This window comes from Paramisgurnus dabryanus, chromosome 9, assembly GCF_030506205.2.
Source record: "Paramisgurnus dabryanus chromosome 9, PD_genome_1.1, whole genome shotgun sequence".
In the NCBI taxonomy this organism is placed as follows: domain Eukaryota; kingdom Metazoa; phylum Chordata; class Actinopteri; order Cypriniformes; family Cobitidae; genus Paramisgurnus; species Paramisgurnus dabryanus.
In genome coordinates, this window is record NC_133345.1 from 34,054,912 (window position 1) to 34,199,090 (window position 144,179).

Sequence of the window (144,179 nt, forward strand, 5' to 3'; positions counted from 1 at the left end):
GCAGAAATGACTTGCACTGTACTCATCTGAAACTCAAATTTACCCGGCACAAATGATTTGGATTGCAAATTCTCTATTTATTTTATTATTCACAGTGTATAATATATGTGCCGCTTTCAGCTAATACAAAAGCATTAATCGTCTACAAGCAGAAGTTTTAGTCCTGTGCCCGTGAGCTTGTGCTAGTATTAGCATTTCAAATTGAATTTTGGTTAAATAAGAAGTGGAGTTTTCTTTTTGCTTCTACAAGAAAGCGCTATTATGTGTACACTCTAAAAAATGCTGGGTTATTTTTAACCCAGCGTTGAGTCAAAAAGGGACAAGCCCAGCCCCTTGGGTTGTCATTTAACATATACTGGGTTGTTGGGTCAAATATGAACACTTTATGGGTTCATTTAATCCAACGGCTGGGCCCATCCCATTTTGGCCCAATGCTGGGTTGAAAATAACCTAGCAAAAAGTCCATTGTTATATTGACTCTCACAGACTTGATTTCAACACTTTTCAGAGTTTATATAGCTCTACACTTTTAAGAGTTAAATGAACACTTTCAAATTGATATCCACCGAGCGTCATCAAAAACTGGTTGAGTAAGGGAGACGGAGACGAGACTACATCAGCCATCTCCCTGATGCCTGTCTGGGCTTCATACTACTCCCTTACTCGACGCCCTCCTCCTCAAAAACCTCAGGAGGAGGGCCGAGCAAGTGATAACATTATGCAGTACTTATAGCTTTAATCTCTCTGGTTTAGGAATTAATAGCCCAATTTGGAGTTTTATTAGTCTTGTTTTTTTTTTTTACAGGTAATGTGGTGGACTTTCTTTGACTCACAAAAGTATTAAAGGGGTCATATTATGGTATTTTTTTTAAGATTTTTAAGTTTTTGGTGTCCCCAAAGTGCATATGTCAAGTTTTCAGACTGTCCTCTATAAATTACGACCTAATAGTTCGTTTGTGCAAGCACCATAATACGACAGATAGGGATGCAGCCCCCTGAAGCGGCCAAAGCTTATACGACCTGTGTTTATGTTTTAACGTCACATTAGATGCATTTCATTTTGTACATTTGTAAATGTAGAAATGGTTTTATAAACATCTAAACACAGCATCTAAACCCACCCTTTCCCTAAACCCAACCAGTTCTTAAACATATAAAACACAAAACATGAGTAAAAGTACTGTCACAGGTGTTTATTGCATAAATTGACCAAAAAACAGCAGTATAAAAGTATTACAAACTATTTGCGTTTTACAATCTAGGATGACGTATAATCTCTTCCCCTGGCGGCAGTTTTGAATCAGAATAAACAGGATCTGATATATACGGTGGATGTGATCAGTTTCACGTATAAATCGATCGTTTGGCCTCGAGTGGTTTCCCAGACAAGGCTTAGTTTAAGCCACGTCATCACCCCCAACCCAGCCAAGCCCCTCCATCATTATAGGGTCGCTGTGATTTCACAAAGTAAAATGTGATCCTGGTTTAAGTTTCTTCTTGGTCCAGATCAATGTTTTAATCAAAGAAACCAAAATTTCCCTTAACTCAAACCCTACCAATTTTTACCCCTTAAATTAGTGTGGAATAATAGTTTGAGAAGAAATTCTTAAAAGCCCCTAACCCAATTCTGGAGTCACTTCCTCCAGAAAACAGCGTGAGGCGCTCTTGAGAGTTTACATTTATTTCAGACAAAAATCTTTTGGATTTATTTATTGCGAAATTGGGACAAATAATGGACATTATCACTTTGTGGCTGAGCAGCACAGGAATTTTAAATTCATGTAATATTTTAACTCTTTCGCCGCCATTGATGAGATATCTCGTCAATCAAGAAAAAACACTTCCCTGCCAATGAAGAGTATTTCCGGCTTTCCGCAATACCGCTGTTTTCCACCTGGTGTCGCCCTATGGCAAGCGGCTGCATGTCCGTGTCTGTTTTAAAGATCGCTCTGAATGGGATCTCTATGAAAAGTCCGTCACAAAAATGGAATTATCTCTGCTTTTTGCTCAAAATGTGGTGTTTTTGCAGAAACCTACCCATATTCAAAAACTGATTACAAAAGAACCACTGAAGGTAAGATGAAATGTTTTTTTTTTTTTTTTTTTTGAAAGCAGAGGGTCTGTTCTTTCATTTGGTATATTATATGTTTATATATTTAAAGAAGAACATTTTCTGGAAGGCATTAAACTTTTGTGAAAATCATGAAAAACGCTGGCGCTGGCTGGCAACTATTTTTAAAAACGCTGGCGACGAAAGACTTAATAAAAACAAGGTTACCCCCCAATATATTTTTGTGTTTTATATGGGGTCCCTCAATGCTTATAGAAGGTCTGGGACCCCCCAGCCCCCCTGAATTCAAACACTGCTGACAAATCTTAAAATATGCCAGTGCCATTTTGCCAGTAATGTCTTTTCTAAGGCATGTTTATAAAAGATGCTTAAACATCTTAAATCAACCAAGGTCTGGTCCTGACTTCAGCTTAGCCTTGTCTGTGAATTGTAAAAACTTTTATGAGTGCACAAGCATAAATATGCCCTCAAAGTGAACAGAAATGGACTTAAAAGAGTCTTTAAAACTCATAGTCTCCAAGGACACCCCTTCCAAAAGTGGTTAAAATAAAATTTTATGTCCTGAAAGATTAATAAACATTAGGGTGGTCTCTTCTGTCTGCTGCCTCACGATCATCCAGACTGCCAAAACATTAATGAGGCATCAATGATGATGCTTTAATGCTCATATCCTTTACATCCACACTGCACACACAGATAAGATGCTGGTGTTGTTGTTTTTATTAAGCGGTTTTATCTGCTGTGAAGCAGAGGGAAAAATACCTTAATTGAATTCCCATTTAGGTCAGAAGTGCAAAGCTGCTGGAGCTAAGATGTATACAGACTCCTTCACACATATTTCTATGTGATCAAACAATGGAAGCACACACACATATATACATTAACTTATTTGCACAAAAATGTAATAAACACAAGAATTGTTTTATAGTAGATAAAAGACTAGAAAAAGAGCCAATGTAGTGAAAAAGGAAAGGTGCATTGTTTAACTTCTTGAAGGATCTCTTGATAGAAATGCAATATAATCTACATAACTATACTATCAGTGGTGTATAAAGACCTTACATAATGAACTGTATTGTTTTTATTACTTTTGAATGAGACGTTTATATCCACCACGCATCCCCCCAACAGTAGCCCTAAACGGTGTGTGTTTTGTCACTACGTTGTCTCAGGTGACCACATGTTTGTCTGTGGTGGAAACTGTACTGTAGCTTCTCTATGTGTTTCAAAAGGGAGGGGTGAGCAGTGGACTGAGCCATTGGTTGCAATTCACAATTTCACCTCTAGATGGACCTTTAAGAGTTCAGTGTTGGGTTGCCCCTGTCCATGGTGCTGGTGTTGTTATAACGAGAATTTTATACAGAGACCTCTGTTTCTGCTGTTTTATATCAGACGAGAGTCCTGATCACTATCACAGATCTGCATAATGGACCTAACAAGAAATACACTTAAAGAAATGTAACTATAATGCACACACAAGGATATAAACTGATCAGACAGCAGTGAAATAAAAAATACACCACCTAATTTGAACAACAAGCAACTTTAACACTCAAAGAGCACAGTCTTGTTAATAATATGTAAGCTTCTGTCATAAATGTTCACCTTTATGTTGTTTTATTTATATGCGCTCTTATCTTACCCTGGCTAACACCATACCATAGAGAATGAGACTTGGTCTGGGAACCCTATGCTCATTTTCTTGTATTTGAGGCGTAGAGGATGTAAGCGGGTCGTCCAAAAAATATAGGCAACAAATTGGAATTGGGCATCCAAATTTGCAGTGTGAATCCAGCCTTGGCCTGGACAACACTGCTCAGGTATTCATTAAGGAGAAAGTCATTAGTAGTGCTTTACTGATTCACAGTGGTTTTATGAGCTGTCTTCATTGCCAGTATATGTAACCTTTTCTGCTCAGCACTTGTTAAATGTTAAGAGTTATTATTGTGGCATTCATACAATGGTCTGCTCAAATCTCTACCAATTAAGGGTGAGACTGAACTTTATTTGTGAGTGGGTGCCTGAAATCCTTTTCTCTCATGCATTAAGACCTTTCACTATCAATAATGTCTGCTTTACATTGCAGCTTTTGGACAAAAATGAACTACTCAAATACTTCAATACTCATGTGCATGTTTTTGAAGGTCTTTCAATTGTGAAATTGGTGATATAACTATGACTGAAAACACTGACAATAAGCAACAATTTGTGTCGACACTGTGACTAGAGTTTCTGACAAAGCAATACAAATGTTGTAAAAGTATTGTTAGTTGATGTTAGCTCATGCAAGGCTAACAAATGCAACTTGTATTGTAAAGGTTTACTGATTTTATCACATAACAAAGAAATAATCCCATGTCCATATAAAAAAACATCAGTAAAATTGTTTAAGAACTTAAAAAGGTCAACTACCCAAGTCCATTGCTTTCTATGATTTATATTTTCACAGGATAGGATCCGTAGGTGTCCTGTGTGGTTTCGTTGCAGAATTGTTAAACTGTCGGCCTATGGAGCAAAGCCCAACGATTGAAGAGAAACAAGAAAGGAAAGAGTCCATTAGTAAGACGTCAGGAGATATATATTTCTCATGTCTGTCTTTCCCACTTCAGTGCAGAGGTAATGAGATCTGAAACTACATTTCCTCTTCTGACTCTCTTTCTCTTAAAGCATGCTTTTTTAGTCTGTTTCTTTGTTCAGATAAGAGCTGGGTTTCCCTGCGTGTCGAATGGTGGCTGATCGGGGAAATAAACAGACTGAGAGCAAAAAGAAACTAAGGGAACTCGTTCAGGATGCTTTTGTGTACCAGTGCATATGGGAGGAGGTGCCAAAAATGCCTCTTCATGACTCAGTGTCAAGCAATGGAGTTGAAAGTGTGCCAAGGAGTAAACCAAAAAAGGCTCAAGACCACTTGAGACTTGTTTATAATTTATTCAGAAAGATTAAAGATTTGAATGAGTTCATAATACCAATATCACCATTTATTTTATATATATGTATGTATATGTATATGTGTATGTGTATGTGTATGTGTATGTGTATGTGTATGTGTATGTGTATGTGTATGTGTATGTGTATGTGTATGTGTATATATATATATATATATATATATATATATAGTGCAAACACAGAAAGTGACTCTATTTACATGTGGTAAATAACAATGAATAGAACAAAACAAAACAGAAAACATATAAGACAAACAAACAATAAATATAGCCATTGTAAGAATGAGGGGTTATTTAAAGTAATGCATACATGTTTAGCAGTAGGTAATCCAATTAATAGATACATATAGATAAATTCATTCGGTTAGATTTTTATATATTATATTATATTATATTATATTATATTATATTATATTATATTATCACTCAAAAAAAATGAACTTTCACTTTTGCCAATTTTACTTAACTCTTTCATGTTGTGATAACTTAAAAAAAAAAAAAATTAACAATGTGAACTTAATTTAATCTAGTTCATTCAACAAAAAAGTATGTCTTGTCAGCTTTACTGAAAACTTATTTGTTCAGCCAACATAAAATTGTTGCATAAAAGTAACAGATCAATAAAACCAGAACAGACTTGCATCTCATTGGCTGAGGATTTTGCAGTGTATTATGGGTAATTGTTTTTCTGGCAGAATTGTTGTACCCTCTTGCAGAAGTGTAGCATAATTACATAGGTACCCAATTAATAAGTGGCCAAGTATGAGTAAATTAACTTGTTCTGATCTATTTTAGAACAAAAGAAAAAGACGGTTTGGAATGCAACATTGTGTTTGTGCAAATGTGTTAGTGATATGTTTGATTAACTGTATTAAAAAAAAGGTTTATTTGATAAGTTGTACTGAGCTGCACTTTGATTGATTCAGTGTTATGGACTTATTAAATCCTAATTAAAGGGGGTGGAGTTTATAAAATGGCATTTTTCAAAATCTTTGTCATCATTAATTACATTTTTTTATGTACAATTGACTCAATTTTTCTTTGTTGACTCTACTAAGGTTTGTTAAGTTTACTTAAACTTCTTTTGTAAAATGAACTAAATTATTGTTTGTTGAGATTACTTCAACAAATTACGTGGAACCTGTTGACATAATATTTTTAATTAAACATAACACTTCATTTTTTTGAGTGTATATTATTATATATTATGTTATATATTTAATCATTTTGTGTTTTCTTTTACTTCTTTTTACCTTATATCTATGTCTTCTTTCTGTTTGTTCTAAAATGATTATGTTTACATTAGAGCTGGGCATAGATTAATCTAGATTAATCTCATACAAAATAAAAGGAATTTTTTGCATAACATATGTGTTTGTGCTGTGTGTAATTATGTATAAATAAATACACACACAATCATGTATGTATTTAAGAAACATTTACATTTGTATATATGTTTATTAATATTTTTATATATTTTAAATTATATATAAATAAAAAAACGATATTTAAATAAAACATTTCTTAAATAAATATATATGTATTTGTGTGTGTTTAAATATACATAATATTTACACCCATTACAAACTCATATATTATGCAAAAAATTACTTTTATTTTGTATGAGATTAATCTAGATTAATCTATGCCCAGCCCAGTTTGTCTTTCTGACCTCACTGCCAGTAATAATGTGCATGCGTGCGTGTGCATGCGCGTGTGTGTGTGTGTGTGTGTGTGTGTGTGTGTGTGTGTGTGTGTGTGCATGCATGTATGCAGCAGTAGTACATCTGAACCCTGCATGCAGAACTAAGACACAAGCTCATTAGAGTCTCATCTTTTCAACTGACTGAATGCTTTCTCCCCTTTCTCTCTCTCTCTCTCTCTCTCTCTCTCTCTCTCTCTACTAAGGGAATTTGCACATAATGATGTGATTCCTCCGCTCTGATTCCTGACTCTCATTACCACACATTGTTCAGACTGTCTCATGACCACACAAGTCCACTTACATACATATACTTCAGTGTCAAAACCTTCATACTGATGTAGATATGAAATATTCATTATGAACCTGAAATGTTCTTGAAGAATGACAAATTATCAAACTAATATTTCAGTTCAGTAATCTTAAATTGAAGGAGGTGACTTTGAAGATAAGTCCCAGAAGTTGACCCGCCTTGTGATAGATAAGATAATCTCACTTGTTTTTTTCCTGTATTAGATTTTTCAAGATCTCAACCATACAATTTAAACTAAGATTTGTCAAGATACCATAGTATATAACAAATCAATATGTCCTTGCAGGTTTCCTATCAAATTCTTTCAAGATCAAAATATCTGCTATGAGGATTTGATCACTAGTACTGTATAGCAACAGTTGGCAGTTTCATTTCGTAAACATCGTAAACAGTTGTTGGGCAAATCTCACAATGATTTAAAGTAGACCCTCCCCCAAAAATACAAAAAGAAAGATCACATTTTTATCTTGAGGTCCCCATATGGCAAACAAATTTTTTTAAAATATATTTTTTAAAATGGCCAAAAAATATATGTACTAAAATATATTTACAATTATTTATTTTTCACCAATATATATATATATATTTGTATATTTTGAAATATATTTTAAAAATAAAAATGTTTTAAAGCATTTTTGTTCACTTCGCATTGGCAGCAAAACTTTTTATGTTACAAACCTGTAAACATAACATGTTTAAAAGATTAAAATATAGGTAAAACTTTACAATAAGGGTCATTGCTTAACATTATGTATTAAATAACATGAATAATCAGTGAGGAATACATTTGTTACAGTATTTATTAATCTTTGTTAATGTAAGTTAATAGAAATAAAGCTTTTAATTGTTTGTTCATGTTAGTTCATAGTGCATTAACTAATGTTAACAAGATTTTAACAAAGTAAGTGTTACCAAAATATAAAATATTTTCAACTGCAAAAGTATATGTACACTGAAAAAATTATTCATTCAATTTACACATTTTTTTAAGGTAAGTGGTTGCAATCAATTTATTTAGGCTACAAATAAACAAAAAAAACTTGTTTTGGTTGGTTTTTCAAAAACATTTTTGTTTAAATGTAACTTAAATAAATTGATTGTGACCACTTACCTTAAAAAAATTTGTAAATGGAATGAATCATTTTTTTCAGTGTATAATTTTATGTTTTATACAAACTTTTATATTTTGGCCCGAAAAATATATTTATTTTTGCGATATGGGTTGTAAAATTAAAAATGTCTTTGTTGCTTAAATACATTTTAAAATATAAATTAATGAAGGTTAACACTGAAAAAAATTATTCATTCAATTTACTTAATTTTTTTAAGGTAAGTGGTCGCAATCAATTTATTTAAGCTACATTTACTATATATATATACATTTACTAAATTTTTTAAGGTAAGTGGTTGCAATCAATTTATTTAGGCTACATTTAAACAAAAAAAAATTGTTTTGGTTGGTTTTTCGGAAAACATTTTTGTTTAAATGTAGCTTAAATAAATTTATTGTGACCACTTACCTTAAAAAAAATTTGTAAATTGAATGAATCATTTTTTTTCAGTGTATAATTTTATATTTTATACAAACTTTTATATTTTGGCTCGAAAAATATATTTATTTTGGCCCGAAAAATATATTTATTTTTGCAATATGGGTTGTAAAATTAAAAATGTATTTGTTGCTGATATAGATTTTAAAATATATATTAATATATGAAGGTTAACACTGAAAAAAATTATTCATTTAATTTACTAAATTTTTTAAGGTAAGTGGTCGCAAACAATTTATTTAAGCTACATTTAAACAAAAATGTTTTTGAAAAATCAACCACGTTTAAACAAAAGTTTTTTTGGTTTGTTTTGTATTCCTATTTTTTTTTTTTTTTTTAAATGTAGCTTAAATAAATTTATTGCAACCACTTACCTTAAAAAAATGGATTAATAATTTTTTTGTGTAAATACATTCAACATATATTTAATTAAGCTTTACTTTCTACAAAATGTATTTTGTAACACGTTTTTAAACACCCCAAAACTATATGTGTCAAATATTTGAAACTCCATTAAATCTTCTGAGCTATGAAAGAGCATTAAAAGATTCTTCTGGGCTTAGTCATTCGTGTTTGACCTGTGCGTTTTTATATCTAGATCTTTTCGTGTAGCTAATGACGTAAAGCCGCGTGTCAGAAAGCCCTGTCTTGCATATCCAATCTTTCTTTGACTGATTTCATCTGCTATCTCTCCCTCTCTCTGTCTGTCTCTCTCTCTCGCTCATCCTTTCTTCCTCAGACATGCAGAGTGTAGCTCGCCGCTCATCTCGACAGCTGTCCATCAGACCTTCACTGGGGTTAATGAGGAGGGGAATAAAGGCACGCACACATTTTCCTCAGCTATCCTTCGACTGCGGACAGTTTCATCATCCTGACGTGATCATGAAGCCATTAAGAAAGTGACAGATGATTATGTCGACCAATCCTGAATTCAGATTGATAGATGTGTGTGTGTGTGTGTGTGTGTGTGTATGTGTGTGTGTGTGTGTGTGTGTGTGTGTACATTCATAAGATGCAGTCAACTTCAAGGTCGTTGATTTTTTTCATCTTCTGCTAAGGCAGATCTACACATCAGTATTCAGTGTTGATGACACTTAAATTCTCATTTTGTTCAATTAAATTACTCAAGCACTAAGCACAGATGGGTCAGTTATTATCAACAGGTCCACGAAACATATACTGTAAATACCCCAGAAAATCCAGATCAAAAATAGTTTCCAATTTTCAGGATCAACATTTTGCATGTATCTCTCATTCCACCGTACAGATTGTAGCCGACTGGTTCGGATGTCACGAGAGTGAGATGCATTAGTGCCAGGATATTACTCTGTGGGTGCTGTGTCATTTCTCTGTGTTAAATCATTCAGGAGGGCTATGGCTTTTACCTCCTCAGCCAAAAAAATACCCAGAATGCAGTGTGACAGCGCAGCCCCCGAGCCACATCCACAGATATAACTTCAGTTCTAATATCTCGCCTTGTCCAATTTCGGTGTGCGCGGGGCAGAGGAGCATGAGAGGGGTTATGCATACAGAACGTTCCATCTCTTCTCTGGTCCCCGGTGCCATCGGAGACCCTGGAGAGCTATAGACACCCACCTCAAAATAATGAACTCTCACACAAATAGGGCGCTGCTAGCAAGTTGTCTCATTTGAAATGAGTGGGCTCGGTCGCTCTCAGAATCGAGAACTGTATCTTGTTCTAAACTCATTTTGTTATTCAGAAACATTTCAGAATTGATTGACAATGTTTGTTATGACAATCTGAGCGTGCATTGTGTTAAAAAAGCAATATGCAGTCAAAGTATATTCTGCATTTCTCACAATTCGCAGATGAATCATATTGGGGCGGACAGGGACAGGGTTTAGATTAATTCAAGGCTGGCCCTTAGTTATATTAGGACATTAAAGTAGTTTTTACAAACGCACCGTACAAAAAAACTACACTTGTATGCATCTTAAAGGGGCCATGGCACGAAAATCTGACTTTTTCCATGTTTAAGTGCTATGATTGAGTTCCCAGTGCTTCTATCAACCTAGAAAATGTGAAAAAGATCAACCCAGTAACTTAGTTTTGGTAAACCATTCTCTACAAGCACATGAAAAAATAGGTTGTTGAAATTTGGCTCTCCTTATGATGTCATAAGGAGCTCTTATTATAATAATGCCACTCCTTAATCTGCACTATCCAACCACAGCACTGCCATTTAGTGCAGAGAAAAAGAGAGAGATAAAGAATAATTCACAACACAATTGAGTTAAAAAAGTCTTGTGACATGGCCCCCTTTAAGACAAAACAATGGCACTGATATATATTAAGATAGGTCCGTGCGGGATGTTTTTAAACTTAGGGCAGCTCAAACATGCATTTTATTCTGGGATTACGATAAACCTTGTCCAGGAAACCACCCAATTAAGATTTTTGGGTGAATATAAAACAAAATCGTTCGAGTCCTGTTTTAGACGTTCTCATAGTTCATAAGTTTTTACAACTCACCTGTAGTCAAGAAAAATAACAGTAAGTTGAAATGACTTGTAAATCTGGGTTGAATAAACAAAATTGCAGCAAAGAATTTTCACAGTGTGATGGAAAAAAGATATATGGAAAATTCATTTCCAAATTATAGCGGTAATCACAACTATAAACTAGCCTCAGAGGAAATAAATAGAAGTACAGACAAATAAAATAAATGTATGCATCTTTATTGAATGCATATTTATATGTATGCAATGCTCATGCCAAGATGCATATTATAGGAATGAAAATAATAACAGTTTGTTTTGTTATTTGTGATGGTTAGGCTACACTAATAAAAATTGTTTTATTTTCATTTTGCTTCTTTGAAAGTCTGTTTTGTTTATTGTGTAGAAAGTTTTTATTTTTGTTTTGAATTGGTAGGATTTTTTATAAGCTGTGTATTTACAGAGTTTATTTTTGTCCTGTATTACGTCTGCACGATATATCATTCATATTAATTAACAGAGTGAACTTAAGTAATTGATTATTAAAAGAACTATAAGCTTGAGAGAGATTTGGGTCTTATTTTCATCTGTATTTTGTTGAATGAATGAATATTTAATTTAAGTGTCATGCACTCGTAGGTGCCCAGCCAGCAAGGGCTTATTATGACACTATCCAGTCATTATGAAAGATGTCCATCAAAAAAGAAAACAAACAACTAAATCACCTAATCTCAGAAAGTCTTGTGTTTTAATGTCCATGCCTTCTCAACAAAGGTTGTCATTCAAAAAATTTCATTTTCAAATAACCAAAACATAATTTCACCTTCAGACATCCAAAACAGATCCGGGTTTTTCTGTTGCATAATATTATACAAAACATTTCTTAAATTATTATACAGTACAATATTGTTATTATTTTTACTCTTAGTTGTGCCACGGTCATAACTGCAGCATAAATTCATAATAATGATTTTTCTTTTTTCTTTTATTTGACAATATCTGAGTTTGGTTTATTTATTTAGTTATCTAAATTGTTGTACACCCTTTTAAAAGTGTAATGGTTTCGGCCATTTAGTGGGAAGGCATAAACCTGTGCCCTATTATGTTATTGGTTTTGATAGATCCTGGAGAAAGCATGAAAGACCAGGGTCTAATTAGTGGCATTTATTTCCCTGTTTCGATTGTGGGAATTATTAAACCTAAAAATACTTTATAATAAAATGCAATCCGAAAGGACAGTTAACCCCAGCATTGGCTCCTGTTCTTCTTATTGGCAAGAATCTTCACACTGATACAGAAAAAACATTCATATAAACAGACATCAAGACTTCAGACAGTCAAACGGTTAAAGACCGAAGCTGTGAGTATAAAAAAATCAGTGGCTGAGTCTTCCAACATCTGATCTACAGCTGACTTACAAATGGTCTCTTTCAGGCAGTTTAAGAAAATGTGGAAGATAACATTTATGAAGTCTTTTCTATCTTACATCAGTGAAGAAGAAAGTGCGAGTCTGTATAAACCTCACCAGTGCCAAGGTAAGATTGTCTCACAACTTCTGAAAGTCATATTTGACTGTCTGCTGGAGTCGATCTGTGGTTAGACTATGGCCACCTGCTCTCTCTCTCTCTCTCTCTCTCTCTCTCTCTCTCTCTCTCTCTCTCTCTCTCTCTCTCTCTCTCTCTCTCTCTCTCTCTCTCTCTCTCTCTTTCTCTCTCATGATATCCAAAATTAGAAAGTGGAGGGAAAGCGAGAGAAAGATATGATAATGCACTTGTCCTTGTTAATCAGATCATCTTTTGGCCTTTTGTGTGTTCGGGCATGAAATTAAAAATGCATCGGTTGAAGTTCAGCCTGGGTGTTAAGGTAAAATACAGCGATGATAGAGATAGATGTGCTTTACACTGCTGTACAGAGCTTTAGATGTTTAAGATGCACCAAGGCAGAACGACACGACTCAAATATTCTTCTGAGATGGTTTAATATTGAAATCATTTAAAGGGCAGAGGATGGGACATGCGTGTTGAATGTCACACAAAGCATTTTGGGGTTTGTTATTTATCCAGTGCGTGGATTGATTTGTGCCTAATTAAATCTCAATAACACATCAGAGGAGGGCTAAGCTAATGTTTCCACTGTCTTACTCTAGAGGTAAGACACGGCGGTAATTCATAATGAGGGAATTAAAAGATTATCCTACGAAGATTACAATAATGCATTGTATATCCAAAGTTATATTACACATTATAAATATTATAAGCCATTTATATGGATTGATGATCAGCACTTGGATGCTTGTTGGCGTATTGGGTGTAGGATCAAGGGGGACTTTTGTCATTGTTTAAACAATCTTTTTTTTATATTACCCTACATGAAAGCAACACTGTCCAACAAAGACAAAGAGATTCACGATGACTGAAATGTAAATAATATGATGTAATAAAACCCAGTCTCAAATTCTAACTTCAAAAAAATGGGTTGGGTAAAATATGGACACACCCAATTTTTGGGATTAAATTAGGTTACACTTTATTTTGATAGTCCACTTTGGACATTCTACTAACTATGAGTAACTTTATAACTACATGTCAACTAACTTTCATTAATTTCCCACTATATGTCAACTAACTGTCATTAGAGACTGTAGGGTTATTGTTAACTAACTTTCATGTCAACTAACTTTCATTAATTTCCTACTGTATGTCAACTTACTTTCTGGAGACTGTAAGACTAGGGTAAACTAACTTTCATGTCAACTAACTTTTATTAATTTCCCACTAAATGTCAACTAACTGTCATTAGAGACTGAAATAGTTACGGTTAACTAACTTTCATGTCAACTAACTTTCATTAAATTCCCACTAGGTGTCAACTAACTTTCATTAGAGACTGTAAGGGTTAGGGTTAACTAACTTTCATGTAAACTAACTTTTATTAATTTCCCACTATAACTAACTGTCATTAGAGACTGTAATGGTTACGGTAAACTAACTTTCATGTCAACTAACTCTTAAATAATTTCCCACTATATGTCAAATTACTGTCATTAGTGACTTTAAGGGTTAGGGTTAACTAACTTTCATGTCAACTAACTTTCATTAGAGATTTTAAGGGTTAGGGTAAACTAACTTTCATGTCAACTAACTTTCATCAATTTCCCACTATATGACAAACAACTGTCATTAGTGACTGGAAGGGTTAGGTTTTTCAGAAAGTTACAACATCTCCCCCAGGGAAGAGGTTATGGTTAGTGGAATAAGTTGACATGCACCTGTAAAGATACTTATATAGAGTTGGATCATCACAATAAAATTTTAATAGATATTAATCAGACAGTCTAGTAATATTGTAAAGATTGGTAGTTAATAAGTAGTTGCAAAGTTACTTATATTAAGTAAAATGTCTAAATTGAACTATTGAAATAACGTGTTAACCTAAATGAACTATGGGTTAGAGTTATGGGTAACAATTTGTCCATATTTGACCTTTTCATGAGTTAAAACAAATTCAGCATTTTCAGTGTTTTGTTAAACTTTAGATTGATAGTGGAATTAAAGAGACAGTCCACCACAAATCTTAACAGTTTTGTGATTCCTCATGTATTTCCAAACTCCTATGTATTTCTTCAAGAGGAGACATTTTTGACGATTTTAAAGCTGCTTTACAATGCCTGTATACCGTGGTAACATGGCGGTTTAGCATTTCATCTACCTTAAAGTCTATCAGCACCTGTGCGTATGAAAATGTGTCATGATGGGCGTTTTGGGGAGATGTCCACGGCTGCTGGTTGGATTGGAAATGTGTCTTATCACCCTACAGCAGAGGCCGTCACACTTATCTCTTCATGCTGTCCTCAACGTGTTTAGATCAAACCTCAGGTGAGACATCACCCTGCTGGCCCAAAAACCTTAAGATCAAACACATGGTAATCTCTTCTGACATATAAATGAGGAGCTGCCTCAATGTTTGTGATCCATTTGGGCTGAAAAACTGCCAAAACGGACAATAAACGTGATTTCTGAGATCCGGAGAAGTCTGTGATTGAATAGTGTAAACATTGACCTCTAGATGGCAGTGTGACTATAAAAACATTTTAAGTGAGAGTAGATTTTGGGGTTATACTGTATAACATTTCTTGATAACCTGAATGCTCCACATGCAACCCAAATAGGTTCAACGAGCAAGAAACACAGGAGAAAGGAAGGTTAAGTAAGGTCAAGCTGTGTTGTTTTCATTGATTATAAAATGCACCATGAGAGAAAGTTCAAAAGGAAAAAGGCCATGGCAGAATGCTTTCATCCAGGGCTGTCTTATGATTTACTTCCTCAGATGCAAAGCGGCACCTGAAACCCACCAGAGGTAAAATAGAGCCATCGTAAATTTTTATGAACATCATAACGAAGCCATTTGGTCACGCCCTAAAAAAGATTATACCGCATTGTAATGGGCGCTGTCTGGCGCAGATATGTGTCCTCAGAGTCCTGGGGCTGTGGTGAGGGGTGCGTTGGGCCACAAGATTTAAAGGACAGTAAAGTCCTGACAGATTTGTCAGATTTCATCATCAGACTCTGTGTGACACATGCACCTTTTCTGTCTATATCTCATCTTCAGTTACTACATCACTCTTTCACATTGTCTTTAGACCACATATAACTTTAACTTGTAGCATTTGCAACCTAGTTGACCTGAGGTCTATTGGGGTTTTATTACTGTATCTATCTACTACTAAATGTAAGTTTGCAGTGGATTGGGAATGATTCTAGACACCTCCTTTTAATGCATCTTGCAGACTTTTATCAAAAGCAACTTAAGCCCGGCACACACCAAAAGATAATTGGGCTGAATTTTGGGCCGATTAACCCCCTTACAACAATCCTAGGTAAAGTCCTGATCATCTCTTAGTGTTTCCCAATCCTGGTCCTTGAGGACCCCTTCCCAGAATGTTTTAGATGTCACTTTATTTAACACACCTGATTTAACTCATCAGCTTGTTAGGGAGACAAGTTTACCATTTTGGAAGGAGGCTGATAAGTTGAATCAGGTGTTATCAATAAGGAGACATCTAGAACTTTCCATGAAGGGGTCCTCGAGGACCAGGATTGGGAAGCACTGATCTATGTGGTTGAACTGACTATTTTCCTGTGGTGCACAGTGTGTTAAGAGCGTCTATATCTGCTCCCAAATCTTAAATATTGAACATGCTGAATATTTACAACCAAAAATCCTATTGTGTGAGGGAAACCCTGAGGACAAACACACACACAGGTTGTAGATTGTCACGCAAAACGAAACGATACCCAATCAGATGCAAAAAGCAGTCCACACAGTGTATAAAATTGTTAGATCAACTTAAGTATTCTCAACTTGATATTATTTATCTTGACAAGACACGAGTTGCTTCAACTTATAAAATAAAGTTGACTTATTTCAACTATGTTTTGTAAGTTATATCAACTTATTTCTAGTCAAGATAAATAATAGTAAATTGAAATTACTTGTAAATCTGAGTTGATTTAACAAAAATTAAGGCAGCAATTTTTTACAGTGCAGTATTAATGACATTTTATGCCCGGCGTCGTCCGTCATGTTTGTTTACTGAACGTTTGACCATGAGAGACATTTCTAGTTTCCTTTTGAGGGAACTCATGCTACGTCACCGTAATGACGCTTTGGGAATGCCTCCAGGTGTGAGTGCGTCTATGTGAAATTCAACCAATGGTGGAGTTAAGTCACCGTCAGGGTGACACGGGAGCCAGGAAGTATAAAAGGCGACCTGAAAAATTGAGAAAATGGCGTAACAGGTACGCAGGAAGTATGGCAAGGGAGATGCAGCGTCTCATTCCCTTCCCAAAAACAAGGGTTACATACACAACCCAAAATGATTTCCTGTGTTTTCCACAGAGACTCGGGTTGTTTATGATCTTATGTAAAGGGAATTTGTCCACACACTCCCTGCTGAAAAAACAGCATACCAGCAAGACCAGCATATGTTGTGTTTTGGTGCTGGTTTCGCTAGTGAACACCAGCGAAACCAGCATCAGCACCAGCTTTAGCACCAGCTAAACCAGCACCAAACCAGCATAAGCACCAGCATCCCATGCTGGTCATACCAGCAAGACCAGCATATGATGTGTTTTGGTGCTGGTTTCGCTAGTGAACACCAGCGAAACCAGCATCAGCACCAGCTTTAGCACCAGCTAAACCAGCACCAAACCAGCATTAGCACCAGCATCCCATGCTGGTCATACCAGCAAGACCAGCATATGATGTGTTTTGGTGCTGGTTTCGCTAGTGAACACCAGCGAAACCAGCATCAGCACCAGCTTTAGCACCAGCTAAACCAGCACCAAACCAGCATAAGCACCAGCATCCCATGCTGGTCATACCAGCAAGACCAGCATATGATGTGTTTTGGTGCTGGTTTCGCTAGTGAACACCAGCGAAACCAGCATCAGCACCAGCTTTAGCACCAGCTAAACCAGCACCAAACCAGCATTAGCACCAGCATCCCATGCTGGTCATACCAGCAAGACCAGCATATGATGTGTTTTGGTGCTGGTTTCGCTAGTGAACACCAGCGAAACCAGCATCAGCACCAGCTTTAGCACCAGCTAAACCAGCACCAAACCAGCATAAGCACCAGCATCCCATGCTGGTCATACCAGCAAGACCAGCATATGATGTGTTTTGGTGCTGGTTTCGCTAGTGAACACCAGCGAAACCAGCATCAGCACCAGCTTTAGCACCAGCTAAACCAGCACCAAACCAGCATTAGCACCAGCATCCCATGCTGGTCATACCAGCAAGACCAGCATATGATGTGTTTTGGTGCTGGTTTCGCAAGTGAACACCAGCGAAACCAGCATCAGCACCAGCTTTAGCACCAGCTAAACCAGCACCAAACCAGCATAAGCACCAGCATCCCATGCTGGTCATACCAGCAAGACCAGCATATGATGTGTTTTGGTGCTGGTTTCGCTAGTGAACACCAGCGAAACCAGCATCAGCACCAGCTTTAGCACCAGCTAAACCAGCACCAAACCAGCATTAGCACCAGCATCCCATGCTGGTCATACCAGCAAGACCAGCATATGATGTGTTTTGGTGCTGGTTTCGCTAGTGAACACCAGCGAAACCAGCATCAGCACCAGCTTTAGCACCAGCTAAACCAGCACCAAACCAGCATTAGCACCAGCATCCCATGCTGGTCATACCAGCAAGACCAGCATATGATGTGTTTTGGTGCTGGTATGCTGGTGATCTAAACCAGCATCAAACCAGCATAGACCAGCATAATTCCCATACTGGTCCATGCTGGTTTTTCAGCAGGGCTAGGAACAAAATCGTAGAATTTTTTTCATTGTGTTTGTGGTGTCTTTTTGAAAATCTGATAAGAATCAAAAATCTTCTGGTGTGGCCCTAGCTTTACATTGCATTCAAGGTATTGAATTGTTTTGTATGCATGTGCATTATAGGATTCGAACAAATGACCTTTGTGCTTTAAACAAAATCCTTCACTAGCTAAGCAAATGTGACCGCATTTTGTTGTTATTGCTGTAACTTTAAATAGTAACTAAACCCTAAACCAACTTTTTTTAGTTAATGATCTGTAAGAATGATACTTTATTAGTGCTGTTCATTGATTTTAGTAAGTTTTTTGATTATTGGATATAAAGTGTTTCAATACTATAATGTAAAAACGTCTGAGTGCTGCCCTCTTCAGGTTAAACGGTGGCTACTGCAGTTAATTTTTCCTATTGGATGTTGGGTCCAAAAAATAACTTGTGACGTAAGCAGGTTCAAGCTCACCACGCCCTTGTTCCGATCTCACCACACACTTGGTACGAGCTTAGTTCGTCCTCTATCTCCGTTGGGATCTGCCCACTTTTCTTGCATTTTTCAAATATTGCCAGTGGATGGAGTCAGGCTCTGACCAGGGGTTTAGTTACGCTTTAAATACTGTAAAAGAGTAAATTCCTTAATAAGATTTTAGCACTCTAAAACAAAACTTAAACAGCTTTTCCCCACTGATGTCAACCAAGAAGATCAATTCAGAGTTTTTTTTTTTTTGATGAAACCTATAAAAACAGTTCTTGTTTTGGGAATTACATGCACAGATGAATCATGCTCAATAGGGACTCGAAAGGTCAATTTTGATTCTAAACATTTCCTCCGCCATTTCTGTTTACAGGTTGCAGGTCAGCGGAGACATTGAGATCTGCCAAGAGAGGAACTTGTGTTAATTAAGTCAGGATTGAAGAGTCTCACGACATTAGAAGATCAGAGCCGGTGATGGATTTATCAAAACGAAAGCCTCTCTGAAGCGGGTTTGGTTTGGCTCAAGCCTGCGGCTTTGTGGAGTCCAGCCGGCCGTAGGCTGCCAGGTCCTGATCAGAGAAACTTTCACGCTTGTCTGATTTTCATCAGCTTCGTATTCCTCAACATAATCTCTCAGTCTGCCATAGTCAGTCCCTCATAGCATGCTTATCTCTCTAAGCCCATACTGTTCACTCTCTCTCGCTTCGACAATGGTGAGTTTTGGAAATCCTGCTGTCGTAAAGTATGTCTGCTCTGCAAGTGAAAAGGTCACTTGTTCCGTTTTCATCCCTTCCCTAAAGCGAAGCGGTCAACGCTACGTGTTTTTTTGACCTTATGTCATATAAATCTCTGACTGTTCCAGGATTGACGCATCTAACAATCTGATCTTTGCCCTTAGATGTTGTGACCTTGTGACTTCTCATTGCTGGTGGTGTGATAGTAACTGGTAAGTTGTAAAAAAATAAACCATTGAGCATGAAGTTAAATCAATTTGATTTTGCAAGTCAATTCATCCTATTATTTTAAGTTTTGACTTGTAATAAGTTGACATCCCATACGGCAAAAAATATATGTTTAAATATATTTTAATGGACAAAAAATATATATTTGCAGAAATATATTTTGGAATGTTTACAAAAATATATTTTTCACTGATATATATTTTTTGTCCCTTTTTTGTATATTTTGAAATATATTTTAAAGGTAAATACTTTTTAAAGCATTAAAAATATATTTAGCCCTTCATATATTTGAATTCAAGGAAATGTATTAACGTCGCATTGGAAGAAAAACTTTGTTTATGTTACAAACCTGTAAACCTTTTAAAAAAGGTTACATTTAAAAGTAGTTTTAACTTCAAATAAATTAAATTTATTTACCATATATTTACAATATTTAGGCAAAAAATATTTTTTTGCCATATGGGATGTAAAATTAGAAATGTATTTGCTTCCCCTTGAAATACATTTTGAAATAAATGTTGAAATATGGTTCAAACTAAATATATTTATAAATTCAAAAATATATTAAATCGAGTGTAAAATTTAAAAAAATTATTTAGCATATATATAAAATATATTTATGGCCAGAGAAATTTATTTATTTTTGCCGTATGGCATAACTTATAAAAACAAGTTGAAATTGTTTTACTTAATTGTTAAGTTAAAGTTAAATAAAAATAAATGTTGATTTGATATATTGTGATGAAAAATATTTATTGCAGTGTTTCGAAACGTTGCAATACATATTTTTCATCTTTTGCAAGTTAATAGTGTGCGGGATACCCTTTTTTTATTTGGACTTTATTGTCTCTTTATTGTCCAACGCACCTATCCAGAACTAACAGGTGTGCGACATTGTTCTTCTTATGATTTGACAAAAAATTACAGTGAACTTCAGGTTTCCCAAGTTGTATTAGTTTGCCTTTTTCATGAACATTTTGCTGCCTTAAATTTTAACTGTAAGTATAATCAAAGTCATTTCAACTTTATATTTTCAAATCTTGACAAATGATAACTTGAGGTAACTTGTTGAAATTGCTTGTTTTGACGAAATAACATATTGAAAAAAAACATTTATTATTCACATAATAGCTTTATGTTATGAGCAATTCAACGTTATGGATGTGATATTTGCAGTCAATTTGCAGTTTAGACTTTATTACCAATATATTGAACTATTTGTTTATATTTTCCTAAACCCCCTATAGAGTCCAGGCATCAGAAAGTTTTGGGGTGACAACATTTGTAGAATTTCACATTTTTTTTATTTCATTGCTAAAAACAATGTTTTGTGTATTTGGTATAATACAATGTGTCTGCGTGGGTTATGGTTAAAAAACATTATTTTCCACATACCGTACATTTTTGTAGCTCCAGATATCCCTGTCTTCCTCAAACGCTTTGGTTTTGTACAAAACGTATCGATCTGAAAAACTCTGTGTCCTGATTGGCCAGCTAATCTGTACATGGTGATTGGTCTGAATACCTCTGACGTCAGACGGAAATGTGATGCTCCTTACCATGTTTGAAAAATTCACCCACAATGCAAGGCTAACAATAAATAAGTCTGAAGAGGAAGGAATTATGATAATGTCAGTCTTGTCTACATCCCCAATCCCAGGAAGTAAACTGTTGCCTACAATCCATATGTTTGTTGTAGTCCAAAAAAAGAGATTTACGTTGGAGACGATAACTCGCGTCATTGTTTTCTTCGGGGTTTGTACCCTATGCTTATCGTTAACATAAACTAAACACACTTACACACCAAAGGAAATGTAAAATCGTGAATCAGACCATAGTTGCTCTTAAACTTTTGTGTGTGCATTTATGAGAAAGAAACAATGTTATGGATGTGACATTTCTCCGTTATAGACATAACAATTCTAAAATTTGCACTTAACTTTGGAAAATAATGGAAAAAATGCTTTAAAAACTTCAACAGACACTTTGCATGGATCTTTAAACTGGAACTAAAAGCTAAATGCATTTTTGAAACTGTGAAGACATTTCGCATTGTTTCAGAGCAGTCGACCTTGGCCTCATGCTCTTTTTAAGTTTTTTAGGAGTTTGTAACATTTGGAGAATGATGTCTACAGAAATAGAAAGAATTGGTAAAATTGCTGCAAAGTCAGACTAATGATTTTAAATTGTTAAACGCCCTCTGGTCGACGCACGGAGGATTTCACAATATTTTAGAGTCAGTCGTCTGATATGAAAGCCAGTGTTAACTAATGACATTTGAATCAGCCGCTGTGATCGAGCAACATAATGGATTAAATGGCCCTGACATTTCAACACATGCAGCATATTTTACCCCTCATCTGTCACTGTTACACCACATGACCTCTGTGCTTTTAATCTGTCTCTCTCTTTCGGTGATAGTGATGTCCGGCTCATTTGTATGCTGTCTTTGGTCTGACTGTCTTGCTGGTGGCTAGAGCCAAAGTTGTGGGATGGGAGAGATGTAATAGATTTTAACGAAAACATGCCTGGGTCACATTTCAACCCGTTTTATACATCATTTCTCATTTTAAGCCTTTCATAATACAGTAGGTTGACTATGAAAAGCGTAAAAAATGTGGCACTATCAAAGCATTGCTCTGTTTGTTTGAAGTTTGGCATTCAATTTTATGCTTCTCTTTAAATTGTACTGTATGTACACAATACAACCTGATTTAGTAGATGACCTTCAATTCTTAATGATTTCAAATTAAATGATAACCATTGCATTAGAAAGATTTTTACTGTATCACATTAATATGCAAAAAAGTGAAAGATCTACATGCGTTATGCTAATGAGAATTTGAATGTACTGAATGCGTCATGAAGACTATTTATAGAGATGATTTTAATCATATTTTTTATGCTAAATATGTTTTTATGCAAAAATGTCTTTCGAGGTGAAATATGACCTTGGTATGTTTTGGGAGAATTCTTTAAATACATACGGCCTGTACATGTTATAAAGCACGGGTCACGGTGTATTTTGTCCTTGTGTGGGGTCAGTCATGTGTCAGATGGGGAGAACAGAATCTGAATCCAGCTTTCATCTGTGGAGGCCAGTGGTCCCCTTCCCACCGACTATAGTCTGGGTACAGAGAGAGGCTGCGAAACAGAAGAGGCAAAGATCTGAAAGTTTAAACTCAAGTTGAATACTGATGAGTCCTGGCTGTGTTGTAATGGGAGGCACAGACTGAGTGTCTTCATAGGGACACATGCATTAGTATGTAAAGCTTTTCGTCCTTACGTTTCTGTTTTATTTGCACAACTGGACATTATGTTACATAAAAAAACAAATATTGATTATAGAAAGACAGTGATACAAAAGACTGCATTTACATTCATGCATTTGGCAAACTCTTTTATCCAAAGTGACGTAAAGTGCAGTGCAAGGTATACATTTTTATCAGTATGTGTGTTTCCTGGTTTCAGCTATACAGCTCAGGGTCTTATTTTGTAATGCTGCGTACACACCAAACGCGAAACTTGCTCTAGATTACTCACAGAATTTTACTTCATATCATGCAAATTTTTCATTTAAGTAGAATATTTTTAACTTGCACAAAGATGTGTTTGAGCCAAAAAGCGCATGTTTTTGTGGCAATCACCCTGCCCAATTCGTGTCATTTGCATTGACCAACACGAGTTTGCGTCTATTTATATCTTTACATTGACTTTGTTTATTATATATTCTTGCAAATCATTGAATTTGATGTTTGGTGTGTATGCCCATAATGGTGCATACACACCAAACGTGAAGTATTGCATTCCTCGCTCTAGATTACTTGCGGGATTTAACTTTATGTCATGCACATTTTTCGCTTGAGATGAATATTTTCAATTGCGCAAAGATGTGTTTGAGGCGAATAGCACATGTGTTTGTGGCAATCGTGCTGCCCGATTCGTGTCATTCGCATTGCCCAACGTTGCATCTATTGGCGTCTTTACTTTGACTTTGTTTGTAACATATTCTTGCAAATGGTTGAATTTGGTGTTTGGTGTGTATGCCTCATAATGCTGCATACACACCAAACGTGAAGCATCGCGTTCCTTGCTCTAGATTACTAGTGGGATTTAACTTTATGTTATGCACATTTTTCACTTGAGATGAATATTTTCAACTTGCGCAAAAATGTGTTTGAGGCGAATAGCACATGTTTTTGTGGCAATCGCGCCACCTAATTCGCGCCTTTGGCATCGTCTAGCCCGTGTTCACATCTATTCCTGTCTTTACATTGACTTTGTATGTAATTTATTCCCGCAAATCGTTGAATTTGTGTTTGGTGTGTATGCCCCATCATGCTGCGTACAAACCAAATGTAAAGCATTATGTTCCTCGCTCCAGATTACTTTCGGGTTTTAACTTTATGTCATGCAAATTTATCGCTTGAGATTAATATTTTGCAATATTTGCAAAGATGTGTTTGAGGCGAATAGTACATGTTTTTGTAGCAATCGCGCCGCCCAGTTCGCGTATATTTGCATCTTTACATTGACTTTGTATGTAATTTATTCTTGCAAATCATTGAATTTGATGTTTGGTGTGTATGCCCATAATGGTGCATACACACCAAACGTGAAGTATTGCATTCCTCGCTCTAGATTACTTGCGGGATTTAACTTTATGTCATGCACATTTTTCGCTTGAGATTAATATTTTCAATTGCGCAAAGATGTGTTTGAGGCGAATAGCACATGTGTTTGTGGCAATCGTGCTGCCCGATTCGTGTCATTCGCATTGCCCAACGCGAGTTTGCATCTATTGGCGTCTTTACTTTGACTTTGTTTGTAACATATTCTTGCAAATCATTGAATTTGGTGTTTGGTGTGTATGCCCCATATTACAGCATACACACCAAACGTGAAGCATCACGTTCCTTGCTCTAGATTACTTGCGAGATTTGACTTCATGTCGTGAAATTTTTTCGCTTCAGTGGAATATTTTTAACTTGCGCAAAGATGTGTTTGAGGCGAATAGCACATGTTTTTGTGGCAATTGCACCGCCCAATTTGCGTATTTGGCATCGCCCCGCGCGAGTTTGTGTCTATTTGCGTCTTTACATTGACTTTGTATGTAATTTACTCTCGCAAATCATTGAATTTGTGTTTGGTGTGTATGCCCCATAATGCTGCATCCACACCAAACGTGAAGCATTGCGTTCCTCGCTCTAGATTACTTGCGGGATTAAACTTTATGTCATGCAAATTTTTCACTTGAGATGAGTATTTTCAACTTGCGCAAAGATGTGTTTGTGGCGAATAGCACATGTTTTTGTGGCAATCGAGCCACCCAGTTTGTGCCTTTGGCATCTCCTCGCCCGAGTTCGCGTCTATTTGCATCTTTACATTGACTTTGTATGTAATTTACTCTCGCAAAACGTTGAATTTGTGTTTGGTGTGTACGCCCCATAATTCTGCGTATACCAAACACAAAGCATCACGTTCCTCATTCTAGATTGCTTGCGGGATTTAACTTGAATTTTTAGCTTACTTAATTTAGTTAAATATTTTCAACTTGCTTGAAGATGCGTTTGAGGCAAATAGGGCTTGTTTCAATCGTCCCATTAGCGTCACTCGCATTACCTCGTGCCAGTTCTCGTCTTTGCATTGACTCGTGCAAATCGTTGAATTTGCATTTGGTGTGTAGGCCCCAATAAACTGCATATTCTTTACATATATCACAATACCATGGTGCTACACTGATTCCATCACTGTATGTTAAAATCACACCATGGTTATGTAAATATAAGGTACAGGCTTTATTTTGTTATACAAAGTATACTGTGCAAGCAAGCTAACACAGAAACCCAAGGATGCAGAAATTTTTAATAATAAGATGTGAATATCTTAAAAATTCGTCTTGACGAGACATACGCCAAGGAAAAGTACATGTAAAACCCTGAAATTGCTGTGAAAACAGAGCGGCAGTCTAATTTCTGTCGACTAATTGAGACATACGGTGTTGATGCTTTAATGAAGGTTCTTATGAGTGCAATCAAAACATCCACATGAAATGTGATTTTGGTACTGAACTGATTTTAATTAGGGAAATCAAGCTGTCCATAATTACAGGAGCAACAGAGTCCTCACTCCTGTGTGTCAGGAAACCGCAGGACACTTGATGTACGTCAGGACTTCATTAGCACAGACATGAGCCACTAAAACACAAAGAAAACAGGAAAACTCTGCAATTTATTTTCCCTAAAGAAACTTTTTAACAACCCTTCACACCACGTGAGCTCACACTGTCAGCTAAATAGACTTGAACTGTGTTATATTCAATTAGGTAAGTATGGATAGTAAGCTACTGTAAATAAAAAAATTGCGTTGGGGAAATGAAAGTGGGCCTTAATAAAAGAAATGTAATTTCATACAGTAGCAGCACAAGATGCCGCTTTAAAAAAAAAAGGTCCCTAGCTGTCACTGTAGGGCAGTACCCAAAAGCACATCTTTGTACTTACAGAGGTTATATTAGTACATTAAATGTACATATTGGTACAGATATCTGTATCTAAATGGTATTAATTATGATCTTTTCAAAGAGTATCTGTATGTACAGTAAATAGTACAGTATGTATGTATGTATGTACTGTATGTACAGTAAATAGTATGTATGTATGTACTGTATGTACAGTAAAATCTATGTACTGTATGCACACTAAATAGTATGTATGTATGTACTGTATGCAGTAAAATGTATGTATGTATGTATGTATGTATGTATGTATGTATCTACTGTAAGTATTACTAATTATTTATGTAGGTGTGTATATATGTATTTACTGTATGCATGTATGTATGTAAGTGTTTGTGTATGTATGCATGTATGTATGTATGTACACTAAATAGTATGTATGTTTGTTATTTTTATTTTACATTTTTCAAATGGATGATTTGGACTGAATAATAAATCAGCAAATAAGAGCTCAGAAAAGATGTAAACCTTTTAAATACTATTTAAAAATCATCTCAGAGTAAAAGTTTGCTTGATAAAATGACAGGAAAGGCTGACTACAGGTGATGTAAATTACAAAATAGTTTTATTTTTGATAAGTCATAGTATAATTTCTATAGTTAGATTTGTGTTATTTTATCATTTAAACGGGTTTATTATTATTGTAAAATATGGGAAAAATATAAACAAAAACGAACTCGTCTCCAACAGCAACACACCAACTGTCGCGAGATGACGCGTTGCTATGCGACAGCCGTACACAGTTTCCACAAGCGGAGCTTCAGGAAGACAAACGCGTTAAAGTAAGTGACAACTCAGTGCTTTTAAACGCAGTCTCACACTTAAATACAGCATTGCTATTTAACTTTAATCGTTTGCATGTTAACACGTTTATTAAACTACAGAAAGTCCGTTTTTAAAGCTCAGCACCCTTGTTTGGTTTTGCTTTGCTCTGCTCTCAGGATAACCATGCTAACATCTGAACGCGGTGGCTGCCAAACTAATGGGAATAACGTTATATTTAAACGCTTTCTCTCAGTTTTGATAAATATTTAGTACTGTAGTATATAACATGTGTAATAAAGGTGTGCTTTTTGCACTTTACAAAAGCTACGGTGATTTCAACCTGCGCGAAAGTAGGCGTGTATAATAAATTAAAATATTTAAAATTGCATTGCAGCACACAAGATGCTACTTTGTGGTATTTACATACTCAGTAGGGTGCATTCACCTGAATATAATTTTGCATTACTTTATGAACCATAAATTAAATACATTACATTTACATTACATTAAATACCATGTGTTTTTATATCATACTGCAGTAAATATGGTAAACTTTTTGTACTATGGTATATAAGATAAGTTTGCTTCATTGCATATGCACTATTTGACTTGTGTTCACTTCATTGGTCTCTTGAATTTAGTTATTTTGTGCTACTTTTTGCTGTGTTTTTGTCACTCAAAACTCTTTTCCTTTCAGGACACTTGAGTGGAAATTGCAGCCTGTGAAGCTTACAGTCTGATCGCAGAGCACCATGAATTTAAACAACTTTGTGGTTCTTCCCAGCAAGCCGAAGTCAATGAAGTTAAATGTCAGGTTTGCACAGTTGCTTCCTTTCAGTTTATTTTCACGCTTCAGATTTTTCACATTAGCAAGTTAGATGTGGTCTTTGCAAATGGAGGAACTCCTTTCCTGGCTTATGTACACCAGTCAACATTTGAAGTGGATCAAAAAGTTAAAGGATTACTCCACTTTCATAAAAAAGAAATCCTGATAATTTACTCACCCCCATTTCATACACAAGTCTTTTTTGTTCAGTCGAGAAGAAATTAGTTTTTTTAAGGAAAGCATTGGATTTTTCTCAATTTAGTAGACTTTATTGGACCTCAACAGTTTACAGTTTCAATTGCAGTTTAAAATTGCAGTATCACGGAGCTTCAAATGGCTATAAACAATGTCAAACAAGGCATAAGGGTCTTATCTATTATTGTTTAAAATTGTCCGCAAGTGTGCGTTTCACATATGTGACGCATGACCTTTCGATGTGCTTACGTAATACATAAGCTCACGTTGGTGCTTCACACAGCTATTGCAAGACGAGAAATTGTGGTTACGCATGGTGATTTGGTTAGTTGTACCAAAGATATAAATATTTTTCTTATATTATATTAAAATATTACAAAAGTATGTGGTCAACTCTCTTATAATTAATAGGTTTGGCTATTTCAGCTAAATCCATTACATCAAATGAAGCATACTGCCCAGCTTTTATATGGAAGCTCCCGTTCCACCACATCCCAAAGATGCTCTATTGGGTTGAAATTTGGTGACTGTGGGGGTCATTTTAGTACAGTGAACTCATTGTCATATTCAAAAAACCAATTTCAAATGATTCGAGCTTTGTGACATGGTGCATTATCCTGCTGCAAGTAGCCATCAGAGAATGGGTACATGGTGGTCATAAAGGGGTGAACATGGTCAGAAACAATGCTCAGGCAGTTTGTGGCATTTAAACAATGCCCAATTGGCACTAAGAAGCTAAAATGTGCCAAGAAAACATCCCCAATATCATTACACCACCACCTCCAGCCTGCACAGTGGTAACAAGGTATGATGGATCCATGTTCTCATTCCGTTTACACCAAATTCAGACTCTACCATCTGAATGTCTCAACAGAAATCAAGACTCATCAGACCAGGCAACATTTTTCCAGTCTTCAACTGTCCAATTTTGGTGAGCTGGTGCAAATTGTAGCCTCTTTTCCTATTTGTAGTGGAGATGAGTGGTACCCGGTGGGGTCTTCTGCTGCTGTAGCCCATCCGCCTCAAGGTTGTGCGTGTTGTGGCTTCACAAATGCTTTGCTGCATACCTCGGTTGTAACGAGTGGTTATTTCAGTCAAAGTTGCTCTTGCTCTTTCTGACCTTTAGCATCAACAAGGCATTTTCACCCACAGGATTGCCGCATACTGGATGTTTCTCCCTTTTCACACCATTCTTTGTAAACCCTAGAAGTGGTTGTGTGTAAAAATCCCAGTAACTGAGCAGATTGTGAAATACTCAGACCGGCCCGTCTTGCACCAACAACCATGCCAAAATCACCTTTCTTTCCCATTCCGACATTCAGTTTGGAGTTCAGGAGATTGTCTTGGCCAGGATCACAACCCTAAATCCATTGAAGCAACTGCCATGTGATTGGTTGATTAGATAATTGCATTAATGAGAAATTGAACAGGTGTTCCTAATAATCCTTTAGGTGAGTGTATTTATCAGATGTGTGTGTATCTTTTTACCAGGAATCTTCGGGAGCTTCGTATGGAAAAGTTGCAGCTGGATCAGCAGACCAAAGACATGGAGAGCAAGCTGGAGGAGCTGAGAGAGCGTATGAGTCAAGAGAAAGAGGAGAGAGAGTGAGTAAAACAATAGTAAAATTCATGAATGGGTGAGATATGTAAACAATGATACATAAAAAGAGAGCAGTTGAAAACTAGAGATTTGTTGAAGTTAAAGTTTAGAGGCTGGTGTGTGCAAACTAGAACTAGAAGATGTTTAAAGCGACAGTTCACCTGAACATACAATGTCATTATTTACTTATTTACCAATTGTGGGTTATGTTTCTTTACGATAAAGATGCAGCAGTCATAAAGACACTTAAGAGGCTGGAATCTTGCATGCATATTTAGCCAAGGTAGCAAAAGCAGGCAGGAATTTGAGAGAAATAGTGAGGGAGACACAATCAGCTTTACAAACCTGAATGTCACACAATGTTCCTGGACTGCTCTGGAGGTGATCTGGAGAGAAGGTTTGGTTTCTGAACGCTCTGCTGATGGAATCGGCGTAGCCGTCGAGTCGAGGGAAATTGAGTCATCGGCTCCAGTCTCTCTGCACCGCCATGCCTGTCTTCCAATTTCTCCCAAACAAATTAAGATTAAGTGGGACCCAACGCCAAAATGAGGAAGGCATGAAATTAGTTTCCTGTCAAAATTAAAGAATAGGAGAAAAATAACATCAGTAGTTAATATTTTGATATTGCTCTCTCCTCTCAGCCTGGCCTCTTCTTTCTACTTCATTAATAACACTAAAATATGACCCATGGAGGTCCACCTCATGAATTTATAGTGGCATCTGTTTTATGGGTTTGTATCGGCTCATAACTCATAACAGGGATGGAAACACCGTGGTATTAGGGTAGATACAGTGAATAGATGATTACATTCCAACACGCTTTCATGTGTATGCATGCAATTGAATAAAATTGCATGCAATTGAATTTAAAAAAATATCAGCGACTTTGAAGAATGTTTCGGCTTAATATAAGTGGGGTCAATCGACTGCATTTGTGGCATTTATGTTGATTACTAAAGAAAGTAAAGTCTTTATTCCTAAGTTTTAAATAGAGGAAACATTGGTTGCTATAGGCAGGGTTCCCACGGGTCCTTGAGATCCTTGAAAGTTTGTGAATCTAGGGGAAAAAATTGAAGGACCTGGGAAGTTTTTGAAAACATACAAACAAAGATACAGGCCATTGACAGTGCTTGAATCTATTTTATGCAAGAAGTTTTCTGAAAAAAAAAATTCATATTTTCCCCTGTGTAGTGTAGGATAATATCATAAAAATTCTAGACTTTGTAAGCACACGTGCTAAACTGTTCGCTTTAAATGCTTATATCTTCTGCATGTGAATGTTGATTCATACCAAAATGCTTTTTTGCATAGTTGTGTTTGACACATGAAAACGTCTTGGGTTACGTATGTGACTGTTGTTCTATGAGTAAGGGATAATGTAGAGGCAGCCGGTAGTTATCGGGAAATAAGCCCCGACAGTGTGATCAGGACCCGACGCGAAGCGGAGGGTCTTGTATCACACTGAAGGGGCTTATTTCCCGATAACTACCGGCTGACTCTACATTATCCCGCTTATTACACGGCTACTTGTCACATAAGAAAAAAAACTGGACATGAATATGAATTTGAAACATTTTATTGGCATATTTGTTTTAAATTAACATTTTTATCCTTCCGCGAAACTTTGCACAGATGCATAAAATGATCGTAATACCTTATTAAGATCCTCTGCTTCATACTTGTCTGTCTCCATTTTTTTCTCTTTTAGCCAGTCTTTGAGAAGTTTTAATGCCCATTCTGTATTTTTTTGTGTGTTGGCTTCGTAGCTGTCATGCTCTATTTTGTCAAGTTCAGTCTCAGTAAGCTCTCTGTGTCTTGTCGTGGTTGTCCAGTGTTTGTCACAAGATGGCGCCAAACAGACAGTAATCTTTATTGATCTTTATTGGCGCGGAGCGATCTTTCTCGTAAAAGTAGTACCGGCTATGCGTTATTATTTTGGAGCGGTTATTATTCGAAAAGAACGAACCTGCAAATGTCTCAACTGACCAATCAGAATCAAGCATTCCAGAGAGCCGTGTAATAAGAAGGGAACAAGACGCTGAGTCTCCCTTGCTATACTTCCTGCGTCCCTGTAACGCCGTCTTTGGCAATATTTCATATAGCGATATACTTCCTGGCTCTTGCGTCACCCTGTCTTTGTCATTAAGCCTCACCATTGGTTGAACTTGATATACACATTTACACGCACTTACCCCTAGAGGTGTCCCCAAAGTGTCACCGCAGTGACTCAGCATGAGTTCCCTAGAAAGGAAACTGTAACAATGTATCTTAAAAGGTAACACGATGTAACCTTGCTCTCACTTAATGTGTCCCCACATTTAGTCCTTTAATTTGAGGGTGTTGGACCTGGAAGGGTCCTTGAATTTGAAGTTGACTAAGGTGTGGGAACCCTGTATAGGGCACTTATAGTAAATACAGGCTGGTCAATAAACATTATATTGTACAGCAGTGTTTTTAAGGCCCACCCACAGATATAATGGCAGTAATGCCAAACCAGTCCATCCAGCTAGAAAACTTTACAGCTCTTATATTAAACCAATTTTTACTGAATAATTCAAACATTTCTGCTTTTCAAGCTCTGTACTTTGATCGTAAGTGCATTACAGGTACCGTGATATTTGCTTTTTGTAGATACTGAGGGTTGAGTTGAAAACATGATAATCAACATCATACATCAAATGCTGCTGGTTCAGCTTAGCTTGTATGAAACCCAGCGGAAAAGCGGAAAGCCAGCTGGAGACGATACAATAAAGCCATTGTTGTGAGTTCTTCTCAGGAACTGACACCGTCAATTATAACCCCATATATCAATAACACACAGGAGCCCTTCGCCATAATCCGATGAATACAGCGGGGATGCAGCTTGCCTCAATGCCCCTGAGATCTGAACCCGCAGGCTCATTTCTTCTGCCGTGTACCGGAACTGTCATATTAGGAGATGTTAGCGGTACTATATCTAAATTACGAATGCCTCCGTACGGAAGTTTTTAAACAAAACCGTTTTAGATTAGCTTTTATCCGAGGTCATTAATCAAAGCAGAAGTTCTGTTGCGGGAGCTGTGCTGGGAATGGTTGATGTTATCTCGCCGCATGCTGAACCGCCTCTGTTTATCACAGCGCAGGCGGAGCACTAAAGGGCCACAGGTGAATTTATACCAGCAGATGAGAGCTGATAGACTCCGGCCTTCAGCGTGCTCAGTGGGCGTCTGAGATGTGTTCACAAACTAGGCTGCTTGCACAAACTTGCCGTGTACTGTAGTGTTTTTTTGTAATGTTTTATTCTGTAGTTATCTGTTCTGCTGTGTTCTTAAACCTATTCAACAAGCAAAAGCTCACTACTGTCTTCTAAAGCACAGAGTATGTTTTTGTTTTATACGTGTACGTGAACATATGCGCACGGTCGAATGCATGGCCTTGCAAAGTTTATTTGACCCGTACCGTACGTGTACACAGATGTAAGATACATGCGCATTACGACAAATTGCAATGCATTTCCTGGGCTACATACTACACTCTCCTGTAGGCGCATGCATGACCTACGCGTACAATGCACGGGGGATTCATGACGAAAAAAAGATACAGACCATATCTTTTGACAGAAATGCAATATAATATACATAACTATATTGTCAGAGGTGTGTAAAGACCTTACACAATGAACTGTAATTTGGATTATCTTAGAATGAGTCTTTTTTTTATATACATTCACTTACATGGAAGTCGCTGACATGTTTCTACAGTAGCCCTAAACGGACAAACTGTTTAAAGAGTGCGTTTCATCACTACATTGGCCCTGTCCCAAATGGCGCACTTCATGTGGACTTTCGGTCTCGTGGCCTTAAATTGCGCATTCTCGCTTAGTCTACGAGTCCGTAGGGTGTCCCATCTGTCATTTTTACGCTTTGAAGTGTGCTCATCAGCGCCTCCTTTGCCCCTGTTGATGCTGTCTTCGGCAAAGCCCATACTGCAGCAGGCTTCGTGCACTTTACCAACCCAGAAGTCCTTGCGAAAGGGCAATCAGACCAATCAGACGACGGAAGGGAGGAGTTCACACTGACGGGCAACTTCTCTACCTATTTCCGGTGTGATGCTCAAGTCTGTCCCAAAATTCGACTCCGGTGCACCCACGTGGACTCGCATCAAGAGTCCCTAAAGTCTGCACTACGTGATGCCATCAAAGTGTGGACTCTGAGGAGGACCACAAGTCCGGAGTGTGCCATTTGGGACAGGGCCATTGTCTCAGACTATGGCATGTTTGTCCTGTGGCGTCCACCATATGCGTTTTGAAATTGAGGGTGTAATCTGTTGGTTGCAATTCGCAATCTCACCACTAGATGCCGCTAAAATTTACACACAGGCTCTAACTAAGGTGTGGGAACCCTGTACTATGCTATGGTATAATACAACATTTGCAACTCGTAAAAATAAAATTTGGCATCAGAAAACTATTTTTCGTGTCTACTTTTTTGGGTGTCCATGCAGAAGCATGCGTTTGTCCCCCTTAATGAAAATGTTTACGATGAAACGGCCAAAGCTAAACATCACCAGCACCAAATCACCACTAACCAGCCTGAAGCTACTTGGAAATTCATACTGGTTTGTCTTTCAGCAGGAGCATCTGTGCTTTTCAAGATGTTTCTTTCATCAGAGAAATCTGAAAGTACAAAGACTGGCAACCGGTCTTACTTACTGGACTTATGTAGTTTTTATCACTCTAAAATCTGATTGAACACAAGGTTAAGTGTGCAGTCATGTAAGCTCTTACCAGTCCTGTTGTCATCACACACTGGACATCCTGACAGGTGATAAGTGTTTGTCTTGTTGGTTGGCACTCAGAGTGTGCACTTGACTGCCACGTCCGCTTGTGCGTTTTCCCAAGCGCTGACAGGCAGACTCGTACGCGGTTAATCCCTATCCCGAACGCCCGTCTCTATCAGACTGATAAAGGCCAGCACATAAACAGCTCCTAATGAGAGTGGACAGCATGCAGAGGGAACGTCTTGTAGTCCTGCAGGCTCTTTCCCAATAATGTCCCTGCATAATAGAAGATGGGTTTTAGTGAAGCTGGTGAGCTGTGCAGTATGTGTGGTTTTAATTATTAGTGGTGCTTACTAAGGCAAACGTCACTGTTTATATTGCTCATACTTAAGATTGAGGATTTAAACTAAATGCTTCCATACAGTACAGTATATGGACTGCTCTGTGACATTCAGTTTGATTAACAGACAGAAAAAGTGGGAGCTCTGATTAGCTTATCAATAATCTGACTGAGAAGTTTTATTCATATAATGTTTAAAAGGAAATGTATTTGGCACTTTTGCACTTTTCTGTTTGGTCAAATGTTAGTGGTCCAATTTAACTATGATTTACTTTTAATGATGACAACTCCATTAAGCCATGCAATGGTTGATCTATTATGTAACTATCACCAGCGTTCCCTTGAGAAGACACAGGTTCCTGTCAAGTCACTGTCTATAAAATCAACAGCTAAATGATAAATTAGTTGACTATTAATTCATACAGTTAAATAGCTCACACAAGAATGCAAATCTTGCTTTTGTCTGAGCACATATACATTAATTTTAAATAGGGTTGCAATGTTCTGGGAATTTTCAAGGCTGGAAAATTTCCATGGGATTAACAGGAATATATGGAAATAAACGGGAATATATGGGAATTAACAGGAAAATATGGGAATTAACGGGAATATATGGGAATTAATGGGAATATATAGGAATAAACTAGGAATTTGAAAAGTATCAGGATTCTTCAAAATTTGTATTTCCTTTGATTCCTAAAATGTTAATTTATGTTTGTATGTGATATAGTTTATATACATTTACCAAAATTTCCAAATAATTCCCATAAATTCTTGTAAATTCCCGTTAAATTTCCACAAATTAGATTCTGATGGAAAGTTTCTTGAAATTTACTGGAAACTTTTCGACCCTTTGCAACCCTTATTTTAACTCTTTCCCCACCAGCGTTTTAAAAAAAAGTTGACAGCCAGCGCCAGCATTTTTCATGATTTTCACAAAAGTTTAATGCTTTCCAGAAAATGTTCTTCTTTAAATATGTAAACAAACAATAAAAAACATTTCATCCTACCTTCATTAGTTCTTATTTTATTACATCTCAACTATGGGTAGGGTTCTTCAAAAACACAAATTTTGAGCAAAAAGCTGAGATAATTCCATTTTTGTGAAGGACTTTTGATCGAGATCAGATGCAGAGCGATCTTTAAAACATACACAGAGTTCTTTCTCTTTCACGTAAGGCGCTACTTCTGGGTTGTATAAGTTGCAGAAGTAAGCGGTATTGCGGATAGCTGGAAATTCTCGTCATTGATAGGGATGCGTTGTCTCTTAATTGACGAGTTATCTCGTCAATGGCGGCGAAAGAGTTAACAGAGGTACTGTACTGTAGTTCTGCCAAAAACGGTGTTAAATGTCACAAAGACCCCCGGTCATGCAACAATCGCACGTTCTATAAAAAAGTCTAATTTAGATGATGGAAACAACCCAAAAGTGGCACTAACCTGCAGGAAAGAAACATTTGAAGTGCCTAGTTGCTGCTTCAAAACAAAAAACCTATTATTTTGGCAGAGACATATAATATATGTTTCTGTTCTTTGAACATACTGAGGCCTGCGGCTCCATTGCATCATGACAACCCATCCTAAACAAACAGCCTCCTCCACAATCATGATGTGAATTATTTAGGGTGTTGATTTCATGTGGCAACCAAAACAACACATCAGAAAACAGACTTCCATCTCTGTATGTGTATGAATTATGCAGGAAAAATGCTGTAATGTACTGTTTGTGTTTGTTTTCTATACTATGATATGTGCATAATTAAAGGTTATCAATCAGGTTAAAGAGTTAATAGGACACTTCAACAAGCCACAGTATAATTATTATCCAGCATTCCAGTTCTTTGTCGATCAGCCGTCTTTGAAATTCCCACACAGGAAAACAGGCGCATCCCGCTGGCGTTCCGCTCAGCCCAAAGTTCTGGCCCCAGCGTTCCACAACGCCAAGACTAACAAGGAGAATGCAACTCAAAGAGTAAGACATCACCTTTTCTTCTTGAGGACAGATCGGGTCTCAAATATTGGACATGGCAAAAATGATTCCCTGCTGGATTTGGTGATAATGTGGTGTTTGAAATATGTTGTTTTGGCCAGCTCTCTCCAGGCAAGATGAAGATTAGAGTGCTGAAGGATGAGCCTTTGCCAGGTGGGTGGACTTGAATCTGAGATCTGCTTTGCTCAGCTCTACTTGAAGCTTTTGTTTTGTTTCCAAATGTATTACTTTAACACTGCACATCCTATTTTCTGGCAGAAAACGTGCTTCTGGATGTTTTGCTACTAAGTAAAAGTCATTTATAACTTTGTTTTTAACTTCAGTGATCTGCCTAGAGTCAGACATCGTAATTTTGCTTCCTTTTAATACCAAAAATGAAGATACTTGAATGCATTGAAATAAGCTTATGGTGCATTCACATAAGACGCGAATGAAGCATTAAGCGGAAGTGATTTACATGTTAAAGGAATATTCCATTTTCTTAAAAGAAAAATCTAGATAATTTACTCACCACCAAGTCATCCAAAATGTTGATGTCTTTCTTTGTTCAGTTGAGAAGAAATTATGATTTTTGAGGAAAACATTGCCGGATTTTTCTCATTTTAATGGACTTTAATAGACACCAACAAATAACACTTAAATCAACACGTAACAGTTTTTTTCAACGGAGTTTCAAAGGACTATAAACGATCCCAAACGAGGCATAAGGGTCTTATCTAGCAAAACGATTGTCATTTTTGACAATAAAAATAACAAATATACACTTTTAAAGCACAACTTCTCGTTTAAATCCGGTTGTGATGCACGAACGTGACCCCACGCAATACGTCATGACGTCAAGAGGTCACAGAGGACGAACGCGAAACTCCGCCCCAGTGTTTACAAGTGTTGAGAACGAGGACCGTTCCTACGTTGTTGTATGTCAACTGACACTAATTAATGTCTTTGTGTCAGTTTATTGTTTACAATGGTCCGCAAATGTGCGTTTCATATATGTTACACGTGACCTTTCTACGTCACTACGCATTTAGGTTAGGTCGCACTGTACCGGAAATAGATGAGAAGTTGTGCTTTAAAAGTGTATATTTGTTATTTTTATTGTCAAAAATGACAATCGTTTTGCTAGATAAGACCCTTATGCCTCGTTTGGGATCGTTTATAGACCTTTGAAACTCTGTTGAAAAAAACTGTTAAGTGTTGAATTAAGTGTTAATTGTTGGTGTCTATTAAAGTCCATTAAAATGAGAAAAATCCTGCAATGTTTTCCTCAAAAAACATAATTTCCTCTCGACTGAACAAAGAAAGACATCAACATTTTGGATGACATGGTGGTGAGTAAATTATCTGGATTTTTCTTTTAGGAAAATGGAATATTCCTTTAAGTCAATGCAAAGATGCGAGAGACATCCTGCAGCGCGATTTGAGACTGCATGCATGACGAGGCTTGAATTGAGCGTTTCGGACGTTTGACGCATGTAACGTGTGATTTTCACACATCAAGCAAATAACGCAAGCTGAAAAATCTGGTAAGTTAAAAAAAAAGTTCATTTCTCAATTTGAGCTATATGTTTATACATATTGAGACGTCAAGCTAGCTAAAGCGGGCAAATTGAGCATATTCGAGTTTGAATTTCACACGCAAATTATGCACATTTCACGTGCAAATGAAGTTAACTCAAGCGTCCAACTATGCGCAAATAGCGCAATTTATTTGCGTCTGGTGTGAATGCACAGTTCGTAGTAAAATGAATACACAATTCTACTGGAGTGGCATGGGGTGGCCACCCTAAAAAAACATTGCCATCCCATATGCCACCCCAGAACTTGTATGCCAATGAATACAATATAAAATTGAAACTTTGACTGATTTAACGCTACATGGCTTCAGTGTGATGAAATAAAAAGACCTTTCTATTACAGTAATGTCCAAACAAATGACTCTTATGAACTGCTTCGTTTTAGTGAATTAGACACATTCAATGCAACCAACATGATCACTGATCACGGACACATGACTTCTTACGGCTCTTTAGCGAATCAAAGCATTTGTTTCAGCTTGCATCTTAAGGATTGTCCAAACTTTTGACAAGTGACGTCACAAGACAACGATGCATTTTGCGCTGACCGTCGATTAAGTTGCACATCAAGATATGGTGGGCAAATAAATTGAAATGTCTGTTTTAAGAATATCATTGTGTGTGGTGTCTTAATTGTTTGTGTTTGTGTAAACTCAGTTGTACAAAAGCAGGTGGTGGGACAACCGGCTGTCAAAACACAGGGTGCAGACAGAAAACTCAGACTGAAGGGTAAAGTCTGTGGACAGTGTGAAGTTCAGCTGGCCGGACTGGTGAGTTTACATCTATTCTGATATACAAGCCGTTATGTAGTTATAACTCAAGCTATCATGCTGTCTTCCATTATGCAGCTATCTAGACAGCAACTCCGACAGTAAGCCAACAGACCACGATGCATATTGCACACAAATATGTCAAGAGCTGGTTCCAATCTGGCTGGCTGGATTTCAGAAAGTCAAAGTGCACAGGTTTTTATCAAAGTTTTCAGACTGCTGCTTTGAGCACTTTGGAGGAAGTACTGATATCTCGATTTGCAAAAGTGGCATCAAACCTTTGGAAGATATTTAGTGCGGACTTAGTAGTAGTTAATATAGATGTCAACGAGCATTTATTACATAACCACATAGTCTTTGTGCTTCCTCAGAACCAAAGCAGGCATTTATAACCGGGTTCATATTCAGACATACATTCTAGGTGATTACATTTCAGGCATTTTTAAATGATATATACAGTATAAAGATTTAAAAGTTAAAAGTGTCTGAATTGAAGTGTTTGTATGATGCGGTATTTCAAATCATGGTAATCTGCATAATGCTTCAGAATCTAGCACTCAGAACTGGACTGCAAGATTGCACTGCGATTGCATGCTGCAAATTGCGTTCATCACTAATGTACTTGTTGGTGAATTTTACTGTTATGTGATTTGCATAATACTTTCATGAATTGGTGCGTAAACTAACTGCTTTCAATGGGCACAATTTAATCTTAGTGAATTTCCTCTCAGTCATGTTGTTTTGTAATATTATTGTGGAAGATCAGAACATCTTTGCCACTGTCCCAAAACTAATTTTTCTGGTTGCATAAATTGCATCCTACAAAATGTTTTTAGGAAAAAGAAAGATAGAGAAAGATGCACTAAAAGTGTCATTGTTTTAGCTATTAACCTTCAAACTTGGTGATTCATGACAGGAAGCAGTAGACTAAGTTCCCAGCCAGCAATAACCGAGATAATTATAGATCAAATATAGTCCAGCTTTGAGTAACCCACCCTAAATAACATTTAACATTTATAACATAATAACATTTGGTTACATGCCATTTTTGCCAAAATAACCCATAAGGCAAAAAATATATATTTTCAAATATAATGGTAAATATATATTACAAAATATACAAAAAATTGACATATGTTTACATTTTGTATCAATATATTTTTTGACAATTTTTTAAAATATATTGAAAAAATAAATGTATTTTAAAGCATTCATATTCACGTTGCATTGGAAGAAAAACTTTGTTTGTTATAAACCTGTAAACATAACATTAAAATTAAATATATTTTAAACAGCAAAAATATAAATATAATTTTATGTTTTATACATACTTATACATTTCATGCTTATACTTTATACATTTTAATCAAACTTTTTTAAATATATATTTTTTGCCATATGGGTTGTAAAATTAGAAATGTATTTGTTGCTTCTGAAATGCATTTTGAAATATATGTTGATTTATACAGGTTAAAACTAAATGTATTTTCAAATTCAAAAATTTATTTAATTAAGCTTCACTTTCTACAAAATGTATTTAGCATATATTTAAAACATATTTTGGCCAAAGAAATGTATTTTTTTGTGTATGCATGATATTCTATCCAGTAAGCAAAGTCAAAGGGGGTCAAGGTGTTTGTTTTCATTTCTTTTACATTTTCTAAGCATATTTGCTTCGTGGCTGGTTAGACGTCTATTATGGGGCGTACACACAAAATGAGAAATCAACAATTTGCGCAAGTAAATCACAAAGTCATTGTAAAGGCGAGAAAAGATGTGAACTCACAATTTAAATGACGCAATGGTGCGGCACGTTTGCCCTGAAAACCAAATGCTATTTGCCTCAAACGCGTTTTCCCCCACGTTAAAAATATTAAACTCAGGCAAAAATTAGCATGACACAAAGTTTAATCCCGTGAGCACTCTAAATGAGGAACGTGATGCTTTGTGTTTGGTGTGAACGCAGACTTTTCTTTGTTTTAGTTAAAATTGTGGCTGGGTTGGCAGCAGTGATCCCAAATACAATGTTTCTAGATGTAGCACGAAAGTTCTCTTAAAAAAAACAGTTTATAGAGAATGTCTTAGTAAAGCTGTGCTCATGTCCACCGATGTGCTAGTGTAATTTATTTCAACGGTGGTGTTCTGAAATGAGACCTTTTTTATGTGGCCATTAAAGGTGCCAGTAATGGACACAGCTGTAGATTCACAGAGCAGCACTGTATTTTCCTTTTCTTCCTTCACTGTGTGTGTGTGTGGCCGTATTAAAGGGAACCCTGTCGCCCTGGGGAGATTTGGGGCTTTTTTGCACTCTTCGGGTGGGTGTGTGAGGAGGGAAAACTCTTTGGGAATCTAAAGTCTCGAGGGAAAATGTACCTGTGGAATTTGCACTGTGGCATTTGGCCGTCAAGGACAGAGAGAGTGTGTTAAAGTCTGTTTCAGTGGATTTATGCGTAGAACTGAGAGTTCCTAGGGGTTCTCTTCATACTCGCACACACACAACCCTAAAGGTACATTAGAGCTACCTGCAGGAACAAATCTAAAAACTTTGGCTAGCTGTGTTTAGAATGGAAAATAGTACTGCATACTGAGTCAGTATTACTGACTTCAAATATTATGCAAACTTTCACTCACTGATCTACACTCACCTAAAGGATTATTAGGAACATCTGTTCAATTTCTCATTAATGCAATTATCTAATCAACAAATCACATGGCAGTTGCTTCAATGCATTTAGGGGTGTGGTCCTGGTCAAGAAAATCTCCTGAACTCCAAACTGAATGTCAGAATGGGAAAGAAAAGTGATTAGAGCAATTTTGAGCGTGGAATTGTTGTTGGTACCAGACGGGGCGGTCTGAGTATTTCACAATCTGCTCAGTTACTGGGATTTTCATGCACAACCATTTCTAGGGTTTACAAAGAATGGTGTGAAAAGGGAAAAACATCCAGTATGCGGCAATCCTGTGGGTGAAAATGCCTTGTTGATGCTAAAGGTCAGAGGAGAATGGGCCGACTGATTCAAGCTGATAGAAGAACAACTTTGACTGAAACAACCGAGGTATGCAGCAAAGCATTTGTGAAGCACAACCTTGAGGAGGATGGGCTACAACAGCAGAAGACCCCACCGGGTACCACACATCTTCACTACAAATTGGAAAAAGAGGCTACAATTTGCATGAGCTCACCAAAATTGGACAGTTGAAGACTAGAAAAATGTTGCCTGGTCTGATGAGTCTCGATTTCTGTTGAGACATTCAGATGGTAGAGTCAGAATTTGGCGTAAACAGAATGAGAACATGGATCCATCATGCCTTGTTACCTCTGTGCAGGCTGGTGGTGGTGGTATAATGGTGTGGGGGATGTTTTCTTGGCACACTTTAGGCCCCCTTAGTGCCAATTGGGCATCATTTAAATGCCACAGCCTACCTGAACATTGTTTCTGACCATGTCCATCCCTTTATGACCACCATGTACCCATCCTCTGATGGCTACTTCCAGCAGGATAATGCACCCTGTCACAAAGCTTGAATCATTTCAAATTGGTTTCTTGAACATGACAATGAGTTCACTGTACTAAAATGGCCCCCACAGTCACTGAATTTCAACCCAATAGAGCATCTTTGGGATGTGGTGGAACGGGAGCTTTGTGCCGTGGATTTGCATCCCACAAATCTCCATCAACTGCAAGATGTTATCCTATCAATATGGGCCAACATTTCTAAAGAATGCTTTCAGCACCTTGTTGAATCAATGCCACGTACAATTTAGGCAGTTCTGAAGGCGAAAGGGTGTCAAACACAGTATTATTATGGTGTTCCTAATAATCCTTTAGGTGAATGTATATAAATGACTGGATTGGGCATGACATCACAATTGTGAAGCCCCCGGACCGCCATATTGGTATTTACGTTATAGTACGTTTGAGTAAACAAAATCTGTCTCCATCTAGATTATTACCACACAAATGTCCTAAGCATGTACATAGATATATTTTTTAAAGTTTTTCATTTAACTTTTTTAAACCGTGAGTTGCTATACATTCATCTTCATTACATTATCAGATCAAATACAAAAAATTATTTTTTTAGATTAAAAAAAATATTCTTCTCATTATTGTATTTGCAAACTTTTTGGCAATTATACTTGTCATTTGGGTGTTTTAAACATGGAGAACTTTCAAGAAAGTTTGGTTTAAATATATCACAAAGGGTTTGTAACCATCAAATCGTCCTTCACACGCATTTATAATCAGTAACAAAGTAATAAGATCCCTTAAGATCAGGGCAACCACATCTCCTGTTTTAATATGTGTCGTGCATGTTTAAAAAGCAGAAAAAGTGCAATATATTTAAATAAATGTAAAAGTTATTGTTAAAGTACTTTGCCTGCAGTATTCTGAGTTTAATTGTTTATGTCTGTTTTAGATGTGCTCAGAATGTGGAGAGGATTACTGCGTAGGCTGTTTCGTCAGATTCCACCAGAGGGGGGCACTGCAGCGCCATCGAATGATACCCATACAGGTGAGTAGGTGTTTTATAAACCCCCGTCCATCCCACACAAACATACATAACCACACACACACAACTGCAACCCAGAGCGAACGTCAGCACACACCAGATTTTGTTTCTCAGATTGCCGAATGGTTGGTCACCATTAGCGGACAATCTGCTCACTGTAACCCAACTCTGATTATACGCACCTGTTCCAGGGTTAGAGAGCAGCTACACAAACACAAAACGCACACATCCGGAGGACAACAGATGTGTGTTTACACTCACAGAGTCGCACATATCATCTGGAGTTTGTTTTAGAAACTTGAGTGGCCCCATGGTGAGGTGTTTGATTGAAGTTCTTATCAACTGGTCAATACATCCATCATCTCACCGGATCAGACCATTAAAGCAGGAGGACGGGGTGATGTTGGGATCGCTCCTGTTCTGTTGAAGCAGATGCAGGCTTCTTAATGTTTCTGAGCAGTATAAAAGTCCTTTTTAAGAAATCAATTTACAGACATTTGAAGCACCTTTCCTGCAAATAATATTATGGAACTAATAATAAGTGAGTTTTACACATTTTCAGGCTACCATCTTGATGTTTTGCCAAAAATTGATACATTCAAAAAGTAAAAAAAAAAAAATAAAGTCATCTTAGTAAGCAAGATGTTGCATAAATATTAAAGTAAGATGTTTAGTGTTCAGTTCTAGTGTCTTACTCTGTATTCAACCTGAAGGTTTTTTAATACATTAAATCAAAATCCAGTGCATCCAAGGGGACTAGTATAGCAATAAAACACACCAGCTCATGACTGCCAACATTTAAAGGTTAAAGGCCACTAAAACACTAAAGTAACGTCCATCTAGATTTTACCTCTCCTTTAACACTTTATAAGCTAGAAATCTATTACACTTGCAAAACTCACCACTTCACCGTGATGCCATTGTGGGTGGTTGCTAGGGAATTAGGAGGATGCTCTGGATGGTTGCTAGGTGATTGCTTAGTGGTCCAGGTCTCCATCACAATCTGGACTCTAAATTTGGCATGGAAAGAAATATCATTGATATCATTCATGTTTGTAGCACAAATGCAGCTCAACACTGATGTGTAAGACTCTACATAGTAAACAACAGTAATAGCCATAGAAAATACTTTTAATACGCTGCATATTAATATATTTCTACTATTACACAGATGTGTGCTCATTAAATTAGCTTTATGCTCTGTGTGATTTTAATGTTATAGTTTCACTCTGAACTACAGTTTCACAATGAGCAAATTAAAGTATAAGGTTCATGTCATTTATTTGCAGTTCTATGCTTGTAATTGATATAACACAGGCCACCAAGATAATAAAAATGCTATATAAAACATCCATAAACATTAATATATAGCTCTCTGCTGTTAAGCTGTGCATATGCGTGGTAAAAACTGTTATCAGTCGGTGTTACCTTGTTAACTTTGTGTTAAATGAGAATGTGAACATGTAGAAATTAATTCTGTAGAACCTACATTGCAAGCTCACACTTCTGATAATTTACTTACGCCCATGTCATCCAATATATTTATGTCTTACTTTGTTCAGTCGAGAAAAAATACATTTATTTACAAACAGGATTTTTCTCCATATATTGGACCTCAACAGTAGGGATGCAGCGAAAGGAAAATTTTGGTCCGAAGCTGAACAAAAATGAAAAACTCAGATGAAGGCCCTAATACTAAACAACCAAACATGTTTTGTTTATTTTCATTAATTCATTAATTTTTTTGCCAATTTTCTTACCATTTTCTCACACAAGTTACATTTTCAGAATGCATTTTTTACTATATTTATTTCACAATATTTAACAATGAATTTTTTTATTCCACCTTTTAACATTATATGGCCTTTATACCTGGTCACTTCTCTGATCAGATAGCGATAAACTTGTTAAAACTCCTCCATTTAAATTCAGCCAACTAAATGAGTCTTGGCTAAATGGATATTAATCTGATCTTTGATTCCCTCACAAAATGCAAATATCCTATTCATTACTCTGCCTTAAACCTGCAACGGCGCTTTTACGCAGCACTGTATCAACATAAGTCTGCGAGTGTCTGCATGCACGGTCAAGCACAGGGAGAGAAAGAGACGGCGGCAAGTTTGAAAGGAGCATGACAGTGGAAAAAGCGCTTAAAGGCAGGATAGGCAGGAATTATCTAAAAAAAACTTTTTTACAAATTTGTTTAAACTGTCTTTATATACCAATACATAATTAAAATGTAAGTACTCTGAAAAAGAGAGTATAAAACTCGAGTGTCTTTAGACCTCTCACGACTGTTTTAAACACAGCTCATTTTTCCATTCACTCCACCCCCTCCCTTCTGGGTTTCTTCTAAAGCCACGCCCCCAAAACACATGAACGCGCGACGCCGACCGGCTCTGCTGGGAGAAGCATTTACCTCAGACGAGCGGAGAGGAAGGAGCGCGGTGCATGTAGTAACATCATATCACAATCACATGTAATGATACACCTAACTTTATCACTATGAATATAAACAAATAGGATGGCTTCTAGTACTCACTATTAAGCTAGCATATCGAAATGGTAAAGTTTAAAATATATTTTGTTTGATTCGGTAACGAACGAGCTAGTTATATTTACAGTATAAGACAAAGCTAAAAACAGATTGCATTGATACAAGTTTTTTCATTACTATCAGTTACACTGTGATGAAGGTGAATTTCGTGGAAGATTTATAACATATACAGTGTTTTGCATGGAAGAGTTTCCGTGATGAAAGCATTGTTGACTCTGATGAGGACTACACTCCGGAGACAATACGGCTACCGCATCGTCGACTCAAGGAAAAGCCACACAATATTTACTCTCGTTTGATTTCTTCGTTTATTCCTTTTTTTGCCTCGTTTGCCTTCGCTGACTGCACATGCAGGTACTGTAAGTTCCGAATGCTCTTTCTCTGCCGTACTTTTGCTCTTCCTAGAGTGCCTCGTGCACGTTCAAATCAATCGGGTGTGCACATGTGTGGGCAGATCCCATAGCAACAGGGGTGGTGCCATGGTTGCGAGAGAGAGTGATAGTCGCGCAAGCCAATCATTTGTTTCGTCTCGAATGGAAATAATTAGCTGTTTAAAACAGTCGTGAGAGGTCTAAAGACACTCGAGTTTTATACTCTCTTTTTCAGAGTACTTACATTTTAATTATGTATTGGTATATAAAGACAATTTAAACAAATTTGTAAAAAAGTTTTTTTAGATAATTCCTGCCTATCCTGCCTTTAAGAAAGTGATCTAACAAAAAGCTTTTGTGAATGAACGTTTAATTTCTGGTTGAATATAAGCGTGTTTGTCATTGTGAACTTTACTGGTTCCAGAAAGTTTTTATTTCATGCTGCAGTTACTCTCCGTCATTCCTCTTCTCATCTATGAAATGAAATGAAGAGCAAAAGTCTCTCATTCTCTGTGTTTGTGCGTTCAGCGGACAAATACCCAAGATTGCTGCTGCCGTGTCTTTCTCATACGCTGCATTGTGTTCAGGGTGTCTTGATTTTAAATAATAAATAAAACTTGTAGTGCTGTATATTTTTTGTCTTTCTCAGACACTTTAAATGCTTTCACCAACGTGTTTGCCGTATTTGCACACCTCTCAATGTATTTCCGGTCTTTTCACTTGTTTGGCTGAACACTGAATTTTTTGCTATTTTCAGGCCGAATAATTTCGGTTGCCGAACATTCGGTGCATCCCTACTCAACAGTTTACAGTTTCAATGCAGCTTCAAAAGGCTCTTAACAATCCCAATCTAGACAATCTTACCTAGCAAAACGATCGTCATTTTCGGCAAAAAATATAAAAGAAGTACTATTTTCCAACCGCTTCTCGTCTAGTACTAGCCGTGTGACACACCAGCGTGACCTTACATATTACGTAATCATGTCGATAGGTCATGCATGACGTATGCAAAACTACAGCTCCAGTGTTTACAAGTGTGGGACAAAGGAGCGTTCAGACGTTGTTGTATGTGGAATGATACTAGTTAATGTTTTTGTGTCAGTTCATTGTTTAAAATGGACCACACCCACTGCGCAAAGTGACGTCGAAATTACGTCTTTTTCATGTAATTTTTGGACGTCCGAATCCGGTCCATAAAAGGGGTTGTTTTGTAACGCCTGGTGACGTCTTTTTTTCGACGTGTTCTGCACGTCTAAAAATGTTGACAACCGTAGGACCGCCGTGTAAGGAAAAGAGACATGAAAAAAGCGAAAAGACATGATTGCCTCTGCACTTCATCCACACCCATCCACCGCACCGAAACCTTTCAGACATTTCCTGCCAGCTGTGGGATTCGAACCCCCGATCTCCATGTTACAAAGAAGTCTCTCTAACCACTCGGCCACATGGCCATACTTTCAGGTTGTATATAAGGCATTCTTATTGCATTCATATCATGAACAATGTAATATGACAATATTTTCATGTTAAATTGTTAGTATGGTCATATACTTTTAATATAACGAACTACACATTTAATTACATATTTTTAATGGTACATTTAGATGAATTTTGTACGTAATTCAAGAAAGCAGAAAAAACAGTACTGTAATAATAATATAGACTATTCATATGTATTAATCATGTTGGTACAATAATGCTGATATTTGTAAATAAACACATTTTTATAGGCCTAATCATGTAATATAGACATAGACCTGTCATAGACGTCCTAATGACGTCCAAAAATTACCCAGTTTAAACGTCAAATGTTGCCCGTAAATATGACGTCCAAATGACGTCCAAAAAATAACCCAGTTTAAACGTCAAATGTTGCCCGTCAATATGACGTCCAAATAGGGTCATGGTGGGACGTCCAAATAGTGGACCTAGTTTGGACGTCGAATACATGTCCAGAATTGGTCATGGACCGACGGACCCAATATAGACATGATCTGCACGTCTATCCGACGTCCTGTGTTTAGTGGGCAAGTGTGCGTTTCACATATGTAACTGACTTTTCGACGTGATTACATAATACGTAAGGTTGCGCTTACGCATCACACAGCTGTAGTGCAAGATGAGAAGTTGTGATTTAAAAGTCCTTTTTTTGTGAAAATGACTATTGTTTCACTAGATAAGACGCTTATGCCTCAGTTGGGATAGTTTAGAGCCTTTTGAAGATGCATTGAAACTGCAAACCATAGAGGTCCACTGAAGTCCACTATATGGAGAAAAATCCTGAAATGTTTTCCTAAAAAAAAGACAAGTAAACTCTTTTCGACTGAACAAAGAAAAACATAAACATCTTGAATGACATAATCAAATGTCAAAAAGTAAATATCAGGATTTTTTTTATGAAAGTGAAATAATCCTTTAACTCTGGTGCATACACACACTGTTAACAATTTCCCTGTATTTTTACAGTACGGTACTGGCAGCACGGTTGCCAGTAAGTTACTGTATTTTGGTTTTACAGTACTGTACTGTAATACCCTTTTACAGTACACAAACTAGTACTGTATAGTTACAAAGCAGTACTGTACTGTAATTTTACAATATTTTATTACAGTAGTCTATTTTTACAGTAATTTACTGTAATGTCTATATTGACCCATAAATAATATTTATTACTTATTACAGTTAATACAATAATATTATATAAAATAGCTAGAGATTTAGGTTTAAATCTATAGTTATTAATATGGTAAAAATGCTAAATTAAAACATAATGAATTAAAAGGCAATCCAAGCAATGTATGTATCAAAATTTTATTTAAAAAAACATTTAATTGAAACAAACATATTTAAAACAAGATTTTAAACAATAATAAACATATAATCAAGTAACATAAAATAAAATCAACAAGTATAAACAAGTTTGGAGACCCCTGCTGTAACATATTTAACTCTGGCAAATAGAACACTGTTCCATAGTTTGAAGTTTTCAGTTTAAAGTCCATCATCGACTAAAAGGTAACATTTCACTGTGGTAAAAAGAACACTGGCCCATAGTTTTAAATATTCTACTTAAATTTCATTTAACACTAAAAATAAATGCATTAAACTGTGGCAGACAGACCACAGTGGCCTTTACTTTGAAGTCGTCCATTCGAACTCAATCAGGGACTGCATGAAGCTGTTCACATGGGGGTTAATGGCCACAGCTTTTCTCTGCACCAAGTTCCTTGTCTTTTTGCTTGCTCCTTGTCTGGATGTGCACTTTTCCCATCTTTGGAATTAATTCTATCCAGAAACCTGTTAGAAATATCATAAACATTAAGTCAACAAATATAAGATAGAAAAAGATTCTTAAAAAATTAAACTCAGCCTTGAATTTACTCCTATTCTGAAACCTTTTGCTCTTATTCTACTGTTCCACACCTAATTTCACTAAAATACAGAAGATTCACTTACCGCTGAACAAACTCTTTCCTCAATGGACAGCATCCACATGGATCATGTCATGATTGAATGTCCTGAACAGAAAGTACAATTGTTACTGATTTGGACACAACTTTTTATTCTGAAAACAAAATCTTTTGTCAATAAAGTCCAGGGACACCTCTGCTAAATAAATACAATTATTAAATTAAATTTCTTATAACCAAAGTCTGAATATTTCTGTTTGTATATTTCTAGATGGCAAACTAAGACAATTGTGTACATGTTGTATATGGTCGTGTTACAGTGTTGTGTGTGAATGAGTGAATGAGTGTATACATGGGTATTTAAAGAAACTGTAGTGGTAAAGTGCAAACTTACCGAACATAATGTGCTTGGTGTGTGTCTGGTATCACACGTTGTGCCTCCACATCTGCCTTAACTCCTGAAAAGTGCAATGACACTCAGGTAAACTACAAATAAAAAGTCAGCCACATTCCTGTGTAATTTTGCATGTGACGTGAAAGCATTTAATATTGCAGTCGAAAAAATACATGACTTGTAACTGTACATCATGTACTTGCCTGGTGCCTTTAAAGATGATCCATCTTACCCAATCCAGCTTACAAGCAATGGTAAGACTGTAAAAAAGACAAATGTTACAAAATCTGTTAGCCATAGAAATAAGTAGACATTGTGAAGGAAATGGTAAAAGAAAATTTAGTAACACTTTACTATAAGAGTTTATTCCTTAACATTTGGTAATGCCTTAGCTAATATGAACTAACAATGAACAATATATTTTACAACATTAATAATATTTGATAATGTTCATTGTGCAGAGACAAAGTGATTGATTTAAAAATGTATTAAGTGTTTAAATCTAATATCATGCTATGCTAACAAATAAAACATTACTGTAAGTGTTAAGTCAGTTGTAAAACAAATATATAAATATATATATATATATATATATATATATATATATATATATATATATATATATATATATATATATATATATATATATATATATATATATATATACGGTATATCAGCAAATTAGTTGTTGTTATATTAGTTACATTAGTTGTTATATTATATATTATATCTAAATATCTAAATAAGTCTTTTTTTAATTATAACATCTGGTCTACAGAAAATCTCTGAAAATGTCTCGTTTAGTGCAGAAAATAGCGATTTATAGTGACAAGGTAAAAAGACTGTCCCTTTAATGTTTTACCCGGACCGGCTGCGGTGTAACACGCTATTTCACGCAAAGTTTTTTAACAAGTTAGTAGCTAGCTGCTCACTTTAAAGATAAACATGATCGCCTAAATCTGAGCAATCCTGGTGATGCCAGTTTCCTACACGATGTTATAATGGACTATTTTACATCCAGAGATGAAGGATCAGATGACAGAGACGAGAAGACAAAGGTACGTAAATGCGGAGCCCATTCTCTTTTCGTGCATTGATTTGATGTGTTTTGGAAACTTATATACAGCGTGTAATGCATCTGAAGTGGTGGAAACAATATGCCATAAAAATGTATTGGACAACTTACTGGACGTGTAAAACGCTTTAGAGAAGATATTCTCTGCTTTTGCTGATATACCGTATATAATAACAACAACAATACGCGCGGCAATCCCTTTCGTTCATCTGATATTAAGATGGTCTGAATGATATTTGGTCGAAGTTAAAGCTGCGATGAGTTCGATGCATGTATCCAGTTAAATATGAGGTTTCTTGTTTTCACTTCTGTGGAGGAGTTCGGTATGCTGTGTACGGCGTGTCAATTCCTGTCTGTTTACAACCACAGCCTTACCAAACAGTCGAACTTAATACTTTTCTCTGACGCTAACTGAACGGATGAAACGCCGAGATAAACGACCGTTATGCTGGGACCGCAAGACCGCGCTGGCGGGTTGTCTTTGTCCATTTCGTTAAAAATAGTTTCATTGTCACCACACTTTCATCACAATATAAACTCACCAAAACCCTCATAATTTAGTTAAAACAACCCTATATTCATTAAAAAAGGTGTAAAGCGAGTAAAAGCAGCGGTAGACATCTGTGTGTAACGTTAGCTTACTTTCTGAGGGAGATTGAAACTTTGTTGGCGACCGTTTTTTTCTCTCATTGCACGTTTAAAACAATATTGTGACAAACTATTGACAACATTCTTAAACTAAAAATTAAGTTTTCATGAAACAGAAATATTTCAAACTTACCGAACTGCCAGAAATCAATCGTCCTCCTCAGCTGCAGCCAGGAGTTGTGCTCTCTCTCCCTCTGTGTGATTTGACTCTGGCGCACTTTCTCTGATTATTGCAAGTCCACCTGGCACATTACAGCAATGGCTACAGCAAGGTTACATCAAGACCAAAATATACTGTAAAATTTTCCCGCTCAAACAAATTTACCCAGAATGCATTATGAACTGCAGTACTGTACTGTAATGTATACATACAGTATAGTACTGTGGATTTTTACAGTAATGTACTGCTAAATCTACAGTGACATCTAACAGTGCATGCATGAGTATGTTTGTGCATTGAAGTGGTTTCAAGGTTCATTAATTGTACATTTGAAGGTTTAATACACAGTACAGGTTTGATGTCTGTCCTCCTCTTTCTCAGTGAGGATGACCTTGCATGTGCCCCGTATAAATGCTGTCCTCATGTTAACATCCCACCACGCTCTATCAGTCAGCACACGTGCATCACAAAACTTCTTTGTCTGTGTCACGAGAAGCTCACCCTGCTCAGCCAGCCGCATACTGAAAAACATTAAAGTAGTTGGGCAAATGCAAGCAAACAAGCCCAGATGGAAGAGAAACAGAAAAAGGCTCTGATCCAAAACTTTCTGATCTGCCTGTCTGCTGATGCCTGCGTAGCCGGCTGCATGCTAACTGATGGATCTTCTCCTCCAACTAGACTGACAAATGAGTTTAATAGTGTTTATATAGCTCAACTAGAGATGTAACGATTACCGGTTTAATGGTTAACCACAATAAAAATGTCCAACAGTTAGTATTACAGCATCATTTTTTAATTATGTTTAACTGCGGCAGTGTCACGACTCAAAAAACCCTGTCCAGCATCAACCAATATAACCAATGACATGAGACAAACACATTCATTCACATCTGCTCCCATGTGTTTGTGATGCCAGTGCCTCACAAAACTCACATTTAGGGATATCTAGTTGTACTGACACATGTTTAATTAATACTTCTTTAGACAGATCCATCTTTTCGATTCTTTTTTTTATTAAATGATGTGAGTTTAAAGCTCTGTTTGTTTCTTCAGTGATTAATGTGAGCGCAGGTGTTGTGTAGTTTACTCCTGGGTCATAAAGTTCAACTTATTTCTCACAACATATGCAGACAAATGACTTGCTTATTTGTCTTGTGTTAATATAAAAAATCTGATTTACTCACTTGTGTTTTTTCTGAACTATATGAACATTTATCTCACCACCCCAAATGTGCCATGATTAATGTTAATGTTATTTATTTGATGTTTATGCAAAATTGCACTTGTAAAATCAATTTTTAATTTGGTTTGCATCAGTACTTTTTTACATTTTTAGAAATTGTTTACAAAACCATGATAATATTGGTAACCGTGATATAAAATGTTCATACTGTTTCATCTCTAAGCTCAACTGTAAGTTCTCAGTGTTAGCAGAGCAAAAGTCATGGAGTCGATTCCCCTTGGAAAACACACAGTGATACAATGTGTATACCTTGTAATCCACTGTAAGCTGCTTTTATCCAAAGTGACTTAGTGTGCATTTAAGCAAATGATCTTGAACAGGGTTCCATCGGGTCCTTGAAACTCTTGAAAGTTTGTGAATCTGGGGGAAAAAATTCAAGGTCCTGGGAAGTTTTTGAAAATATACATGGATAGATACAGGTCATTGAAAGTGCTTGAATCTATTTTATGCAATAAGTTTTCTGGGAAAAAATCCATATTATTCCCTGTGGAGTTGTATGATAATATCATAAAAATTCTAGACTTTTTAATAGGGCTGGGTATCGATTCAGATGTTCTGGATCGATTCGATTTCGATTAACAAGCTATCAAATCGATTCGATTCCAATTCTCGATTAAATGTTCGATTCCGGTTCTCATACTCGATTCTCGATTCAACTCAATGAATTTAATACACATACTATATTAATAAAAAAGAACAGTGAACAGCAGTTTACAAGTGGATAATTAATAAAATTTAAATTTAAAAAATTAAAAGCCACAACACGTCTTGCTTGCAAAATCTAAAATGCTTCCATTCCTCCGTTCAATGTTTGCGGAAATAAATATGAAAAAAAAAAATCGAATCTGTTCTTTGAGAATCGATTTTTAATCGACCACGTTTAAAAAAAACGATTAATCGAAAAATCTATTTTTTTGCCCAGCCCTACTTTTTAAGCACATGTGCTAAACTGTTTAAATGCTTATATCTTCTGTATGCGAATGTTGATTCATACAGAAATGCTTTTTTGCATAGTTGTGTTTGACACATGAAAACGTCTCAGGTTACGTATGTAACTGTTGTTCCCTGAGAAGGGAACGAGACGTTGCGTATCCCTTCCTGGCTCTCACGTCACCCTGTCCTTGTCGTTAAGCCTCACCATTGGTTAAACTTGATTTACACATTCAGACCCACTTACCCCTGAAAGTGTCCCCAACATGTCACCGCAGTGACGCAGCGCATGTTCCCTCAAAAAGGGAACTGTAACAATATATCTTAAAAGGTAACACGATGTAACCTTGCTCTCACTTGAAATGTGTCCCCAAATTTAGTCCTTGATTTTGAGGGTATTGGACCTGGAAAGTCCTTGAAAGGTCCTTGAATTTGGTGTGGGAACCCTGCTGAAGTTTGCAATAAAGACTAATGTACACTGTTTGCGCAAATACTGGGTTAATGTTGTATTTATATTCATAAAGCATAGATGCTTTTCGGTATAAAATCTATTTGCAATCTGTTTTTCACTCATATTGTCCAACATTTTTTGTTCTTTTTTCCTTCCCTACATCCCTGTCACCTTTCATGGCACCCATTTAGTTTTAAATGACATAAAATGCAGTTCACAGGGCATGTTGTTGGTTGGCTAAGGAGAGAAATCAAAGAGTAAATCAAAGCAAAGAGTATGCAGCATTGGCAGACTACAACAATCACTTTTAAAGGGGACATATCATGAAAATCATTGGGTCCCCAATGATTGTATCAACCTAAAAACATGAAAAAGAACAACCCAGTAACTTAGTTTTGGTATACCATTCTCTGCATGCATGTGAAAAATAGTTCATTGAAATTTGGCTCCCCTTGTGATGTCAGAAGGGGATGATACCGCCCCTTAATCAGCACTATCCAACCATGGCACTGCCATTTAGTGCAGAGATCAGCTCATTTGCATTTTAAAGGACACACCCAAAACAAGCACATTTTTGCTCACATCTACAAAGTGACAATTTTAACGTTATAATAAATTATCTGTGGGTTTTTTTTGAGCTAAAACTTCACATACGTACTCTAGGGAGACCAAGGATTTATTTGAAAAAGTCTTGTGAAATGTCTTCTTTAAAACACACTTGGCTCAGATGCTGGTCTATACATCCTACTCCTGTTTAATTTGCCTCTATAGGGGGAAAAAGGGAACAAATAATATTATACATTTTTAAAATCCATGACACTCTTAAATAATTTTCTTTTGTTTTTATTGTCTTCAAACGTACACCGACGATAAGCAGCGATAAGTGAATGAATTGCACTGATGTGGGGTCTGGCTGTAGCATGTGATGAAAGTGTTTTCACGAGATTGTCTTATCTGCTGCGGTAAGAGAGAGAAGACATTGAAAGCATCTCATGTTATTCAGCAGGCATCACCACTGTAATGGCCAATAACAATGTTATCCTAAGTACACGATGACATAGAGAGGAATTAGTCGGATGGCTACCGGTTATTGGCTAAATTATGTGATTTAATCACTCTTTTCTCCGGGGCTGTCATTCATGTTCATTTTTATGTAGAGCTTTGATAATGTTATGAAAATATATATGATTTTGTCTCGGATGTTTGTCCTAACATTTCTCTGGAAAAATATCAATTGTTGATATTCAGTATTGAGTTATATACACTAGTCAACATTCAAAACTTTTCCAAAAAGTTGTCTTGAACCCCCCCCAAAAAATTATTGTCTTAAGACAACTTTAATGAACCTTTTTGATCCACTTCAAATGGAAGTAGTATATTTATTTTTAATTGGTCATTAAAAACTTTGCTGAGAAACAAAGTTCATATTGAAATGACTAACCCAAACTTTGGTGCTTTGAAAAATCAGTGTGAGAAATATTCTAAAACCTAGAAGAGAAACTTTACGTTTCTATAGTAAATGTATATCTAGTTGCTAATTGCTAACTAATCAGAAGCCATATACTAACATTTTTCAAAATATCTTCTTTCGTGATCATTAGAACAATTAAATTTATACAGGTTTGTAACAATGTAAGAGTGAGCAAATGATGACAGAATTTGGGTGAACTTTTAAACATATTAACAGCATGATACAGAAGATGTTAATGGAATTGAACTGGTTTGAACCCAAAACATTAGGAATATTTTATTGTATCCTGTGTGAAATTTGATTATTAACATGATGAGCAAATAAAACTCTATATTTTGCATGCTGGCACAACCAGGCACAGCTCCAGACCCCTGTCACCACTCGGGATGTTTTGGATCGTGTCCATCAGCAGGCATCACGTGAGCAGAACGGAACTATTCCCAAATTTGCTGATGAGAGAGAGACACCAGTGACCAAGAACATACAGCCCGTGTCTGATGTCCAAACCCAACAGGTTAGTTACTGTTCAATGGCTGGACTGTAGATCAAAGTCAGGTGTAAATTATACAAAATGTGTGCTTCTACCTTAAGCTTTCTTTGAGTAAATTGTAAAAATGATGTGTTTGATTTACTTAAAATAAATATGCACCATTTTTGAATCATGCTTTTTAACTCTTTTTCCCACCAGCATTTAAAAAAAGTTTCCAGCTAACACCAGCTACTTTTTATGATTTTCACAAAAGTGTAATGCCTTCCAGAAAATGTTCTTCTTTAATAAACATAAAATATATCAAATGAAAGAATAGACGCCCTGCTTTAAAAAAAGTTTCATTCTACCCTCATTTGTTCCCTTTATCACCTCACAAATATGGGTAGATAAAAAAAAAAAAAGTTTTGAGCAAAAAACTGAGAAATTTGCATTTTTGTGAAGGACTTTTGATAGAGATCAAATTCAGAGCAACGATCAAAACATATATGGAGTTTGAACTTTTTTGCCTTAGCGGTTGCTTCTGGGTTTTATAAATTGGGTAAGAGCGCCACCTGATGGATAATATTGAAAATACACATTGACGGAAAAACTCGTCATTGGCAGGGAAGCGTTTTCTCTTAATTGACGAGTTAAATTGTCAATGGCAGGGAAAGAGTTAAGTAAATTCAACTTGAGCAGATTTTAAAGGGGGCATCATGAAAATCAGACTTTTTCCATGTTTAAGTGCTATAATTGTGAAAAAAGAGCTCATTGAAATTTGGCTCCCTTTGTGATGTCAGAAGGGGATCTTATAATAATAATACCGACCCTTAATCTGCAACTGTCCAACCACGGCACTGCCATTTAGTGCAGAAAGAAAGAGCGAGAAATAATTGACAGAACAATTAAGTTTCAGTTTCAACAAACCGCCATTATGGCGATCAGTGTTTGCATTTCATCAGCTCATTTACATTTAAAGGGACAGACCAATGTACGGCACATTTTTGCTCGGACCTGCAAAGTGGCAATTTTAACATGCTTTAATAAACTGTATATATGGTATTTTGAACTAAAACTTCACATACGTACTTTTTTACATCTTAAAAAAGTCCACTTAAATGTGAAATGTCCCTTTTAAGTAAAAGAAAAAAAACAAGTTTTTTGTATTTACACCAAAACTTGCTTATACTCAACCTTTTACTGAAAATATGCAGCACCAGCTCACTTAACTCTGTACTAAAATTGTTAAATGCTTTTAATTTGGTGTTCATATAGGATACTAATGCATATTATAAGAGAATATTAATAAGCAAACCACTCCAATTTTTTTGTTTACTTTATGCATACTCTTGAGTATAAACAATGCATTGTTTTTAAGTAATAGCTACTTAAAATAATTAAACAATAGTTGTTGAAACAATAAATCAATTTGTACAGTGTATATATAGTCCTGTTTGAGGTTTTTAATGGGTGGAAGGAAGTAGGGTTGCAAATATTCATGACATATGACTTTCTGCACTGTGTGCCTGCCAAACTGTGAGATCTTGCAGCTAGTATTTTCATTTAGTATGTCACTCTCTCTCACTCTCATACAGTTTTCTGTATCATCGCCTCAGGTGTTGTTTGTGAATGACGGAGTTGACGTTGACAATGAGGAGGGCGGTGAGGAGGACGACAGCTCTCTGTTGAAAGGATACTTTGATGAAGAAGAGTCAGCCAGGTCTTTCCAGGAAGCTCTGAATGAGTGGAGAGAGAAAGGGCAGACAGGAGACACATTCAGACCCAGACCAGGTAACGCACACCTCAGTCGAGTGTGTGCGAATGTGTTACATTGCAAAATAATGGCATACTGTCAGATGCATGTGAGCTGTCACACTTATTTTTTTGGCAAGCTGTCAGAACCCATGCATAGTCTCTCTCAAAAAGCACAAGGCATTGACTGAAATAACACATACTGAGACTTGCTGATTGGTTGCCAGGTAACTACATGCATGCATTACTAACATGCGATCAACAGGGGCTTATACGTGTTTCCAGCTGCGCACAGTTTGCAGAAATGCCTGTGTGATTTGACAACATGTGACACAATGAAAATGATTCATGATTTACTGTGTCACAAGAGTTCAGTCAATGAGGGATTTTAATAAAGAATATATGGATGCATTTGAAGGATTTGAAGGTCTGTAAGTAAGAGGATGTCACGTTTACTCACGCTTGGCACTACATGTGCCAACGCATCTGTCACATTTCAGCCCAAATTTAAACAAAAATGATATTTTATCATGCATAATGAAAATAAAGCCTCTTGTATGATATTTGTGCATTGCACCCTCCCCTATCGAAAGACCTGCTGTGTATAAAAATGACACCCAAAACACTGTGCGCTGCCATAAATAGATACTTTCACACATTTGGCAGATGCTTTTATCCAAAGTGACTTACAGTGCATTTAAGCTATACTGTAGGTTTGTTCCCTGGGGATTGAACCAATGAAGTTTGTGTTCCTATACCTGAGCTATGGAAACACCTAAAATGTATGCATTAACTGCATCGGTCACAACAAGAGATTCATTTGTGAAATACGCCTGTACTACTGCAGCCACATCATTATTAAATAATTTATTTACTAGAAGCAGAATAATACAAGCGTTCATATCTACCTTATTTACCAAGCGGAATTAATGCTGTGACGTATATTCCCTTGCGAGACGTACGTTTCAATAGCCAGCTGGTAGAAAACACCTGCCATGTATGAACCAGTGTGAGGATGAAATGGCCTGATATATCATATGAAGATATGAAGAGTTTGGTTCCAAAACCCGATAAACAGCATTTAAAAAAAAATAGTTACAGCCAAAATCAGTATTGTATCAGGTCAGTATTAATAAGTAAAGTCTTCATTTTATGCAAAATCCGAAATCCACTGTGTTAACACTTTTTTCCAAAACGCGATAAATGCCAGTCCTCCTCAGCCGAATGCAATGAGTAAGGAATAATTGATGACGGGCCATTGAATTATAATAAAATAATGCATTTTTTTCTAATAATTCGAAGGACCGGAGTCAATTATTCCGCTTATACCACGGTTACCAAAAACATTGCTCTGGTGCCTATTTTTAAGACATTTAACAAGTTAGGTGTGTGGTTTACAGAAAGATTATCAACACCCATGTAATAAATCAGAATAAAGTGTTCAACAGCCCTGTGGTATAATCCTCTTAACCAATAACAGTGCACCATTCCATGCATTGTAAAAAATGGCGGCGCTTTTTATACACACAGAATCCTAGTTTTCCTCATCTACATTGTACTTTGTGATCAACAAACAAACAAAATCTAAATAGTAATTTTTATGGCTTTTTATGGGGTGGTTTTCTCTGGCAAAGAAGAAACGTAAGCCATCAAAATGTAATTATTTATGTGAGAGGCACTCAGGCGAAGGAAAATGCCGGCTGTTGCTTGTTCTTACACAACAGCATCAAGCTTCTATCATGCTAACACATTGACCCCAGGGGATCTTATGAAAAACTTTACATTATTTTACTTGAAGTCAACAGGATCAAAACATTTTACAGCTGATCTCTGTCAAAAAAGTTCAGCGACGACGTCCCAAGGATGACAGAAGCAATGAATAATGTAATATAAGAAAGTGTTTTGATTAATGCCATTTTTTGTGATCAATTCTTTATTTATTTTCTAACTATCATTATTGAAATATAGGAGGTGAAACACTAGCCTGGTAGAACCATCCTCTGCTATTTTGCTTCGCTTCATAGACAGAGTCTGGCTGGGCATAATTGACAATCGTTTTCCTTCTCATGGGAGGGGCTTGTCTGAAGTTTAAAATCATTGGTCTAAACGTAAGCCAATCACATAACGTTTGGATATGATGTGCGTTATGCGCCAGCTCAGCCGCATCAAATTTCTGCTGTAAAACACACGCATGATGTGAAAACAAACCCATCGAGCGAAATACCGAAGTTAACATGGCTATGAACGACTTCTGCAGATTATGTAAAGTAAATCGGGCCAAAGCTAGTTGAACACTATCCTTACGGTGTCTTTCCACTCACGTCTAAGTGGAGGAACGCCCCTCTCTCCTCTCAAACTCTTCCACCAGACAGCCATAACCATATGTAAATTAAATCTTCCTACCTTTTTTTCTGGTTAATCAGGAACGTCACCAAAGAATGTTTGCCCACGCGTCCTCCACCATTAACTGTGAACAATGAAATTTCCTTCCATGATATCTCGATTGTTGTGCACGTCAAGCTGTGCTGCACACAGTTTCTCGCTGACGATCGATAATAGTTGATAAATTAAACTTTTCCCAAAACCTGTCGGGAGTAGGGCAACAACATAATCTCCATTCAAAATGTTTAACAAACACTTTTCTTGTTCGGGATTAAGTTGGCAAGTGCCGGTTCTCCACAACAGAGCAAATAGCTTTCTGTGCCTCCATGTCCACTACAAACTACAACCGTACATTCGGCGCTTAGCGTCTACGTCACGGCTCTCAGCCCGCCCTCTGTTCATTGATTCGCCGGTTGTTTTGAGACCTGAGGAAAACGGTTTGAATGGGAGGTATCTCAGACTGAGTACAGAAGCGTAATGAAATTTAGCGGAAGTACAAAGTCTGACGTAGTCAGGCTAGTGAAACACCACCTTTACAAAAAAATAATAATGCCATTTAATGTTTATTTTTTTAAATCAGTGTATACCACTACACTGTAAAAAATAAATTGTTGGCACAATGAATTATTTTTTAGTAACTAGTTCCACAGAAATTTTACGTTCACTCAATTTCTGACTCCAAAGTGTTACCTGGATTGATGTTTTTTAGTTGGCCCAAACTTGACTCAAATATAAAAAAGTATGTTTGCTCAACTAGCTTTATAGCTCATTCAACTAAAATGTTTTAATCAGTTGAATCTTTAAAAACTTACAGTAAAGACTCTGTCAATTAAAATGTAAGTGTTTACTCAATGTTTTATGTGTTACTTCAATTAATATTTATTATTTGGAAATTTTTAATAAACTTTATTTATCAAATAATTTATGCTGGTGTTGTTAACAAATAATTAACTACAGTCACATAAAAACAAAAGCTTTATTCACTTATCATACAGACTGAACATACAGAATTAAGTCTTCTCTTAATAGAGGGCATAAAACAGTCCAAAAGCACTCCAAAGTCAATCAGAACATCTCCAGGGCAATTTAACTTTTTTCGCCATGCATCCCTCTGGTCTGCCTCTCCACATCATCACCGCTCTGGTTTGATAAACAGAGGAATATAAATACATACAAACATACATAGATGTTTAATATAATAAAGCTTGACGGTGAAAGACTTTATACCCTAAAATTGCCAAATTTCCTTCAGACATCACACGTAATTGAATTAAACACTATTGGGCGGTTTTCTTGGACAGGACTTATCACTGACTAAAATACTGACATCTCTTAACATATGAGTGCTATTGTTTTGTCTCAAAATGCACACCAGTATTGTATTTTATAAGGTTTGTTTGTAAAAATGTCCCAATTATAATTAAGACGGAGTAATAAACCCTGTCCGGTAATCTTAACTAAAATAGCTCCACTTTAACTCGGACACATAACATAACAAACTTTTATATAACTTATATCTTTACAAAAACGTCGAGTATTTGCGTCTTTGCCAATTAATATAGTCTAAAATTAACATTTATTTACAAACACTTACCTGATGTGAACTTGAGGAAACGGCTGATGACTTGTGTCCTTGTGTAAAACAGTTCCTGCTGTTAGGTGCGGATTAATCTCAGATGAAATGACCTGTGATACAGATCCTTCCGAGTTAAGACATTTAAATTAAAAACTCACGCACATACTGTACATACACACACACGCGCGCGCACACACGGTTACACACACGGGTATATTTAGAAGTTTTATTTAAGATTGTTATGATATTGGGACTATTTCTCCATCCGCTCCTTCAGCTCTGAAGTTCAAATTCGCATGCAGTCCGGTTATAACAAATGTAAAAAATATGAAACATCACTCAACAGCGATATCAATTAAGTGCAATCCTAAAATATGATTTAAAACATAACCCTTTCATTGTTAAGTATGAGAAATTAAAATGAATTAAATCACGTTTAAACGTCACAGAGATATCTGAGCCAGCAGTCGATTTCTGATGCGCTTGCCGAGGCGAGGCTGCGCTGGGCGGGGTGTGAGCGCTTAAGCGCCGGTGATTTTCTGGAGCTCTTCTGGAGCTCATCTCCGTCCGAAAGTGTCCGAGCACATTTTTAAATAGACGCTATCTTTATTAACCGACCGCATATTTAAACTTTAAGCACATACATTTACGCCTGAACAACTCTTACAATTACATTTTGTGACCAAATAACAGTAATATTAGGAGCATTTTGCTGTCAGGAAACATAGCTGTCATAACTCCACATATTTACCTGATTTGTCTTAATTAGTTCAGTCAACATTAGCCATTCTGAATGTTGACTGGATTTGAAAATAACCATTCATTTAATGTTTTAAACACAGATTTATCTAGACTTCAAATAATATGTCTTCTCAACTAGCTCAAACAAAAAAATTGGTTTAACTTATATATTTTTGCCCGTCCAACATTTCATTAATTGGATTTTTTACAGTGGTCAACTAAATGAATATAACATGGCAAAGATAAATGCACATTTATTCATTCAACAGACTTATAGCATTTTGAAAAAAAACTTTTTATGGGGTGGTTTTCTGTGGCGGAGAAGAAACGTAAGCCATCAAAATGTAATTATTTACGTGAGAGGCACTCAGGCAAAGGAAAATGCCGGCTGTTGCTTGTTCTTACACAACAGCATCAAGCTTCTGTCATGCTAACACATTAACCCCAGGGGATCTTATGAAAAACTTTACATTATTTTACTTGAAGTCAACAGGACCAAAACATTTTACAGCTGATCGCTGTCAAAAAAGTTCAGCGACGACGTCCCAAGGATGACAGAAGCAATGACTAATGTAATATAAGAAAGTGTTTTGATTAATGCCATTTTTTGTGATCAATTCTCTATTTATTTTCTAACTATCATTATTGAAATATAGGAGGTGAAACATCACCTTTACAAGAAGGAAAAAAACTGAAAAAAAAATTATGCCATTTAATGTTTATTTTTTGAATCAGTGTATACCACTAATCAACTAAGTAAGGGATAATGTAGAGGCAGCCGGTAGTCAGGGCCGCATTAACACTGTAAGGGGCCCCTGGGCTTTACCCTTTTGTGGGGCCCTTCATCCACCATAATTACAACCTACATTCACACAATCTTTATAATAACCCTGCTGAAAAAAACAGCATCAAACCAGCATGGACCAGCATGGGAATTATGCTGGTCTATGCTGGTTTAGCTGGTGGTCACCAGCATACCAGCACCAAAACACAACATATGCCGGTCTTGCTGGTATGACCAGCATGGGATGCTGGTGCTAATGCTGGTTTGGTCCTTGTTTAGCTGGTGCTAATGCTGGTGCTAATGCTGGTTTGGCTGGTGTTTACTAGCAAACCAGCACCAAAACACAACATATGCTGGTCTTGCTGGTATGCTGTTTTTTTTAGCAGGGCACTAAGTGCAAGTTGTAAGGCTTTTATTTTGCTGGAATAAATGCAATAACAAAATATTAAAACCATATCAGAATGCCCACAATATACACAAATATCACTGCATAACATATGCACATAGTCCTAGCTAGGGGTGACCCGAATAGTCTAAGATTCGATGCTTTGACAGGAGAAGCCTGATTCGACTACTGCACAGTGAATTGTCGCAGATGTGTTATAAAATGAGGATCATTTAATTTTGGCTGTATAAGAGTGCACATTATCTGATTTCACATATAACAGCTTTCTCCCAATATAAAAAATATGCAGCCTATTATGATAATACGAAGTAAATAATATGTGAAAAAGTAGCTTTTAATAAATATTTTTAAAGTCTGTTAATAGCCTAAATCCCGTGACAGGGCTACACGTCCATATCCAGAAACCATTGCAAAGTCTCTTTGTTTCTGCAATTTAAAAGACAAAACAGGCAAACTATACTTTCGTTATTTTAAAATTTATTTTAATATTTCTTTGTTTTTATTTAATTTATAGATTATTTAGTGTTATCTGATTAAACTATTTGTGGCTTGTGTTTTATTCCCCTGCGCATTTAGGCATTTTGCACCCATGTTCTGCACCTTATTGATTCTGACTTCATTTTGTTTTTATTTTTTATTAATTATAAAGGTAAATTCTGATCTAATTTAAGTTCTGTAAGTTTTGGATTGCTTTCCGTTGTGTCGATGTTACGCTGTTGTATGCTGTCACATTCAATTTAGCCGAACGCGCTAGGTGTTCTTCGTGATCATATTTAGGCGTTCATCAAACTAAACATCAAAAAACAGATTTTTTCGACAAGAATAAGTTTTAAAATGTATTTAAAAAGGTTACTTAACTTGTCAGAAATTGAGCTACAAAACAGGTAAGCCGGTTTTTTTTTTCAGTGATGACACCGAATATAAATATCTCTACCGAATCTGACATAATTGTCTCTCTTGTGATTTAATAATATGGTCGGTGTTAACTTTCAAATGATTGAAAAGAGATTTCTGAAACAAATGTTATAAGAAACATCAGATGTTTCAAGTGAATACAGAGATGATCAAAGTGAAAGTAAGCAATCAGATATTTCTGTGCAAAATAATAAAGCATATATAGTGTCTATGAAATGATTATTTTAAGTGTTTTCTTGTTATAAATGAACCGTTTAAGGAATTGTATATAAGCTTGTTTTTTATAATTTACAGTAACAAATTATGTGTAATTTCTCGTCTTTTATTTCCTTGCCACGCTAAATCTCAAAATGAAATAAGATCGCTGAACTTAGCCGTGGCTTCCGAGGCAGAATCTAATTTGTTATTTATTAGATTTAGTTATCAAAAATGTTTTGTGTAATATCTTTGTGTGCTGTTCTGTACATCTTGGCTTTAAAATGTTACGATGAATCATTTAATGAATGTTTACACATTGTCTTTCATATTAAGATAAAAGCGCGTCCTCAGTTTCGTCTTTGTTCATCAGAAATGCAATAATGGATATTTCAGACAGAAATTTTAAAAAGCTCACTAATGATTGCAGGGTAGCCTACAGTAAGTGAGAGATTTTCTTGCGCAGGAACTGCATTCATGCACGGACATTCAAAGCAAAGCGATTAAGCATCATTTTAAAGGGAGTATCAACTTTTTATAAAATGCGGTTGTTATTTTTTTCCGGCATCTCGGGGCCCTTTCCAGCCCGAGGCCCTGGGCTTAAGCCCAGGTAAGCCCATGCATTAATGTGGCCCTGCCGGTAGTTATTGGGAAATAAGCCCCGACAGTGTGATCAGGACCCGACGCGAAGCGGACGGTCTTGTATCACACTGAAGGGGCTTATTTCCCAATAACTACCGGCTGCCTCTACATTATCCCGCTTATTACACGGCTACTTGCCACATAAGAAAAAAACTGGACATGAATATGAATTTGAAACATTTTATTGGCATATTTGTTTTAAATTAACATTTTTATCCTTCCGCGAAACTTTGCACAGATGCATAAAATGATCGTAATACCTTATTAAGATCCTCTGCTTCATACTTGTCTGTCTCCATTTTTTCTCTTTTAGCCAGTCTTTGAGAAGTTTAATGCCCAATCTGGATTTTTTTGTGTGTTGGCTTCGTAGCTGCCATGCTCTATTTTGTCAAGTTCAGTCTCAGTAAGCTCTCTGTGTCTTGTCGTGGTTGTCGAGTGTTTGTCACAAGATGGCGCCAAACAGACAGTAATCTTTATTGATCTTTATTGGCATGGAGCGATTTTACTCGTGCAAGTAGTCCGGCTATGCGTTATTATTTTGGAGCGGTTATTATTTGAAAAGAACGAACCTGCAAATGTCTCAACTGACCAATCAGAATCAAGCATTCCAGAGAGCCGTGTAATAAATGAATATAACATGGCAAAGATAAATGCACATTTATTCATTCAACAGATTTATAGCATTTTGAAAAAAAAACTTGTCGTGGAAATAAGCTGTTTTTATAATAAATATTTGAAAATTAAATTATGGATTTGAATTTGTATGTTATTATAACCGAAAGATTTGTAACAAAAAATAGTGTTTTTCATCTTGTCACTATAGAAAATATTTTATAGTCACATTTTTACCCAAATTAGTCAAAATGGATTTTATGCCTTTTGGGGACAAACTCTTCACATATTCAATCATTTTGTGTTGTTGCTCGTGGGTGACGGATCTTCAATGTGCAAATAAAAGCACAGAGACATACCAATATCTTTACAATAAGAAAGTCAGTTGAGTGTACATAGAATAGACAAATACTTTGTGTCTTTAACCTTTTCAGGCATATGTTTAAAATGTCACAACTGTCCCTCTGGTATGAGATTTTTTAAATGGCAATTTTTAATAGTCTTGTTTGAGTTTTTATGGCGACACATCAAGCTTCACGCAATCCGACAGTCAGCAGCATATTTCTCATTTAACACATTGTTAGTTATTTGAACAACCATAATAAACCTGTTAAAGTACTATTACATGTTTTCAGTATTGTTTCCATTTTATAAAAATATTATTATGCAGTGGATAAGACATGAGCTTTTGAAATCATTTGCTTATTTTTTTTTTTCGATTTAAAACATAACAAAAGTACCGGCAAACACATTACAAACTATTATAAACATTAACTAATAAGCTGTTTATGTCATATATAGTATGTACTGTAATCGCTTTTTTGTAATAATATATTATAGCAGAATAATCAGCATAATATTAGCATAATATTATTGTATTTATTGTTTACTGGCAGTGCCTATGAAAGTTTTACTGCATGGATGTGTGAATAGCGATAATGGATGCACGTGCGCCACATACACGATCGGCTCTTGTGCGAGGATAACGGTCAAAACAAATGTTTTTTTAGAAATTTACTGCGTTTGTACCAGCTATTATGGCACACCCGTGTCCCTCGCAATAGACTACTATTAGCTTTATTGGCTCACCGGAAGTCTTATACAAATGACCTCAAAGACTGCGGCACCCACATTTATGTCAAAAATAAGGTGGATAAATTCTTAAGAGCATAGCATATCATCTGATTTTTGAGTAAATGTACTTGTTTAATTCTACATTTGTCTATTGAATAGAATAGATTAATCATATTGCAGCAAACCATTGTTCCTCAGTAACATGTATTAGATGTAAATGTATCAGCCTGAGACCACTGACATTGACTTAACTTAGAACTCTCTTTTATACGTTACATTATAAATACGCTCGCTAGTCCGGATAGTCAGGATAATCTTAGACGCTTTACTCTACTTTTTATGTTTTTTTCTCCTGCTTTTTTAATGTAAAACTGCTTTGATACAATTAAACAATTGTGAAAAGCGCTGCTGTATATAAATAAAATTGAATTGAAATTAAATTTCTCTTTCTTTCGTTGTGTGTGTGGCCTGCAGGCGCTCCATGCGTCCATAGAGCTGCACGCCTTGTGTTTTCTCTGATAATCACTGCTGTGTTATGGGGCTTTCAAATGCACTGAAGTCTAACTACTCTTTATACTCTCAATACCAAGAGAGAACACTCAAAACAAAGACACAATTATGTCAATGGGAAAGCTTGAATTCTTCTCTTGACAGCCTGATTCTTTTGTTCAGTTTGTGTTCGGTATAATGGTATATAATGGTTTGCTTGAAGCCAGAAGGGCAAAATCCTCTTCCAGTGTGTACTGTATGTTATGAATATACCAACCGTAGTGAGTTCACAACTTAAAGGGATAGTTCAGCCAAAAAAAAGTATTTTCCCATGGTTTACTCACCCTCAAGCCATTCTTGATTCTTGCAAAAGTTTATGCAAAGTGTAAACTGATGTGTCAAGTTTTTAGGGTAAACTCCCCTTCCACTTGAGCAATAGCAGAAAACTGCAGGATCTCTTAAACCTAAATACAATTAAATCCTAAGCTCCAATTTTAAAGAAATTAGTCTTTTACTTCATTCTGCTCAAAAACGCTCAAGATGTGTTTCGTGCCAAGAGAGGTCAAACTAAAAACAGACGATGCCTAAAGAAAACATTTAGTCCTGAAAAGATTTTTTTTTGTATATATTTTTTGTATTTTCTGTTTGTATCTTAAAGTGCCACTTTATATATATTTTGATCTGGGTTTGATTCCCCTTTAAGGCAATATTTTTTTATAAAAACTTTAACCAAGCGACCACCATAACAACTGGCTTGTAAACGTGAGCTATGCCATCTTTTGGCATTTGAAAAAAAATAAAACCCATGCAATTATATTCATATAACATGCTGGAAGGCACACTTTGTGACCTAAAGACTTTTCTTTTCTTCTTTTCCTTGCGACAGTGCTGCGGCACTTGTGGCCTCTAGGGGCGCTGGAGGTGAAAAATACATGTCTAGCACCCCCTACAGGCCAAAAAGTTCCATGGTGTGCCTTTAAAAAAGAGATTAAAAAATGTCAATATTTAAAACTTTACAAACTATAATAACTAGCTTCTGGTAATGTCTGACACATAAATTGCACTTTATTAACCGCCTGGAACTGTGTGGATGACATCTGTGAAGGATGGATGGACTTTTTGGGCTTTTGAATAAATTCAACCCTGCAGCTTTGGAGTGAGTGTATATAGCCATTTTCACAGAGATTACGGAAAAAACTTGGAAAATGCATCTGAGATTTGTCCGGGATCGTTTGATTTTTGTTTCATTCACACTGCCAATGATTTTCCGCAATCTTTGCGTGCATTCACACACATACTGTAAAGATCCCGTAAAGACATGTGACGTATTTAAAGTCCTGCACTTGTAGGTTTTTTCCACAGCGTCTGAAGTTTGCTAATTATCCGTGATCTCTTTCTCGAGAAACAACGCACATGCATTTTTGTTTATGACAAGATCATAAGAAGAGCATGATGTGAAGTTCTGTCATGCTGGTGATCTGGATAGTGGCGAGCTCAAGATCTGTACTTCACTCCAATTTGCCGGCATTTCTCATTGTAAATGTTGATCTGCGTTTAAATCCCTGTGTCAAAGTGCTTAACCATTACTTCTTACGGAATTGTTTCTGCCTCTTGTTCACACAGAATGCTTTCCGTAAATGTTATGGCAATGTTACTAGGAGCTCTTTATGGGAGCGATCCCTTGAACATTTATGGGATGTGTTTGTGTACACACAGAAGCCTCTCTGACAACTTTACAGAGATTTTCTGTGACCAATGTGCTGTGTGAATGGGGTTTATGTTGAACCAAAGTGATTGTTTGGTAATAAACCTGTTTGCTTTAACACACATACCTGATTGATATCTCTCTCTATCTCACTTTTAGTGTCTGCAATGGAAACACAGACAGAGAAGAGACTTCAGCAGTTTATCCATCTGGATTTCAAAGAGGACACTCTAAGCTACATGGAGAAACTTCTTCTAAAAAAATCCCGCAGGTTAACTTTACACTTAATTCCCAAACAGAACTCACATTGAATACGAGTATTACAAGGCTCATTTACCTCCTCAGGCCCTAATTAAGGTCCATTTAAGATCAATTAATGACTTATGGTTGCCAATTACAAAAGCTTCACCTTTCAGTTGCATCACAGTAGATTAGCCCGAATTTATCCAGATATTCTGCTGCGGAGCCATTTTAGGGTTTCGTGTTTTGCTTTGAGTAACGGTACGTAAACACACTGGCTCGGTTGCAACATCATAAGCTGCCCACTTATGCATAATTTTAAGACATCATAGACATTGATTCATTGATTAATGCTGATTTTGATTCATTGGATAGGGAATCCCACAATGCATAGCAATGAGCCTAGTGAAAAATACCTATAGCAGGAAAAGTGACAATAGAGACGTTTGATGACATTAAAAATAGATCATTTCACATTTTAAAACTTGTATGCATCTTTATGAGGTTGAATTTCTCTCCAGATCTGCTTACAATCTTGAAATAGCATGTTGAAAATAGTGAGACACGTTGCTCCTTTCAAAGACATCCATTGAATGCACAGATAAATACAGAATTGCATTTAGAAAAATTATGTCCCGTCTGAATGGCCTCTTAAAAGACAGCTGTCTTTGTAGCAAGTCAGCTCAGTCTTGAAGGTTTTACAACACAGTTAATCCAACCCAAAAGATTGCATTTCTTACAGGTACCTAAAAATAAAAAAAAACCTTTGACAAAACCTAATACGCAAACGCAGTCATGGTACACCCTTTGAAGTGTGTCTTAAGCTTCATGATTGGTTTGGTATCTATGGCAGTGATGTTTTTTAGGTCGGCCATTCAGGAATGAATCCATCAAATTGCCTTTCTTTGAGCCGGACGTGTGAACAGGAAACAGGATTTTGGAGCTTGTGTGTGTTTTCGTTTTTTTGGAAGGAGGGCAGTCGCGTGCCCCCGGTTTCAGCTCACATTCTGAAGGAACGGGGTGTGTGATAGGGGTGACTAATCCCTTCAAACACACACAATGTGGAAAGCAGGTTTTCCTGCTGAGGCAGCAAGGGTTGGCACCAGAGAGAGAAAGAGAGGGTTTGTTTTTGTGTAGACGGTGCAGAGGGTTTGAGAGCTTTTCTGTTAATACGCCTGTATGGTAAATTAGCAGTAAAGAGAGGAAATGGGTTTAGAGGACTAAACCAGCGGGTCAGGGGAATCTGGATGAGCTGGGATTTTCTTTCAAACACAAAGTCTGGGTCATCCATTCCACTCAGCCTCTTTTGTTTTCTTTTGCATTGATGTTGCTTTCTGTCTCTTTATTGATAGATGGTTTATATGTGCTGCTCTAAAAGTCACATTAACAGTTTACATAATATGATGTATGGAGTTATGTTAATAATGTATAAAATAATGTAGGGATGGTACATGACGGTTCACTAGAGCAATGAGAAATGGATGCGCATGATAATGAGTAAATACACATAACTATAACTCTGGTAAAATCACAGACTTTTCAATAATAATCTTACACTCACCTAAAGAATTATTAGGAACATCTGTTCAATTTCTCATTCATGCAATTATCTGATCAACCAATCACATGGCAGTTGCTTCAATGCATTCAGCGGTGTGGTCCTGGTCAAGACAATCTCCTGAACTCCAAACTGAATGTCTGAATGGGAAAGAAAGGTGATTTAAGCAATTTTGAGCGTGGCATGGTTGTTGGTGCCTGTCCGAGTATTTAACAATCTGCTCCGTTACTGGGATTTTCAGCCACAACCATTTCTAGGGTTTACAAAGAATGGTGTGAAAAGGGAAAAACATCCAGTATGCGGCAGTTCTGTGAGCGAAAATGCCCTGAGGTCAGAGGAGAATGGGCCGACTAATTCAAGCTGATAGAAGAACAACTTTGAATGAAATAAGCACTCGTTACAACCAAGGTATGCAGCAAAGCATTTGTGAAGCCACAACACGCACAACCTTGAGGCGGATGAGCTACAACAGCAGAAGACCCCACAGGGTACCACTCATCTCCACTACAAATTGGAAAAATTGGCTACAATTTGCACGAGCTCACCAAAGTTGGACAGTTGAAGACTGGAAAAATGTTGCCTGGTCTGATGAGTCTCGATTTCTGTTGGAACATTCAGTCAGAATTTGGCGTAAACAGAATGAGAACATGGATCCATCATGCCTTGTTACCACTGTGCAGGCTGCTGGTGTAATGGTGTGGGGGATGTTTTCTTGGCACACTTTAGGCCCCTTAGTGCCAAATGGGCATCATTTAAATGCCACTGCCTACCTGAGCATTGTTTCTGACCACGTCCATCCCTTTATGACCACCATGTACTCATCTTCTGGTGGCTACTTCCAGCAGGATAAAGCACCATGTCACAAAGCTTGAATCATTTTAAATTGGTTTCTTGAACATGAAAATGAGTTCACTGTACTAAAATACTAAAATGGCCCCCACAGTCACCAGATCTCAACCCAATAGAGCATCTTTGGGATGTGGTGGAACAGGAGCTTCGTGCCCTGGATGTGAATCCCACAAATCTCTATCAACTGCAAGATGCAACCTATCAAAATGGGCCAACAATGTTAACGGCACCGATGTGTGTGCAGTCTGCAGCTCTGCACACACCAGTCAGCCAGAAAGAAACACCGTTGGCCTCGCATCTAATTTGGCTGCTGCTCCATTTACTTTTCTTTGTTATCTGACGACTACATCAAGGTAACCGCTAAAATGTGCATTCAAAATTAATTGACAGGCCTGTCTAAACCAAAATTATCCTACCGCCAGCCACACGATGTTGCAAGAGCTCTTGGCAAACAGAGGAGGGGTTGGAAAAGGACTCAATGCACACACCCGAGTTCAGGTCTTCTGTTTTCAAAAACACAATTTTAAATTACCTGAGACCCGATGCTGCTATTATTATACCCAACCCGCTCAGGTCTCGGGTCGGACCTTGGGTTTTCGAATCTAAGTTCACCCGTGAAGACCTTTACCCTGAACCACAAAACCAGTCATAAGTCGCACGGTTTTATTTGAAGCAATAGCCAATACAAAAACATTGTATTGGTCAAAATTGTATATATTTTTTTACATTTTAATATATTACAAATATATGTATTATCATTATTATTATGTGTTGCTAAGGACTTTATTTTGATAACTTTAAAAGCGATTTTCTTAATATTTGGATTTTTTTGCAACCTCAGATTCCAGATTTTCAAATAGTTTTGTCTTTACCAAATATTGTTCTATCCTAAGAAATACATCATACATCAATAGAAAGCTTATTTATTCAGTTTTCAGATGTTTAAAAAAAAACTTTTTGCGGTCCAGGGTCACAAATCTAAGTTAGTAGAGGACTGTTTCATCTTTCATTGCTTTCAGTATTGTAAAACTGTGGAATTTAAGCTCAGATGGGTGAAATTTCATTGTACTGTATGGTTCATATTTTTATGCACATATTACCATAATTATGCACTGAATAATAACAGAAACATTTATTAAGAAAGTAAATTATGCTTTATTTTCATGCTGAGATGTGATGCTGTTCATCAAAAGGGACCTTGATATAAGAAAGCTTGAATTTCTGTGTTTGATTTACTGGAAACAGCATTTTTTTCTGTCCCTCAGGGGTAAAATTGAAGAATTTCAGCAGCAGCTTGATAGGCAGCATCGGCCGGACCTGACAGCACCTCCACCTGCAGAGACAGATGAACTCAGTCAAAAACTGACAGGTGTGTCCCTTTTCATCACACACACCTACAGACTTCGGGTCTTCTTTGCCCTCTGAACATAAACTGATGATAGATGTTTACATCCTCAATTGTGAATCCTCAATTTCTTTATATGCTTTAAAAAGGAATCGTTCACCCCAAAAAATAAATATTTTTTTGTATTTTTACAAAACCCGTGTTGCACCTGGTTCATATGACCCAACAAACACATATTTTGAAAACACAAGCAACACACATGACACTCCAAACACTTATTGAATTCGCGCCCTTCGGATGAGCAGGCATGAGCCGCCACTGCTTAAAACAACTTTTGAGAAAACAAGACAAAAATAACAGTGATGTCTAGCCTTTGTATAATCTTTAACTTTTCTTAACTTTTCGACTTGTTGTAAGCCAGCAGGTGACATTCACAAAGTCCCACACATGTGCCGCCTTTTGAAAAAGTTTGTGAGTGAATGCAGCGAGAGCTTCTCTTCTCCCAGAGCTCTGATCCATCACTACGTTTCTGAAGGGTAATCACAGGGCTCTTATTACGCTAAAGGAGGGGGGGGGGTATCTGACAGAACATTGTCACAGCTGATTGAGAGAAGCTTCCAGTGAGCCGTCGGGCAGGGAGTGTGATCACAGCTGTCAAAGAACTGACCACCTTCACCCTCTTCAAAACAGTCCCATGATCACTCTTCATCTGTGCCAGCCTGTGCCACTCTTTACTGAAGCCCACCTTCATGATCCTCACATCCAGAGCGCTTTCACTCTCATGGGCTTTTGATTAACTTTAGTTGACAAGCTTGTGGAGGGTTGTCATCTTAAAAACAACAGGAAATGCAAAGCATTTGATAGATGCTTTTATCAATAAGTGGATATCTATCAAAAATGCGCTAACATGCAAATCAATTAACCAGCTATGCAGAAATCTGTGAATTTGAAGATTTGTCAGGTTTCTCGCAGGAAATAACGCCACCACCCAGCCATTCAAAAAGCTGAATGAAAATCTGTTATACTGTTATAAACAGCTATACTGTTATATTTCTTTTCATGTCTGCAAAAACTGTAAATCTAAAGTTTTTTATTTTGCAGTTTCTTCCTCAACTGCATGAGTCAAGAGTCGTAACTTTATGCTTCAGTTTGTGACATTTATCTTTAAAACCTGGAGATGTGCACATGAACAAAACCTGTTAAGCTGTTTACATACAACACAAAATCAGGCAAATATCTACATGTGCTTTAGCTGATCAGATTTTGCTTTAGCTGGTTATGACTTTTCCACGATAAAAAACGCATTAACTTGACCTTACACAAGATCAGTTTATTACCTCTTTCCCTGCCAGCATTTTTTTAAGTTGCCAGCCAACGCCAGCATTTTTTATGATTTTCACAAAACTTTATTGCCTTCCAGAAAATTTTCTTCTATAAATATATAAACATACAAATGAAGAGTTTGGTTCCAAAACGCAATAAATCCATTTTGACAAATTTTGGTAAAAACGTGTTTTCTATACCAAGAAAGTGACAAGATGAAAACCACTATTTTCTGTTACAAACTTTCACATAGCATCTTTAGGTTATAAAAACATAAAAAATTCAAATCCATAACTTGATTTTCAAAGATTTATTATAAAAACTGATAATTTTTTCCACAAAATGCAATAAATCCATAACAAGTTTTTATTCAAAATGCTATAAATCTATTGAATCAATAGCCTATATAAATGTGCATTCATCTTTGCCATGTTATATTCATTTAGTTGATTAGTGTTATACACTAATTAAAAATATAAACATTAATGTCATTAATCAAAACACTTACTTTGTCATATTAAGAACACTGTCATTGCTGCGGTTATACTTGACGTCGTGGCTTAACGTTTTTCACAGCGATCAGCTGTAAAATGTTTTGGTCCTGCTCGATTTTCATTGACTTTGAGTAAAATTATGGAAAGTTTTTCATAAGATCCCCTGGGGTCAATGTGTTATCATGACAGAAACTTGATGCTGTCGGCCCGGACAAACAAGCACCCGTCTCTTGCGAAAATTATTAGATGTTGATGGCTTACGTTTCTTTCCCGTCACAGAAAACCATCACAGGTTTATCAATGCCATTAAAGTATTATTTTGTTTTTGTTTGTTTGCTGATCAGGAAGTACATAGTAGATGAGGAAAACTAGGATTCCGTGTACTCAGCGCGCCGCCATTGTTTGTTTACATTGCGTGAATGGTGCGCTGCAATCTGTGGAGTGGATTTATGGCATTCTGTAGAAAAGGGGGAGTGGCGTTTATTGCATTTTGGAAAAAAAGGGAGAAAAGATGACAGAATAACATGGCGGATAATGGATTTTGCGTCAAATTAAGAATTTACTTTTTAATACTGACCTGATATAATACTGATTCTGGCAGTAACTCATTTTTTTCAAAAATGGCATTTATTGCGTTTTGGAACCAAACTCTTCAAATATATCAAGTGAAAGAACAGACCTTCTGCTTTCAATCAAACAAACAAAATGGTTTCATCGTACCTTCATTTGTTTTCTTTTTATCACCTCTCAAATATGGGTAGGTTTCTTCAAAAATACCAAATTTTGAGCAAAAAGCTGAGTTAATTCACTTTTGATTGAGATCAGATTCAGAATGATGATCAAACCATACACAGAGTTTTTACTGTTTGGCCTAAGGGGATACTTCCAAGGTTTAATATGTTGGATAAGGATAGCAGCGGAAATATGGATTGCCGTAAAAACTCGTCATTGGCAGAGAAGCGTTTTCTCTTAATTGACGAATTAACTCGTCAATGGCTGGTAAAGAGTTGCATGTAAACGTACATATAATCTAGGTATTGTTTCAGACGAATATAACAAATATTACGGCAAAGTTTTTAATTCACAAATAATGATTAACTAAAAAATAGGGTGTACTTGACTGAGCTGACTGCATGTCAGAAAGCCAAAAGATGGTGTTTGAGAAACTTAGCAACCCTTTGCAATCCACCATAAACTTATATTTAAATCTGACTCTCATTCTGGAACGCACAATTTTTTTACAATCCAATCAATTTCTCACTGAATATGCAGCTTTACTCTGAAAATACAAATTACATTGGCTGGCGATTCTTTACGTGTTTTTAGTTAGAGATCTGTCACTTTCTATTATGACTAAAGTGGCACATTCACAACAGTTTGGCATTACTGATCGTTGAGCTGGTTATGTTTTAGTGTTTAAATGTGAAAATAAATCTAGTTTACCGCCTCTCAGATCATTTGCTCATTCATTGGTCTCTCTGATTTGCAGAGGAGCAGATGGAGCTACGTAAGTACTTCGCTTCTCTCTTCGCACCCGCAGAGGATGATGGGAAAATGAACGGCCCTGCAGAATCCTGTTTGAGCATCGTAGAGATAGATGAGGTAATTGTGAAGTCCCTGCGATGTACTGCTGGTCTGTAGCCAAACAAAAAACAAAAAACAATTCTGGTGTTTCTTTACAGATGTAGCATCCTCCATTTCTCCTGTGTAAAATGTTATTGTTTTTTTTTTTGGAGCTGAGTTTGTTTTATTGTCACTTAAATTTTTCCAGATGGATACGGATGCTACAACGTATAGATCCTTGGGAGTCGAAGAGAAAAATGAAATGTAAGAAATTCAAGATCAAGGCAAGACTTTTAAAAAGGAAGCTAAAGAAAGGTGTTCACCATGAAATGAGAGCTCACGTATTATTAAACTGGAAGTTTTTTTCCCAAGCTGACATAACTACAGTTTTATGCAGTCACAACTAAACTTAAAAGTAGGGGATTTACCAAGGCACTGTTATTTTGCACAAGTTGTAAAGGAATAGTTCAACAAAATATGAAACTTTTATCATAATGTAGGGGAAAGCGGTGCACAAAGTAATGCTTTTTGGCTTTGGCTCTATCATTCAAAAAATATTTAAGTTAGATGAATAATTTTTTACACGATTAACAGGCACATCTCTATTACAAATGAAAACTTAAGGTTGGTTTGTGGGACCTACCTTTATTGTAACACCTGCTAGAAAATTTAAACACAAATAATTCAATCAAATTTTGTCTATATACTAAAGGTGGATATTGTTTATATATATATATATATATATATATGCATATAATAGATATTTATTGTACCCGACCCACTTTCTGGCCCACATTTTTAGTAATTGTTTAAAATAGTTAATTGGCATCTTTATTTTAAACGACCTGACTGACCGCGACCCGAATATCATTAAAAATATTTTTGGATTACTCATACAGTAAGGCACCTGCTCATTTTGGATCAACCCGCGCATCACTGATATGTACAGTACCATTTACCATTCAATTTTAATTGGTAAAAATAACATTAGTTGATACCCTTTTTGTCAACAAACATGCCTGTCCACAATTTGATATAACATTTTTTTGTATTTTTATAAGCAAAATTAAGACTCTGCATGTTTTCCACCAAAAGGTTTGCATCCATTAATGACCAAAGTGTAGAAGAAGAATCTGGATGCTTGATTGCAACTTCCACTCCATCTCAGATGACCAAAGCTACAAAGCTCAACTCTTCCCTTGAGCTCTGGCCGCCATCAAAAGAGACTGACCGATTTCCATCACCTTTGCCAAAATCTGAAAGCTCTCCTTTACTCCAGGAATCAAGTTCAGAATCATTTCTAAATGTTCCAAGGGAAGACCGAAAAGTTGAATGTTCCTCTCACGTAATGCTGTCCACCACATTCAGTGACTCTCCAGAACCAGAATCATGGACAAGATCTTCTACAGCACAAATGAAGAAGCCTTCACCATCATCTTCTTTGTCCCTGAGAAGAGAATTGAAACCAACCAGTCCAGACCATGATGTTGTTCCCTCTCCTGGCAGCCTACCATCTACTCGAAAGCATTCGCCTTTGCTTCTCGCTAAACAAAGCCCAAAACCTCCAGATGCTCCAATCTCAACATCTAGATTGGCTTCCTTCTCTGTGAATCGTAGACTTGAACATTCAACATCACAATCTAATCAATCATCAGCATCATTAAAAACAGCATCACCTGACTCCATCAAGAGTCACACTGATGGGAACAATACACCCCCAGCTTCAAAATGGTTAAAGAGTGCACGGAGGTCACCTAAAACTACAACACTTTCCTTACACCTCAACATTTCAGGTCAGTAGGATTTTAACTGGTTAATGGTACGAGTTAAAAATTATAGCAAGTTTACTTTACTTTACTTACTTTAAATGCTCGAGCCAACATTGGTCAGTGAAGTAAACAATGAAAGATTGTTTCTTGTACAGCTGTTTCTGTAGGTTAGTAGGTAGACCATCAAGTTAGCAAGCCTAATAATGCGTTCAGACCAGCCGCGGTAGAGGCGTCAAGCGCGAGTAATTTCAATGTTAAGTCAATGTGAAGACGCTTGACACGCGTTTGGTACGGTAGACGTGATTCCACCTCATTCGTGCGTCTAGTTCAGGAAACGCGAGAGTTGAAAAATTTGAACTTTGGCGGAAAAACATTTACCAAACAGGAGCTTGCTCTTATAGTGATCTGAATACAGAAAGCAAGCAGAGTCGCCCTCACATGATGCGAATTTCCAGGTGAATGTATTGATGACTAGAATTTCACACGCAACTTTCACGTGTGAATGAAGCGAGTAAACTCACGATGTTCAAGCAGCAAACTAGACACGGTAGACGCGAATTTGACGCCTCAAACGCGGCTGGTGTAAACCCATGGTAAAAGTTAAGGGTTTGATTCACAGAGAACACACACATATTGATAAAAATGACACTTTGGAAACCAAATGCATAAAAAAATAAATGTAAAGTGTTAATTATAACAAGCCTGGTGTTGCAGTACCATAATTTGACCATGCTCTTGCAGTGTTTCCCACAACATTTATAATAATTTCAAATTATATTTCATAAATCCAATGACACTAAACTCTCTGCCATGAACAAAGCAGACACTGTATTTGCACTGATATATGGAGCAAGATGACCCCTTTAAAAGGATTTATTAAGATTGTGAAAGGTGTAGAAAGAGTCAAACTCTATTGAATACAATAGACAATGCAGGTCTTGAGATTATAAATGTGACTGGTGTTATAATGGTTTATGTAAATTTCTTTACTTTCTATTAGATAGAGCAGAAGCAGTAAAAGTTACCTCTCTTTCTATTCCTCTCTTGCCGATTAAAAGGGCTTAATCCACTCATTTTTTTCAGATTTAGAAGTCTGCTTGCTATCCTGGTGCACGGTGACTTTACATTACAGCTTTATAATGTAATCTGATTCAAGAAAAACGTAAAGACTGTTTGCCCATTCAGTGCAATGGGCTTGACATTAGCATTGCTCCTTTGCTATCATCTCTGCTTTCTGAGCAAACATTTCAAATATAAGAAGACGGTTCATGACAGTGCTTGACATGGCACATGCACTTTAGTGCGTTCGTTCTCCGATCGACTCTGGTTTTATACACAGTAGCTCTGTCTACATGCAACCAAATAATCCATTTGAACTCGTATTAATGGCTCAATCGGATTGAAAAGCCTTCATGTAAACACCTTAATCGGATGCAAATTTGGATCGTATTGAAGGGGGTGTTGTAGTCCGATCTATGATCTGATCAGCAGGAGAAAAGTATGCATGTAAACACGTGAATCGTATTTTCTCAATCGAATGCAAAAATACTTTGTGCACATGCGCAGAACATTTTTGCTCAAGTTCAAGTCTTATATTTACCTCTTATTTCTGTCTCACATGATTCACGTCACAGAAACAGTAGTAAGGCAATAATAACACGCATTATTAAGGTAAAAGGCAGTGGTGGCTCGTGACTGCTTCTCGAGGAGCGCAAATTATGTGTCGTGTGTTGCACGTATTTTCTAAATATGTGTTTGTTGCGTCATGTGAACCATGTGCATCACGTGTTTTGTCAAAATAACTGTCTGCTGTAAACTGTTAATGATAAAAGAGACGCTCACGTTCACAAAATACATGCAAGACACTCCCTTATGCTGGGTGGCGTTGCCAAGTCCTCAGATAAGGTTTGACAACTTAAAATGTCCTGGAAGCGCACATTTGGTAAGCCAGGTGTCATTCAGCGCACCATAGGCTTTTGACTGGATTACGCCAAAACGAAGCCAGCCAATGCATAGCCAGCAAAGTTTTGAGTGCACTGTAAGTTGCAAATGCATAAATGTAAATGCTAAGTTGGTGTAAGTAGGATGTAAAGCGCTTCATGTGGTGCCTAACAACACTTTGAACCATGGTAAAATAATCAATTATACGGACATGATTGATTGCTTTCCGACTAATATTGCAACATTGAAAAACACATTGTAAATTACAATAATCCAGTCTCTGTGTGACTTGTCAAACACAAGTCCAACCCACAGACATAACCCTTTATTCACACAGAGTTTGTTTCTCCATTATTTGCTGACTTGCAGAATGATGGAAACTTCAAACTGTGGAAGATAAGCATTATTAATGCAAGAGGCAGGGAAGCTCTGTTAGACCATGTCCAGGCTTCTCAACGAGGGCCGTTAGATAAGGCACATGTTTGTATCCTCACCGCTAGACTCCATCTCCTCCCTGACTCAATGTCCTCTCTCTCCTGCTCTTCATTACCATTTCTGTGTTTGTCACCTCTCAGATTCAGAGGAAGAAATGACAGGGGATGATGTTTGCCTGGTGCCCAGTGAGGAAGACTCCTCGGATGAAGAACTGAGATGTATCAATGATTCAGAAGTGATGAAGAACATTGCTTCCTCACCCCGTCCTGCCGCGACCTCTTCCTCAGATGCTCTCTTGTCTTTCCGGTGTCTCTCAGAGCCGGAGTCGGGCCTGTTAACAGAATCTTCCCAGGTGATCAGATGTTTTGTATTGCATGCAGCCTGTATACTGTCAATGAATTTGCATTTGTAAGACCTGCACACAGATAAGCAGTACGTGTTTATAGCTATTCTGTGTATAATGTGAGACCATAAAATAAAAAAAGAGATTTTAAGCCCATATCCAATGGAAATCTTTGCTTTTCAAACCTGAGGTTTAATGTTTTTGTGAGATTCACCCACTTTGCTGTAAACTCAGTTGTAGTCGACTGACGCATCATTTAAGTAATCTGAATTTCATATCGTTGTCTACGCTTTCCAAAAGCAGTAATTCTGAATCATGATGGGGATTTCTGTACATTTGCTGTCAGCGGGCAATACAGCCATTAATGTTATTCTAGGAAATGGAGCTTTTCCGAACACTGCTGGAAATATTTAAGCACAGAGAGCCGAAAAAAATTCGAGAACGGAAGAAAAGGAATTCCATAGTTCATATTGAATAGCCCTGTGGGAAACTCTTGGATACTAAAGACTTAATCAGTTAGATATTACTCGTATCTAATTTAATTGTGGATTTCGTGCTGTGTGAGAGATAATAACAGGAAAGACCCTCAGATCCACACTGCTGATGAAGACCACGGGAAACAGAGCTCTTCATCCGGCTACGAGATCAGAGAGAGACAGAGAGAGTTATATTAAACACCTGAAATTAAACGTTTGATTGGAGAGCTGCCTTATCTTTGCTCTTTTGTCTGACGATCAGAAAATTGTGTCCTTAATTACCACCCGCCGATATTTTTTTATTCACGACCTCATTTCCCATTTAAAGGACACCAGCCGGGAACCAATCAAACATAATTGTTTCTCATTTCCTTACAAGGTAAAAAAAGATATATAATTTCTTTAAAAGCGTTTTGGTCTGTCCAAATGCTACATTACATCTGAATGTGACGAGTGCAATTTGACCTTTATTTTAAAGCGCATGAGAGAAAAAGCAGTGCTCATTCGCTACTCGACAAATGAAAACATGATATACAGTGGTGTTAAAAAGTGTTGGACCCTTCCTGATTTATTTTTTTGCATGTTTGTCAGTCTTTAATGTTTCAGATCATCAAACAAATGTAAATATGAAGGGAAAACAAAATCCAAACACACATTGGCCCTGTTTAAAAAGTGCTTACCCTCTAAACCTAATAACTGGTCGGGCCACCCTAAAGGGGTTTGCACACCGGACAAGAAGCGCAGTGCCGCGCCATGAATCTAAAAACACAATACATTATTTTCTAAAAATGGCGGCACCTGTCTGCTGTGACTCAGTACACTGATCAAATCCCTGTCATGCCACAGAGCGCCACTCACATAGTTTAAAGAAACAGTATGTAAGAAATTTATATCAATTAATCATAAAATGGTCCTGATATGTCACTCGACATTAAGAAATAATTTTCATTTCAAATTCTTATATCACTGACAACAGTGGTCCGGCCAGGATTTTGTCATTTAAAAATTGGATTTGCAGCCCTCAACTGATGTTTATGTTGTCATGTTGTGTATTGGCCACCTGTTGTGCGATTGCAGTACCAGTTTAAGCCACAAGTTTTGCAGTACCAGTTTTGGCCACAATCATACATACTGTTCCTTTAACATTAAATAACATCACATTTGTCCCTAATTCTTAGTGATTAACATTGGCTGCTAACGTATATTTGGCATTTTGAAGTAGATGCTATCTGACTAAGCTTACGCTATTTAATGTGCACTTCCGGTGTACAATACCTCAGAGTTGTCCTAGACGTGACGCAGCGTTGCGCTTTTCGTCCGGTGTGCGACCCCCTTAAGCCCCTTAACAACTGCAATCAAGAGTTTGTGATAACTTGCAATGAGTTACAGTGCGGTGGAGGAATTTTAGTCCACTCATCTTTGCAGAATTGTTGTAATCCGGCTACATTGGAGGGTTTTCGAGCATAAACCACCTTTTTAAGGTTATGCGACAGCATCTCAATAGGATTGAGATCGGGACTTTGACTAGGCCACTCCAAAGTCTTCATTTTGTTTTTCTTCAGCCATTCAGCTGTGGACTTGCTGGTGTGTTTTGGTTCAGAACCAAAGTTTGCTTCAGCTTGAGGTCTCGAACAAATGGGCGGACTTGTACTTCAGGATTTTGTGTTAAACAGCAGAATTCATGATTTCATTTATTACAGCAAATCTTCCAGGTCCTGAAGCAGCAAAACAGCCCCAGACCATCACACTACCACCACCATATTTTACTGGTGGTATGATTTTTTTTGTAAAATGTTGTGTTACTTTTACGCCAGAGGTAATAGGAAACACACCTTCCAAAAAGTTCAACTTTTGTCTCGTCAGTCCACAGTTTTGTCAGTTTCTTCCCCAAAGTTTCCCAAGCACTCTTTCACACAGGGTATGGATTTTATTTTCCTTCATAATAAAAACTTTTATTTAAAAACTGCATTTTGTGTTTACTTGTGTAATCTTTATTTAATATTTACATTGAAAATGTGACAAGCATGCAGAAAAAAATCAGGAAGGGGGCCAACACTTTTTTACACCACTGTATGGACTAGTAAATGAAGTTCTTGGTAAATTAAATCTTTCTATGCCACAGGGTTCCTCTATGATATTTCCTTGTCTTTTGGCAACAAAATAGCTCCCTGCATGTTGCTTACACTTCAGCTGTATTTGTTCATGACTAAAATTGTGCAAAAATAAATTAAATGCAGAACATGAGCAGCCATTCATCATGAAAGAAATGTATTTAAATGTTGCGTTATCTTTAAATTAGCAAATCAAAAACAAGACTGATTTGTGTGATGGTGTTTATGTCTGTTTTCCACCCCAGGCCCTTATTTCGTTAGCCCAGCGACAGGACGTCCAGCCTGGACAGGACCAAGGCCTGGAGGGGTTCTTCACATTGGGACTGAAAAGTGGGGATCTACAGCCCAGCCCAATTCCAGCTCAGACCTCGAGAGAAAGACGAAGCAGCACAGATTGTTCTCTGGGTTTGTACACAAACAAGATAAGAGTTCAATTCTGGCAAAACAAAGCCATATATTTCTGATTACAGAGGATTATACATTGTTTGGCCTGAAGGTTTGCCACAAGTTGCACTCCGTTTAAAGTGTCCCGGGTAAAATATATTTCTGCAGTGATTGCAGAGAGGATGATTTTGTTTCCATCTCTAAAAAACTATTTAAAGAAACCCACCCTGTGTTTTATGCATTGGGAAGCGTTTATTAATATTTGTCTTTCGTCCTCGTTGTGTCTCATGTTGTCAGATTTTTGATAGTCATGGAGTTTAATAAACACTCATTGAAATAGAAAGCTGTTGTCTGAATGAAATGACCTACAGTCCAAAAAATTCAGCAATTTTGTCAAATCAACATCATTAACTTCATGCTGCATTTTATTTTTACAGTGTTGTCTCAGCTTATTTTTATGTTTAGGACAGATGAGTCTGAGAAATACAGTAATTAAGGATTAAGTATACTTTCTTAAGCTAAATTATTTCAAAGCCTTGAAAACCATAGTACATTTGGTAAGGAGTTCAGAGAATTGGTCATTGCATATGGCATCTTGCAAAAAAACGGCATAAGGCAAGCCAATTGGCTTTTATTTCAATGAAATTAATTTACATAAATGAGTTTATTAAACACACTAATCTAAATTGACTTGCAGTGCTTTACAGTGCATTACATCAGTATGTGCATTCCCAAGGGTTGAAACCGTGACGTTGGCGTTACTGGCCAGGAAAGTTGCTTATACATTAAATAAGTCTAGTAAATGTGCATGTGCTAGTGGGCAGTCCATGGGTGTGACATCAGAGACTGAGATTAATGAGCCTCATTGGCAGCTACATTAACAGAGAAGTTTTTCTCCTGTGACTGCAGGATTCACTATAGCCCAGAGTGATCGTGCAAACAGCACATTATTCTCTATAAAACTCACAGCATGTCATCCCTCTCTTCACACTTCTATAAGTGTACAGAACATAAATCTTATTTAAAACGACTTGGGTTTAGAGTTCTCTCGAACTTAAAAAACTCTGCCTTTTATGACCTCAGCTGAACCTTTAAATCGGGCTCCTAAAATTACAGAAACATAAGCGTGGATATTGGTTAAAAAATCTAATTTTAACAACTTTCTTGTAGCTTAAAAGGCCCGCTTAGGGCCATAGCCTTGATGCCGTGCACTTACACATATGGATCACTAGTAGGCAATGTTCACACCGGTCATGTCATGGTGTATACACAGTATCATGGCAAAGCCAAAAAAGCAGCAGGCATGTGATAAATAGACAGCGACTATTGTTGCAGCTTGAGTTAAATATCACTTCTCAACTTTACCAACCTTTGTTTATACTGTCACAAGCAAAAAATGCGTATGAAGAAATGCAATGCAGATTTTTTTGACTTGACGGAAGGGGTTCAAGCAAACGAATCATAGTGCTTGCAGTCCGCGTAGAATGGACGTGTTGTTATATTTTTGGAGAGGTGCGCGCCAGGCTACACAGAGCTACGCACATCCTAGGCGTAGCTATGGCACGAACTGTCAATCACCCCTAAAACAAATACTTTTAAATGAACTGGTCACAAATACAATGCACAAGTCGCTTAAAGGCGTTTGGATGCAAAGATGTTTGCATTAAAATTTTCAAAAACTACTAGCACAATGTTATGTATTTTGTGTACTTCTATACTTAATTATTCCTAATGTTTTTAACAATATTTAAATTCAGAGAAGTCACAGTTTAAAAAAAATAACGTTTAAGGTCGCTGGTCAATGGGCCGTGTCCACATTATCTTTGGTTTCCACTTTAAATGTGGTAGAAATTATACGTGTGTTCAACTTCATGCAGCGCTGCACAGACCGGTCGTTGTACTGTATGACATCAAAGTTTCGCGAGAAGCTCCGAAAGCATTACTTTCTTGTCACTCTCGCAAGATGTTATATGGAGAAGCTGATCGTAAATTTACAACAATAAATATATCAAAAATATATTTATCATTCGTCATTTGTGTTGCTAAGAAATTTTCGATTTTTAAAAAGGCAATTTTCTCAATATTATTATTATTTTTTTTGCACCCTCAGATTCCAGTTTGTTAAATAATTTTGCAAGGAGTCCTTCATAAGAAAGCATACATCAATAGAAAGCTTATTTATTTAGCCTTCAGATGATGTATAAATCTCAATTTCAAAAATTATGACATGTTTTATGGTGGAGGATAGAGGTCTTCTTGGGAAAGATTTTTCCAAAAGAATTGTACCCGATCCAAAATGACCCGAATCACTTTTTAATTAACCCAAATGTAAACGGCACTGACGTGTGTGCAGTCTGCATCCCCACACGCACCAGTCAGACAGAAGGAAACCTTGTTGGCCTTGCAACCAATTTGGCACGCTGCTCTGTTTATTTTCGTTTGTTATCTGACGACAAGCCCAAGGGAACTGCAAAAATGTGCATTCAAAATTGATTGACAGGTCTGGCTCAAGGAAAATTAACCTACCGCCAGCTACACGATGTTGCAAGTGCTCTTGACAAACAGAGAAAGGGTTGGAAAATGACTCAATGCACTCGATGTCCAAGGCACACATGAAACTTTAAGACCCAAACCAGCTCGGTCTTGAGTCGGACCTCGGGTTTTCGTGAAGACCTCTAGTCCAGGGTCAAATTTATTACATCATCCATGAACATAATTTATGAGTCCCGTCAGACTGATTACCAAATGGAGATAAAAACGACATTTCACATCATTCCACAGTGCGATTTTGTTTTACTAGGATGACTTCTAGTGGTGAATATTACATATTGTGCCTTTAAATGCATAAATGTAAATGCAAAAATACATCCTTAGGCTTTTATTTTCATAATCGAGGCAGGAATGTCACTCCAGAATAAATATACAAGCGTGCTCTAATGAAATCCATAGACCATCTCTCTTAACAGTACATTTGTTCAGCTCATGTTATTTAGATACCTAATTATTCTATACTTGGATGGATTGGCTATTGAAGAGAGCTGCTAGCTTACACATTTATTTATATGCTGGTATTATCCTTTAGCTTTTCAGTTTTAATGTTACCTTTGCAAGACCATTAGACTGAGTGTAAACACTAATATATATCTTTAAACAACTCGATTTAAAGTGTCATGACACAACCTCCTTCTCTCCATGATGACTTCTTTACCACACTTTTGAAAAATGTAAAGTTATGCACAATAACGGGCACGGAGGGAGCGGGGAATATAGCAACAGTCTGTCTGAATAAATCAGGTTTATTGCGCTTTAATTGAGCGGCGTCAGGTTCTCATGAAAGCATGCTGCGAATTACATATGGCGTATTATATAGTATGCCGTTTTAAAACCTCACAACACATAAAAAATACACAAAGGTCATTTTATATCTGATTTAATGCTGAAATAAATTCTCAGCCTTTCGCATCTTTACTCGACAGCTAAAAAAATATGCGGGAATGTGAATATAAATGTGCGCTTTTGCATTTTTTATAACTTTTGAGACTGTTATTCTGCAACATTGATTCATAAATATAAACACTGTGATGGGTTAAGACTCACAGGAAGGATTGATGGCGTTTGTTATGAGCTTCAGTGTCTTAAACAAGTTCCAGTTCTCGGTTCTGGTTCACGTTCCACACAAACATTTCAAAGTTGTTGTTATCGATCGAAAGTTGTTGTTCTGTTACAGGGACGTGCACAGGGGGGTTGCTCAGGTTGCCCGGGCAACTGCCCATATGCCCTTCTCGACTCAAGTTGCCCTTACGAGGTGGAAAAAAATAAATTGTACTTTTACTTCGTTTACACTATGCAGCATTCCTTCGTTACTGTATTTAAATTAATTACGAAATTTGTATTTTATTTTTAAATTGCTATCTTGTGTTTCTGGCGCATTCGCGAATTAATGACTCGTTTGAGTCGATTCCTTACAAAGTGTTGCAAATAAACGAGTCTTTTGAGTCGGTTCTTTACAAAGCGAATGGGCCAAACGTTTAAAATTGGTTCGCGAATCAGTTTGAATGAATTGTTCAGATCGCTGCAAAAACCGAATCGTCCGAAGCTGTTTTACTCGTAACCTATGTAGAAACACGCAGAATATAACCAGTGTTGGGTGATGTGGAAATTAATTTACCAATCTTTTAACTAAAAGCAAAACTTCACACATGTACCCGCCATTACATACACGCGATCGTTCGTCGTCAGACACGCGTGCAACCTCCAGAAGCATTGTAGCACAGATTGAAGAAAATACATCGATGATTGACGTCTGATTCGCTGTATACTGTACTGTATGATGTAAGTGATTCTCACAAAACACACGTGACATGACAACGTAAGAAAACATGAGTTTTGTCTAAAATCATTTTTATGTAAGTGTAAACTGTCAATGTCCTCAGACCATCTTAGGAGATTTCTAATTTATACATAGTGAATGCAAAACTGTTATCAGTTTACTTGTCTGATATTTCAGCTATAAGCTACATCAACATTGAGACTAGAGTTAATTTGAAATGCTTGTCTATTCTGTTCTGTGTTTGTATTCTTTTTTCTGTACTGTTTGTGTATGTTGCAGTTTATACTGTAGAAGTGCCCTTCACAAGTATTCTTCTGTTTGTTGTGGAGTCAAGAAATGTCTAAACATTAAAAGATGAACATGAGACAAAAGTACAGAATCTGTCACATTATTTTTTTAATGGTCACTTAGCTGTGTCCTGATTGTTTACACATGAAAAGCATAAAATGTGTAGGATCAGTTTGATTGACTTGTGTGCATTTGTGTCCAACACACATACGTCAGCATTTAATGCTGTTGTTCTTTGTTGTTAAACCATGTATGTGTTGAAACATAAACAAAGGTTAATAAAATGTGACATTCTAAACTTCTGACATTCTGATATTTATCTTACCAATTTCTGGTCTCCACAGCAAACAGAAAAATCTTGTCTTTACAGTTCTGATACTTATGGAGGGCACTGTATTGTGTGTGTGAGTGAGTGAGTGAGTGAGTGTGTGTGTGTGTGTGTGTGCGTGCGTGCGTGCGTGCGTGCGTGCGTTCGTGCGTGTGTGTGTGTGCGTGTGCGTGTGTTTGCGTGTGTATATCTAGATTTATTTTTTCATGAGTAACTAGTAACTCGCTACTTGAGTATTATTTTCATTGCATACTTTTTACTTCTACTTGAGTAATTATTTATTCAGTTACTTGTATTTTTACTTGAGGAAAGTTTTTGGCTACTCTTTCCACCTCTGTTAAAATCTTTATGAATCTAGGCTGAGTTTGCCACGTTTAAGCCTAAATAATCAGACAGATAGCAGCTAGCTACAGCTTGCAGACAAACAGCCTAGGCTACAATTTTTTGGTAGGCATTAGGCAAACATGTTTGCTGATTTTAATAAAGACCCTGTTATTCTCAGTCCTTCATATAGGCCGTGAGTTAAAAAAAATTGGGGGGGGGGGTGCCCTTCATTTAGGTCAGAGCAACTGCCCCTAAAAATTCCTGTGCACGTCCCTGTTCTGTTAAAATCGCAGGGGACGAACATTCGCAGGCCTTGTTTCGACTCGCTGCACGTTTGACTTCATAATGAAGAGTTGATGTTGATTTCAAAGCTGAAGATAGCGCAAAAATCCTTTAGTTGAGCCATTTTTCTCCCAACATTAAAACTAATGGATGGTGCCATCTTTCATCACGCGCAACACATAGACGTCTGTCAGCGTCTCTAAAAAATGTTCAATTCAACATCCTTTAAAGGCATCATTTGAATATTCAAAGTCATTTTTTATAATTATGGAAAAGGGTGTTGTTAAGTAATATCGTAAAATATTAAACGTCTGGTTTGTTCATTTGGCTTCAAGGTTAATGAAGACGGAGGAAAAATAAGCCCTAATGATGCTTCTGTTTTAGCTCCATCTCTCTGTCATCTCTGTTTTTACTGGCTGGTTCGTCCATCCATCAATTTCCTGCAAAGTCATTTGTGTTTCCTCTTTTTCGTCTCCATGTCACAGTCGAACTGTTTTTATCGGCCTGTCTGTGCATCTGCAGTCCCTGACGGGCAGTGAGAGAGTCAGCGGCCATTCAACTAGAAAAAGGCTTAATTACAGCAGGCGTTTAAGATGCCGATAGAAGCCACACATGTTTAACCTTCAAACACTCGTTGTATCCATGTTGAGATCCAGTGTGCGTTTGGCGTTCATGACTTAGGGCTGTTTTGAACCATAAAAGTGAGAAATGAGCTATTGCCATCATACCCTTGAGCAAGAAACTTAAACCAAGGTTAAAGAAAAAATGTTGGTTGTACTGGCAAAAAGGCTGACCATCACCAATCACCATTAGCGTTAGCATTAACCATTAAAAATATTTTGCATTGTGTCATTTTTTATTGCAATTAAGCATCCTTGTGCCCATTGCCATTTCTATAATGCAAAATTAGTATTATTTATTTAATATAATATATAAAGTATCTATACATGATGCTCAAAAATCTAATTTTTAAGAAACGACATTGTAGTAAAGTGTGTCAGAAAGCGACCTGAATTCAGCCTCACCGCCAGCGTTTAAAAAAAAAGTTGCCAGCCAGCGCCAGCGTTTTTCATGATTTTCACCAAAGTTTAATGCCTTCCAGAAAATGTTCTTCTTTAAATATATAAACTACAATATACCAAATGAAAGAACAGACCCTCTGCTTTCAAAAAAAAAAAAAAAAAAAAAACGTTTCATCCTACCTTCAGTGGTTCTTTTGTAATCAGCTTTTGAATATGGGTAGGTTTCTGCAAAAACACCACATTTTGAGCAAAAAGCAGAGATAATTCCATTTTTGTGACTTTTCATAGAGATCCCATTCAGAGCGATCTTTAAAACAGACACGGACATGCAGCCGCTTGCCATAGGGCAATACTTCCGGGTTTAAAAAGTTGTGGAAGGGCGCCATAATAGCGGTATTGCGGAAAGACGGAAAATCATGTCATTGGCCGGGAAGCGTTTTCTCTTAATTGACGAGATATCTCGTCAATGGCGGTGAAAGAGTTAAGAATGTTTTACGGTTTTGTGTAAATATGTAGATCTTAATGTGCAGTAAAGGGATGGTCACACTACACTTTTCGTCCCAATGACTTTCACACGTACGCATGCGAATGTGTCAGACCAAAACTCAAATCATGCGAATATATTTCACATACAAGTTCAAGTCTGGGGAACTCTGACCTGCGAATTCATATCATATGGAGACATTTGACCAATAGAAAACATGTTTGGATGGCGTGACCTTTCTGTCTACTGAAAAATGGACGAAACCAAAGAACTTTCCCCCCAAACAGCCCCCCGCTAATATTCGCAGTAACTGCCGGAAAATATTTGCATGCTCAAAGTCTAGCTTGAATGCAATTTAATTCTTTTAGTGACGAGTATGATAATTTAGCATTCACCCCCTAGTATGTTGCTAAAAATAACGTTATTTTGTGTGTATATGGTGTAACGCAACGTGTGGTTTATGGTTTAAAAAACACATTATTTTCCACATACCGTACATTACTGTTGCTCCTTTATGGCCGGCCTCTCCGAAACACTCCTCACGATTTTGTACAAAGCTTATAGTTTTGAAATGAACATTGCGCTCCATTTGGCCAGCTATTCAGCGTGTTGCGATTGGCCGAATAACTCTAGCGTCTGGTGGAAATGTGTATCGTAGTTTACTACCTTATCAATACGAGCTGAATCTGATTCAGAAAATGCAGATTATCAAGCTGATCGATCAGCTTTGCCAGCACGGCTTGAGCAGAGCGTAACAGATTGGTAAGGTAAGGATACTAAAACATAAAACCATGTCTGCATTTGTGATTGTAAAAATGACAAACAACAAGCATTACTTTGCACTCATGTTTGTATCATGGTTTGAATAGTTAGTAGCAAATGAGTTAGTAGCTGTGAGTCAGAAGCGGGCGAAGTTATGATAATGATTGTTGTGTCCACGTCAACTCGCTGTGGAAATAAACTGTTGCCTACAATTCTTACCTTCATTGTAGTCCAAGAAAAGAGATTTTAGTTGGACACAATAACTCGCCTCATCAAATCACTTTGGAATTTGTAATTTTGCTTATTGTAAACATGTACTAACACACATTTACACACCAAAGAAAATGTAAAATCTAATTTGGAAAATGGGTGCTCTTTAATCAATTGCTCAATGTTGCTTTTTGTGAAGATCTTTGTTTTATTTCTATTCTTATTGTAGCTGGAGTCCAGGATCTTTGGAGACCCAGCAGCAGTCTTCGGCATAACGCAGATGAAGGGCTGGTCAATGTGCTGGTCAACAGTCGACCAATCAGAAGCCCCCTTCGTTCAGTCACACCGCGTCGTGACGCATCATCACAGAGCCGGAGTTTCTCAAGTCATCAAGGTAATTCAATAAAAACATCAAAACCTTTCATTTCTTGCACTTTAGACCTTAGTGATAGTAAATGCTTATTTTATTCCGCTGAAATAATGTAGTTGTTTAATTTGAACATACAACCAAGTTTTACATGTTAAAAAAGTTGAACAAAAATTTCACTTTCTTGAAAAAAAAGATACTTTTTGATAATGGCATCCAAGATGTTTATGTCTTTCTTTATTCAGTCAAAAAGAAATTACGTTTATTGAGGAAAATATATCAGGATTTTTCTTCATAGTGAACTTTAGTGGACCTCAACAGTTTACAGTTTTAATGCAGCTTCAAAGGACTCTTACTTTTAAACCACACCTTCTCTTCTAACACGCATGACGTATGTGAAACTACCGCTTCAGTGTTTACCAGTGTGGAGAAAGAGGAACGTTTAGACGTTTTTGTATGTGGAATGATACTAGTTAATGTCTTTGTGTCAGTTTATTGTTTAAAATGGTCCACAAGTGTGCGTTTCACAGATGTAACGCTGGCGCGTTTAAAGTGATTTTTTTTTGGCGAAAATGACAATCGTTTCACTAGATAACCCCCTTATGCCTCGGTTGGGATCATTCAGAGAGCTTTGAAGCTGCATTTAAACTGTTGAGGTCCACTATATGGAAAAAAATCCTGGAATGTTTTCTTCAAAAAAATATATTTTCGACATAAACATCTTGGGTGACATGGTAGTGGTACATTATCAGGATTGTTTTAATGAAAGTTGAGTAATCCTTTAGTTACTACATATCGTATTTTCTGGACTATACAGTAAGTCGCTCTTGAGTATAAGTCGCATAAGTCAAAAATGCATTTTGAAGAGAAAAAACATATATAAGTCGGACTATAGACCAATTTAGAGTAGACGTCACAGTTACGTCACCTCAAGCTGCGCGCGCAATGTGGTTGCAGAAAAACAGTGGAAATGAATTAGACACGAGTAAAAAGAGCAAGATAACTCACTAGAAAATGTCCTGTTGTGCTGTTAAGTCTCAGAATAAGAATGCCAAAAAAGATGGCTTTCATTTTTATAGAATACCATCGTCGAAGACATCATTTGAAGATAAACGTAGGTGTTTATGATTACAATAAGCCCTTAAACGGACAGAATGGAGCGAGGAAATCATCTGGAAATCTTTTAATAATTAGAATAGAAAATAAGTAGAGAAGATGTCCGGTGTTCTGTCGAAGTCTGTTCCCTCCATGTGTTTCTTATAGCGTTTTTATCATGTTACAATTATAATTTATTCAGAATAAATGTTTTTTTTATACTGAAAAAGCAATAATATAATTTTTTTAAATATTTTATAATTTTTTCGTTTTCTATTATTTCTTTTTATTTCCTTATATCTTAGCTTATGTCTTCTTCCTGATTGTTCTAAAATTATTATGTTTACACACTTAATAAATATATAAATATAGCACACACACACACATGATGTAAAGTGTTATTAATAAATAAACAGGCCTTTTTAATGTATGTTTAAACATAATACTTTTATAATAGTTTTAGAACAAACACGTAAGATAAATATAAGGAAGAAATAATAGTAAACAGGAAAATTATGAAATATTGAATAAACGCTATTATATATAATACATGATAGTATTGCTTTTATATGTACTTTAGCGATTCAGACTGTAAAAATAATTGATTTAGCAAAAAAGAACAATACACATACATTACATACATGCATATCAGTAGCCAAGCCATTTAAACTTTTTATCTATCTAAAAAATAAACGTAACGTGATTAAAACGCTATAAGAAACATTGCACTAAAGGGAAACATAAAGGAATCAGACTTCAACAGAACACCGGACCCATAAAAATCACGGTTTAATGCTAAAACACTTCACAACCCTACTGCGGTGCAGTCACTTTCTGCAACCAGTTTGGCTCCGCCCACAAAAAACGTCATCTTTGTTTGCAAACACGAAATTGGTCTATACGTTGTGTTTATTTAGAAAATGATTTCACTAAATCCAAGATGAAGAACCTAATCTGGAAAGGCAAGTTATTCAACTAAACAATAGCACAGAACATCAGGCTGAATAGGTGTCCTTACATGTTAAAGTAACATAAACAGTTATTTACACGATACACAATAGCATACAAAACATACTTTGAAGGCTAAACTGGTTAAATTAACACGACAAGCCAAATCAAGTTCAAAAAGGTCCCAAAGTCATTCTGTATCACTGAATCCATTGATTACATAAATACAGGAGCAGAGCGTACTCTCATGGCTGTAGATGGTAATGGTTTCTCTTGGTTCATATGAAATAATTGTGAAGTCGCACCTTACTAGAAGTTTCAGGACCTGCCAAACTTTAAAAAAAAAGTGTGACTTATAGTCTGAAAAATAAGGTATTTAATTTATTTAAATGAAAGCAAAATTGTGAGGGACAGAAGTATGAAAAATTTAACATGGGCTTTGAAAAGTGTAGATACAGGACTTCAAGACAATAAGACATTATTAAGCAATCTTGTGTTGAGTGCATCAGATGAAAAACGCCTTCTACCTTATGTAAGGTCTATATTTATGCCAAAAGTCATGCTAAACTTAGTTTAATGTTTACAACATCAAAACATTTAGTCTAAGTCTGTTGATTTCTCTTTGGTGTGCAACTAGGCTGAATTAGACATTTCGAATGCTTCACCACGCTTCTTTTTCTCAAAAAGTCATGTTAGCAAACACACAAATGATTGACATGCAGACAGTTTCTACATAACATTACTTTTACACATTTATCCAAAGAAACTTGCAGTGCAATACAAGGTTATACAGTTTTTTATAAGTATGTGTGTTCCCTGGGTTCAAACCCATGATCTTTTGCACTATTATACGCAATGTTCTGCCATACAGGAGCTCGTTTTTAACTAGCATAAGGTGGATTAGGTATGATACAGAATATCTCTGAGCTAGTAGAGACATTTTATGTGTAGTGTCCCAAAAAATTCCCTATTGTTTAATCCAGATTTATAAGGCTTAATGTGCGTTTAAAATGTCACCCCAGAGCCCGTCTGATGTCATATCTCTGCCGTGACTAAACGGTCATTTACCAAAAGTCTACATCACCCTGCTGGACTCAACGGTTATGGCCAAGCAAACATCAATAACACGGCCATATAAGAGTCATGCTAACGTTAGGCTGCAGTGTGATTTATTGGCTGAAGTACGTAATTAAAGCCGAGCTGATTCCCAGCATTCTGCGCCGGCACACGCGGCAGAGCTTTCATAAAGAGATTACTGTGTTGCCGTGTGCCAACGGCACGCTCCTCAACGCTCAGCTCGGATCAGCTGAGCTCGCTTTATCAGCCTATAGCTCAACATCTTTTCCTTTCTGTCTCTCTGGTCATCGGTTGCAGGTCTGCAGAGGAGGGAAAAATAATCTGTTTGCTGGTGCAAATCAAATCGTCAGAAATCCCTTGCATGCTCTCTTCTCTGTCTCTCTCACTTCCCTTCATTCTCTCTATAGCTCATGAAACCCTGTCAGGTTAGACATGCCAGATCGAACCTTGTGCCGCAGGGGGATTCACAAAGCCGACGGTCCCCGAGCACAAACCTGAAGAAGCCGTATCAGCTAATACGTGCTCGGTCCGGCTATGCCACCTCGGCTAAACCCGACCCCGGGGAGTGTTTGATTTCTCTTAGCTTACTCTTTCCTACAGGGTTCCCACGGGTCCTTAAAATCCTTAAAGGTTGTGAATCTGGGGTAAAAAATTCAAGGCCCTGGGAAGTTTTTGAAAATATACATGTATAGATACAGGTAGTTGAAAGTGCTTGAATCTATTTTATGCAAGAAGTTTTCTGGAAAAAAATCCATATTATTCTCTGTGTAGTGTAGGATAATGTCATAAAATTTCTAGACTTTGTAAGCACACGTGCTAAACTGTTCACTTTAAATGCTTATATCTTCTGTACTGTATGTGAATATTGATTCATAGCAAAAAGCTTTTTTGCATAGTTGTGTTTGACACATAAACGTCTTGGGGTTACGTATGTAACTGTTGTTCCCTGAGAAGGGAACGAGACGCTGCGTCTCCCTTGCCATACTTCCTGCGTCACTGTAATGTGGTCTTTGGCAATATTTCAGATAGCGAGAGAGTTCCTGACTCCCGCATCACCCTGTCTTTGTTGTTAAGCCTCACCGTTGGTTCATTTTGATATACACATTCAGACACACTTACCCCTGGAGGCGTCGACCCCCTAAGGTGTCACTGCAGTGACGCAGCACGAATTGCCTCAAAAGGGAACTTTAACAATGTAAACAAGGTCCTTGAATTTAAAGTTAAGTAAGGGGAACCTTGAGGATTGGGAACCTCTGCTCTAAGGGAATACTTCCAGGTTTTATAAGTTGGGTAAATCCACCTAGTGGATAATAGCAGAAATACAGATTGCCTGAAAAACTCGTCATTGGCAGGGCAAGAGTTAAAGGAGTAGTCCACTTTAAAGATGCGGTCCATTGATTTTCATAGTAGGAAAAAAAAGTAAGTCAATGGGCCCCATCTTTAAAGTGGACTACTCCTTTAAGGACCAAATTGTGCCATTTAAATGTTAGGGGTACAAAATATGTAACTGTACATTCATTAAGGTACAGTAATGTACCAAAACATTGTTTTATGTTTTGTAAACCTGTAAAGGTACAAAATGGAAACTTAGGGTACAACCCCAGTTACCTTTTTTCTGACAGTGTAGAGTATGGACGAGTGCACATGAAAACTATATAGTCTAAAGTCAATGGCGCAATGTGTTTTTTGTTATTTAAAGAGCGCATTAGTAAAATGCGCCTATACACGGGAGGACAACGCGGGTTTGCTTATCACAAGGTACATGAATGCGCAGCAGCACAAAAATGCTTTTAAATATGAAAGATTAAAGGATTGAATGTAAAAGATTATTATTGAGTCTCTTGGACATAAATGAGGACTAATTATGAGACGTTTGAAGGCACAAAGAGCTGCTTCACCTGCAGCCTGGTAAGTAAATAAATGCTTTGCTTTGAACAAATGCGTCTGTTTTTAAATGTTTTTTTTTTTTGTAATGCTACCTCACGGATTTATTGTATATGATGACTCTGTACCTGTGGATATGGTGAGATGAGAAAAAATTTTAAGTAATGCTTAAAAAAACTCTTTGCTAAAAAAAACGCTGTCCAAAGTGCTGAAACGTGAGGAGAGCCGTTTGTAAATTCTTTATCTCCTGTTTGTTACAAATAAAGTATTTTTAGAGTACAAACCTTATCTTAGATACTTGTAAATTATGTTTTGATGATATTAGATAGCCATACATTTAAAGCAATTACAAGCCTGCTTTTTACTTCCATGACTAAAAGAAAACGGGTTTTAAAGGTTTTAATAAAAAATAACAATTTCAAAACAAGTGAAAAACAACACAATTATTTAACATTAATCTTAAACTGGGGATCTTCTACCTCCGCTTAGTTTTTCAGTTTACAAAGTCCATCATCTAAATAGGGATTAGACATTACGCCAGCGCAACTTGCTTTTAAAGGGGATGAGAGCTGTGACTCTCATTGGTTTACTGCACGTTACGCCCAAAATACTCCCATTACAATAGGACCTACCCTTGTCGACCATGCGCTCGGCGCACAAACCATTTTTCCCGTCGTTAAATTAGCAAAAGTGGATTCGTACACGCCCATTTAGAAGTTGCGCTGTGCGCTTTAGACAATGCGCTTAGATCGTTTAAATAGGGCCCTATATGTGACCTGTGCTGGCAAATTGAGTTGGAATAAGCAATAAAAAATTGTTGATTTTTTAATAAAAGATTTTTGACGTTTTCTATTAAAAAAACTTCAAATTGATGTATAATTTGTTGTTATCTGACAAATAATGACGGAGCTACTCCTGTTTAAAGTTGACAGAGTCAGCAAAGTCCATTTTGAGAAAAGTCCAGTTAAAGATTTTTGAAAGTTCATAAGCAAAATCACCGCATGGCACACACAAACTCAAAAACAATATCTATAGGAAAAATATATGTTCTTCTTTTTTTCTTTCTTTTATTGTTTGATTGACATTGAGACAGACAGCTTTAGATCTACTGTAATGCAAGGATCTAATATAACCTTACACATCAGATATTTTTTCTCAACAGTTCACCAAACATTGACTTCAGACACAACAGATTATATCTGCAGGAATTATTGTCAAAACAGATATTTTTAAAACTGTAATTATATCGGGCTCACGCATCTGCGTGCATGCTTCAGATCTGTCAGCGCGAAGAAAATCATTTTGGAGTCTTGTCACTCTTAATAACTCTTTTAACATCAATCAGGTGCCAAACTTTTTATCTCTTAATAACTCTTTAAAAATCAAGCAAGTCATGCACTTTATTTTCTAATTCCAAAAGTGGATGGAGACGCATCTTGGAATAGTTTAAGAATTCAGGACTACATACCTCTCAGAAAAAGTACAAATAAAGATCATTTTAGATGTTTCATGACTATGTAGAGCATTGGTATCGCTAGATGAGGGTTTAATGTACTTATTTTTATAAAAACCTCCATTTCGACCAAAATTGATATTTATACTTTCTTTCCCCTGTTGCTCAAAGTAAGATTTAGACTCATTACTTAATTTAAAAAATATAGAAGAGAATTATATAAATATTGTATATCTTCTTAGAAACATCATGGTGGTGATTTTTGAAAAGCACCACTCATTTTTTCTTTATAAAATCTGGTTTCTACATGCAGATGTTCTCAGCAGATGTTCCCCGAGCTCCTCTCAAATCCAGAGCATCGGCACTCGTCGTGTCAGCTCATCTTGTCGTCCTCTGTCCCGTGCAGCCCAGGAGATCATGGAGGTCCAGAGCGTAGAGCGGCCTGATCTCCAGAACTCAGATGAAGAAGAGCAGGATTGTCTGGCTTTGGCCTGCCTGGAGGAAGAGTTCAGGAATATGAGCTGTACACCATGTGATCAGGATGAAATGGCTTAGATTGATGTAGAGCTTGAATATGTGTGTAAAAAAATTAAATCCATTTCATAAAAGTAATAAAATGTTTTGTGTTATTATTGTCTTGTTGTGCAAAAACATGTATGAATGAATATGATTTTGAGGAATTATCATATCTACTAATTTCCTTGTAATATTAATATCATTTGCACTGCAAATAAACTTTATTATCAACAATTAACCAAGTAAATATGTGCTTTAGCATTATTACTTTTCTTGTATGGAGTATGTCCAGGTCTGAAACCACAACTCATTTAATAATGTTTAAGACTGGCTGGCACACAGCCAGTAATACAACATCACATCACATGCTGGTTACCTGCTACCCATAGCAACTCACTCATTAGATAACATAAAGTGAACTACATAACATTAAATTTAATGTGAAAGAAAAAAACACAGTAACACCAGTGACACAAAAAATCACCAGTGTTACTGATCTTTACTCGTGTTACCCATAAGGACAATTTTCACGAAAACTGCATTTTGCAAAATTTCTGCTGCAAAGTATCAAACCACATGTTGTCAATCATTGTAGACTCACTAAATTAAGTAGTTTAATCCATTTGTATTCTAGTTTTTGGCAATTCCCAAACAATAAAGGAGGTCATACCAGTGACTTAAACTAAAAGCTTCATATGAAATCATGATTTCTGATAACTTAAAAGAGATAGTGGACTTATACGGGCGTCTCTTCATAGATCTCCAGGAAACTGAAAGAAGGAAGTCAAGTGATGTCATCAGTGTGATTTTGATTTAAAAATAAGAGCTTTTTTGTCAAACGGTAACACCAGTGACACAACTCCAGGGGACCACTATTTTCATTATATATTTTATAATATTTATTTGGCATTTTGTCTTTTAATGTAATTTACATCATATATTTGATAGTTATGGACATATAATTGTATTTTAAATGGAAGAAAACATTGTTTTGAGCTCAAAATAAAGCATTTTCCCTCTGTACAGTACATGACTGTGGGGACTAAATTTTTCATGTTATCGTTTCAAACACATTTCATGACGGGTCTTAAAATTTTGCCTCACTAGGTTTTAGGAAAGGACTTATTTCTCATCCCTCTCTTACCATCTCAAGATGATTTCTGCATTTATATCCATCAAACACCAACGTTCAAGATTGCCACCAGTCGTTGTTAGCGCATCAGTTGCAAAACCTCTAACCATGACAGCTTCCTTTAAGCAACCTTTTAAGTATTTATGTGTGTGTGTGTGTGTGTGTGTGTGTGTGTGTGTTGCTGTAATGATAGTGTTGATGGTACATGTTGCTCCTCCAGCAGTGCTGCTTTATATTTTCTGACAACATCATGCGTGTAATGTAATATTAGCATGTCTAAAGGCTTTGGCATATTTTTGAAACGCTTTTGTATTTTCTTGCATGGCTCAGTGGTCCTCTGCCTTATCTCTATGTATTTGAGAGCACCATGCAGTTGTGCGTGTTTGTGTGTGTGTGTGTGTGTGTGTATGTGTGTGCGTGTGTGCATAACAGAGACAAATCTCAGTTGAAGGTCGACTGCTGCTTTGCTGTCGTAGTGCAGTGTGCTGTATGTTGTCATAACAGGATTACAAGAGCTACATAACATGGAAATTGGACAGGATTATGAAATGTCTCCTCCATTAATATACAGATACAGATCGGCCCAACAGCTGTAAGCTCAACACAACGCCACAAAAAATACATCTTTACAGTTACTGTACATGTCTGTTTTCGTTCATTTTAGATACTCGTGACATGATTTTATTTATATAGCGCTGATCAGGATGAAATGCAAAAAGCAACTTAGAAACAAAGAAAAGCAAAGAACCGCAAAAGCATGGCAGTTTTTAAATATAGTTAAGGAGTATTTTAAATTAAAATGTATTTATTATTTAAATTATGCAATAAGTAATACTCCAATTCCAATCTACACTCACCTAAAGGATTATTAGGAGCACCATACTAATACTGTGTTTGACCCCCTTTCGCCTTCAGAACTGCCTTAATTCAACAAGGTGGTGAAAGCATTCTTTAGAAATGTTGGCCCATATTGATAGGGTAGCATCTTGCAGTTAATGGAGATTTGTGAGATGCACATCCAGGGCACGAAGCTCCCGTTCCACCACATCGTAAAGATGCTCTATTGGGTTGAGATCTGGTGACTGTGGGGGCCATTTTAGTACAGTGAACTCATTGTCATGTTCAAGAAACCAATTTAAAAATGATTCAAGCTTTGTGACATGGTGCATTACTGCTGGAAGTAGCCATCAGAGGATGAGTACATGGTGCTCATAAAGGGATGGACATGGTCAGAAACAATGTTCAGGTAGGCTGTGGTATTTAAACGATGCCCAATTGGCACTAATGGGCCTAAAGTGTGCCAAGAAAACATCCAACACACCATTACAGCACCACCACCAGCCTGTACACTGGTAACAAGGCATGATGAATCAATGTTCTCATTCTGTTTACGCCAAATTCTGACTCTACCATCTGAATGTCTTAACAGAAATTGAGACTCATCACACCAGGCAACATTTTTTCCAGTTTTCAACTGTCCAATTTTGGTGAGCTTGTGCAAATTATAGCCTCTGGGTTCTTCTGATGTTGAAGCCCATCCACCTCAAGGTTGTGCGTGTTGTGGCTTCACAAATGCTTTGCTGCATACCTCGGTTGTAACGAGTGATTATTTCAGTCAAAGTTGTTCTTCTATCAGCTTGAATCAGTCGGCCCATTCTCCTCTGACCTCTAGCATCAACAAGGCTTTTTCACCCACAGGACTGCCACATACTGGATGTTTTTCCCTTTTCACACCATTCTTTGTAAACCCTAGAAATGGCTGTGCGTGAAAATCCCAGTAACTGAGCAGAATGTGAAATACTCAGACCGGCCTGTCTGACACCAACAACCATGCCAGGCTCAAAATTATGAAATGTTATGAGCGTTTCTGACAATGTTTTATTCTTCGGATAGCTGCCCGAATAAAGAAACTTGTAACACGATCGAAACCCTATCAAAATCTCTAAAAAGTGACAAGGATGCAGCACAGAATTGATATATTGTGCATATTAAACAGATAAATGGACGCTTCTTTGATTTGAGGGTTGCATGCAAAATCCATTGGGCTCAAAAATGGCGTCTCTGAGTAATACTACAGTGAAGTAGTGATATCTGTAAGATTGTAACTTCACCATAATAATGAAAGAAGTATTAACATAATGTACTAAAGGAAGTCTTAAGTTAAGCTAATGTCAGTAAGCAAGCCAACAGGGCGACCGTGATCAAGGGGTTAAATAGAAATGCTTTATGACAAAGAAAATAAAAAAGAAAGAATTGTGAACTTTATAAACAACAAGGTAAATAAAGATGATGAAAGCATTGGGATTTCTCTTTCAGGAGAGAGAATTGGAAAGAAATCAGACTGTAGACAGAAAGCCATTAAAGGCATCAAAATGGCACCCAATGGAGGTATGAAAGATAATCCTCATTTAAGAGACATTACACCAGCAGAAAAGCATTAGTTTATTTATGAGACAATCTATTTACTAACATTCATTTCAATTTAGTGAAGATTTTTCCTATTAATACAGTATTGACACACTGTCAGATTTTTTTTTTTATTAAATAGTCCTTAGCAGTGATTGGGTACACCTTTGCACCTAAGGAGTTCATATTGGTACGTATTGGTACCAAATGTATACATATCTGTATACAAATGATACATGGACCAATATTATTTTCTTAATTTTTTTTCTGACAGTAAAGTATTTGAGACTTCTGAAATTAAACTTCTCCATTTAAATGCAATTATTTATAACATATGTTTAAAGTTTAAAATGCTCAAATCTAGTAAAATACTCTTAACCCGTTTACTGTTCTCCCTTGACAGTTAACTCGTGCAACCGTGGGCTTTTCTCTGAAAATAATGACTTTCATAGTTCTTCGCTGGGTTGGTTTTCTTCGAGCAGACACAAGAGATGCAGCCCATGACCCGGTCCATTGATTCCTATCAGGGAAAGACTTGCAGAAGCATTGTTTCCAAAAGCCTGTTGTGAGGGACAGATTGTGCAAACGTTATTACATTTTTAAAACACTGCCGGTGTGCTTTTACTGCAGTCTCATTTCACACATCTCATTGCATTGTGGGAAATAACTCTCTGGCCCAGAGGACTCGCACACCACATGCCAAGCCAACATATACAGTACCGTAGGTTCAACAGTAGGTAGATGAATGACTATATACAGTTATAGAACCCAAAACAATGTTTACCAATGTAGTATGGCTGGTAAATAATCAACTTTAAGTTTATTTATGAAGAGACACTATAAAACAATTAAACCTCAGGTGGTGTTGCTAACCCAAATTTGACTCTTAGGTGAAACTCTTTACAGACCTGCAACTCTCTGTTCTCCTAATCTCTTCATCACAAAGGCTTTGGCACTGTTAGCTTTAAGGCTCACATCACTGAGTATCTGCTGAAATATATGATGTTATGTATACATATTATGTGGTTCTAAGATTTTAATTTAATATTAATGTTTAGTATTATTTTAAAGGTCATGGTGCGATGAGTAAAAAGGTCTAATTTCTATAAGCCTAAAATATGATGGATTAAGGTTTTAGAACTTTGGATAGAAGATGCATTTCTTGTAGAGGTGGGTTTTTGCCTTGATATTTCTGGCTAGTTTGACCAGTTGCCAAGATACTCCTGGCTAGTTTGACCAGGTGCTCTTTAGTATCACTTGGCACAGGTCAAACTGGATTTTGACCAGGTGTTCTTTAGTATCACTTGGTACAGGTCAAACCAGATTTTGGTAGCTTTCTCAAGCTGTGTATAAAAGGTGGCCTGACAAAACATTCTGCGAGGCATCCTGTAACCAGGAGCTCCCGCACTCTGTGTGTATTCAAACCTTATGGAGGCATCCTGTAACCAGAAGCTCCCACACTTTGTGTGTGTACTAAAACATCATGGAAGAAATCTTTAACAAGAATCTTCTTACACCATTTTAGGTGTATTATATTCATGATAGAAGTACTCTGTAGCCAGAGTGTCTATTACCAGGTATGACTTTGTAACTTTTGCAACTGTTGATCATTTTAATTGGAATTGAATCATATTCTGTATTATATGATATTCTTTAAGCTGGAACCTGCCTGGTATAATAAATTGTTATTCATTTTAATTCTTCATAAATTGTATTGATTTATTTTAATTCTTTCAGAAATTATTATGACTAGTAGATTAGAAGGAGTCTGGTATTACCGCAAGATTATTCTGTCAGGATATGAACACACTGGTGTTTTGATGGTTGAATGGAGCATGGGGCACATTCATTAAAACTCTAAGATTTATGTCTATCACCTGCCTTAGCAAGTTGCATGAGCGCTAAACTAAAGTAACTATTTTTATGATCGGAGCAAGCATGGAGCGGCCAGACATAAAAATATTAGTTTTCCCGGCAACCTCTGACTAAGATCAGACTGACAATTTTGTGTCCGTGAGATGTACGCAACGGCCGGCGTATATCCTGTGCGATATCGGGTCCCTAATGAACGAATAACTAAGACTATGGGAATTTATAAATAATCAAACATATAAATTATGATCAACAGATAATAATAATACACTTAATTCTTACTATATTAAATTGGAGTCAGATTATAATTTAACCACAGAGATCAGAGAAATAAATTAAATAAATGGAATTATTCTTCTAGAAGCGCTACGGATGGCAAGAACACGGTCCCTTCACCACGCATTGGATACCTTCGTTGGGCCAAATGGGTGGCGTCTTACACCAACATTAAATATAGGGCCACATTAAATCTTAAATGTCAATTCTGAAGCTATGTGTTAAAACATTTTTATGTTTAACTGGCCTCTATCAAACTTCAAGTGAATATTTGATGAGGGTAATGACATGTTTCTTCTTCTTTTTTTGAGAAAAGTTGAATGAGCCTAGGATTTGTTAACACAAGTTATTCAGTCAATTAACTGAAATTGATTTCTCAGACAAAGTTGGATGACACCTAATCTCACATATCATTATATTAAAATCCTAAAATTAATTGCTTTTTCAATCTTCAAACTGTTACTGCTGCTTGAACAGAGATGTGCTTTATTTTCACTTCTCAATTTTTGTGTCATGCAGAAAGTTTTTTTTTATGCATTTAATCTTTCAGGAGTCTTTAAAAATAGGATAAAGTATTTAAAGTAAAAACTGTCATAATGAAAAACATAAATCTTGCTGCATCTACAATATAAACATTATATTTTCATATTTCAGTATGGGGTATGTATGGGTTGCCAGGCCAGTTCAGGAAAGATCTGTTATTGTGGTGATAGATGTTTAAGAGGGATTCACACAAACCTATTACAGAATCCACTGGAGATCAGACTAGCAAACAACCTTTTCAATAATCCTACTCCAAAAATAATTATTTGTAGGGATTCACTTAGATATGTATTTGCTTATATATTTAAAAAGTTGACAGGAACAACTCTTACATTTCAAATTAACCATGGTTTTACTACAGTAACCATAACTATTGAAATCTATAGTAAATAATGATAATAAAATACGAGACTATCCTCCAAAAAATAACCACCTCATAAGTCGTTTGTGCAAGCACCTTATTATGACGTAAAGTGACGTATTAAGGCATTATTGTCCTCTAGCAGCAGTAGCTTATAAATACAACCTGTTGTTACGTTTTAAGTTTTTTGCCTTATACATCAGATTAGACACATTTAATTTTATGAATTTGTAAATGTAGTAACGGTTTCATAAACATTTATGATTTTATAGATATTTTGGAGCATCTAACCCCACCCTCACCCTTACACTAAACCCAACCACTTCTCAACCATATAAAACACAACACGCAAGTAAAAGTACAGTCAGGTATTTATTGCATAAAACAGAATAAAAGTATTACAAACCATTCGCGTTGCAAACCTTGTGAACTGAACCCATACAATTACTTTATATGAAGAACGCATGCAGATCTCATTTAAACATAAACCATGATGTAGTCGGGCACAAGAGCCAATAGCGCTCCACATTCTTAGCTGACGTAATGATGCAATCGGTCACGAGACACACGAAAGCCAATGCCTTTTCACAATCATAGATGACGTATCATCGCTTCTTCTGGCGGCAGTTTTTGAATCAGTCTACACCGGATCTGATATTTACACCGGATTGTCATCACTTTTGCATCTTTTCTTCAAAATAAATGGATTGTTTGACCTCGGTACACTTGAAATATTTTAAGTACATTTTGTTTTGTATGCTGTGTTTTTATCATATAATAAATAAATGGGTATGTTATTTGCCCTAAAAGCCTGAATAGTGTAATGTGTAATAAAATACAATTAATCCTGTAATAAATATAATTTTATACCCTAATAAATTAAGTTTCACCTGCTGCCGGTAGAGGCGCTAATTTAGTAAATGCATCTATTGGTCGTATTTGGTGAAATGGACAAACAACCAAAGCAATCGTATGGGTTGGAGGATACGTTGTAAAATACAGGTATAATCAATCGATCCAAACAGGTTTTTAAAGTATTAAAAGTAGCTCAATTTTGCGGGAAAACCACAGACATGGCAACCCTGCCTATCACAGCAACAGGCCAAGTTCAATGTGGCATCTACTGTATGAACTGTAGTATGTCTATGGTCTAGTCAATTTCGACTTTCTTGAGGCCCATGCACATCGACAGACATAAATATGACGTCATAGTACAGAGAGAGCGATGCAAGACATCATACAGACCAGTTTGGTGTCGAATCGTTCTTGCAGTACTTTAATGTCATCCGCCGGTCAGGCTGTGAGGCACAACACGAGGTCGAACACACTTGTTGTTTCCTCTACTTCTGAATCAATCAGACCTGTTTGCAAATCAGTCTAAATGATTTTTTTACATTTTGAGCAATTCTATAGTGAAATGCAGCTTCAAACAAAATCAATTTACACCTGATGAGCGAATGCCTGGTAAGAGAGATACTTGTTCACTCAATACAGCGTATTTACAAAAAGAAAACTTTTAAAGGTGTAAACGTCCTACTGACTTGTAAATGACTTGTTTCCGAGTCCATGATTTGAGACAGTTTGTACGACTCAATGTGTTTCCATATGTTTGCGCGTCTAAAGGCTTTTCACACAAATAACCAAAAAGATACAGTTTTAGAAACCTCTTAAACATGTAAGAGACTAGTGAAGTCTACCACAGAACAATAAGAGTAAATGCTAATGTGTTTAGTGCTATACCCTTTATCCCAATTTTTTCTTTAGCATCCAGAAAAAGCTGATAAAAATATAATTGTTAAAATAAATAAATCCGTTCTATTACCGACTATAGAAATCTGTTTGTCCTACACAACTACTTTGGTTACAGTGTGTGAACAAGCCAAGCATTCATTAATCTAGAGGTCACTTCGATCCCTCGTTTTTTTTTATAGGAGCGAGCTCATTCACCTGAAGGTCACATATAAGCTGTTTATTTGTCTGAGATGTTGGCCATCAGTAGTTGTGTGTCATTGTTGTCCAGTAGGGTGTTCTGGAAAGGAAGAGCTAATGGACGGGGTATTGGATGTGTGGTGTTTCCAGTGGATTGAAAGAACCGAAGCGGGTCGGTGTAATGGGCCCTGAAGACAGGGGGTAGCTAACACATCACCTACCTTCTATTATATAGAAGAACAGCTGGAAAAAATCCCATTAAATAAGAGCAAAACTGTTAAGTGTTTTATTAATGTGGAGGACTTTAATTTTAAAAAATAGCGATGAAGAACAACTTTTGGTTTAGATGTTAAAGGTTAACATACAGGCAATGTGGTTCCTCTATGGCAGGGATCTTCAACTACTCTTCTTCAAGGGCCAGATTTAAAAATTGTAAATATTATGCGGCCAATCTTTTACCTCTAGTTTTACCTTTAATATTATTTACTTTTACCTTTTATATATATATATATATATATATATATATATATATATATATATATATATATATATATATATATATATATTTATAAACATATTAATATATAAACTATATATATATCGTCGCTGTCCGATGAAAACCATGTATGTCCATTTTGCCATTTTTTGAGATTTTTCGACGGATTGAATGTCCAGGTTCATTTCCGTATATAGTATGCTTCACATATCTAAATGGCCAATGAAAAGTTGTGAAATCATGTCATCTAATTTTCACGTATATCCATTTGGTGTCAAAGCTATCAATCACGCCGCGTATCTCCCGCCCTGTGGAAGCATGTCGCCGGTCTCGTGAAGTTTCATCGAAGCTCAGCACTGGATGGCTGAATAAACATAGCCTGGTGAGACAATGACTTTCCTTCATCGAGGTAAACGTTATATATTATACAGTTACATGGTTAATGTTATTGTTGTTGTTGTTTAGCATGTTTTTACATTCAGAATGGACTTTGGGGGTCTTGACCCATCACTTCAGATGTGCTGCTCTAAGGGTCTATAAAAATGCAGAGACATACCTGCTGAAGAATAGCTTTAGGTTCCCATGATTTTGGCTGACCTAACCTTAATTATTCAGATAGACAGATCTCCGGGCGAGAGGATTCCAGCTCATTAACCCTCTGTTCCCATCGCTTAACCGCTGCCAGCGCAGTAACTTGGACTCTGCCAATGCACATGAAAGGGTTAGAAGTGGTTAAACACATTAGGCCACGAATCAATTTTAGTGATGTATCGATTTGTCTCAAAGGGATGTAAAAGCAGCAGAGAATCACTGAGGTGTTTTATCTGTGTGCTGTGGTCTTAGAAAATAATGTCTTGATACAAACTTCTTTTGTGTGTGGGAAAGAAAACACATAGGGCCAGATTTACTAAACGGGGCAAATTAGTCCGAGAGTGCAATTCCAAAAAAGTGCTTAAGTGGTCATTTACTTAAAATGTACAAATTAAATAACACAGGCGCAACAGCTGATTTCCTACTAAGAGCAGCGCAAATAAGCAGAGCTGATGAGGTGCAGGTGATCTACTAACACCTGATGCGCTTGAGTTCAGCACCACGGATGTCACATCTAAAATTCAGGGTGTGAAATCGCAGCTAACAAAGCCATAGGACATTAAAAAGAACTGGAGGAGGTTAAGAAGTTTTGAAACGTCTGGTTATTGTGTGACTGATAGTGACTGAAAAAACAAACAAACAAACAAACAAAAAAATACTCGTCCTTGTACTAAACGCTCTCTGATCTTTGCAAAGCCTTCTCCTATCAGCTACAATTGCAGCCATTTCAAGCGCAAAATGATTTTAGACACACATAATGGTGCAAATACCAGTAATATCACATGTGCAAACATTAGTAAATCAAATTGAATTATTTTAATAATCTCATCCCATAAATTTTGAGTCTGAAAGGGAAAATCCTTAAAAATGCAAATGCAATAAGGTCAGTCGCAAAAATAAATAGACCACACCTTTATAGCGCTAAATATTCACTGTGCATCTTTAGTGAATCATGACAGTCGTAATTTAACGCCAAAAATATGGTTTGCGATGGCGCAAGGTGTTAGTTAATCCGTCCCATAGATCTTCAGCTTTTTCATATTTTGTCTCGAATGGTCACACTGTAAATCCGTGCAGTTGTTGCCATAGCCGAAGACAGCTATGAGTAGGAAAACAACTACTCATAGTATGAAAACAAATATTATGAAAGTATTATGATAAAAGATGAAGAAGATATTTTGATAAATGATGGTAATCACACAGTTACGCAGAGGGTACGCAATGAATTCAATCATATTTGTTTTTCTTACTATGGAAGTAAATGGTTACAAAATGGTTGTGCTCATCAGAAGAAAGAAATTCATACAGATTTACAACATTAGGATGAGAAAATTATGACAACATTAAAATTTTTGCGTGAACTAAAGTCCAAAATGCCAAATATTAAGTGATGTTTAATATCTGGTTTAATCACTGTATCAATTACATTCACATTTATGCATTTGGCTTTTATTTGAAGAGTCAGCTGTAATTTAGTTGTTATCACCTTGGAATCAACCTAGGACCTTTGCACAGCTAACGCAATGTGCAGCTGACACATATTTTCATGTGCTTTTTTGTTTGCAACACAAAGGTTGTGGGTTTGATTCTAAAGTAATGCTTATTAACTGTATACCTTAAATGCATGGTTTGCTCTTCCAGATGCATTAACCTCCTAAGACCTAGACATATTGGACATCAGATGTTTTGATGTTTGCACCATAATACTTAATTTTGTGTAACTGGAACCTGTTGTACACAAACATGTACAAATACACTGCTTCATGTTCAAATATTTGGTTATTATGTTTATTGGTTCTTCCTAACCCCAAAATAGCTGGTAGAAATCAGATAAAAAGACAAACCAAAGCTCGGGTCTTAGGAGGTTAAAGTTAACACAACCTTTATTTTTTTGTGTGTTTTTGATGATAACAAAGTTATTAAGAGCGTTTAGGTTCTACTTAAAAGTTTTTAAGCCTATTTATTTTACTGCTATAACTATATTACATGGTTCATTGCATTTTATTATCGGCATTTAGTTTCAAGTAAATATGCTATAATGGCAGAATGTTTCTCCAACACTGACTGTAATACAACAGTCAATAAATGCTCTTGGCTTGCTCGCGTGTGCTCTTTTACCCCTGTAACCTTATGTGTCACCTTGGCCTTTGAGATGAATTGGGAAAAAAATGCTTTGTTTAGTAGAGGTTGAGATATTTTAAGGAACCTGTATTACTTCAATGCTGAATAGAAATTGCGGACCAACCCCTGGAAGACCACCATAGGATTTATTTTTCGAATGTTAAGATCAAGAGTTGCTCTGTTTGCTCATTTCTCATCTAGCTGATGCTTTTATCCAAAGGGACGATCATACATTTATTACAGGACACTGGGGTTAAGTACTTTCCTCATGAGCACATAGTGGTGATCACTTATGGATCGACCTTTAAGCTGTTTGAACCTACAACCTTTAAATTGCTGGCCTATATCTTTAATCATTAGACTAACATTAATATTTGTATCTCTTGCTCCATAGCGTATGTTTTTACAAACATATCTACTTCTTTGTCAAGAAATTAAAAAAATATTACTGATTACTAATGACAGAAATGACATTGAAATGTACCTTTAACTATTTAGACTTGGCTTAATAGTTAAAGTTTAATTAAAGTTGAGTTGAATTGTGAGGTGAAAAATAAACCGCTTACATCTCTCCATATGCTGACTGCAGATGTGAGAGAAACCAGAAAACCAATACGTGTTCTCATTAACAATGCAATTTTCTCTCTTTATTATCTTGTGGTTAAGATGGCAGAGTGTTAGTGTGTGTTAAAAGAAAAAGCTTATTTGGAAAAAAAGAAATGGATTTTCAACATTTCTTAATTAAGGGACCGCAAAGGGCCGTAACATTTCTGCCTCTTCCAGCAGCACCACCTCATAATTGACAATTAACCTTTCTCACATGCTCATTCTTGGAAATCTCAACCTTCTGCCCCGTACACCTGCTACCTTATATCAGCCTGGCCTTGTGGACCAATCAGAGTCTCTCACGGGGTCACTTTGGATGGATGGGTTCACGTGTGAGCGCTATATAGGGGGCAAAGTCTGAAAGCTAATTTCATTAGACATGCTTTGAACACGTTTGCTTTTTCAGTGGAGAAGATCTACAATGTGTTTGATCCACTTCATTGAAAGAGAAGATAAAAAATGTCTTATGGATGGATAGATAGATGATCAATACACCTCATCAGGGGCATCATGCAACAAAGTTTTTAAAGGGGGCACAGTGTGCACAGACTATTAAAAAGTCAAATAATGGACATATTGCCAGAGACTACACTGGGTATGTTTACATGCACAAAATGTTGTCAATCCGACTGTATTTAAGTCTTTCTCCGCCCGTGTTTTTTTTTTTTTAAAGTTGCCAGCCAGCGCCAGCATTTTTCATAATTTTCACAAAAGTTTAATGCCTTCCAGAAAATATTATTTTTCAAATATATAAACATATACAACACATACAATATATCAAATGAAAGAACAGACCCTCTGCTTTCAAACAAAAATAAAAAATCGTTCATCCTACCTTCATTAGTTCTCTTTTTATAACCTCTTAAATATGGGTACGTTTCTTCAAAAATACACAATTTTTAAAACAAGCAAAAAGCTGAGATAATTCCATTTTTGTGAAGGACTTTTGATAGAGATCAGATGCAGAGCGATCTTTAAAACATACACAGAGTTCTTTCTCTTTCACGTGAGGCGTTACTTCCGGGTTGTAAAAGTTGCGTAAGTAATAATTGCGCTATTGCGGAAAGCCAGAAATTCTCGTCTTTGGCAGCCAAGCGTTTTCTTTTAATTGACGGGAAAACTCGTCAATGGTGGGGAAAGAGTTAAAACAATTGAAGGTTACGACGATACTGTTTAAATGCACCCTAAACTTTGCAATCTGATTAAAATTTTCGTTTCTATACAATCCGAATCAAAAGTCTGCACAAGGACGCTATTTTATTGCCTTAAATAGTCTAATATTTTAAAAGCATACATAAACACTGCAGAATGTACATTGCGTGACCCCATTAACATTACCTTAATAATATGTGCTGCTATTGCCTTGCTATTGCATGTTTCTGTGATGAGAATCATGTGATATAAGAGGTAATAAACTTGGGCACAAATGTTCTGCGCATGTTGTATTTTTGAATCCGATTGAAAAAGTATATGATACACGCGTTTACATGCATTCTTTTCTACCGCTGATCAGATCACAGATCGTAGTACACCACCTCTTTTAATAGAATCCAAATTTGCATGATCGTCCTCAATCATATTGAATAAGGTGTTCACACGAAGGCTTTTCAATACGTTATGATTACAAATGGATAATTTAGTTGCATGTAAACGTACCTACTGTAAAAAATTATTTTGTTTAATCAACTTGGATTTGAAAGTCATTTTAACCGGCTATTATTTAATAAGATAATAAATCTACTTAAATGCTAGTTTAAAGACTGAATGGGTTCGTAATGAGTAATGGGTGTGTTTTGGGCATAACGTACAATAAACAAATGTGAGTCTCATCTCTCATCCCCTTTAACTCTTTCATCACCATTGACGAGTTATCTCATCAATGAAGAGAAAACATTTGCATTTGAATTTTTATGTTAATCTGCAATACCGAATTTACCCAATGTAGAAAAAAAAAACTTAAGCAAAAAACGTTATTTACAAATGTTTAAATCTGTGAATGTTTTGATAATTATTCTGAGACTGATCTCTAACAAAATTTCTTCACAAAACGCAATGATTTCAGCTTTTTGCCCATTTTTTTTTTTTTTTTTTTAAGAAAAATACCCATATTTAAAAGTTTATAAGATGAGAAAAAATATCGATAGTGTCACAGGAGTGACGATCTTTTAGGCGGAACCAAAAATCGGGAAAGTTTGGTTCCGCCCGGATGTTTCCGTCCAGACCGGTAAGAGAAAACACCGGACATCCGGTAGCGCCGCGAACGCTGTAATCAGCCGAATTACATACAGCTGAGTGTCATTAAGAGGAGCGCCGGGTGATTGGACGATGGCAACACTCAGGAGAGTATTTGAGAGCAGTTTAAACCACAGTTGGTGTGCTTATTATTCCTGTTGGTGGTGTGTATCGTAGTGCTGAGTTGGGCTCACCGGGTACGCTGTTTTGGATTGTTGTAACTGCTCTCTCTCTCGGTTGGATTATAGCCTTACATTGATGAAGATACCGAAGACCTTATAGGTAGAGGAATTAAACGAATACTGACCTTGGATGAAAGAAACGAAGGAAGGAAAGACGCATCATTGTGAGTATACGATTGTGGAAAAGTGGTGGTGTTGGTGGCTGAAAACCACTTTGTCTATGCATCTAGAGTCCTAGCAGTGTGAGATAAATCTTGGAGAGCGTGGGACGAAGAAAGTACAGCAGCTGTGAGTAACGGAGTCTTTTTATGGATGTGTTGTACATATATTTGACCTGTATATCTCTTTGAGTGTTTTTGGAAGAGAGCGGGTGGCCCTACCCCTGAACCAGCGCGGTGGGTGAGCCAAAGGGTCTTTGTGCTGAAACAGCTCCAGTGACGAAAACAAACACTAGGCCAAGTTACCATCTCCATATTCTTCGTCCAGAGTGAGGTGAAGGAAGACGGGCGTCTATTGTGTGCACTGAGCGTGGTGGGTGAGTCTTGGATGTAGAAATTTTCACTTGGAGTGGTGCTGTGTAATGCTGTGTATTGCAGTGAGATTGCTGTGTCTTGTCTGACGTACCCCCGCCTCCAGTCACTCGTTCTTGAGACGACGAAGAGGAAGAACGGTTTAGAGTAAAAACCTGTACATGAATATGCTGTGAGTGTGTTTCAGTCTTAAAATCTCAGGGTGGCGTCTCGAAGTATTTTCCCAGCCAAACGCTCGGCGGACTTGAGTTTAGGAGTGGCGGTGAAGAACTGTGCTATTGACGGTGTGTGAATATTATCTATAATATTGCTACCTTACCTGTGTCTTTTTATCACCACAGAGTTGGAGGCGAAGGAGATCCGCCGGCCCGAGGTCTCGACGAAAGGGCGCCCCGGTCCAGTTTTCGATTGACCAACGGGTCTCGAGGAAAGGGCAGCGCTCGACCCGGTGTGCCGGCGTGACGCCCTCGCCCCTCTGTAGACCAACGAGCTCGCCGAGAGGGTTTTTGGCCCCCGGCGTCACATGGGAAAACACTGTCTAGCTGACGCATCGCGCAGCCAGTTACCGTAAGTCCGCCACCCTGTTAAAGTAATATATGACCTGTTAAAACTGCCAAATCAACAGGGAAGAGGAGTGTGTTGTGAGAGCTGTGCAGAGAGCCATCCCTACCTCGAAGCGGTAGCCAGCAGTCATCTGGAGAGAGAGAGAGAGAGAGAGCCAGCGTGAGCACTGAGATACTGAACTGTGCAGAGAGCCATAACTACCCAAAGCTGTAGTCAGCGCAGAGGTGAGAGAACCATTGGAAAATCGATTCATTGTGCCTTGTGTCCCAGCAGTCATCTGTGGAGAGAGAGAGAAAGAGCCAGCGTGAGCACTGAGATACTGAACTGTGCAGAGAGCCATACCTACCCAAAGCTGTAGTCAGCGCAGAGGTGAGAGAACCATTGGAAAATCGATTCATTGTGCCTTGTGTCCCAGCAGTCATCTGTGGAGAGAGAGAGAAAGAGCCAGCGTGAGCACTGAGATACTGAACTGTGCAGAGAGCCATACCTACCCAAAGCTGTAGTCAGCGCAGAGGTGAGAGAACCATTGGAAAATCGATTCATTGTGCCTTGTGTCCCAGCAGTCATCTGTGGAGAGAGAGAGAAAGAGCCAGCGTGAGCACTGAGATACTGAACTGTGCAGAGAGCCATACCTACCCAAAGCTGCAGTCAGCGCAGAGGTGAGAGAACCATTGGAAAATCGATTCATTGTGCCTTGTGTCCCAGCAGTCATCTGTGGAGAGAGAGAGAAAGAGCCAGCGTGAGCACTGAGATACTGAACTGTGCAGAGAGCCATACCTACCCAAAGCTGTAGTCAGCGCAGAGGTGAGAGAACCATTGGAAAATCGATTCATTGTGCCTTGTGTCCCAGCAGTCATCTGTGGAGAGAGAGAGAAAGAGCCAGCGTGAGCACTGAGATACTGAACTGTGCAGAGAGCCATACCTACCCAAAGCTGTAGTCAGCGCAGAGGTGAGAGAACCATTGGAGACCGATTCATTGTGCCTTTATGCCCCCGCAGTCACCTGTGGAGAAAGAGAGAACAGGGAAGGAGAGTGAGTCGACAAGCAAGGAGCTGTGCGAGATAGGCGGTGGACCGCCTTGAGCTAGCTATAGGTACACGGATGAGAGAAAGTCTATACCAACACTGATTTGATTTATTCTGCCTCCAGGAAGGAAGAGGAGCGCGCCACGGGCAGAGGGAACCAGAGGCGGGAGCCCGTTCCCCGACGCAACCTCCACCCCCCTGTCACTCACTTGCTCGTGGCCCCTTGGAGGACAGATCCAGATATTAGGTTTAATTTCCCTTTCCCCAATCCCCAGAATCTTTTAAATATTTAAACAAATAAAGAATATTTTTATACTTACCTGTTCCTCGTTGTTGTTTGGTCATTGGGTTGGTTTTGGGGACCTCCTCGAGGTGGGAATTGAGAAGGGGCGTGGCTTAACCACTAGCAGCCAGCCCCTGGCTTGTGACAGATTTTGGCGTAGTCGGCAGGGCCCCACCTCGAGTTGAGTAACCAGACTAGCCCAATGACCGACAACGCGGGGCCCGCAGCCCAACCCCGTGCGGTGCCTGTCTTTATGGGCAGCCCTTGGGTCCAAAAGTATGGAGGGATAGAGTCGGGAATACGACTAACGGAATGGAAGGCCCAGTTGGAGTATTTAGCCGACCTGCAAAGCCTTACTGTAGCCCAGCGGCTCCAGTTCGTGTTAAACTCCCTAGAGGGAGAAGCGCGGCGAGAAGTACAGGCCGCCCCTGAAGCTGTCCGAGCCAGTGCCCAAACTATATTTCAGTTCCTTACCGAGCAATATGGTGACCACACCCCCGTAGCTGTCCTCCGTTCCCAATTCTTCAATAGTAAACAAGGCCCCCGACAACCCATTAGAGCTTTTGCCCTGAGACTGCGAGAGCAGTTCACCTGGCTACAGGCCCGCCGCGACCATGGATTGGGAGATGGCGAGACTTTGCTGCGCGACCAATTCCTCCTGGGGATGAAAGAGGGCCCCGTGAGACAGAGTTTGAGGGTCCAGTTTCGCAGAGACCCCGACCTCACATTTGAAGATCTAAGGAAGGAGGCGTTAGCCTTGGAGGGCGACGAGGTCGAGGTGAGTGAGACCCCAGTATGTGCAGCGGTAAACGAAAGTGTGCCACCACCACCAGAGCGCACGGATTGGAAGCAGGCTCTAAAAGTAGAACTGTTGAAGGATGTCCGGGAGCAGATGTCAGAATTATCCAAAACTCTTCTGGGAGAGCTGCGCCAAGGTAGGGCGCGAGAGGAGCCAAGGCCGGCACCCCGAGAGCGAGTATACTCGGAGAGGAGCCGAGAGCCGCCGGGACGCCCAAACCGTTATAATCGACCCCGTTTTGAATGGGATGACCAGGGACGACCAATTTGCAATCGTTGTGGTGAGCCTGGACATTACAGTCGTCAGTGTGGGCCTCGCAGGGCATCTGAAGGGGGTTTTTAGGACGACCGGCCACAGTGGGTCGTGTGGCCGGGACCCCTCGAGAAGACCCGGGAAGAAGGGACAGCTCTAGGCAGCAGATGATCGGGCATAGCCCGGTGGCAGAAGTAAGAGTGTGTGGCAAATGGATTCAGTGCCTGGTAGACACGGGCTCACAGGTAACGATGTTCGCAGAAAGCCTCTCCAAGGAGATATTCGGACAGGAAGGAACACGAGGAACGGAGGCCCCCTGGCTGACGTTGAAGGGCGCTAACGGCCTAGAAATCCCCTACATTGGCTATCGCCTGGCGGATCTTGAAGTGCATGGGGTAGTCGTCCCCCAGAAAGGTGTGATCATTGTTGAAGATAGGTGTTTGGGCGCCCACCGAGCCCTACTGGGCATGAATGTCCTCTCCGAATGCTGGGAGGAGATATTCCAGGTTAGGCCTGGTCCGAGGATTTCACCCACCGAGAGACCCAAGTGGGAGCGTGTAGTGGCCGACTGCCGTCGGGTCCAAATGAACCAGGTGCGTAGAAATCGGGAGGAAGTGGGAAGAGTAATGTGTCGTTTTGCTTTGTCTATTCCCCCTAGGAGTGAGGCTATCGTATGGGCAAGAGTGCCCCTTCGAGAAACAAGCCCAGAGGAGTGGGTGTTGGTAGAGCCACATACAGACTGCCCACAAGTGGAGGTAGCACGGGGACTAGCGGCGGTCCACCGGGGGAGAATCCCGGTAAGGGTACGAAACGAGCACCCCTATGCAGTACAGCTACACCGGCATCAACGACTGGTCCGGCTGACGACGGTCACACCCCACCAGGTGAGGGAAGAGAGGGACGTCAGTTTTCGTCAGGTGTGCCCCACTGTGATCGAGGTGGCCCTGACCCAGTTGGATGCCCCGGCGAGTAGCCAGGAGAGAGGTGTGCCAAGACACCTAGCGGGTGAGTCACTGCAAGGGGACGACCTGGGACAGGTACAGACACAGAAACTGCAGGCACTCCTTCGGAAGTGGCAACATGTGTTTGCGAGGCACGATGAGGACTACGGGTGCACCAGGGTGGTGGAACACCACATCCCCACCGGGGATGCAGGGCCGAGTAGGGAGAGATATCGACCGATCCCACCTACCTTGTATGCGGAAGTACGTACACTCCTGCAGGGCATGTTGGGCCGGGGCATTGTCCGAGAGAGTAGCAGTCCCTGGGCGGCCCCCATCGTGCTCGTACAAAAGAAGACGGGAGCCTGGAGGTTCTGTGTGGACTATCGCAAGCTAAACCTGGTAACCAAGAAAGACGCCTTCCCCTTACCACGAATCGAAGACTCCCTTGCTAGCCTCACGCAGTCAGCCTGGTACTCCACCTTAGATCTGGCCAGTGGATATTGGCAGGTGCAAGTAGCCGAGGCCGACCGGGAGAAGACCGCCTTCACGACCCCGTTCGGACTATTCGAATGGGACCGGATGCCCTTCGGACTCTGCAACGCTCCGGCCACCTTCCAACGCTTGATGCAACGTTGTCTTGGAGGTCAGTTGATGGAGTCAGTATTGGTATATCTGGATGATGTGATTGTGTATTCCCCAGATTTCGATTCCCACCTCCGGCACCTAGAGGAAGTCTTCCGAGCCATGGAAAGGTACGGGCTGAAGCTGCAGCCGGACAAATGCCACCTGCTGCGGCGAGAAGTGAAGTTCCTGGGCCATGTGGTCAGCGCAGCGGGGGTGGCCGTGGACCCCGAGAAAGTCTCGGCAGTGAAAGAATGGGACGCGCCTAAGACTGTGAGGCAAGTACGATCCTTTCTGGGATTCGTGGGATATTATAGGCGATTTATTAAGGACTTCTCAAAGATTGCCAAGCCCCTTAACCAGTTGCTGGTCGGCACGGGACGAAGCCGGGGCCGTGGGTCGCCCTCTATTAACTGGGATAATGATTGTGAGATGGCTTTTCAGAGGCTGAAGCAGGAGTTGTTACAGGCCCCCATCTTGGCGTATGCTGATTTTTCTGAACCTTTTGTCTTATATACAGACGCGAGCAACCTGGGATTGGGGGCAGTATTGGCCCAACGGCAAGAAGGAACAGAGCGGGTGATCGCTTATGCGAGCCGGAGTCTCCATCCGGCAGAGAGGAACGACGCAAATTACAGCTCCTTCAAGCTGGAACTGCTGGCCCTGAAGTGGGCCCTGAGCGAAAAGTTCAAGGACTACCTTTGGGGAGCTAAGGTAACAGTCATCACAGATAACAACCCTCTAGTACATTTACAGACGGCGAAGCTGGGGGCCGTGGAACAGCGATGGGTGGCTCAGCTGGCCAACTTCGATTACAAGCTGCAGTATCGGCCTGGACGAGAGCACACGAACGCGGACGTCCTCTCAAGACTGCCCGAGGGAAGGAGCCCCAGACGCCAGGGGTATCAAAGGGAGAATAGCCGTGAGGAGGGCTACATGATAGGGGCCGTGGAGGCGCCAGGAGGCCAGCAGGAGGCTGCACCAGGGAATTGGGGGTGGGACCCCCGCCGGTGGATAGAAAGACAGGCCCAGGACCGGGACGTGTGCCAAGTGAAGACGTGGGTAGAGCAGGGCCGACGGCCCACGTCGGTGGAAAGGCTAGCCCAGACGGAGACTGGGAAGAAGTTACTGGGACAGTGGGAGAAGCTGGAGCTACAGGAGGGGGTGCTTTGTAGGAAGACCCGCGATCCGAAAGTGGGCGAGGAAGTGTGCCAGATCGTAGTGCCTGCCAACCAGGTAAACGCATTGGTCTCAGCCTATCATGACCAGTTGGGACACCAAGGACAGGAGAGGACCGTATCCCTACTGCGTAGATTCTTCTACTGGCCGGGATTGGAGGCGTCTGTGCACGACTTAATTCAAGCTTGCCCCCGGTGCATGCTGTTTAAATCGAGACGAGAGGCCCGAGCACCGATGGTACCCATCCACGCGAAAGCCCCCCTCCACATAATGGCAATGGACTTCCTGACGCTGGGCCGCCCTCAGGACCGGTATCAAAATATTCTGGTAATCACTGATCTATTTACCAAATATGCCTGGGCAGTCCCGACGCTCGATCAGACAGCCAACACCACCGCCACAGCTCTATGGCGAAATGTGTTCCAGACATTTGGATGTCCCGAGTTTCTGCACTCCGACCAGGGGGCAAATTTTGAATCCAAGGTAATCCGTGAGTTATGCCAGTTGTATGGATGTACCAAAACCCACACCACGTCGTACCATCCCCAGGGAAACGGAAGCTGTGAGAGGTTCAATCAGACCCTATTGGGGCTACTGGGGACCTTAGATCAACAACAGCAGAGTGATTGGGTGAGTGCTTTGCCAAACCTTTTGCAAGCCTATAACAACAGTGTTCATAGCACGACGGGGTATGCCCCTACTTACCTGATGTTCGGCAGGCACGTACGGATGCCCACTGACCTGGTCCTGGGAGTAGCAGCAGACCGGGAAGAAGTGAGTGTGACGGAGTGGGTGGGGCGCCATCACCAGCGCTTACACTTTGCGTACGAACAAGTTTCTAGGAAGATACAGACGGCAGGAGAAAGGAACAAACGATTGTATGATCGGACTGCTCGAGATGCCCCCCTGTTACCAGGTGAGAGGGTCCTGGCGAGGGATAACCGGCGGCAAGGAAAGGGAAAGCTGAGCGACCGCTGGGAGGCTATCCCGTATGTGGTTTGCAAGCAGCAGAGACCGGGACAGCCGGTGTACACCATCCGGCCCGAGGGAAAACCTGGCCCCGAACGTGTAGTACATCGGAACATGCTTCGCCCCTGCCCGAATTACCCCGAGGCTGTGGTAGAGGGGCCCACAGAGCCAGTGCCAGCGGCCCCCTGGATGGAAGGATGGGCTGTGGTACCAGATCGACCCGTGGCGGCGCTACCCCCGGCCGCCCAGATACAGCCAGAGATAGCACCCGAGCCAGCTGAACCCCCAGTGGCCCAGATACCGCCTGAGTTGGCACCTGAGCCGGTTGAACTTCCGGCGGCCCAGATGCAACCCGAGGTAGTACCTGAGCCAGTCGAATCCGATTCACCCGTGAGACGCTCCCAACGGGAGAGCCGAGGACGCCCCCCTGCCCGGTACGGTGAGTGGACAACGCGGAGGCATTCCAGGGACTAGAATGCATTGGCGGGGGAGGATGTCACAGGAGTGACGATCTTTTAGGCGGAACCAAAAATCGGGAAAGTTTGGTTCCGCCCGGATGTTTCCGTCCAGACCGGTAAGAGAAAACACCGGACATCCGGTAGCGCCGCGAACGCTGTAATCAGCCGAATTACATACAGCTGAGTGTCATTAAGAGGAGCGCCGGGTGATTGGACGATGGCAACACTCAGGAGAGTATTTGAGAGCAGTTTAAACCACAGTTGGTGTGCTTATTATTCCTGTTGGTGGTGTGTATCGTAGTGCTGAGTTGGGCTCACCGGGTACGCTGTTTTGGATTGTTGTAACTGCTCTCTCTCTCGGTTGGATTATAGCCTTACATTGATGAAGATACCGAAGACCTTATAGGTAGAGGAATTAAACGAATACTGACCTTGGATGAAAGAAACGAAGGAAGGAAAGACGCATCATTGTGAGTATACGATTGTGGAAAAGTGGTGGTGTTGGTGGCTGAAAACCACTTTGTCTATGCATCTAGAGTCCTAGCAGTGTGAGATAAATCTTGGAGAGCGTGGGACGAAGAAAGTACAGCAGCTGTGAGTAACGGAGTCTTTTTATGGATGTGTTGTACATATATTTGACCTGTATATCTCTTTGAGTGTTTTTGGAAGAGAGCGGGTGGCCCTACCCCTGAACCAGCGCGGTGGGTGAGCCAAAGGGTCTTTGTGCTGAAACAGCTCCAGTGACGAAAACAAACACTAGGCCAAGTTACCATCTCCATATTCTTCGTCCAGAGTGAGGTGAAGGAAGACGGGCGTCTATTGTGTGCACTGAGCGTGGTGGGTGAGTCTTGGATGTAGAAATTTTCACTTGGAGTGGTGCTGTGTAATGCTGTGTATTGCAGTGAGATTGCTGTGTCTTGTCTGACGTACCCCCGCCTCCAGTCACTCGTTCTTGAGACGACGAAGAGGAAGAACGGTTTAGAGTAAAAACCTGTACATGAATATGCTGTGAGTGTGTTTCAGTCTTAAAATCTCAGGGTGGCGTCTCGAAGTATTTTCCCAGCCAAACGCTCGGCGGACTTGAGTTTAGGAGTGGCGGTGAAGAACTGTGCTATTGACGGTGTGTGAATATTATCTATAATATTGCTACCTTACCTGTGTCTTTTTATCACCACAGAGTTGGAGGCGAAGGAGATCCGCCGGCCCGAGGTCTCGACGAAAGGGCGCCCCGGTCCAGTTTTCGATTGACCAACGGGTCTCGAGGAAAGGGCAGCGCTCGACCCGGTGTGCCGGCGTGACGCCCTCGCCCCTCTGTAGACCAACGAGCTCGCCGAGAGGGTTTTTGGCCCCCGGCGTCACATGGGAAAACACTGTCTAGCTGACGCATCGCGCAGCCAGTTACCGTAAGTCCGCCACCCTGTTAAAGTAATATATGACCTGTTAAAACTGCCAAATCAACAGGGAAGAGGAGTGTGTTGTGAGAGCTGTGCAGAGAGCCATCCCTACCTCGAAGCGGTAGCCAGCAGTCATCTGGAGAGAGAGAGAGAGAGAGAGCCAGCGTGAGCACTGAGATACTGAACTGTGCAGAGAGCCATAACTACCCAAAGCTGTAGTCAGCGCAGAGGTGAGAGAACCATTGGAAAATCGATTCATTGTGCCTTGTGTCCCAGCAGTCATCTGTGGAGAGAGAGAGAGAGAGCCAGCGTGAGCACTGAGATACTGAACTGTGCAGAGAGCCATAACTACCCAAAGCTGTAGTCAGCGCAGAGGTGAGAGAACCATTGGAAAATCGATTCATTGTGCCTTGTGTCCCAGCAGTCATCTGTGGAGAGAGAGAGAAAGAGCCAGCGTGAGCACTGAGATACTGAACTGTGCAGAGAGCCATACCTACCCAAAGCTGTAGTCAGCGCAGAGGTGAGAGAACCATTGGAAAATCGATTCATTGTGCCTTGTGTCCCAGCAGTCATCTGTGGAGAGAGAGAGAAAGAGCCAGCGTGAGCACTGAGATACTGAACTGTGCAGAGAGCCATACCTACCCAAAGCTGTAGTCAGCGCAGAGGTGAGAGAACCATTGGAAAATCGATTCATTGTGCCTTGTGTCCCAGCAGTCATCTGTGGAGAGAGAGAGAAAGAGCCAGCGTGAGCACTGAGATACTGAACTGTGCAGAGAGCCATACCTACCCAAAGCTGTAGTCAGCGCAGAGGTGAGAGAACCATTGGAAAATCGATTCATTGTGCCTTGTGTCCCAGCAGTCATCTGTGGAGAGAGAGAGAAAGAGCCAGCGTGAGCACTGAGATACTGAACTGTGCAGAGAGCCATACCTACCCAAAGCTGCAGTCAGCGCAGAGGTGAGAGAACCATTGGAAAATCGATTCATTGTGCCTTGTGTCCCAGCAGTCATCTGTGGAGAGAGAGAGAAAGAGCCAGCGTGAGCACTGAGATACTGAACTGTGCAGAGAGCCATACCTACCCAAAGCTGTAGTCAGCGCAGAGGTGAGAGAACCATTGGAAAATCGATTCATTGTGCCTTGTGTCCCAGCAGTCATCTGTGGAGAGAGAGAGAAAGAGCCAGCGTGAGCACTGAGATACTGAACTGTGCAGAGAGCCATACCTACCCAAAGCTGTAGTCAGCGCAGAGGTGAGAGAACCATTGGAGACCGATTCATTGTGCCTTTATGCCCCCGCAGTCACCTGTGGAGAAAGAGAGAACAGGGAAGGAGAGTGAGTCGACAAGCAAGGAGCTGTGCGAGATAGGCGGTGGACCGCCTTGAGCTAGCTATAGGTACACGGATGAGAGAAAGTCTATACCAACACTGATTTGATTTATTCTGCCTCCAGGAAGGAAGAGGAGCGCGCCACGGGCAGAGGGAACCAGAGGCGGGAGCCCGTTCCCCGACGCAACCTCCACCCCCCTGTCACTCACTTGCTCGTGGCCCCTTGGAGGACAGATCCAGATATTAGGTTTAATTTCCCTTTCCCCAATCCCCAGAATCTTTTAAATATTTAAACAAATAAAGAATATTTTTATACTTACCTGTTCCTCGTTGTTGTTTGGTCATTGGGTTGGTTTTGGGGACCTCCTCGAGGTGGGAATTGAGAAGGGGCGTGGCTTAACCACTAGCAGCCAGCCCCTGGCTTGTGACAATAGGATGAAACATTTTTTTTCCATTTTGTCTGTTTGTTTATTGTTTGTTTGAAAGCAGAGGGTCTGTTCTTTCATTTAATATATTTGGTGGTTTATAAATTTATAGATGAAAAATGTGTAAGTCATTTTGGGTAACTTCTGTGAAAATCACCAAAAAATGCTGGCGGGTAGCTCTTTAAAAATGGCTGGCGGGGAATGAGTTAAAAACAAGTTGCGATTCCATTTACATGGCGGGATTGTAAGCGGAAAAACTGTTAGCTAAGGAAGAAGACCACCAGTTTAGGATTAATGTAAAAAATGTGTTTTATTTATTGAAATTGTTATTCTTGTAATTAAAGCTTTGGTTCTCTTTGGTTCTTTTTGACTTTGTCACTGTCCCAGTGCTGAAACGAGTCTTACCAGTGTTTTAAAAAATATCTCACCATATACAAAGGTACAAACCCTTACGAAAAAGAAGTTTATTCAAGTGTGCTATAAGTATACTTCTTTTAAACTTAAAATAAAAAAGTATACTTTCAGTTTACTTTTTATGTACCTCTCTAAAATGTACTTTAGGTACTTCTCAGAAATATATTTAAATTGTACTAAAGTATACTTGACCTATACTGACCGAAATGTCTAAGTATATTTGGCCTATACTTGTTTACTGACATATACTTAAAAGTATTAAGTAAAAATGCAACAACGAAAGCTACATCAAGAAAGCTGCAAAAAGCCATATGAATAGCCCTGGTGAAAAATAAATATACTTTATTGTATTTCAAGCATATTTAACTTTGCATGTACCAACTTTGAATATATTGAAAGTATGCTTACAACATATTTGCTTACAATTAAACTTTTAACATATTTCAAAATAATTATAATTTAATATATTTTCTAAAAGTATACTTTAAAAAAAATATACTTGGAGTTAAAGTTCTATGCAATTTTTAAAGTATACTAATTTGAACTTATTTTAAAGTTTATTTTAGGTATACTTTATCTGTTAAAGTTATCATTATAATAATGCACTGACAGCATATTTATAAAATACATTATTTAGCATCCTTTAGAAACAGTACATTTTTAAGTACATTTTGAAAGTATATGTAGTGTACAAATGTATATTATCTTCATGGAGAATCTTTAGTGTTAGTAGGTTATTAATTTGGTGCTGCAGGTATACTTGCAAGTATTCTTTTACTATACTTTTAGTTAACTAGTGTACTCATACTGAAAGTGCACATGCAAGTGTTCTGTTAGTGTACTCTTAGTAAACTAGTAAGTTACTAATTGTGTGCTGCAGGTATACTTGCAAGTATTCTTTTACTATACTTTTAGTTAACTAGTAGTTTACTACTCAACTTTACTTTAAGTGAACTTAACATCATACTATATATATATATATATATTGCACTTCAAGTACAATACATTGTTCCTGTGTATTAATTTTTATACTTGACATATACTTTTAATTGTACTTTCAATTTGAAGCTAAATCTTTAGTATTCTATCAGTGAGCTAATCAAACAAAAATAAAATAAAATAAAAATTATATATATATATGATGGGACACTACAGTGGGACACTGTAGAAATTGTGAGTAAAAAAAGGAAATGGAATAATTACCAAATCTCATAAATTTATATTTTATTCACAATGGAATATAGAATATATCTGCCCATCTTGACTTCTGAGAGACACTGCCACACTTTTTATACCCAATCATGTTGCCAATTAAGTTAGTTGTTCCTTATGTACATTAAACTTTTATACTCTTATTGCTACCCGTCCCAACTTTTTTGGAATGTGTAGCTCTCATAAAATCCAAATTGAGCCAATATTTGGCATGACATTTCAAAATATCATTTGATATGTTATCTATATTCTATTGTGAATAAAATATAAGTTTATGAGATTTGTAAATTATTCCATTCCTTTTTTACTCACAATTTCTACAGTGTCCCAACTTTTTCTGATTTGAGGTTATATATCTATATATATGGCTGAACCCCCAGAATATTAACTTTCGTTCTGGACTCCATTTCCCATAATCCCGCATGCCTGGACTGATTAGTCTGTCACCTGAAACTCATTGGACAGCCTATATAAACTCTCTGGAAACATTCAGTCAGTGCAAAGTATTAATTTGTACTGGCTGTCATTGCTGAGCGGTTTGCCTGCCTGCATATCTATCTGTATTTATTGATTTTTATCTGTTTTACCCGGTTTATGCCCTGACCCTTTTGCCTGTTTCATGACTATGAGATTTGCCTGCCCTACATTGCTGTGTTTGCTGTTGTTTGACCTTGCCTGATGGAATATGAGTGTGTTTAATAAAAACCTGCAGATGGATCCTCAGTGTCAAAGTGCTTTGTTACACAAGCAGTATACAATAAGTAACATACTAGTTTACTAAGAGTACACTAACAGAACACTTCTGCATGTACACTTTAAGTATATGACTAATAAACTACTAGTTAACTAAAAGTATATTAAAAGAACACTTGGAAGTATACCTGCAGCACACAATAAGTAACCTACTAGTTAACTAAGAGTACACTAACAGAACACTTGCATGTACACTTGAAGTATATGACTAATAAACTACTAGTTAACTAAAAGTATATTAAAAGAACACTTGGAAGTATACCTGCAGCACACAATAAGTAACCTACTAGTTAACTAAGAGTACACTAACAGAACACTTGCATGTACACTTGAAGTATATGACTAATAAACTACTAGTTAACTAAAAGTATATTAAAAGAACACTTGGAAGTATACCTGCAGCACACAATAAGTAACCTACTAGTTAACTAAGAGTACACTAACAGAACACTTGCATGTACACTTGAAGTATATGACTAATAAACTACTAGTTAACTAAAAGTATATTAAAAGAACACTTGGAAGTATACCTGCAGCACACAATAAGTAACTTCTGGTTTACTAAGAGTACACTAACAGAACATTTGCATGTACACTTGAAGTATATGACTAATAAACTACTAGTATACTCATGAGTTCACTTGCATTTCAAATGAAGAACTAATTGTGCACTAGTTGTACACTTAAAGTTGACTAGTCTTACACTTATAGTACACTTAGAAGTATACTTTTATATACTAAAAGTGGGCCAATTTAGTCCCAAGCGGTATTCAAGCAGTACACTTACAAGTATACTACTAGAACATAAATGTAAGTACACTTACTACATAAAGTATACTTAAAACTATACTCCAACATTACTTAAGTACACTTAATAAAATTAACTTGAAGTGTACTTCTTTTTCGTAAGGGTGCACATGAACATTTTTACTGGAGGTAAAAATGCTAACTGCGCTGCATGGGCTGAAACTAGCAAAAAACACTTGCGTTGCGCATTGCACAAGTTGTATGCTAGGGCCCTAAGACTCATTCTTCAAAGCTGATGGAAACAAATTGAGTGTGGATTTTTCTGTTTTTCTTCACTGTCCCCAACCAGCCGTTATTGTAGGGTTGTGCTTTGATCTGGGCATACAGTATTACTAAATCTTTAGATAGAGATTCTTTGCTTCGGGGGGCTTTGATGGTTTGACCTCTTCTGACAAAAACGCAACAAAAATGCATTTCCAGGTAAAAGAAAAACTATAATGAAGAAAGAAAGACAACTTTCTCTTTCGAAATGAAAGAATTCAAAATGACCTTCCTCTGAACTTACAATAGATATCGTACAAAAGCACAGTGACTATACGGTAAGCCAAACTCCAGAGGGGTTCTTCAAAAATGAAGTATAGGGGCTGAAGCTTTTAAAATTGTATTGTGCAAACCGTCCAGTAAGATGAATGTGAGAAACACCAAGGGAAGTGTTCATGTCTGTGACGTTGTGGCGAATCTCTTGAGCTTTTATTTTAAAAGCTTTTTTAAATTAGTTTCTTCTAAAACGTATGCGTGTACGACTGTAAGCTAAAGCTATAGGCGTTTGAGTAAGGTATGTAAAACCATCTTGATATATCTCAGATATCTATCTTGATATCTTTTGAATCCAATACAGTATGTCCAATCTTGATTTATTTATGCATATGCCTGATTTTGTTATGGTCTTCAATCAAATGAATTGAATCCATGAAAAAACACCACATTAGTCAGGAAATGTTTAATGGTCATACATTATGAACGTATAGTTCCCAGCGCGATGTACCTGTATACTCCTTTTTACCAGAGAAAAAAAACATGATATTTTTCTTGCATACTTATGTTTGATTTGTTGTGGCAGTCATGTGGTTTATCTCAATATTGCCGAGCTGGAACGAACCTTTACTTAAAATTGATTGAATTTTAATGTGTCCATATTTGAAAGATTCAGGTGATAGGAGCACGCGAGCCACACATTTCCACTTCTTTCAAATGTTTCCCATCTATTTGTTTACTCTGGGGGTGAAGACAAAATAATAGAGAGGCTTTTGCACATGAATGAATTGTGTTTTGCCTTTGATAACATTGAAGATGTTTTTCCGAGTATTTTACTCCTGTTTTCTTTCGATGAGAGATGAGAACCTGTGTAAAATCATACTCTCATATTTGCTGTCTAGTGTAACACAATATGGGGCTCGTGATATGTCAAAAAATATTTTAATAAAACAAGAATTAAGTGGTTTTATCGACAAGAGATACCTGAATGTATTAAGCTTATTCAAAGTAATTAAAGACTCCAAAAATAACCCAATCTTATTCCTCTTTGCATGGTGTGAGGTTATAAATAAAACTTCTGGCAGGAGATGAAATTACATGCATCCGATTGTGTCATTTGCTAAACTTATAAAACTCAAAGCTTTGAGATATCAGATTTTTAAGATATTACTCTTTCATTTGCATTTTTTTTTTTTTTTTTTTTTTTTGATTGTGATATTTCTCATTCTCAGGGTGAGGGTGCGGTTACACACTTTAAGCATGCAAATATTTTTTTGGGTGTCACTGCGAATATGAGCAGGGATCGCTTCTGCCATCTTTGCTTTTTTGTGGAGAAAGGTCACAGAGCAACGTACCGATTTTCAACTGGTCACACATCTTCACATGACACGAATTCACAGGTCAGAGTTCACCATAAGAGTTACAACTTTCACACAAGCTTATATTGGAATAGATGTCAATGAAACGAAAAATTGCAGTATTCATTCTTAACTCTTTCCCCGCCATTGACGAGTTATCTCGTCGATTAAGAGAAAACATTTCTATCCTGATGAGTTTTTACGGTAATCTGTAATTTCGCTATTATCCACTAGATGGCATTCTTACTCAATTTATAAAAAACTGAAGCAAAAACGAATTTAATAAATTTTTTTTTGATAATCCTTTTAAGTCTGATGTCTAACAAAATGTCTTTACAAAAATGCAAATATTTCAGCTTTTTGCTCAAAATTTTGTATTTTTGAAGAAACCTGCCCATATTTATAAAGATTATAAAAAGACAACCCTGAAGATAAGATGAAACTTTTTCCCCTGTTTTGTTTTTTGTTTATTTGAAAGCAGAGAGTCTCTTCTTTCATTTGATGTATTTATATGTTTATATATTTATAGAAGTAAATTTTCCTGGAAGGCATTTTGTGAAACGTTTGTGAAAATCAAAACAAATGCTGGCAGGCAACTTTAAAAAAAAAAGTCTGGCATGGGATGAGTTAATCTCTTATGACCTAAACTATTTATCTGAAAGACGTTTAATGCACAAACTGCCAACTAATACTAACACAAGTTTTTTTTTTAGCATATGAGGCAGTCCTTGCACAATGTTTTCAAGTGTATGTATTAATCTGACACCACATTTCATTTCAAGCCCATGCAGCGAGGGGACGTGATCTTTACTTGACTCTGAGCCGCTGGCTTTGCCCTCTGACTTCATTGAATCTTTTTCCAGAATACAGATCACACCGCGCCGCTTCTAATGAGACCCTGAAATGTTGAACTTCAACCACCAGAGAGAATCCAAACCTTCCTTTACTTTCTCTGCTTCTCTTTAACCTCCACTCCTCCTCCAGACGAACAACTTCCGCAAAACTGTGTTCACACCAAAGGACTTTTTTGAAAGTACCTGAAGATGTAAAGAGAAACCCGAAACGAGCAAACTAGTTTGAAAGAATACATTTGAAATAGATTGAGGGAGAGATTTCTGCTTTTCAATTTCTTCTTTGGCAGTAAATGTAATTATCCTGTGACATAACCTCTTCAGTTTTGAAAGTAAACCTTCACTTTTGATGTTGCGGCTCATTATATCCACAGATTGTCTTAAGCTGGTCAATATTATTTATTAAATCAGATCCTTTGAAGAGCACATAATTGATTCTTTTGAACATTATGAAGTCTTTCATTTATCTTTCAGAAAGTAATTTGGAATCAGTTTGTACACCTTATAGCAATTAAGTATCTTTCACTCCACACAGTTCCTCTGACTGTCAGAAACCTTTGAATTAAATTTGTGCAGTGTATTAAACGCTCACACATATACAGTACATTAAATGAAATATCCTACATCGACAGTTTTTAAGTATAATTCCATATGAAACTTTGGACTTGGCAACCCAGTAGAAGTCTCTCATCTCCAACAACCCGAGAATCCATATGGCCTTGTGTCAGCAGAAGCTCTGTTATTTGTATCATTGTTAAAAGTTATAGTTCACCAAAAAATCATTTTCTCATCATCATATTGTTCTAAACCTGTATGAGTTTCTTTTATTCCAACATATCCTCCAACCCATACGATAGCTTTGGTCGTTTGTCCATTTCACCAAATACGACCAATAGATGCATTTACTAAATTAGCGCCTCTACCGTCCGCACGTGAAACCTAATATATTAGGGTATAAAATGATATTTTGGGGTATAATTTTGCTATAATGACATGTACATGTACAGGGATAACATTTTCAAACTTAAACCACCAGGATTAATTGTGTTTTATTACACATTACACTATTCAGGCATTTAGGTTAAATAACCTACCCATTTATTTATTATATGATAGAAACACAGCATACAAAACAGTCACAACTTTTTAAAAATTGTCTCCCTAAAATATACAGTAACACTTTAGTATGGGGAACACTTATTAATTATTAATTATGACTTTTGCATTAGTAAACTACAAATTTACTGCTAATTAATAGGTAATAAGGTAGTTGTAGTAGCCGTTAGGTTTAGGTATTGGATTGTGTTAAAGGGGCCATGGCGTGAAAATGTTAGCATAGCCACTTGGTGTGAGCAAAAATAGGTCATTGAAATTTGGCTTTTTCTTATGATGTCATAAGGATATCTTATTAGAATAATACTGCCCCCTTAATGTTCACTATCCAACCACAGCAGCCATTTAGTGCAAAGAGAAAGAAAGAGAGAAAAAATAATTCACAGCACAATTGTGATCAGTGTTTGCACTTCATCACCTCATTTGCATTTTAAAAGACACACCCAAAACGACACATTTTTGCTCAAACCTACAAAGTGGCAATGCTAACATTTTCATGCTATGACCCCTTTAAGGGATTAACAATATGGTCATGCAGAACAAGGCATTAATATGTCCTTTATAAGCACTAATAAACAGACATTATGTAACTAATAAGACACTAGTTAAAAGTGAGAATTGGTCCCTATACTAAAGTGTTACCTAAATATCAGATACGGACGTACACTGATACAAAAACTGCTGCGATGCTACATCATCTATGATCGTGACAGGGCATTGGCTTTCGTGTGTCTCGTGACCAATCGCATCATTACGTCAGCTAAAAATGTGAAGCGCTATTGGCTCTTGTGATCGACTACGTCATGCTGGTTTATGTTTGAATAAGATCTGACTGTGCATTTTGAGTTTTTCATATAAAGTAATTGCATGGCTTCAGTTTGCAACGCAAATGGTTTACTTAAATACTGTTTAATGCAATAAATACCTGACTGGGTTTAGTGTTAGGGTGAGGATGTGGTTAGATGCTCCAAAATATCTTTAAAACCATAAATGTTTATGAAACCGTTACTTCATTTACAAATTCATAAAATTAAATGTGTTTAATCTGATGTATAGGGCAAAAAACTTCAAACGTAACAACAGTTTGTTTAATCTACTGCTGCTTAAGAACACTAAACCCTTAATACGTCACTTTACATCGTAATAAGCTGCTTGCACAAACAACCTATGAGGTCATTATTTTTGGAGGACAGTCTCTTTTTTCTTATGAACACAAAATAAGATGTTTTGATAAATGATGGTGAGTGCACAGCTGATTGTAACCATTTACTTTCATAGTAATAATAATAATAATGTTTTATTTACAAAGTGCCTTTCCCAAGCTCAAGGTCGCTGTACAAGGAAAACATATTAAAGGGCATTAGGGTATCAACAGACAAATTGAGTGGAGACAGTACAGAAATCACATACAGTGAACATGTAGCAAACATGAGAGATAATGCCTATATACAGATACACATGAGCGGTAATGCACAGCAAACATGGATAAAGAAATACACATGAAAGAATGCACGCCAAGATCGTAAATTAATTCCAGTGTGTTGGTTCCACAGTTTTAAAGGATCTACCACCCACAGTATTAAGATGAAAACTATGTATTATGAGTAATTTGGTGACCTAAGGGAGTGGGGAGGTACAGCAACTCACCGAGATATTGTGGTGCAAGTTCATTTAAGCATTTAAACACTAGCATGAGGATTTTGTATTGAATACGGAGGGACGCAGGGAGCCAGTGAAGTTCAAATACAAGGTGGTGATTTTTTTGGCACAGTTTATAACTCTGGCAGCAGAATTTTGTACGTGTTAAAGCCTCTTGATTGATCTCGTGGGCAGACCTATTAGGAGAGAGTTGCAAAAGTCAATTGGCATACTTTAAACAAATCTAAATAGGTGTTCTTGTAGCGTGTAGGGAAAAATCTAAAAAGAACAAAAATAAAGAAATTACACACATTTATCTTGTCTCTAATTAGCATTTGTTACAGAAATTGAATCAAATGAATAATAACACTGTCTTTAAATTATACATGCACTTTTGAGTGCACTTAAACGCGCGCACACACTGATGGATGGCGAATTCCAAACGGCGCTTCGTGGCGGAGACATAACAGTAGCTTCACATAAAGTTAAAAGTGAGGTTGTTTTTCAGTGCTCTATATGCCAAATGTATTTTATTCGACTACAGTATGAGACACATCTCTCTAAAGTTTAACATTTGAAGAGCATAGGGATGATCAAATATGATTGGAGTTGGACCGGACACATTCAACCGCATGTGTGCATAGAAAAATGTGACACGTGCAAATGATAAACTTTCCCTATTTAAATTTGCGTATTAATTCCCAAATCGCATGTGAGCCTATTACCGGATGGATCAGCACACCACTAACCTAAACTGCATCCATCCACCAGGGGGCGATCGAAATGTTTTGGCTTCACTTTTCAGGATATTTACGGGACGTCTGATCTCAACCTACTTACTCTAAGTAAAACTTGCTGTAACGTTAGGCTGACCATATGTGCCATTTTTCTGGTATTTTCCTGGCCAGGATTTCTGGTGCATCTTCCAAGAAGTCCTATTTGTTAACTGCATACATCATCGACAAAGCAACCCTTTTGAAAAGCAACTTTTACATTTCAAGGTAAGAATTAAACTACAATTATTGTATATATTTTTAAGTGAAATGTGAAAACCTCGATGACGTACAGTAGCCGACAAATACAACTTCCAGAAGAGGCACCCAAAATCCAGGCCAGGTTGCGTCTTGGGAAAATGGCACGTACTGTATGGGCAGACTGATCTCATGGAAAGTCATGTTATAATCAAGCAAAATTTTATTCATTTATTCGTGTTTATGGCATGAAATTCAGCTTTTTTTGTGCCTTGAGCACGAATGTCTAGTGACACTCGCACAAATTTTTCTATTTTCTTATCATTGTCGCTTGGGGTTGGGGTTAGAATCACTTTGTTACATTTTTAGACATCCTAACACAACCCCAAATCTAACCCCAATCGACAATGATAAAAAAAATGGAAAACAATACATAAAATGACACGAAAAATATCACAGACATAAAAAACTTTGAAATTTGCGCTAGTGTCATGAAAAAGAAATTCGTACTCAAGGCACGAAAAAAGCTAAATTTCGTGCCATGGAAAGAAATAAATCAATCAAATTGTGCGTTACTATAACACGACTTTTCGTGAGATCATGTTGGTATGGGTCACCCTACAGTATGTACCGACACATACAGTATACTTTTTTATTTGCTGTCAGGATGTTTCCACATGTGGCTTCATGTCTTTATATACTTAACAATATCTGTGACGTCTACCACCACAGTGATTTGGGGAAATATGATGCTGACCTTTTTCATATTAGCCTTATATTTATATCAAACCTTTATCTTTGGAATGGCCACTGCATCCCCTCAGCATCGCAATAAACTGATTTATATATTACTCATATCGTTCATGTGACATATTTCAAACAGGGTCAATTTACATTAAAAGGGTCACTTATTAACTAGTTAAATCTGTCCATTTCTGTCCATATTACTCTAGTTATTGAAGGACATTTTACTGTGTGAGATGACACTGAATAATAATTGAACATTAATGTTTACAGAATGGCTAGATTTACTATTCACCCATCACAGATAGCAGTGTATTAGTCTTACAAGAGGCCTTTACTGTATTGAATATCCTGCCTTGTTTGGGTTGTGGACGTGAATGATAATTATAATCTTGTGGCTTGTTAGGAAGAAGTGTGCTTTCTTTTCTAACTTTTTACTGACAGATGATACACCATACAAAACAGTGAGGTCAATACCTCTCATGTCTTATCTTAAAATGTAACTTTAAAACTTCTTGGTGTTGGATGGTCATCTCCGATTTGTGATATCCACACCGTATTTCCAAATATCCTTGTGCTCTTTGGCATTGATTGGCAGTTCGGACTGTCGAGTGCTCTTCAGAAAATTCCCATCCGCCTCTTGGTCCAAAATCCATCAGAAGGCAGCTGAATATAAGAGCTTTGAAGGAGAGCAGAAATCTAATTAAAAACTCCAGGGGCATCAGAAGAAGGCTGTGTAGTAACAAAAAAGGCAAACTTTAATTCGGTCCAGTTAATTGAATCTTAAGAAGTCCGCCATTTTCTGCCTGGCGAGACTTTGGGTGAGATCGGCTCTAAAGGACCCTTCTACATCCACTCGTTCTCTTCCATTCCTCTGCTTCTCGGGGATCAAATTAATTTGGTTTAGGCCCACCTTTGAGTGCCCTTCTGTAACATACACAGAGCTTTTTAGTAAAGGGTCAGCGGTGCCGTTGTGAGCGCGTGTAAAGCCAAATGTTTGGTTAGGTTGACAGAAACGCTGAGAATTAAAAGGTGCCATTAATCACCTTCACTTAAGGGCCGGTACACGCCAAGCTGTGATGTGTTTCAAACCAGCATTGCAAAATTCTCCCAGTGGTACTTTGATGATGTAATACTGAGAAACAGACTTTAATGGGAGCCATGCAGTTTTTTACACGAGGTTGACTGCCTGGACTGAACCACTGTTTGATTTCACATTGTTCTTTGGTGTTCGTACCGTGGTGTGATTGCATCATTGATATACTACAGTCAGCTTTTAATGTCACCTTTACATGTTTGTGGATTTTCCACCGAAAGCTTAGTAGCACTTTGATTTATCTGTCACCAACCAAACTGGTGACACCAACATGAGTTTTTCTCTCGTGTTAAAGCACAATCCACATGTTACTTAAACAAAGCTGATCCATTTGATGATTAATTTTCTGTGCTCACAAAATAATTTGTAATAATTTAATGGTCATGTTTTTATGCTTTTAATAAATAAATCCATGTCTACTAAAGTCGTTAAGTAGGGTGGCACAAACTAACGCGGGGTTAATTGTAACCCCGCTACTTTACATATTTATACAGGGCCGAGCAAACTGTGCTTTTGGTCTTTTTCTCTTACTGTCAGAAGATCTCCTGGGAATTTGTGAAAAGTTTTGACGTGTTTTGGTCAAGATATTGACCAAAGTGTCTTTATTTATTATGACTCAACTTGTATACTTAAATGTTCTTATTTCTTTGTATGAATTTAATATTTGGCTACATCTGGTGGAAATTTTGTGTCAATAGCCCACTTAGAAATCCCCTTACTGATCTGTAAAATACTTATTTTCCCCGCTGTTTATAAACAATATCCACCTTTAGTATATAGACAGAATTTGATTGAATTATTTGTGTTTAAACGAAATTTTCTAGCAAACCCTCTGTTTGTTACAATGACGTTTGCACTCCTGTCACTTTCGGTGTAATTGTAGGATAACGTTAGGACCTACAAACAAAATTTAAGTGTTTATTTGTAGCAGAGATGTGTGTGTTGACTGTGTCCTTTGTGCCCCGCTCTGCCATACATGAAAAAAGAGATCCCAGTACATTATTACAAATTTCTTTCACGTTTCACAGCTTTAGGATGACATGAAGTTGAGTAAATAATAACAGCATTTTTTCTTTATCTCAATGCACACCTACATAGAATATAAACAATCTAAGCTGTCATCTCATACATTGGCACAAAATGGATTCCATGCGGTGCTCTGAAAGCCAGACCTTGAATATCATCCATCTGCACCATCTACTCTATTAAATGCATTTCCTCTCCCATGCACATACATCTCATCCTGCGCTACAGCTCTTATTGCATAAAATGCCTCGTGCCTTACCCATTTCTGTCATCCGTCCATCTACGCAGAAAAGAAGCGTGGATTAATTACCTCTGCGGCTCATCGATTGACTTTTACTCGTAAAGTGCTATTGACTGTAGCTCAGCCCTTACAGCTGTGGACCAGCGGTCGAACCATCAGGAAGCCCAGGCCAACCTTTGATCCTTAACACCCACTCGCTACGTTTCACCTCTCATCGCAATTATAAACCGTCGCAGAAAAGCTGAAATCACCCCAGTTTTGAGCGAGCGATCTGCTGCTGAGGGTTTAAAACACAGCCTACCACCTGAGAAACTAGACAGCTTGGAGCCACGGCAGAGAGATTTTAATTAAGAGACCTAATTCATGCTGGGTACGGTGCCAGGACGGGGCCAATGCCATGCGGGCCGCCAGAGCCCTTAAGAGCTCGACTCGCTCTACGTGCATGTTTGAGAGAGACTGAATGTGTGAATTGAGAGTTGCAGCGGTTTAGTGGTGCCTGGCAGCGATATTTGATGTCGGATGGTGTGAGAGGACTATTAGGCGGTGTTACCCATCAGAAAGAGGTGCTTTAGTGAATAGCCCAATCAAAAATCTGTTGACATAATGGGCCAACGGGGCGATGGGCAATCACTCGCATTCATCAGCTCGATTGGCATGAATGCATTGTTTTGACAAAGCCTGTCGACTAATGCATGTTTTAATCAACTTAATTACAAGACACAAGATTAATTGTGATTCATTAATCAGCATTTATTCACATTTGCAGAAAAATTGTCTCCAAATGAACAAATATCCAAAGGTTTTATTGTGGCAGATGACTTAACCCATCAAAAAGAGACAGCACAGATTAGTTTTTTTTATAGCATCTCAATTATTTCCACTACACATCAATAAGATTAAATGAAGAGTTTGCATCAGATGTTTTTCTCCTTAAAGGAATATTACACTTTCATAAAAATTTATGATAATTTACTCACCCCCATGTCATTCAAGATGTTTATGTCTTTCTTTGTTCAGTCGAGAAGAAATTATGTTTTTTGAGGATTTTTTCATTTTAATGGACTTTAATGGACCCCAACACTTACCACTTAACTCAACACTTAACAATTTTTTTCAATGGAGCTTCAAAGGACTCTAAATGATCCCAAACGAGGCATATGGGTCTTATCTAGCGAAACGATTGTAAAAAACATGCACTTTTAAACCAACACTTCTCGTCTTTCTCCAGTCCTGTGATGCGCCAGCACGACCTCACGTATTTGCGTAGTGACGTGGAAAGGTCACGTGTTACATATATGAAATGCACATTTGCGTACCATTTTAAACAATAAACTGACACAAAGACATTAATTAGTATCATTCCACATACAACAACATCGGAAAGGTCCTCTGGGGCGTTGTAAACACTGGAGCGTAGTTTCATACGTCATCCGTGACCTCTTGACGTGATGACAAATTGCGTGAAGTCGCGCTGGCGCATCACAAGACCGGAAATAGATGAGAAGTTGTGGTTTAAAAGTGCATATTTTTTATTTTTCTTGTCAAAAATCACAATGGTTATCTAGATAAGACCCTTATGCGTCGTTTGAGATTGTTTAGAGTCCTTTAAAACTCTGTTGAAAAAAACTGTTAAGTGTTGAGTTAAGTGTTGAGTGTTACATGTTGGGCTCTATTAAAGTCCATTAAAATGAGAAAAATCCTGGAATGTTTTCTTCAAAAAACATAATTTCTTCTCTACTGAACAAAGACATCAACATTTTGGATGACATGGTGGTGTTTTTTTTTATAGGAAAATTGACAAATCCTTTAATAATAAGTTGGTGACGGGTTTACGGTCATGTATAATGTATCATACTATGCATCATACCAATGTATTCCGCTTTTGTACAATGTTGGCTGTTTTCTCTGTATCTGCACTATTCGCACACATTTTGAGCGATGCTGTGTAAAGTTAAAAACAGGTGAACTTTTATAAGCTCATCTCAAGACCCCTGTGCTCTGTTCCATTTAGTTTTGCTCCATCTGGCTGTTATTGAATGCAAGGACACATTCAGTGTTAATGGATCTTTACTCATTTTGTGCTGCCTGCTCTTGGTGTACAATACAGTGCCTGTATTGTAAAGGTCAGGGGGCATCATTACATGAAAAATTGAAAAGTAAATTGAACAAAATTAACAATAAATTGAGAGCCGTAGTTGGAACATTTTTCTAACAGAACCTCATGTAGGAAAGCTGTAAACTAAAGCTGTGTATCTTACACATATCGTACAGTAGCCACTTGTAAATATAACAAAAAGTAAAACTATTATAAAACAGCGAGGTTGTGTTTGACATCAGACACACGTTTGGGGTAACCTGTACCTGTAGACTGTTGTATATGATGTTTAAAAGCAAAGCCTACTGTATTTATTTTTTGTTCTGATAAGACAGAACTGTTCAAATAAAAGATTTGTCTTGAATTAAGTGTTTAGATTTTTTGCTTACCCCATTGGCAGATTTTTTTGCTTGTTTTATGCACAAAATCATCTTAAAAGATTTGCAAAAGACACGGCTATAGCCACTATAGGCATTGCATTAAATTATTGAAGTTAAAGGATTACTCCACTCTCAAAAAATATGATAATTTACACCCCCCATGTCATCCCTGTTGTTTATGTCTTTCTTTGTTTAGTTGAGAAGAAATTACGTTTTTCTCCATATAGTGGACTTTAGTGGACCTCAACAGCCAGTGCTGGTCCTTCCTGTACGCAAAATACGCAATTTGCATAGCCCTCCCCACCACTAGGGCCCCCCTTGATCTCAAAATTATTTAAATACAATTATAGCAAATCAAAATGATTATTATGTTTAATGTTAACAAGATGTATAATTTTAATAATTTGCAAAAATGCGGATTTACGCGGGTATTTAAAATACTCGCATTTGTAGACTGCATACGTCATAAAGAAGTATTTCAGAATATTACCAAGTATAAAGTTGACCTTGAGTCTTAGTTAATGGTAAATTGTTACAATATGCTTATTTTCCAGAAAAATGGAAAAAGCAAGGAAACAAGAGTGTTTGGTATATTTTTAAGTTTTGTAAGTATTGCCAAACAAAGCAGTGCAATATTTTCAAAATAATACTCCAATACATATTTCCAAAATCAAATGTCCAAATTGTTTGTTTGCCCTTTATAAGTAATTTTCAGTAATTAAGTAATCATTTATGTCAATAAATAAACTAAACTACATGGTGCACTTTAATGTGTTTGTCTTTCAGTTTGATTAGGTTTGGTAAATGGGTTTTTTAACTCTTACTGTATTAACTTGATGCATTTTTAATTAATTTGATTAAATTTAAATCAGGTTTATTTTTAATGTTTCTCACAACACATTTTAAATCAAAACAGCTTTACAGCAAATGCATGTTTCATGTTATAATCAGCAAGTTTATCAGTCAGAGGTGGGTGTCAAAGTAAAGTCCGTATGGGAATAATATACAGCTGTAAGATAATACAATATGCGTTTAGGGGCTGGACACACCAAAACTTTTAAACGCGGCTGAAAACGCCTTGAGGACGGCGAATGCCAGCTGTTTTTCAGCTGAGTGCCAGCTTTCTTTAGCTGAGCGCTTTGGTAGCTGTGATACTTCAGCTGCGAGCCGGTTGGTTGCTGTGGTAATGTCCCGCCCCTCCTCCACTGTGATTGGGCGGCCGTGTGAGAACTGACATTGACGAGCGGAGCTTTTCTCCCAAAGTTGAATCTCTTTCAACTCTCGACGCTCAGCGCCGAGCACCGGTTTTCAGCGCGGGAAAAACCCGCTAGCTGCTGGCTTATTTGAAAAACGCAGAGCTTCCATTGGAAACAATTGAAAACATGCGCCGGCCGCGGGCGTAAAAGTTTGGTGCACACAGAAACAATGAATGGGTTTTATGAATGTTGGGTTGAAAATAACCCAGCATTTTGTAGATTGTACTGTATATACACTAAATATACTTTAGTATACTATGTACACTGCAAAAATTATTTTCAAGAAAAAAAATTCATAGTATTGTTGTCTTGTTTACTGTAAAAAATTTAATAATTCTTAAATTAAGATGTTTTTTCTTGATGAGCAAAACGACCCAAGAAAATAAGTCTAGTTTTTAGACCAAAAAAATCAAATTTAAGTGATTTTGTGCATAAAACAAGCAAAAAAAAATCTGCCAATAGGGTAAGCTAAATTTTCTTGAATTTTTCTTGAATTAAGTGTTTAAGAAAAAAATTTCAAGATTTTTTTGCTTACCCTATTGGCAGATTTTTTTTTTTTTTGCTTGTTTTATGGACAAAATCACTTGGTCTAAAAACTAGACTTATTTTCTTGGGTTGTTTTGCTCATCAAGAAAAAGCATCTTAATTTAAGAATTTTTTTATATTTTTACTGAAAACAAGACAAAAAAACTGAGTTTTTTTTTCTTGAAAATATTTTTTTTTTGCAGTGCATATGTGTTTTGCTCACTTTTTTGCACTATACCCTATATACTGTACACTATAGTTGCACTAGCTCCATCATCCATATGATGAAGTCTCTCTTCATCCATACATCACTATGACTTCATCTTTTACTTTGACAGACTCATTCATCTTACGTTAGCTCTTCTCACTTGTGCCTTTTCAAGGGATCGAAGCTCTTTAGTTACATTGAATGCGATTCTAATCGCTTTCGACCGACATTGGAAATGAATGTTCAATACAGGCAATGCTTTATTGATGTTTATTTTGCCATATTGGCTTTTCTTCCACACATCCATGCATAACACGAGGGCTCATTGAGGCAGATTAACAGATGTCATTTAAAACACATTTGGTTTGAAAGATCAAAATAGATGAAGGTTTGGGTGATTATTAAATGATGTTAATTTGATATATTTTAACATTTATATATAGATGCTGTTGTTAAATTATATCCGTTTCTTGTTTTCTGCCTTAAGCATCACACCTTATAGCTACTGATTAAGGACAATTTAGACTCAAAATAACACAAGCTGTGCTTGAATTACATTTAGTAATAATTACATCCTGAAAGCAAGTGCTTCTTTAAAATAATAAACCAAGGTGTGAATGCTGTCCAACACCATTGACATTTTGTATGTATTTTATAAAGTGGCTAATGTGTATTAATTCATACCTTTCCGTTTACCCCTGGGATAAGTACATTTTCGTTGAGACAGACCTGTCAATCAATTTTGAATGCACATTTTGGGGTCGGCGTCAGAAAACAAATGAAAATAAATGGAGCAGCGGCCAAATTGGATGCGAGGTAGGCTTGCCGCGGTAGTCGATGAAAAGGTGATTACCGGTGCTTCAGCCTCTCACCGGTTAGATCACTTGGCCACCGCGACACCGTCTTTCATCGTCCATTTGATATTTTTGTGTAATTAAATCATTTAGATTCGTTAGAAATTATCTGAATGTGTCTGCTGCCTGAATTCAGCGGAGCTGAACGCGCATCACGTCACAGAGCAGCGGGTGTCAGATTTCATTTATTCTTATTAGAGTGTGCGAGACGAGCTGACTGACCAGACGATAGCAGAAGCTGCGTGCTTAATCGTTTTTGTTATAATATACATATATGATGTTTAATATAAGCGAGATCGTTTTGCTGTTGTGTTTTTCATCAAGAAAAACA

General features: G+C 37.8%; 1 protein-coding gene and 1 long non-coding RNA gene across 2 annotated transcripts; one reads left to right on the forward strand and one right to left on the reverse strand.

Moving 5' to 3' along the window:
* The first annotated feature begins 27,074 nt into the window (after positions 1-27,074).
* zbbx (zinc finger, B-box domain containing) lies at positions 27,075-100,452 on the forward strand. The gene is made up of 18 exons (XM_073815689.1): positions 27,075-27,114; positions 27,795-27,911; positions 29,610-29,723; positions 36,692-36,788; positions 36,908-36,959; positions 39,041-39,153; positions 43,576-43,671; positions 56,734-56,892; positions 58,443-58,638; positions 70,280-70,391; positions 74,033-74,136; positions 77,419-77,531; positions 77,701-77,756; positions 78,588-79,285; positions 81,778-81,989; positions 84,813-84,972; positions 93,211-93,375; positions 100,119-100,452. The coding sequence occupies exons 2-18, from the start codon at positions 27,850-27,852 to the stop codon at positions 100,358-100,360; spliced, it is 2,751 nt and encodes a 916-aa protein (XP_073671790.1). The 5' UTR covers positions 27,075-27,114; positions 27,795-27,849; the 3' UTR covers positions 100,361-100,452.
* Positions 49,394-50,913, reverse strand: LOC135739813 (uncharacterized). Its single transcript, XR_010529039.1, has 4 exons — positions 50,604-50,913; positions 50,401-50,464; positions 50,053-50,114; positions 49,394-49,893 (listed from the first exon to the last, which is right to left on the reverse strand). It is a non-coding gene; the product is annotated as an uncharacterized lncRNA (long non-coding RNA).
* Positions 100,453-144,179: the final 43,727 nt, after the last annotated feature.

Excerpts from the sequence above, each read along its gene's own strand:
- zbbx (XM_073815689.1), top strand. The coding sequence starts at position 27,850 with ATGAATTTAAACAACTTTGTGGTTCTTCCCAGCAAGCCGAAGTCAATG. Across the intron at positions 29,724-36,691 it reads CAAGAGAAAGAGGAGAGAGA|GAAAACAGGCGCATCCCGCT; the intron begins GTGAGTAAAACA and ends ATTCCCACACAG. Across the intron at positions 84,973-93,210 it reads CAGCACAGATTGTTCTCTGG|CTGGAGTCCAGGATCTTTGG; the intron begins GTTTGTACACAA and ends TTCTTATTGTAG.